This window comes from Lissotriton helveticus, chromosome 5_1 (genome assembly GCF_964261635.1).
Source record: "Lissotriton helveticus chromosome 5_1, aLisHel1.1, whole genome shotgun sequence".
Classification (NCBI taxonomy): Eukaryota; Metazoa; Chordata; class Amphibia; order Caudata; family Salamandridae; genus Lissotriton; species Lissotriton helveticus.
The window spans coordinates 1826522370-1826666548 of NC_136065.1; the positions used below are offsets into that span (position 1 = coordinate 1826522370).

Here is a 144179-nt window from a genome sequence, read left to right on the forward strand (position 1 = left end):
CGGACATTTTCATTAAAGGATTTATTGAACAGCCTTCTTTCTCAAGCAAAAGAAATGAACTGCTACAATCGTAATGCAGGCTGCAAAGTATAATGCGTATAGCGAGAAGAGTATTATAAAATAATACTGTAAAAGCATGGTATGGTTTCTAAGCCATATAAAAATACATACATAACAATGGCTAAAAGTACTCAACTGGTGCTTCTAAAATACGCCTACCCCAATGTACCTAACCTAAGTCTAGTACGAGGGAAGAAGTAAGTTTGGTGTAGCATAGGTTTAGTTTCTTTGCCAAGAATCTATCCAAGATTTCTCTTAGGGTCTAATCCGCTCCATACCTTAGTTTAGAATGAAGGAGGTCTGGTATCTCTTTCTCGGATTCGATTTCCAACACCCTGCAAGGGGAGCTTGGAAACACTGGAGCTGGATTCTCAGCGAGAGAGAGGACAGCTTCTCGATCAGTGCGTCAGCTGGAGGGTCGGCTTCCTTCGGCACTTGCTGTAGCGAGCTGCGTCGGGCAATTAGATAGTCGAACTGCTCTAAACCACCATGTGTTTGCTAGAGCAAGGGAAGGCATATTTATACCTTGAATGTGCCTAGTTTGACGTTAAGTCGGGCATAATAACCTCAGAAAAGAACCCCAAGGGAATGGCAGTTCTTTGAAAACTCCATGAGTTCTTGGACACATCAATATTCAAGCAAGGGGATGTCCCTGACTGCTTAAGCCGATTTTCCAAGAAATCGTTGTGACTTTTTGGTACGGGTGGAAGTAGCCATGCCTGTATTTGGACTGCATGGGCTATGTCTAAATATGGGTATGATTTCTATGCCTATATTAGGGCAATGTGAATTGTACCTATATAAGGGCATGAATCGGGAAAATTTCACTTGGGTCCTAAGACGCCATACAACAAGAGAGAGCTGGACATTGTATTTGTACTCTTTCACAGGCTATTGCAAGAAAGTGAACTTGTGATACGTGGTGAAGTATGAGTAGACTCTCTTGGTATTACTTATCTGTAACTGTCCAGAAAGGAAACTACCATGCCTAGGCTTTAGCACAACATAATATATGAATATATAAACGAAAAGCACACTGTCATAACACATGAAACAAAAGCAATACATTGTCTTGCACATGTAAATAACTGCAATAAAAGCAAGCAGCATATTTAGGCAATAGTAGGTATGGTCCTCACAGACAACAAAGCAACTCCATAATATTGACACAGTCAAGATGGGACAAGATCACTCATCACTAGCTATGCCGCATTGGGCTGCATGTTCCCAGTGTGTTCCTTGAACGGATAATGTTTGCACAGATGCTCTCAGCAGGCAGAAAAGTGCGAATCAAGATTGGGAACTGGATGACACGCAGCTGTGTCTGATATTTCATTGATGAGGAACGCCACAGTGGGACTGGTTTGCTACCAATTAAAACATGACGTGTTGCGGGTTCACCTGCAGATGGAGATGCCCAAGATCCTTATTGGAAGCCTTCTGAACAAGCTGGTTCAGCACGTAACATTAATGCCCGTTGTCCTGCATAAGTTGAAGAAAACAAACACGCACCACGATATTGATAGAACCAATAAAGGCCAGGTAGAGCATGTTCTAGAAAGAGGGAATTGTTACTAGATCCAGTTAAAGATGGACCCTTGTGTACGGTCTCGAGACAAGAACCACAAACCTTACTGTTGTCAGATTGTTCACACAGGGTGTAATGTTGGGCCCTTTAGACTTCTGAAATGACCGCAGTCGAATGCTACAAGCGCAAGGCACTTTCTGCTTTGTTTTTTCTCATTGGTCTGCATTCCTCATCTTTAGAACAGTTTCTACCCTAAGTTCTTCATTTGGACAAATCAGTGCTCATCCATCAAAGAGCACATATCAGCCATTTTCCAACTTCTGAGAAGATCACGGCTGGTAACCCAGTGCTTGATTTGTAAAATAATAAGTTTTAGGGCCTAAGCTATTTCGCAGGAAGCCACCGCAGCTTGCACCACCTCTGTTCACTGCCAGCGTTGCCAAACACCAGTACCAGTTACCTCTATTCACCATTACAGTCCTACAAATGTGACATTTTGGATTATACATGGTGACCCAAAACTAGAACACTTGCATGAGCACCTTAGTTTTATCATTATTTGTTATTGTATATTGAATATTTAAACGCGTTGTACGTGTTTTTTTAATAGACTGATGGTACCACCATGTAGTGGGCTCTCATAAATTGGTGCCAAACACCAGTACATATTAAGTACTGGTTTCCACTGAATGTACTTAGAATGGGGAAAATATGGATTTACTGTGTTGAGAAAACTGATGTTTTTCTTTATTTCGACATGGCATGTCATAAAGGAACAGCAATAAAACAATACATAAAAGGTTAAATGTTGAAAGAGCAAATGCTGAAGCCAATCTATAGTAATAGCTAGTTCTCATACATGTCATTAGGACCCACATGCCCTGCTAGAGTTAGGGGGCCAACCCCAAGACAGTTCTAAAATTATGCCCTCTTTGTCCCTGCTTAAGAATTAAGCACCAGTGGCCTTCGAGTATTCCACATTGCTGCTAAGAATTTGGAAACAGCGAAGACCACGACAGGTGAGAGATCGAACTTTAAAATTCGAAATGCCTGTGAACAGTGGATTATTCCCAAATTTTTGCATATCGGGATTATCCACCTCCGTCTCGAGTTCAAATAAGCTGGGTAGAAGACAATGTGCACCTCATTTTCCACGTCTGCGGTGCACCCAGGACAGTTCTTGGGAGATGTTGGGCACCACTTGGTCGTAAATGATCTGATGGGAAGAGAACCATGCCGCCATTGAAGAAAAAGCTTCCTTGAGACAGTGGGGCTAACATCATCCAGGACACGCTCAAAGTAATACGAGTCCTTTGTCAATAAAAAGTTAGCTGTTAGAGTTCCCAATTGAGAGCTAGACACCAAAAGAGCCCTTTTATTGCCTCGGAACAAGTGAACCAGCTGTTGCCGCGAAATTCCTGCGCAGGAATGCTCCGGATTTGACCACATCGAAGCAAGGCCAAGTTTCTCGAGTTCCTCTATGACATGTTTAAACCAAGGAAGTTGACCCACATTAGGCAGCCCCAAGACTTCAGTTAGTTCTTGCCTATATACCTTCAACTCTGGGGAAACCCAGAGTCTCCTCCAGAAGGTTAACGGTCTATGGGCCAGATCTTCTTCAATTGGTCTAAGGCCAAGATCGAGTCGTAGCGGCACTAATGGAGTGCTCGAGGGCAGGGCTACCAACTGTCTTATGAATCTATTCTCAGCTACAGCAATCGCTGGACCACTCTTGTAGACCCACAACTCAGCCCCGTAGGTCACTGCCCCACGTGCCCGCAGTTTGTAAATTTCAAGTGGTGTGCCAATCGGCGATGATTTGCTCAAGAGTTTCAGAATTCCCCCAGCTATCTGGGTCCTCTTAAGTTGTGTTTTTAGCTGATGCTGAACCCAGGTAAAAGATTCATTAAGGGTAAGCACCAGATATTCAAAGGTATGTACCCTTTCTAGCCGGACTACATCTATGGCAGAATTTGGGCGAGATGTCACGGGGGGTTAAAAATCATGAATTTAGTTTTTAAGGTGTTAATTTCCAAACCCCACTCCCGACAAAAAGAGACGAATCCATCCAAAACTCGCTGGATACCCATTGGTGTCTTAGAGAGTAATAGGGTATCATCCGCGAACATGATCGCGGCGATCCGGGACCCTGCAAGCTTGGGGGTGTCACTATCTGATACCGCCTCCAGGTGTGCAATTACCCCGTTGACATAGAGGCAAAACAGGGTTGGCGCCAAAACGCAAGGCTGCCTTACCCCCCTGCCAACGGGGAACTGAGTTAACAACAAACCATTGCTGCCACACCTGACCTGTGCATAGTTCTCCACATGAAGACGGATTAGCATGTCTAAGAGAGAGGGTGGAACGCCAAGCTCCCTTAATACAGTCCACAGCTTCTGGCGTGGGACCAGATCAAAAGCCGCACGTAGATCTACAAAGACTGTATAGAGTGACCCACCCCCGATCTTGACAGTTTTCCAGTAGAGCATATATAGGCAGAAAATCTGATATATTGTAGAGACGTTCTTCCTAAATCCAGCCTGGTATGGGCTCAGAATGGAGTGCTCCTCCGCCCATTCCAAAAGACGATTAAGGATAAACCTTGCAAAAAGTTTTTGGGGCACGTCAATAAGACTAATTGGCCTGTAATTGGCTGGCAACAGAGGCGAACCCTTCTTAAAGATAGGGACAATCTCTTCCCCCATCCAGGTACTAGGTACCTCCATGCCTCCCCATATAGCATTAAAAATGACTGTTAGATAGGGGGCCCAGACCGCAGGTTCGTGTTTTAGAAGATCACCCGGCACTTTATCTAAGCCCGGAGCTTTTCCTGACGGTAGATTGGGGATAGTGGTCTCAACCTCCCCCACTGAAAACTCAGGCCCTGTTGTTCCGCTCTGAATAGTAGGGGCTGGTGCCTTCCAGCGGAGGTCACCACATTGGGTATCCACCTCGTATAAGGTGCTAAAATGCTCTTCCCACACCTCAGCAGCAATGCTGGGTGCCACAGCCTCAACAGGTTCAGCCGACCCAGTATTTACAATTTGCCAAAAATTCCGGGCATCTTTTGATGCCAGGGTCATTACTAAATTGACCCAGTGGTCCGCTTCCCATTCTGCTTTGGCATGATGAATTAGCTGCCTATAAACTGCCCTTTTTGCTTTGATCAGTACCCTACTGTGATTATGTTTCAGGGCACAGGGGAGCTCTCTTTTCGCCTTTCTGCATTCTGGAATAAACCAGGTAGATATTTTACCTGTTTTTTTCCCTTTGCCAAAAGGATTTAGGATTCCAGCTAGACTAGTGGTCAATCCCTGATACAGAACCCCAAGCTTAGCAAATAATAGAGAGGAAGTATTCTCAGAGGTCAAGGCACCAGCAGCTTCCAGTGCCGTGACTACATGGGCATAAATCTGGACAGTTTACTGCTTTATCCCATCTAATTCTTTGTCTATTGCTTGAGAGAAGTGCCCGGTTATCTGACCCACACCTACCCCTGGAACCATCTCTAGAAAAACCAGGGAAAAGAAAATCTAGGATCAGGGCATTGTGGTCACTTTCACCCCTAACTTCCACCATAAAGTCCATGACCTTATCCCAAGCACAGGTCTCTACAAATATGTAATCCAGACTGGCCTCCTGGCCAGGTTTGTTGCAAGTACACCTAGCGGGTATGTCTGAGGTTACTCGGCCATTACATGCCCTAATTGAGTGGTTCAAGGTTAGCGAGAGGATTTGAACAGCCAGTGGCGCCCAAGACTTCGGCGGAGGGCCCTCCACCGGAGGTATTTTCCAGTGGTCATCCTCTTCCGAAATTACACCATCCATTAGATCGGGCAATGGCTCAAAATGGGAATTAAGGTCACCACCAATCACAAAGGTAACCCCCTGGGGGATCCTTGTTAGAAACAGGGAAAGCTCATCAATAGTTTTGGACTCTGCCGTGATACTCACTGGTCTGGAGTAGACATTAATCAGAGCAAGTCTGGAGGCATTGGGGCACTCCAATAGGATGCATTGTACATCCTCCGAGGTGGTCTCTAAGATCTTAGCACTGCACCCCAGGTGAGTTTTTACCCAAATTGTAAGCCCCCCCGATGGTCTTCCCCTCCCCCCCCACCTTGCAGGCACAGAGAAAGAAGCAAAACCGGTCCGAAATTGCTCCTCTCCAGCCCAGGTTTCCTGGAAAAGGCAAACATTGTTTGTGTCAATGAAGGAACCCCAATCTGGGCAAACCAGTTTGTTACATAGCCCTGCAACATTCCAGGACAGGATTTTGAGGGGTAATTTATCAGTAGTTGGATTTGGAGGTGACATAGTGTGTTCCTTCACCCCATCTTGCACAAATTCTAAAGTTGGAGAGGCACCCCCTCTACCAAGGGAGTCGTTGTTGATGAGCCCAAATACAGGCCCCTGCAGATCCACCAAGTCTTTCTTCGGCACTTTACCCTCTTCCAGAAAGGCTGTCCGTTCATGCTACTCGCAGAGCCATCACTGCCCTCCACTCTGTCTTCAGTATAAAGTCAATCTACTTGGTCCAGATAACAGAACCTATTATCGTGAAGGTAGTTAATTGGCAGAGTGGAAGTATAAGGGTTCGGCCTAAGCCCTCCAATGTGTCTCCTGTGACCCACCCTGGTCCAGCCATCTTCGCATCCTGTGTCAACTGGTTTACTTGAGAGAGGGTAAAAGAAAGCCAGCAGGCGGGTCTGAATTGTAGTGCCAACTGTGTCACCCCCCCAATTGCATATGTGGGAGACTGGCCCCGCATTCCTAAAATTAACCAGGACACAGTCCCCCTTGATGTTTTTAGTAGTTTGACCCACCCATGGGATCCTTCTAACCATAACTATTTCAGTTGCCTGATGTTTTACAATGTTCCTCTCTAAATAAGGCACAGAGTTACTAAGAGAGGAGTGAAATAAAGAAAATGAAGCAAGATGCTAAATGCATATGCACCGAAGCTACTGGAAATACCAAAGGAAGAATTAAATGAAGCTAGGGCAGAATTGTAGACTGAGAAAGAGAGTGGACTAACACGGGCCAAGGCGGACATTGAATTTGACTACAGGCAAAAGAAGCATTTAGGGTGCCCAAAACGATTAACCTATAATCAAAGTTCTGGTATCCACGGGGCCTATTAGCAAGAAATAGCGATATTTATCGCTAACCGTGGTTAGCGACTTTTTCTTTTTTTTAAATCGCTGGATAAATTAGCGGAGAAAACATGCTATTAACAACGTTTTTCTCCATTGTGCTAAAATATCCAGCGATAGCAGCGAAATGCGAGAATATTGCTGGAAATCCCGCGATATTCTCGCATTAACACCAATGGGGGCTTAATCTGATAATCCACCCCCCATTGACTATACAGGTAAGCAGGCGTTAGTTTATAGCGATAATCGTGCTTAGCACGATTTTTTTATCGCTTCGCCTGCCTTGATAATAGGTGATAGCTGTGTTAGCGACTCTTTTCAGTCGCTAACAGTTTGGGTACGCCCACTTTGCATGTCATTAGTGATAAATATTGCTGACATGCAAAGCGGGCCCCAAACCTGTAGCCATCGCCTAAAAGCTGTCGCTAACTGCTGTTAGCGACAGCTTGCTAATAGGGTGATAATAGGCCGCTAAAATGGCGATACTGCCCTTGCTAATATGCCCCCAGGTTCCTCTGGTGTTTAACATAGAGCACAGACTTGGTTTATAAATAGGGAGATCAATTTACTGATCCAATTAACCTCCAAATTCAAGGTTCAAACAGGGTGTTTTGGTCCTGTAAATGCTTAAGCACCAACGGTAAATCTCCTGCAGTAACCAAACCTCAGGGGCCCGATGTTCTAAAAAGGCTGATGATGCATTTTTTTTTTTTTTTTTTTTATGATGGGCAGCTATGGGATCTGTGGCCACATATGTAATCACAGGCTTTTCCCTATTCATTGTGGAACGGAATATTAGTGTTGAAGTCCTGTTGTGCCTTTCAAAGATGATACACCCCTATCCCTAAGGACTCGAGAGCTTGTGCAGAATGTAATTAATTAGAATGAGTGGCTTCGGCCAATTGGACAGTACCTTTCGTCCTGGGTTCTCAGGGGAAATTAACTTGTCTCCCTTTTAAGTAGAGGGTATGAAACTGGGAGTTTAAAGGGGGACTATCTAGGTAAGATGGCAGAGCCATCCTGGAAGCTTCTTTTCTCTTTCACAGGCAAGTGTGGTGGCTTCTTTAAAGAGAAGGAGATGGAAGATGGAAGGTGGGATGAGGAGTGGTGTCGATCATTGAGGGAGTGAGACATACTGTGATAGCCCTTCCTTTCTCTTCCACAGAGAATCACCATTGAAAGTACCTCCTGATTTACTAGATGTACGAGTTACTTACCTTCGGTAACGATGTACCTGGTAGAGCCGATTCTAGCTGCAGATTCCTTAACGTAGAATTATCCCCAGGTGTGAGACTGGATCCGGAAAACTTTTCTGCCACAGCATCCCTGTACGTCGGGGGGGACGGCAACACGTGACTCCGCCTTGACGTCATCCGCGTCCGTGACGTCGGCAAGGAAACATAAGTCCCACCCCGGCGCGTTTTCTTCTGAGAACTTTCCCGTGCCGCAACACGGAGCCATCACAAACAAAACTCTGAGAATACTGGAACAGTGTGTGAAAACCCAGCTAAACAGAAGTGAAAGAAACGCATGGGGAGAAACAGCACCATCCAGAATAGTGCCAGGTACTAAGGCATCAAGTCACGGAATGAAAGAACAGAGCATAGCTACTGAAAGCAAGCCTGCAGACAGATACAACAGCCTCCCCGAGGGCAGGAAGCATATGAAAGAATGCGCAACAGACGAAAAAGTCTGCAACCACCATCCGGAACAAAGAAGGGTTCCAGGGCCAGAACAGAAGAGCATCGTCAATTCACCCCAGACAACACAAGCAAGAAGGATCTCCTATAAAGAACTGAGGGTCAAGACCCAGCTAAGGGACCTCAACTCCAAGGACTGTGAGAGTCAGAAGTGCAAGCCACACAAGGAAGCCGAGCACGAGCGAACCCAACATTGGAGACCAAGGTGCAGGGGCGCAGAAGTACCCAGGAATTCATCCCCTAATCACCAGAGAAGAAGGAATGGAGCAACAACAAGGCGAGCATCCCCCTAGGGAGTGTGTAAGAAAAGGGCACTCGCAGAGGACAGCCGCCCTGAGGCAGGTGAGTGCAGAAGACCAAGAAGGGTCCTCGCAGAAACGGGGAGGAAGGGCGGGTTGTGAAGGAATCTGCTGCTAGAATCGTCTCTACCAGATACATTGTTACCAGAGGTAAGTAACTCGTACATTTGATAGAGACTACTAGCCGCAGATTCCTTAACGTAGAATAGATACCCTACCCATACCCAAAAGGGAGGAGGGTCTGCAAGAGGACCCCCCTCAGCCTGGAAGAATACAGGGCCCCACAGGGGACGAGTCATAGAGACAGGGAGAAACCCAGTCCCCCTCCAGGCAGAAGAGGACCTCACCAGCTCAGAAGAACACAAAGCCCCAAAGGGGATCTGTTAAGGAGAGGAGATGAGCGGGACAGCCCAGTCCCCACCAAGCAAAGAGACGAAGACGAATAAGACGAAGGGAGGACAGTACACCCCAAGCCCTGTCAAGGCACCAGGAACTCCTGCCAGAAGCCAAGAGTAATAGACAATGGCAGAGGAATACGGAAGAAGAAGAATCACTCCAAGGAGAAGAGGCAGAACGGAGGCAAAGTACTCCACTGGAACACACACGCAGTGAAAGGGACAGTTGAACCTGACGCAGCCTGAAGTTAACGAGCAAGGAAGGAATGACGCCTCAGGCAACAAGGCAGATGTGGGAAGAAAGGCGTAGTCTCGAAAAGCCCCAGCGAAAGCAAATATAGGAGCACAAGGACCTACGTCAAGGTCTCCGGTCGAAGACCAGCAGACCAAGCAGTGCAGCTGACCGCAGAGAAGCGCACTAGCCGAGCGCCAGACCACATTGAGCTCCAAACAAGGGCAAGGGCCAGGGAAATCCCAAACACCCCAAGAAGGGGACCGTTCCAGACAGAAACCCACCCACGAAAAAAAAAGGGGGACCAGCCGAAAGATAAGAGGAGGAACAAGTAGGACGGACCCAGCCGTCAACACAGGAAATCCTCCCCCCTAGAACACTAGACAGAGGACCAGGCCGAACCGGCGGACAGGAGGGCGAAACTCTGCAGCACAACGAAGATGGCATACCGATCCAGTCAGTCTATACATCAGATACATAGAAAGACAGAACCGAAGGAGTGCCAGCTACGCCCAGGTAATGATCAAGAAACCGCACCAGCGGAATACGACGACACAACGACGCCAAGCATGGCGACGGAGAGCCACAGAGGTGGCCATAGCATGGCCGAGAGCATCGGCAACATCCAAGGCCGCACAAAGAATAAACACAGCCAACTCACTACCATCCACTACATGGCCCCGCAGATCAGCACGGGCACCCTCATGGGAGACATGAGAAAGAAGGGACTCAACAGAGTCCCACAGGCTGGCAGTAGCCTTGGTCAACACAAACAAAGTGTTAATCGCCCGCCAGGCAGCGCTGGAAGAAGCAAAGACATTACGGCCCCACGAATCCAACCACCGAGCCTCCCGAGACAGAGGAAACAACACCACAGGCAAACACGGAATGGCATTCCGCAGAAGAGAGCCTTGAGTAGAAGGATGGAAGGAAAGACAGACAGGGTCGTGTGGAGCGGGACGGTGGCGATACAAGAGCGTCTGAGGCACCGGATCGCCCGTGGCAGAACGCCCCTAAGCCCCCATAAGAGAATTGTGGAGTGATGCTTCAAAAGGAAGGATCAACTCCCGTCCACCAGAGCCCTGGTGGAAAACTTCCAAAAGGTTGTCCGTGGGAAACGGAGTGACTGGTTCACCCATCCACGGAATACCATTGGCTGTGGAAATTGACTGTACAAAGGCAACACTGGACTCAGTAGGGTGCCGCGGAGGGGAAAGTAATTCCTCCGTGGGCGATGGGTGCAGACTGAGCCGTCCATCCCCAAGTCCAAGGGGGGATCGGCCAGCCCCGGAATAGTGGAGGATCCACAGATGAATGGGGAACCTGAGGGGCCTCAGGGGAAGGTGGAGAGGCCGGTGGAAAAGCCAGCCCGAGCCATGGAAAGAAGGGTTCGAGGATTTAGGCCAGGGGGACGGCGAGGAGCCTTTCCTGGAAAATGCCGGTGAAAAGACAACAATACGGCGCACTGTCTCCGTGGAGAAACACACCAACAGATGACAGACCTCTGGAGAAGAAGGGACCTCAGGAGACTAATCCAGAACCCGATGCCGGGAGGCTCCGTGGAGTCCACCACCGGCACCTGATCAATGTCGATCGGTGCCAGAGTGGGCACTCGTACCGCCGGCTCGACTTCTGCCACCACGTGCTCTCTGGGAGAATGGGGCGGGGTCGATGCCGGAACGCCAAAGAAGCAGTGCCGAAAAGGCGCCGGCTCGGCCTCAAACGGGACAGCTGCCTGCGTCGAGGACCGGGAGGGACTCGGGAAAGTGCCCCAAGTCTCGGCCTCCACCCGTGACTCCGCTGGAGCCTGGGAGGCAGGCTCCAGGTGCCGAAACTGCACCGGCTTGGTCTCTGGTGAGGCAGCCGTCCGGAGTCCCGGCGATCTCCTGCGACACCACAGGGAGCCCCGTAGGTATTTGCAGCGAGGCAGGGACGCAAGGGTCCAAATAGGGGAGCCCCGCAGGACCGCACCTCGACGGCACCACCTTCCTACAACCTGAAGCCAAAACCTTCGGCGCCAGGGTCCCCGCGCGAAGCAAGGGATCCGCGGACGTTTCAGGAGGTGGAGGAAGGGCCAAAGCAGCCTGCAGAGCCGCAGCATAGGCTGTCATTTGGGCCCTAGTCGCCTCTGCACCGGGAAACTGCGGGTAGGAAGGCGACAGGCGGGGGCGCATGTCCCGGGGGGAGCCGGCGCCCACCGGGGAAGGAGGACAGGGCCTCGGAGACAAACTGAAGGACCTACCAGCCGATGAGCCATGCCCCTGGGGCCATGGTACGAGACTATGTTGCAGACGAAACCGGCGGCTCCTCGCCTCCGCGTTAGGGGACGGATGCTGGGATGACCTGCACAAGTGTGCCGAAAGCAACTTCATCCGGCGCTCCTGCCGCGATTTAGGCTTAAGGTGCTGGCAGGCGTTGCAGCTCTCAGAGTCGTGGTGCTCACCTAGGCACCACATGCAAATCGGGTGAGGGCCCGTCGCCGAAATGGGACGTGCACAGGAGGTACACGTCTTGAAGTCCGAAGGCATTTGCACACTGTTCCACTAACGCCAAGCATGAAAAAGAAGAGAAGACCTGAAAACAGGCCAGGACACAAACCGGATCCACGCGGAAAAGAGAAAAAAACTGTCGTAGGCGCGCCGGGGTGGGACTTATGTATCCTCTCTGACGTCACGGACGCGGATGACGTCAGGGCAGGAGTCACGTGGTGCCGTCACCCCTCAGCGTGCAGGGATGCTGTGGCAGCAAAGTTTTCTGGATCCAGTCTCACGCCTGGGGATAATTCTACGTTAAGGAATCTGCGGCAAGTAGTCTCTATCAGATATAAAAATACTCAATCGGATGAATAGCTCAGAGTTTGGTCTGCATCGAATTCAGAAATTCATACTTTGATTGAATGTTCACTTTGGACTATGCCCCTTGTCCTCCTATTCAGGATTCAGCTCCTTTTGATATACTGGACAATGCAGCTTTTTCTTATTGCAGGGCAAATTGCATCAGCCTTGTGCTGGTGCAACAGAGCTTTTCAAGAAGTTCAGTCAAATGTAATTTGTTTGTTTTCTAAAGAGAAGTGCGTTACCTTTCCATTACTTCAGAGCACTAAAGGGACATAAATAACAGACTCAATCATCAAATCAAATCAGGTGTTTTTTAAGTGTGATTACTGACCCGTAAGGGTCTCAAGGCGCAGGGTTGGTGTAGGTGGGAGCGGGGGGGATCGCAGGTTCCAGTCCATCAAGGAGGGGGTCTGTTGAAGAGCCAGGTTTTGAGGTTTCTTACGAAGATGGGGAGCAATGTTATCTGTCTGGGGTGGAGCAGAAGGTCGTTCCAGGCTCTGGCTGCGCGGAAGGAAAAGGAGTGGCCTCCCGATCTGGTCTTTCTGGTGTGGGGAAACACGGCGTGGGAGAGCTGGGCTGATCGTAGGGTCCTTTTGGGTGCATGGAATTTGAATAGAATCATACCTTCATCTGGAAGTGGCTTTGCAAGCTTTTCTTGCTTCAGTTTTAAAAAGATTTGGAAAGACAGCAGCCAGTTGGTGAAAATGTGATTTCCAGTGAGACAATGCATATTCCCAGAGAGGTGTCTGACTTTGAGACTTTTCTTTGCAGATTACAGAAAGAGAGGTCACACGATGTGGACTGGACAAGAGTCTGCTCTTCCCAGGTAGATCTTGATACAAATGTGCCTAATCAGTTAGACTTGTTTTGTTTTATTCAGACTAGAATCTAATTTGAATGCACAGGGTAACCAGAAACTAGATGAGTTATTCCGCCTTGTGGTTTCTGAGGTGCAGCTCCATGCAGGGGCTGTCTACAGGCAAAAGCAATTAGAACATAAGATTCTGTCCCACTATACAGCAGTAGTTAGTTGCTTCTTCTCGCATTGTTCTGGTTCGATTCTCTTGCTACAGGCAAACTGTATTGTGCAATTAATTACACCTTTGCTCCACTCAATAAGGTCATAAGTTTTTGTCAAAGGGACACTTTACAATCTCCTAAAGCCCAGTTCCTCCTCTTCCTGACCCCAGAAGATTGACTCCTCGCTCTGAAAAACAGAGGCCATCAAAAGTGACTAACACTTGTCTTTAGGACCCACCCACCTTACTTCCACCCTTACAAGCTATATCTCTATAAATAAACAACAAGATTGGAATCGGCATGTTTTAGTTCTGCATAAACTATGCTCTGCTTCAGCGATATTACGGTATTTTCATCTGCCTGGCCCATTGTTATATTCATCATTGTATTCCCATGCATTTCACCCCGCATTTCCTTGTGATGGTACTTGTTGAGGATGAACGTTCTCCTGTTGCCAGTCAGCGGCAGTTTCCCTGTTGCCGATATCTATGCTACTGTGTTAATAAATCCTACACTCATATTATGGCTTTGGTCATCTCCTGCTTTAGAACATGGATTTTGTTGTTGAGGACAGTGTATAAACTGTTTCTGGCTACCATAGCATCTGAGGTCAGGCTGCACCACATAAAACGGAGTGGTGAAGCAATTTCTTCTTGGGCGTTTGAGGCTGGTAGCTTGCCTTTCTGACAAAGAAGTGTATCAGTAGAGCTTTTTGAATAAGATAGAAGGTAAGCCCTGCTAAACTGTCTACTATGACGATAAAAACACCCTTTCCTGAAAGCCTTTGTCTCTATATTACTTCCAGTCACAGCGGCGTTGCAAGCCTCGCTTTGACTTTGATAGTGTTATATTGTACGTGTAGAACCAATGCAAATTATGTGGTTCATCAATTGAAGCTGAAATTTGGCAGGTACATTTCTGGTCATAAACGCTTAACTTCTGCCTTATTTTTTCTTCATACCTAAGGTTACTCAATCTTTGCAGAAATTGAAGGCACATTTATTAAAACTAAATTTACAAGGGACAATATACTGAAATTAACATAAAAGTGCTAATAAAAGCAACGATTTTTACAAGAATTATTACTATTAAAAGTTTTAGAGAGACACTGCTCTAAGCTCCTCAACCCTTTACGGCATTCTCAACTAACAGTTCATTGCAAAATAAATATATAAAATGCAATTAGATCCACCGCAGACATTCCTGCAAATCAAAGGTGAACTACTAATGCAGTGGAAAGAATAATAAATCGCACATTTAATTGCAACAGAAGCAGACAATATGCCAGTTAAGTGATGAAAATTTATTCTTCGGCAACCATTGGGCTCGGAGGGACTGGAAATATGCAGATCTCTTCCTAAAATAAAATTCCTAGCGGGCCAAAAGAAATATAACAAATTAATCCCTGTTCATGGCATGGATTTATCAGTCAGGGCAGATTCAGGATTACCATTAACTATTATTTCTGAATCATACTTTGACTCTAAATTAGCCGCATCTGTTTTCCGTTTATCCCAGAGGAACTCTGTAATTTGGCGGCAGTGGCTTTGATTACTTCTCGTTTAGACTACTGCAATGCATTACACTTGAATATCAACAATTCTCTGCTCAACAAGCTTCAGTTTATGCAAAATGCCGATGTGCGTTTACATACTTCTAAACATCTTTCAGTTGCAGAAGGCCTTCAGGCCCTTTGCTTGCTTCCAGTAAGGAAGGAAGGAATTTTTAAAGTGTTATGCAGTTTTTAAAGCACTGCACCAAAAGGGACGGCAGATTATTTAGTCCTCTTTTCAGTGGTATCTGCCCGATAAGCTGCTCAGATCAGTATTTAGGAAGGTGGTGGTCCCTAAAATCCGCAAAGCCAGGTGGGGCAGACGTTGTTTCTCCTACACTACAGAGAAACTGTGGAACACCTTGCCTGCTCACGTTTCTGAAACAGGAATATTGTCGGCTTTACGAAAACACCTAAAAAGCTGGCTCTTCTCCCTCTATTTCTCTAGGTCCAATGGAATCACTCTCCTTTTGGTTTAGGCATGCATAGCTTGACTGGCTTACTGGGTTTGACAACCTCTGGTTTAGTGCGCTTTTATAAATTGTTTTTTAAAATGTTTATTTCATTTTCATCTGTTAAACAAATGATTGCAACAGATGCTCACTCTGCAATATTTGATGGTAGCAGAATCAATTTGTTGGGGTGCTTTGATGCTAACAAAACTTTTGAGTAGAAGATCAGTGAGGCTTAACATCTACATAGCACAGAAAGGAGCCAATGTATTGGGTTGGAAGGACCAAAAACTAATATAAATCACACTTAACTCTTGTGCAGGAGACCCTGTTTTGGTGATCAAAGATATGGACATGAAGGAACAACTTATTAATTCTTTTCCAGAAGTATTCAATGGAAAATGGGTACACCTCAAGGATTTGAATACAAAATTAAGTTGAGAAATTTCAGTGCTTGTAAGACAAATATTAAGAGGGATCACATTCAGGTCCCAGAAAGATCTACAAGACTTACCAGAAATACTAGAAGCAGAAAAGATTATCAAAGAAGCAAAACCTTTAAGACTGGGCATCCCCTATAGTACTGACAAAGAGGAGTAATGGTGAACGTAGGCTGTGTGTGGACATTAAAGTTCTTGATAGGAGGAGCCAAGCTCGCGTCCGAGATGGCCGCGTTTTAGCTCGGCTCCGTTCGCCTGCCTGTTTTTCTCATTTATCCTGCCGTTATCCTGCCCCGGGAAGCCCTCTTTGCTGTGCTGTAGTGCTAAGACGCCTTGCAGGCACTCACCTTTTGCTCCGGTGGTCCTGGGTGCCGTGGATCCTGTGTTGCGCTCCCGCTCGCTTCGGGGCCTCCGGGGCGGGCTGGCCTGGACCTTCTCGGCGGCGCCCGGACGGGACGGAGCGCGATGATCGGCCCTTGATGGCGCAGTGGACATGGTCGTGGAGGCCGTTGTGCGAGTAGGCCGGCTGTGCTTGCTGGCCGGCTCCGGTGGGCCGGAGGCCTTGGGTGGAGGCGCTGCCTTCCATTGACGGGGCTACTTGTATATCCGGCTTGCTCCCCCTTTGTTCTCCGGTCCGGCCATTTTGATTTCCTCCGCCCGGACTCGGAGAACGGGACCGGCGGCACTGGGGAGCCGGCGAGTCCCCATCTTCTGGTGGCCCCCCTTCCTGCCCCGGGGTGCCCTGCCGCCGGTCGGCTGGTCTTCATTTGCCTCGCTGCTGCCCCGACGGAGGTTGACGGCCGCCGCGGCCTCGCCGGGCTTCCAAGATGGCGGCCGACCCTGAGTGTCTCAGCCGGGCCTGGACGAGCGCTGGAGGCCCGCCGCATGGCCCGGGTGCCGGATACTGTAAAGGTTTTCCTACACTTAAGGATATCCTGGACGCCCTGCACTCCTGGCGAGCTTCTGTGGCTGCACCCGTCTTCACCCTGGAGGTGGATCCTCTCTTCGGGCCGTTCGGGCCCTCAAAACCGGGTGTGGCTTCACCGTTGCAGGGTGCGGCTGGAACTATCCTAGGAAAAGTGGCCCCGGCGACAGCTGCGTCTGTGGGTGTGCGGAGTTCCGTTGCCCTTCATTGTCCTGTGCGGTCTCCTTTGCCGCTGGTCCGGGGGCCGGATTCCGTCTGGCCTGGACTCGATGACTCTTCCTGCCTCTTTTCGCCTCGACCGACCGGCCATGGTTCCTGTGCCAACCCAGCTGGGTCGGCCTCTTTTGAACTGTCCCTGAAACTGTGCCTGCATTGTGTGCGATGTTCCATGACTTTCCTGGATCTTCCGTGTTTTCCTCCACGTGTCTTATCTGGACTGCCGTCTGATCTCCCTGTTCTATGCCTTCGGTTCTTCGCGGTCTGGTTCTCAGTGGATCGGACCGCTACAACTTTGGACAGACAAGGACAGGGCTGATACAAATTTGCCTCTGTGTGCGGTAGTCTTGTACTGGTTGGATGATCGGCATGTAACGGTATGCTTATATGTGACTTTCTGGTACTCCTGGAATGTATCCTGATACTTTTTGACTTCCCGAGGGCTCTGCCCTTTGTCTCAGGCGGGTGGGTAGATGCAGATAATACTGTCTCTTGGCCCTCTCCCGTGTGTGTTCTTTTCCCTTTTTCCCTTCCCCTCCCCCGTTTTTGTCTTTTGTTTCCGTCTTTTCTTTGCTCTTCTATATTTCGGGTTCTACTTAGGGCGACAGGCACGCTGCTGGGGGGTAGGCCATAGCCTTCTGCAGGGGTGCAGGGTGGGCTTGAGGGGTGGGTGGGGGGGTCTGTCACTTTGGGGGGTCTTTCCCCCCCCCCCTTTTTTCTTCCCCTTTTTTGTTCTATGGCTCTTGAGTATTCGCTTTTTCGGGACCCTGTCTCGTCATGTGTCCCCCTGGGGTGTTTCTGATGCATTGATCTTCCGGTCGTATTGTGATTATGGTTCGCTATGTGTTCTGTCATCGACCTTTAATGTATGCCGTGTACCGGTTTCTGTTTTCCTGCTTTGTCGCCGGGGGGCGCGTGGGTGGGTAGGAGTCCCTTCTTTTTCCCTTTTTTTTTTTTTTCCTTCCCCTCCCTCTTCATGGGGGACTTCCTTCCTTTTGTTGGGGTGCGTATCGTATTGCTTTTACAATGGGGTCTTTTTTACTTAGGTTTGTTAAGTCGGGTTGTTGCTGTGGTGGGTGGGCGTTGGACGGCGAACGCCATTGCCTCTCCTTGTGGTGCTTCAATTGTGCTTGTATTTATCGATATGTTTACTTCGTGTTGGCCTTCTCCTGTATTTTTATGATCGCCGGATCGCGGCTCACCACGGCCCCTCCCTTGTTGTTTGACTCACTGCCCATTATGATCCTGTACTCCCCGTTCCCGTAAAAGAAAATCAACCTTCCAATATCCTGTCCCTGCTGATTGCTCTGTGGCTTTTGGTTTATCTCCTGTGTTTTTGCTGTCATATCCTGTGGACAAACTTGTATTGCGAATTTTGCTTCTACTATGTGGTGGCCAGCCCGTTGGGTTGTAGGCCCGTATTTGTGAGCACTCTTTGTACAATAAAGGTTTAAAAAAAAAAAAAAAAGTTCTTGATAACATCACTGCCAATGGAAATCCCTTGCCTAAAAAAACAACTTACTCCCCCTGCTAGAAATAGCGACTACTTTTACAACTTTGAACTTATGTGGTGGATACCACCAAAGCGAGCGGTCAAGACAGGTAATTCCTTTTATTACTTTCAATAGAGACCCGTGCAAGTAAGAGACGTGAGGCGGAGTGGGGGCAACTAGGAAGACAATGACATGGGAAAATAAAAATAAATAATTTTCCCTCGTCGTCTCCCGAGACCTCCCCCACCCCGACCCACTACTCTTACCTGCACAGGCCAGTCCTGATTATTTCTTTTAGGGTGTTTCAATAAAAAAAGGATGCTGTTTGGACATCAAAAGCATCTATTTTTCAAAGGAATCATATTTTCAATGACATTGAACACCAAGTAAGGTGCTTACAAAATGACTTTTTGGTCTTCACAAAGGGCAAGAGTGAACCTTTCAAGATCCTAATGAAAGTATGCAAAAGATTAGCAAAAAAGGTCTTGAACTCTGTGCTGAAAAATCCAAACTGATTGAGTCTCAACCAAACTATTTGGGACACAAAATATAAGCAAATGGTGTAGTTCTCAAAGATACCTTAGTTGAAACTATAAAGAATGCCCCTGTCGCAGATAACAATAAACTTTTTCACAGGTCTCTGCTAGTTGTATGAAAAATGTATGCAAATCTTTGCTTCTGAAAGTGAACCATTATGCAAACATCTATGCAGAGAAGCAGTGTCTGGATGGTCACTGGAGCAACAAAAAGTATTTGACTACATAAAGACACAAATAATCAATGCATGTGGCTTGCAGCCTCTCTTATATGGGAATCAATGTATCATATTCGTCGATGCAAGTGCGTGTGACCTGGGTGTTGGAATTCTGAAGGACTAGTGGCATACACTTCAAAAACCTTTAAACCTAGAGACGTTAGTCAGAGAGCACAATATTTTTGCCTGGGCTACAAACCAGTTTATACACTTTGTTTAGGGCAACACATTTACACTGCACACAGACCATAAACCTCTAGTTTAAATCTGATCTCCAGATGGTAGAAAGAATGTCACTGCTCGCTCGCGTTGCAAGACGGAGCTCACACCTTCAAAAGTATAATTTCAAAATAGCCTTTGTTCCGGGTCTCAAGTACCAAACAGCATACTGACTGTCTAGGCTATCTGGCCTAGACAATCAGATGATATAGACATTGATGCTTGTGTGAGAGATTCCTAACAGTTCAAGGAGAGACATGAGGATTTGCGGTTATTGGAGAATTCTAAGGATGATGAACTTGAACTAGTCAAAAATATGTAGAAGTAGGGCCACCACCAAGTAAGGGAGAGGTCTCTTCATTCATTTGCTCAGATGGCCTCAGAATTATGTATAGATGGTAATTTTGTTTTTTTGAAATGACAAATGTGTCCCACCAGAAGAGATTTGTGAATTAATGCCTAAAGCATGTCATTCTGGACACATAGGCATGTCTGCTTTGAAGAATGTTACAATGTCATTTCTGCTGGTCTTGAATGGATGCTGAAGCAGATCCTCTAGTAAAGCATCGCAGCACTTGTGCTGATCCTAGCACTAACTTCAAAACACTACCCACACCTTTGAAATCAATTCAATAGCATGAGTTTACTAGGCAAAAAGGACACAGCCGGTCACTTTTAGAATCTTTGTGCTGGCATACAACATGCCATAGTCCTTGTAGATTATGATTCAAAGTGGCTACAAGTAATGTTTTCAGAAAGAGTAACTACATCAGTAGTGGTGGACTTTCTAATGGAAGTTTTCAGTAGAGAAGAGTTTCCTGAATCCATAGTCACTGACAATGGTCTCCAATTTATCTCTACGGAAAGGGTTGGATTCTTGCAAATGTATAATATAAAGCACTGGACTACATTGCATGACCCACAATGTAATGGTCAGGTAGAACAATCTCGCAAATATTTGAAGGAAGTAATTTACCTAGCCATAGTTAGTAATATTTCCATTGTGCTGCCTACCTGGGAAAGGTGATGGGCTTATAGGATGACTCCCAATTTAGGCACAGGGGTTTCTCAATTTAAGTAGTTGAAAGGAAGGCAGCATACATCTTTGGTTTGTCCCTGGTGTCTTAAAATGAAATTCAATTAGCTTTTCAGACAAAGCTGCTCCTGGCTTTCACCACATCAGAATAAAGGTTTTGTCCGAAGACGTAGTTCAAAAAACATATTATGATTTACTGCATATAGAATCCAACACCAATATAACTGTAGGTGAATATGTCAGAATCCAATTAGTTAAATGTTTCGAAAAAAGTAAAAGCCAGTTTTCAAAACCTAAGAAAGTGGTCAAGACCAATACAGGAAGTATAATCACACATGATGGTAAGTGGAGTCTAAGGAGACCTTCTAAGTGCAAGAAAGTTGATGCTCCATTGTTTATGCGCCAGGCTAATGAGAAATGGTTCGGCAGCAATGATAATGTATTGCATGGTTTGTTTTTAACTCTCTTGCTACTAGTCACAGCAGTGATGTAGATAACCAGCCACTTACTCATGTGGCTACTGTCTCCAACCCACCTGTTGCCGAATCTTCTACCCTCAATCCTTTAAACTGTGGCACTATTGCGATAGAGTTAGAAACCTACCCAGGGCATGAATTCCTCCAAGATAATTATTATTCAATTGATTTGGTTAATTTGACTCTTCCATTTTCTCTCTGTTTTTCAGTAAGACTGGAGATTTGTTTTATTTATCATTGTATATTTCTCTGCTTTGCTCCCTCCTTTTTTAAAATGTTATGCTACTAAAGAAATCAAAATGGATAGATACTGCCCATTCATACAAAGTCTCATACACCCATGTACAACCACAACATGCAAGGAACAGCTTTGTATGTCGTGGCTTTCCCTTGCAAGGTTTTTTTTAATTTTATCCACAAGCTGATTGCCTTAAGAGCTCGTGGTAAATCTGCGGCAGATTCTAAAGTAGGCTCCTATAGCCAGTAGAAAATTTACATTTTATGCGCATACATGTAAAATGTATTTGCACTTGAAATGTTTAACAGGGTTGAGAATATCCCTTTGAAACTCCCCTGCAAACTGGTTTCAAATAAGATATTGTCTGAGCCCACACTTAAACTCTTAGCCTTGCAGAAGTGTGATGTTGACATTAGGCTATTCCATCCTTCAGGCAAACAGAGAAAACAGAACAGTAGGTGTAATGACACTAATTGCCTGAAACTCTCTGAAATGCAGGATTGATGGGGAAATCACTTTCCAATTCTTTCAATGTTTTGAAATGGAAATTAAGATCACTAAGCAGACCAATGTTTCTTTGTCAAACTCTCTCATATACATGCCAACATTTAAGAAGAGGAAAGTGGGGACGTTTTAGGAAATAATTGTGAGAACATATTTCCACCATTGGCTTCTGTTGAAGCTGAGGCAATTTAAGGTGAGACAGCCCCAAAAAAGTCATTTTCATTTTCGTCTTGAAAAACCAGGACTCTCCTGCCTGAAACGGGTACATCGGCATGTATGATAGCATATGCCATCATTCCTTGAAAAAGTTTAACTCTGGTATGACTACCTCTTTATTGATGATTACTGTACTACTGGAAATAGCAACTCAAATGAGCTGAGGAGTCGTCAATTCTTTGTATTGCATTTTCTCTATCTTTGTTGCTCTTTTTCAGTTTGAGAAAATAAACAACAAGTTTAACAAAAAGTTATCTCAAAGAACTGTTTGCACTCCGACCATATTGGGTTTCTCCAGCTCTTATAAAATATTAAATAAGACACAAATACGACATGGAAGTCAGAAGATTATTTTATTCCCAATAAATAACTATAAATATGAATCAACACAAAGTTGTATGCCAAGAGAACACACCGGCTGAATTAACAAAACTGTGGAGAGGCGAATGTTACCTATGGGTCCAGTATATATGTTTTCAGACACTACACATGTAATGTCTCTGTACAAACGTTGTTCCACCACACAAAACATAACATGTTTGATTCACACTACAGACATATGCTAAAAAGACTGAGATAAGCTCTTGACATGGACTACCCACCGTAGAGGTGTTTCAGTCCCAATATGGGACAGCTGTACCCCAGAGCATATATACGCCATATTCTGAATTTTGACCCTGGAAATTGCTGGGATGGTGCCACTAACCAAAGTCCTTATGACCTACCTATTCTTAGAAGGTATACCTCTGACCAACACAATGAGATTCGTTTGGACCCTTCCTGAGGGAATTCCAGCTTACTCTGCTCGATATATTAAACTTAATGTACAATTTCATGCTCAGATGTCCCAGCTGTCTGTATTTTTGCCCAGTACACCTAAAAAAGGAGAGAATAATGGAAGAAGGGTTGCATGTCTTCCTGAACCTGACATGAAAATAAGCAAAAGTGACAGCCCAGAGTGGTGTGCTTATTGTTATATTATTGGTGTTTTTTAGAGTGCGCTAATCACTCGAGGGTATCCTGGCAGTCTGTAGCAGGTGTGTGCGGCCAGCCCTGAGTATTTACTCGAAAACCTAGGTCTTCAACTTCTTGCGAAAGTCAAGAAAAGAGGATGAGGCTCTGATGTTTTGGAACTGGCCCCTAAACGACCTCCTACAAGAAGGTGCGGCCCACAGATCTGTTTTTGTCTGTGCGTGGGGTCTGTGCTAGTGAGAGACCGGCATAGTGTAAGTGCCTGGAAGGTTGGTAGAAGTGAATGCCGCTGTTCAGGTAGGCAGGACCAGTGTTGTGGAAAGCTTTCTATATTTCAAATAGATTTACTAAGGGCTAGCTAATCACATCAGATGATGAACCCTCACCCACCTAATGTGCTATCCATCACTGGAATACCCATTTAGCATTCCTGTCCTGTTGTAAAGGTGTCTCTTGATTAAGATTTCACTAGGAGGAAGTGAGAATATGTTCTATCTGGGAATGGACTCAAGGTACCTCTGTGTTACTTCTGCATCTAATTTAAAAAGGTGAGCTACTGAGGATTTTACTGGTGCTCTACACAAAAAATAAAATAAACAGGACCAAGCAGTGAACCCATTACTTCATCAACATATCTCAGTGTTCATTAAATGCCACGTAGGGTCCGGAGCCCTCTGCAGGACAGGAAGTCCCGGCACATCACACTAAATATATGTAGTGCGTTTGGACATCCCATAAGGATAGGGGGGTTTTCTTACATTTCTTCTGCAGCTGTAGCCTGCTGTGCCCACGGAGGTGGCTAAAAACACTGAACAATGTATACATTAATGACAACAATAATGTACATGTGCAGTGCTTAATTTGTAAAATAAAAATAAAAAAAGGGCAGGTGCCGAAAATTTTGCCAACGAGGCCAAAGCTCACGTCTTCCTCCGGTAAGCCCCACTTTCAACACTCTCACTGCCTCAGTCTCTCTTTAACCTTGATCTGTTGTCTGTCCCCTAAGTCTTTGCTTTAAGAGTTTAACCTCTCTAATTGTTTTCTATTATCTTTGTCACACCTGGTGTGTTACCGTATTCCCTGTATTTCTGATTTGCCCTCTATTCATTCTAGCCCTGCCCTTTTTCCTCTTCACTTTTATCAATGCTCTGCTCTCTCTCCCCACAATCTTGGCTCTTTATTATCACTCTTCTAGCAGTGATTAGCTGTGTCTCCGTTTTATCATTTGTCTGTTTTTTTTTCCCTCTGGCCGGTCCTCTACATCCTTCCATTCTATCTTCTCTCTTCTTAATGCTCTCTTCTTCACATCATGGCTGCTTTCTCTTTGTATCTGATTTGCTCTTCTTTTCTTCTACTTAGCTCGGTCTTATCTCTCTACTCTCCTGTTGTTTCTTTCTCCTGTTTACTCCTGCTCGCTCTCTCTCATCTATAACACTGCTGCTGCCTGTGACCCCTGTCGTCAGCCTGTACATGTCTCGGTTGGCATTCCTAAAGAAGTGGAAGATGGCATGTTTTACGTTCTTACCTACACCAAGTGCAAAAACAAAATGTACACCAAATGAAAATGCTTTTTTGCATAGATTAATCAGTGTGGTAGGACTGGGTTTATTGCGGAACAGATGGCTGCTCGAGCACAGCAGGTGATGTCACTGCTAGTGCTGCCTGTAATTCACGCACACTCAGCAATTACCATGCTGCGGCGCAGCGCACAGATTCTACAGGTGACGCCATGGCACACAAAAGTTGTGTTGGTCCACAGCCGCATCGAGCACGTTGAGGATAGCAGCAATGCATGGCTGCAGGATATGCTACTCTGGCTACGCAACAAGTGGAAAGTCCACACTTACTTTTGTTTATTCTTCCTAAAGAGCCCTCACTCCTAAGTTCCAAATGCACTCTTGCAGCTTCCTTGCCTCAACTCTGTCATGAGCCAGCCCCCAGCTACAATTATCCAATCGGAGGCTTGGACTCAGGCAGTGGCAAGGTGCAGCACACTTCGGGGAATAGAATGCAAGCCATAGTTTGTCGATGACTTCTTGGATTTGTGATCGGCGTGATGACATCACTAATGTGGTGAAACACAATCATGCTTGCCTGGACAGGCATATGCTGGCCTGTCTACGAACATTTAGCAGCGAGTCACCATGCAATGTATGTTATTCTTTGTATTTTGAATTTGAAGAATTGGCATTGAGACCACCACCTGCAGAGTCAGAAATTGCACCTCTGAAAGAAGTGCCGGTGCTGAGCACCTGCTCAAATTAAGCACTAAATATGTGCAGGCTGCTGCACTCATTGTGCTTATAAGTGCGCACAGACAAATTCTGTTCACCTAGTGGTGAACAGTATTTGTTTATTCTGGGATCTTAGACATATGAACTTGCCATGTTATTACAGCAGGAACCATATGAAAACTTTTCTTCACGCCCTCATTTTGGTCTTATATGCACAGGTACAAAAGCATCCGCGTATTAATCCTCAGAAGTTATGGCACTATGCAATTAACCCCATAACTGACCATCGTGCTTTGCTGATATGAATGTGTGCCTGTGGTGTATCTTCAGCAACAGGACAGCATATTCTTTTGGGCTTCTCAAGTTTGCAGATATGATGGGAACCAAAGTAATCCTCGAGCAACTCAGAATTACAAGACAATATGGTGGTGTACACGTGCAATAAATGACTGACACTCTCGCGTCAGGGGAAATAAGTCTTTGGCACCAAGCATAATTTAAGAATGCTACAGCAGCATTAGAGGAGAACCCATACCAACAAACTTCATAGAACCTTCCGTCTTTGCTGCAATGGGTGCCTGGCTATTTTTAAGAGTACCTCGGTCCTTGTCTTACAGTGTACTTGGACTGGCATGCTCAGGACAATTCGTTGCAGATTCCGCATGTTCTTGCAGGAGGATGTTAGCCAGCGATAGCAATACTGAGCTCAGAGCCTGCAGACAGTCTGTAAGCATAAGAACATAGATCTACCCAAAGAGGCTTGTATGGTGGAGGTTGTGCTGGTAAAGGGCCACAGGCCTCTGCTGGGTGGGGGAAGGAGGAAGCTGCCTCAGATATGGCAGCAGAGGATATTGATTTGTACAGGAGGTGAATGTAGGAGGGGGAGGGGGGGATATTGTTCTTTAGCTAAACCATCAGAAGACATTGAAAGGATTCTAAAAAGTTATGTTTTCAAGCTTGTGCAATGGCCTGTGCTACGAATTCTTTTGCCGGCACATTTCCTTTATAGACAAGATGGTGGCAGCTTGTTTTCCATTACTGGATGCCTCTATGTCCGTAGACACTACACATTATTCTGTTTTGGAAGTGATTTCTCTTCGGTTGATAGATGTCACTAAACCAGGGACAACTGTCATTAGGATGAGAGGGCAGATGGCATTTCTTAGGAAGTTTAGACTGTAGAACAGCAGGCTAAAATCTGTGGGCAGAGGGATGGCGTCCAAGGCATGAAGTATGCCTAAAGCAAGCACCACACCACAAAGACGCTCACTGCCTTTAAAGGTCTGCTGGTTTATGTTGCTGTAGAGTGGTGAATGCACAGTGAGTCCCAGCCCTAAGGCATTCCCAGCGCTGCGGGTCACAGAGGCGAAAGGCCGGGTGTCCAAGCGGACCCACTTGGGATCTGAACACCACTTACTTGCAAGCTGTATGGACCTGGAAATGTAAACAGAAGACATACATTAACTAAATATGGTGTCAATCATATGGAAACGTCTTTTTAAGAGCTTCAATATTTAGTAATGGTTCGATGTAGAACACTATAAGAATCTAACCTGGCCTTAATTTTGCCAAAAGTAGCACCAAATAAGTATCTAACCTGGAATTATGGAAAAAGTAAGCATAATACTTTTTTGAAAACATTATTTATTTTGACACACTTGAGCATGTGGTTTTTCCTTACTTACTACTGCACAGCTGCCAAGGTTTCACATTGCTTACGTGTGACCTTTTAATAATTTCTGTGTAATTATGTGTAGGGCTCCAGGTTTTATATCTTTTTAACAATTAAGTCTGTATCTATCTTTTCCCCATCTTATTGGTATTTATCCATATATTTATTTGGTGTTTTGTGACTATATGGAGTCATAAAATGGTAAATTTCCACATTAATTTAACTGATAAACATGCACTCATACTTTGCTGCCTGTGGCCTTTTAGCAAATTAAGCAGCCAAGTATAGCAAAACACTACACCTTCAGGTAAATATGAGCATTGTAACACAAATATATGTTACCATACAACTGCTTTTGGGGAAATCTCAACCTATTTTTTAGTCTGCCTATCTGCTCAGCTGTTATGTTAGAAATCATGAAAAACAGCATAAAGAATCACCCACAAGAAGCACACTTTTCTGCTTTTAAAAATAAATACAGACTGGAAACCCTTTGTTTTCTGTCTGCAATTATCTGTGAAAATCAGTAAAAACGGAAAACTGGGAGCTTTAATTAAGAGTGACATTCAAGGACTATGCGTGACGCTTTCTCGCAAGCAAAATCAAGCAATGAAGACAAGGGACACATCATTTTTTCAGAAATTACACCCACTTGAGCAACAAGAAACTCTAAGAAGATCTTAAAACTGCTGCAAAGCACCTGAAGTGGTAGGGCACCGTGGGACCAGATTGTTCCAAACAGGATGTGAGAGGGCCCCAGCGTGGATCATCTCAGCTGCTTGCTCATAAATGATCATAATTCATAGTTGCCAAGTTTTCAGTTTGTCAAAGTGTTACATTTTCATGTTTTCAAAGTGCTTTTGTGTGAGATTTCCTGCACTATGTATAATGCTATGAGTGACACTTTACCAAAGCACAGTGGAAGAATAGAATGACAAGTAAAGACAGTGCAATAACAGACAGAGAAGAGCTGGCACAGATCGAAGTGGGAAAAGATACATGTAGAGAGCCCATCAAGGCCAAAAAGGATATTGGACAAGAGCAGGGTGCATGAAGGAAAGGGACAGAAAGCATAGGGTGGAGATAGGACAGGGCCAGAGAGGAAAGGATAGTATATAAGATGGAAGCATACAACTCTGAGGCAGATGAGACCGGCAGAGACTGCCAGTGGCTGAAATGATTGAGGAGTGCATGGAGCAGACATATTCTATCCAGTCTTGGGCTGAAGACATCACGTGTCATTACTGTACTTCTTCCCTGTCTCAACTGTCACTACTGCCTAAAGCACGGCCACCAGCAGAGATGTGACTGTTGCCTTGCTGACGGACTCTCTGGGTCGGGCTGGGGGTCTGTTGATAATTGCAGGCTAAGGCAGCTGCAGATGTCTGCTGGTGACTGGCCTTGAAGTAGGGTTGCCATCCGACCAGTTTTCTACCCACAGGATAGGCATTTTACTGTACCAGCCCGTAGAAAATTAGAGAGGAAAATAAAAACCACACAAAGCAGGTATTTTCCCCCCTCATTCGTTCACACTCGCACACAGCAGGTATAATGAAGAAAGCACTTTAAACGTGCTTTAGAACTGCAAGTAATGATCCCTGCCTGATACTTAAATTAAACAAAAACAGAAAAGACATGTTAAAAGTGAATACAGATTGCTTTATGTGGACATGAAGTGCCACCCCTTGAGGTAATCAATATCAGGGACAGTTACGCTTACATTTCACGCCTAACTTAATATTGCATAATTACCTTGCATGTTGACCACAACTTACCATTCCACACATAACCCGGACGGTCTGGCACTTACATCCACAATACACTTTCACAAAAGGAGTCTTCCTGCCCCACAGCTCTAATAAATGACACCAAATTCTGGAAAAGAGTTATATGGCAAACTCGAGCAAGAGTCAATCAGAGGCAGGTGAGGAATGAGTGTGTAAAGATGGGAACGAGGCTAGCGATCCTTAGATTCTACAGTGTTTTGTTAATAGCCGGCATATTTTTTTGAATGCTTGCAATTCTGCCTTCAAGAGTGCTGACCCAACAGGCACCTGTGGCTCCATTCAGAAACCTTACATAGAAAAACACAGAACATACAGTGTTACAGTGGTGACCATCATGTCTGTCGGCGCTCATGATTCTCTGACATTCAAAATCATGCCCGAAGCTGTCAAAAGAAAAAGTTCACGGTCAGTGAAACTGAGGGTGGCGCCAATTGCCGAAATAACAGTAACAGGGAAGGTGCCATCCCCAGATAAATCACGTAGTCTACTGACTCGCATGGAAGGAACTACTACAGGCCAGGTGACAGACGGGAAGGCAGGCAGCGGTGGCCGGGTCTCAGATGCTAATCAATAGTCAGCTGAGCCTAGCCTGCCGTGGCACAAGCCCAAGGACGTCAGCAGCTCTGAGTTGCAGGCTGCTAAAATGATATTAACTTTCTTGAATCAATGAGTGTAAGTTAATATTTATTAACACAAAGACCCGAGTACGCCTGGGCGGAGTTCCCTGATGTGGAACTCCGCGAAATGACAAGAACTCCGCGTGCGGAGTTCCGCGAGCTGCGGAGTGCCTTAACTTTGACCGTTCGTACTGATTTTTACCACCAGGTGTTTGTTTCGCACTGTAAAATCAGCGCAATTCGCATCATGCGCAGCGCAAGGGGGCGCTGCTTCTTTCTGCCACTCGAGAAGAAGTTCTATTTGAGCTGCACCTCCCTCAACGCAAAAGGACGGTTTCTCAAAGCAAGCGGTAGCGACCATCCGCAACCGCCCGCATTGAGAAATCTCTCTGGGATGCATACTAGCCTTGGATTTTCTTTGCGCGCCAACTTATTGTTGGCGAGAACAAGCTAGGAAAAAACTCTGCTCCACTATGTGGAATTATTCGGAACTCCGCAAGCTGCGTGGACTGCGAATAACTCCCCAAACTTCACCAATGGAGCAGAGTTCACCGCCAGGCCTAGACCTTAGCGACCAGTACGAATCTTGAAGCACTGGCTGCACAGCACTCGGACAAAGTGCTGTTGTAAATGCAGCTCCAACGGTCACTCCCTGCTTCTCCCTCACAACGCGCAGGTAGCCTAGGCACTAAGAATGCGTGAGTAATGCATTTTAGTGCAGTGATGCGGACCACCACATTAAAATGAGTTAGTCTAAACCTTGATGCATGGTATTTAGCAGGGCTGCAGCAATCACAGGACCAAGACCGCCGTGATCGTGGCCACCGGCATCCATACCCTCCTCGACCAACGAGGCAGCCTTTGACCGTGTATTCCCACCTCAAGCTGATAGAAAGACTACACCACATCGAAGGGATAGATCACCTCCTTCCTCAAAAGAACACAGAGTGCCCACCTACAAACCGAAGAACAACTTCCCTCTGCCAATGCTACGTAGGATCTTCAACTGGCTACCCCTGCACACAAGACGCACCAACCCCTTCCAGAACCCGAGGCTTTATTACCGGACAGGCCAGCTGTTGTTTATCAGTGACTGGACAATCCCGATGCAAAAAGATATACAGGACAGGCGGGATCACAAGATTGCTGGGTCCTACCTTGTGGTAGTTAAGACTTTGCATTGAGCGACAACAGTAATGGGGTGGAAAGATCAGGTGATGCTTGGGACACCATTATGGGATTCAGCTCTACTGGCCCTCTTACAACAGGTTGAAGGCCATAAAAAGAAAAATTAGGACTTACCGGGTATTTTGGAGCTGGATAATGTTTGGCAACATGTTACAGTTTCCTGAATTATAGGTGCAATATGAACTGACATGGGGTCAGTTTCTCCGCTACTTGCGGATAAAGCATATTCTACGGGGATACAGGGCCCTCCTAAGTGATATAGAAGAAGAGCCACCTTTGGAGTTCCAAATACTGATGGGCCCGCTCCATAAACATGCGGTCTTGCAGATATACTCTACTGTGCTCATGAATAATGCACTCACCACTCTGCGGAGCAAATGGGAACAAGATGGGGGTGGGGTATGGTTTACTACATGATGCGGGGGGAAAGCCTGCTGACAGCCTTGGGAGGTGGCCATCCGAGCTGGATTGAGGCTAGTCCAGCTGAAGACCATTCAGAGAGCTTACCACATGAGAACCAGATTATATAGGAAGATGGAGGAGGATGAATGACGACAAATTTCTCACGCGGTGTAGCCAGAGAGGATCTCTGGTTCACACCAGGTGGGAGTGCCCGGGCATTAAGAGATAGTGGGCAGCGGTACAGAGTTAGATGTCTTACACTTTGTCCCCTAACACTCCCCACCCAATTGCTAATACTGGGCATATGGGGGGGGGGGAATAGACACTGGATAGGTACACTCTCTTACGCTTTGTGGCACTGATGGTGGTATGCCCTATGTGGATTGGGAGGGGGATTCTGATACTGCCTGAATGGGTCTTCAACTTGCCATGTGCATGAGTGCAGAGAAGGTGGCCTATTGAGCTAGGGGCTGTCCCTGCAAATTTGATAAGGTCTGGGGCCAATGAAAATGGGTGGCAGCCGCTATGGATTGAAGAGGCCATCTTTTTTTAAACAAGGGGTTCTGTGATGGAGGTGGGGATGGGCCTGCCGAGTGTAGATCTTTTTGTTACCAGGAGTTGAGTGAGGACAATGCGGTTATGTAAATGGAACTGTTGAAATAAATGCAGTGGGAATAAGGATGCAATTTGGGGAATGGCTTTGTAATTGAGTGCCTTATTAGCATGATGTTATCATTGTAATTTGTTCAAAATGTAATAAACAATTTTTTTTTAATTGACACTTTCCTTTTTAAACCCGAATGACTGCAGCTTTAGAACCAAAGCTCTAGGAAAAAGAGTATGTTAATATCTAATGTGGTTTTTAAAAAGGGCTTTGCATGGTAGAACAATGTTTGAATTTGAATTTATTAATTGGAAAATACACAGTGGCAAAAAAGGGTGTAATTTTTCTCTCATTTATGGACCTCTCTGCAGCGTTGGATTGTGTTTTGCATTCGAAACTGTGGTCAACCATGGAGGAGTTCGGTATAGAGGATGGTATTATTACTTTGATTAGACAGCTTTATAGCGACTCCTATGCCTGTGTCCAATTTGGCAGAGATGGAGAATGCATGGATAGTTTTAAGATGAAAAGAGGGGTTAGGCAGGGGTGTGTTTTAACCCCCTTGTTATTTTGTCTGTACACTACTCGTGTGGAGACAATTTTAAAGATGTGGGTGAGAGACATGCCATTCATTGGTTTGCGCCCTCTTTCCATTGTTTTTTACATTGATGATGCAGTCTTGATCGCTAGAACGGGGAAGAGGGCTGCAAGGACTTACTGACAATTATATATTCATTCATGTCTGATTTGGCTTTGAAAGTCAACGAGACTATGACATACACCATGGGCTTTGGAGCCTGAAAGAGAAAACCTGCTTTTTTTTTTTTAATAAATAGGTCTAAACTAGCAGGATCTTCTTCATTCTCCCATCCGGAGGTCTTATCCGATAACTATACATGGAAGGTCATGCTGTGAAATAGGGAAGCGGGATTTGATGGAGAAATTGATCAATGGCGTACTTCGTTTCATGAAAAAATTGGACGGTAAACCAGTGAGGGACTTGTTAACAAGTTATACTAATGAATGTGTGGCAGTGCCAACCTATGGTGCAGGGAGCAATCTGAGGTATGATTGACACACAAAACGGGTGGAAAACACATTTATGAAGAATTTATTAGAGGTTCCCCCAGGCTTTACCAACTACATCTGTCACACTGAGTTGTGCCCCATACATCACGGATAAGATTAAGCGGGCCCCAATTTTAATATGGGATTCCATCTGGTCACAAGATGAAACAGTTTTAAATAAAAGGATACTAAGGGATTGTTTGATCTGAGACTATGCCAAGAGATTTCTTGGTTGGGCTATGTAAAATCCTGTTCTGAAGTGATCGGCCTCCCGGACCTCTTTAACTTACCAGAAACCTGCCACATGATCAACAAGGACAAACTTAAACATCTTTGCCTGTTGAAGGCTCAGAGAAATAGATGGGAGCAGGACAGAGTTAAGCCATCTGTTGCGGCTTACACAATGGTTACTATCCCAGGGGTCCGCGATTTTATTTAGCCCTAGTTCAGAGCATATAGCACTTGTGTTAACCAGATTTCAGGTTAATTTGTTACCATTAATGGTGGGCTATCCTGACAACTGCTATTCATTGAAGGGTCTATTCCTGTGATGTCATCTCTCCTCAATCGAACTTACACATTGTATCGTCTTTTTATGATATACTCAGAAGACATGTTGTTCTTCCCCTTTTTAAAATGTTCAATTTTAGGCAATGTAGACCGGCCCTACTGTTTCTGCAACAATTGTATAACGCCTTGGTTTTCTGTGCAATGGCTTGCTTTATCTAGCAGATTTTAAAAATACGGAAAGGAGCTAGATTAGGTTAACACTGTGTGTCCAATAGATTTCCAACCAATAGTTTTATTGATTAGTGATTTTTAAATCTGTAAGAGTATTGCTCTAATGTAATGTTTTTGATTTGAGTGATGTTTTAATAGTTATATCTGTTTTATTAAGTGCTTTAATGTTACTCAAGCGTGATCAATTAAGTTTTGATTGATTATTAAAATAAAAATTTTAATTTTCAGAAAAGTTTTATTTTTTTCTCAATTTTGACTGGCTGCAGTGTCAATACGTGGTAACAAAGCAGTTGGGGAGGGGAGGTAAGACATTAGGTGAGGTTTCCATAAAGGTAAGAAAGAGATCAAGACCCTTAATATCCAATACTGGGATGAGACGCAATCCATGGGCAGTCCAATTCCCATATTCAGGGTTGTGCAGAATTTCTGTGCATCCAAGAACTTTCTCTGTGCAGGAATCTGCAGGTTATTCTGGCCTCATTAACTCAGAATGGGATGCTAATTTTGTCCTGGAATAAAAGCACAAGATGCTGTCCAGGATTTGGTGCAGGATGAAAGTAATGGCCAGTACAGCCAGCCAGCCAACTACTGTCCAATTATATCCGGAAGAAATACAGATGAGAGTTCTAGTAGTTCATGGCACAAGCAAAGCTGCAACAAAATATGGTGCTCTGGGTAAAGAAATGTGGCTTTATCTTATGGAAGAACCTGATAATGAAAAGCAGGAAACTGAGAGGCCATCTGCGTCATCTCGTACTAAAACGCACTGAAACAATTAAAAACTTTGCGGATTCAGAGAATACTGTAGGATCTGAAAATTCATGCAGTGGTACGTGCAACCACAAACCACGCGAAATGTTTTGCATATACATTTTCCATTGGAGGGCTGCTGGGTCCGCTGTAGACAACAGAGAAAGGTATAGGAAGACTGCAGCGGCGGGCATGTAGCTGGAACTGCCTTACTTTTATCTAATTGGACAATTGATAATCAGCTAGGGCGTAGGGAAGAAAGATCCCAAATTGAATTGAGCTAGGAGTAGTGTGAATTGTGATTGGGGAGAGAGGTTAAAGATACTAAGTTTTGAGTAGAAATTCTCACCAGGAGGGGTCTATTCCTAAGCCAATCATACTCCAGTACAAAAGGGCGGCTCCAAGAAGCAGGGCAATAGAGGTGATCACATAAAATCGAAACTCCTTTTCATCTGGGACGTTTTTGCTCAACAGATGGCCTAGAACACCACCTAGAATACAAAGTAAAAAACAAATCAGATAACCCTTTTTAGGTACAAAGCAACATTTTAAAAGTTGCTATACCAGACATGGGGAGATGCTTTGATCTACTCACCAGTCACAATCCCAGCCAGGACCTGATGTGGAAAATGAGCCAAGATGTAGATACGAGAGACTCCCACAGCTAACATTAGGCTGCAGTACACCGCATACGGAAGAAATCTCGCCAGGCGGCTGCAGAGAGAAAAGGGTGAGCATCTTCGATACAAAGGAAGATATGCACAGAGGTGTGGTGCTATTTGCTGTCATTGATGATCAAGTCCCAGGAAATAGATGAATAATACATAATTTCTCAAAATATTAATAATTAGGAAACTATATCATTTCAGGAAGGGTACTGCCCTTAGTGCTTTGGGCACGGCACATATATTTATCACTGTAAGCATCCATCAACTTGTGGTATTACAAATGTCTGTCTTTTGTTTTCACCACTAAAGCTACGTCATCTTACTAAATCTATCAATATAATGGCAACATCAGTGCAATAATTTTTAACCATTTACAAAAAAATAAATGAACAGTTTAAAGACATTTCTAAACATCAAAATGCAAGCAGGCTAATCTTGTACTATTCCTTGCTACTTCTTTCTGTAACAAAGCCATATTTTATTGGTGCCTTTAGTAATAAAAAGCGACTCATTCTGTCTCATTTCAATATCTGTAGCATTTTAGTTTGTGGGAATCCTTTTATCAGTGTATATATATTTTAACACATGGATGAGATTAATTCCCTTTTACTGGAGTTTTAGGAGTGAATTTCTAAACCAGGGTTTTCCAACGTCGGTCCTGGAGGGCCGGATCCATGCCAGATTTTTAGCATATCCCTTTTAGATAAAATGTAGCTATCTTACAAATCTGGCATGGATCTGGCCCTCCAGGACCGACTTTGGAAATCCCTGTCCTATATAAGAGGCGCACACACATTACACTCATTTCTTCACTCGATTAACCTGGTCCGCATATCCCACCCCATGCAGCTCAGTACATTATACACACAAGGAAAGGGCAGACATACCCAAAAAGTCATATTGCTTCCCAACCTCAGCCTCTGGCCAGCCACGCCCCTGCAATGGCCACAGCCACACAAAACGCTTCTCACGATACTCATGCTGCACGCTGCGTTCCATAGCATGATATCTGTACATCGGTGGTCATCACCAGTACTTAACTCGTAAAACAAATAAGTGCCAGGGCTTTTCTCGGAAGGCCACTGCAGCCTGCACCATGCTTTGACCCAGCCAGCACTGCCAATGACCGTACCAACCTAACACCTACCCTCCTACAAGTATTACAATTCAGACTATTTCAGGCCACACAAAGCTATGATAATGGTGCGAGAGGCTGGTATGATTCATTTTCAATGCAATTCGACAGAGACACAGTTGTTGTGCTCATCTCCAAATTAGTCAGACAGTGCCACCATATAGTGGAATGTCACTAGAGCCGGTGCTGACAATTAAGTGCTGGTGCCGAGCACCAGAAACCACCGGCTCAAATTAACCATCAAGCAAAACAAGGAAGCACTTCCAACATGTGATCCAAACAAAGACCCCATCCTTCTAAACACACACCCTACACAATGTAGCGTGTTCCTCGTGTAGGCAAGTGCTGCAGTGCCCCACTTAGGGGTAGTAAGCGCTATGTAAATTCTACAACACAACACAACATGAAACAAGCATTTACAATGCAACGGTTTCGCCTTTGCAAAAGTTAGAGCTATGAAAAAGGAAGGATAGAAGAGGGAAAAGTCTAGAAATGGTTATTTGGGAGATCATAGAAGTAAAATGAGGTTTGGGACAAGTCAGAGGGTGGAGGTAGAGCATACTACATGGTCACAATATCACAACTACCCTCTTTTCAGTATTTGGGCCCCATTCTGTCCTGTTCCTGCTGCAAAAAAATGTGGAAAGTACAATAGACATTAATCTCCCAATGGGCTGCTTGTAATTTCTTTCAAACATATTTTCAGCTTTTTAATACGTCAGGTCCAAAGCCAGTTATGTTCTTTAAAATGTGTAGTTACATGTAGAAAGATCCATGTACTGATCTCAGCAACTCACTAGTTAACAACAAATATTTCCTTCCCTTATCCGTTAATGACTGACACATTTCATACGACGAAAGTTCCGGAGAATTTGAGAAGTTATTTATTCCTTTAATTCCGTTTGGAGTTTTGCTTGGGAAGATGATTGGGTCAAGCTTACTAAACAATGCATGCGCGGTCTGTTGCGAGCATATTGTGCATTACCATGAACATAGAAGGGCTTAGAGCCCGCCCATTTCTCACTATTGACTGGCTTTCCCTCGTCACTCTGATTTGCTTGCTTCTTATTCATGTCCCAACTTCATAACCCTATGTTTATCCCTCCCATGGAGCTTTGCCTCTTTACTATGTGAACTTGCCTGGTGTCTGTGCTTGATGCAAGGAAACTACTTTTTTCTTTTTGTTTAAGTACTCACAGAGAGTACATGTGTTTTTGGGCCATCTCCTTAGTACATTTATCCCCCTGTGCTGCTGCCTGTTCCTTGGGCTCCACACCCTCCTTGTTGCGCTTCCCCATGTGCTTCTCTGTGCTGCATCCTTCACGCAATCCCTCATGTTGCTTTCATGTATCCCTGCACTCCCCTGTGTTGTTGCTGCATCTCCTCCAATCACTTTGTGGCTTCCGTGTCCTCCAGCCTTCCATGTGTTACTTCCGTATCCCTCAACCTTTCTGTGTTGCTTCTGCGTCCTACTCTCCCATCACCTGCTTTAATAAATTTAAATAAAAACACTTTTACAGATTTTGTTTTGTTTTTAGTTACTGATACGACTCGAAATTAAAAATAATTAAAAAGTAGCTGCATCATTTTGTTGGTGTACGCATGCATAGTGTGTGTGCCCACAAAATGACTTCAGCCTCATAAAAGTTTGTGTTTTAATTTATCCATGTGGTACAGCATCGGGATACTGTGCATCGTGGTTAAAAACCATTGTACAGGCCAATAGGTCATCAAGATGCGACCTATTTGCTCTGCAAATGCTTGTTTTTATCACTGCTGCATTCAGCACGTGTAACTGTGATGTCACAAGTCAACTCTAAAAATGGGGTAGCTGTGTCGGAAAGAATCACACCTTCCTCAATATTTATATATATAAAATAAATCCCCGTCTCGCTGTCATCGCCCACATTGCCCTCAAGAGTGTCTCTCACTCAAAGGACACAACTTTCCTGACACCCGTCTCTCCATCTTCCACTAACCTATGGTGCTTTCCTGCATGCCACCCATGAATAAAGAACCTAGGGGCAGATCTGCCTCGTTCTGCCTTCGGCATTGGAATCCCCACCAAAACAAACCCACTGAGCCATCACTCACAAGCTCCTTATTCTGTCCACTCAAGTGTCTGTGGTTTAAAATTAGTTCCAAAATGGGCGTTAATCCTAATTTTAGACAAAATCTCCCATTTTTGCCTTCAACAATATATCTGGCGATATATCCATTTGAAAAAAAGTGGGTTGCATGATGTCCATAAAATTGGCTAGAATTCAAAATGGTAAATGAATACAACTTTTCCATGTTATTCCCCATCGTAGACATGAAAATTCACAGCGTCCAGGCAGAGGGGCAGAAACACCGCCTTCTATTTGTAATATTGCATGCACTGTTACCTGCCGTGTTATCAGACCAGTGGTAACTGTGCCCGCTAATGCTCTCCATGGCCTGCTATGAGGGCTGCTTGGGGCAGCAGCCTGCCCTGCTAGTGCCAGAAGAATGCTGGGTAAGGAGCGTATGATCCATACTATCGTGACACAGCGCCTCCTCCCCGATGGGACCTTCTATGAGCAATCAAGCTTTTAGCAAAGGGGGTACGTTTTCGCAGCATGGGGCAGTTGTAAAATCTGATTTTTTTGCTTTTGCTGTGAATGAATATATTGGCATTTGTGAGATGCCTTCCCCAGCCACGGCGCGTGTTTGCGCAGCTGAGCCACCGTGCCCAGCTGTTACAATCTCTCGAGTGACGCTGTCACAGGGCAGCAGCGTGTGTGGTTATTTCAGGCAGACAAGGGGGGGTTATGAAGTTCTAATGTGATTTCAAGCTGTGAAAAGCAATTAATAAACAGATGCAAGGGAAACATAATATTTGCTCTGGGAAAAATTGCTGATTACTGTTTGAGGAGAACGAATTTTATGTTTTGCTGCGCCGGTGGGAATGCCTCGCCATCTAACTGGAGGGCACACAGCGCTCAAAAAAGGATTTCTTCCCCCACACTGAGATTGGGGCATATTTGCAAACAATCATTTTTGAGGATTAAAGGTGGGATGTTGGCATCCTGCAGAGACCGTCACCTCGCCGCTTCCAGATCTGATGCAGAAAGGAAAGCGATGCGCAGGAGCAGACAGGGAAGGGCGCCGAGGACAGGTGTTAAACAGTACTTTTAAAAACACTGTCCGAGTAACTTGCTTGTGTTTTCTTTACATTTACAGAGTGCCTCGCCCTGAACGTTAATAAGTGTCTTGCGCGGAAAATGAATGGCTTACATACGATGCTACAAAGCTCCGAGAAGCCCAGATGCTCTAATTCCAGCGCTACTGCTATAGCAGAGGCACTTTTCCCTGCACGACGCACACTGGCCAGCAGAGGGCAGTGTGGGTGGACCGGATATTATCAAGCAATGTAATGGCAAGTAGCTGCCAAGGATGTTACCCACAGGGAGGGCCAGACGTGTCCTATGTGCACCGCATGCTTTTTTGTACTAATACATGGCAAAACATACTCATTCAAAGGCAGCAGGAATCCCCACATGCAGAGTAGGACTGACTATTCGTCCCAATGGGCATTTCCGGGGGGCTGCAGCTCTTGCTGCTCAGTTGTTGAACGAATCGGGGTGGCTGCGTTCTAAGATGTGAGGCACCGGGCGGGCGGCACACAGGAGGGAGAGAGAGGGGCAGAGAGAAAAAGAGAGAGAGAGAGTGTCTGAGACAGGAAGAGAGACAGAGAGAGAGAGAATTAAAAGAGAAAGCGAGAGAGATACGAAGCGGGGCTGCTTTGAATAGTCTCTTCAGGACCAGGACTGATTTTGGGCCCCCAGTCCGACCCCTGGGCAGCAAGCGCCTCCCTGCACAATTGCTAATGAGTGTAAAAGAGGTAGTGAGTGACAGTGCCCTACGGGTAGGAAAGCGAGGGCCCCTCGCTCGCTGGAGGCCCGCGCCCGCTCCCTCCCCCCTCCCTCTTTTAATCCCTGGAAAGCTTGTTTGCAGACATTACCAGATTCAATAAACAGGTCGAATCCTTAATGAGAAAAGTCAAGGCGCTGTTTGCAGGGCAGCCCGACCCTGCTCGAGATGCGCGAGGCCCAGGGCATGCGCCAGCTTTCACTGTTTGCAGCCAGTGCGCCTTATTAGCCCGTTCCATCAATGACAGCCCCTTCGCACTGTCGTAACACGGAGCCAAAGTCAATAGCAAGCTGAGCGCAGGCCCAGAGCGCCTCGTCATGCAGAGGGCGCTCGTGCTTACAGGAGCTCTTAATGGGAAAGGACGGTACCAGCGCCAACCTGCAATAAGCGGTAGAAGGTCTATCCCAAAATAATAACAAGTCAGGTCCCGGGCCGGCAGCCAATCACGGCGCGGCCGGGGAATGACATCACGGGGGTGTCCCGGGCCGGCAGCCAATCACAGCGCGGCCCGGGAAATGACGTCACGTGGGTGTCCCGGGCCTGCAGCCAATCACAGCGCGGCCCGGGACACACGGCAACAAGGGGCGGGGCTTAAAAAAAGACCCAGAAACGACCCCGAATCGCGTTTTCACGGGAAAACGTGACTGACAGCCGATCTCTTCCAATGGCTAGCCTCCATTTATGGAGCTAGCCAATGGAAGAAGGGGCGGTTTCAAGTCCCCAGTATAGAGATAACATTAGATTTCGCCTGGGCGGAGCAACTGCTATGCAGTTGCAACGCCAGGACGAAACCTAAAAAGCTGAAACTTTGGTAATGGTCTGTTGCGTGACCGTTTAATCTCGCCATACTGCTACTTAAAATCTCCCAGGAACTAGAGGGATATCCACTGACTTAAACAAGCATTTGCAGTTCAATGGGTCTCGCATTCACGCGAGTTTAAGCTATTGGTATTTTAAATGACAATGCCTTTTATTTATGTTTTAAAAACGAAAACACAAATAAAAGGCATTGTTATTTGCAATGTCAATAGCTCAAACTTGCGTAAATGCGAGACCTATTGCATTGCAAATGTTTGTTTTTCTCTTTGTGTGCTATTTCAATGTGTGTGTGCATACTTTTTCTTTCTTTGAAGGAGAGTATATTGAAATTTTTTATAAGGATGTTTATTGGCATTTCTGATACCATGAATCGGAAACACAACAATAAACTATGTGTGCACTTTTGGTTGTGTTTGCCTATGAGTGATGAGATAAGCAACTACGTGGGAGAGCATCCAAGTTTGAGACGATTGAGAGGTCTGGCCTCCCGAGAAAGTCTTGAGGAAAATATGGTAAGTTGTGCATTTAATACACATTTTTCATCTTTTTTTGGCACAGTTCTGCCGATTTAGAGACAAATCTGAAGGGAGGCTCCTGAAATCATCTCAAAACTTCAACATGTGCGTTACTATTTAGCAGCTGAAAATACATCAGACAAGCTTACTGTTATTGACTTGTACGGAGTCAAACAATGCTGTTTAGCAGAACAGCTTTGTAGCAGAGAAGAAATGAAGTGGATAGGAGGATTTCTTTGCCCCGCTACAAATACGTACATTTAGAGCTCCTGGGTCACATGAAGTTGCATCCATGATACATTTACTTACTGGAGATTTACCGTAGATTATATTGTAGAAAAATATGCCCGTCAGAATCAGCATGAAACAGAATAAGGTAGTCAGATTTCTTGTGCCACTCTTTGCTATTTGGCGTTACTCTGTCCTAGGAGCACCAAAATTAGATACGGTGTTGAACCATATGTTACAGTGCCCACTGAGTAATATACCGAGAAAGCATGAACAGTAGTACCTTAGTTGGTACAGGTGCTACAGTGCCCAGACAGCACACACATCAGTTGCTTGGCTGGGCCCTCTCTCACTATGTCCAGAGAGCACACACATCCGTTACTGTGCTGGGCCACAGTTCCTCCGGCTAGAAAGCATGCAAACAGTTATTGTGCTGGACAATTAGTCACGGTTCCCAGACAGCACCCATTTAATTGCTGTGTTGAGTCACCAGGCACTGTGCCCAAAAAAACACATATTAGCCCCTGTGCTGGGCCATCAGTTCTTGTTCTACGCCATTGGTCAGTAGGCCCAGAGAGCACAAATGTCAGTTACTGTGGCAGTCCAGCAGTCACTGTGCCCAATGAGCACAGACACCAGTTGATGTGCTAGGCCACAAGTCACTATGGTTAGAGATCACACACATCAATTGCTGCGCTGGGCCACCAGATACTGTGCCCAGAGAGGACATACTTTAGTTGCTGCGCTGGGCCACCAGACACTGCGCCCACAGAGCACACACTTAAACTGCTATGCTGGGCCACTCTTTTCCAGAGAGCATACACATCCGTTACTGTGCTGGGCCATTGGTCACTGCACCTGGAGAGCACATATATTCATTGCTGTGCCGAGCCACTAGTCACTGTGCTCCGAGAGCACACACATCCTTTGTCGTGTTGGGCAACCAGTCAGTATGCCCAAAGAGCACACATACACCAGTTCCTGTGCTGGGCCACAACAGAGTGTGCCTAGAGAGACCCCACACATCCGTCGCTGTGCCAGCCTTTGTCTTTATGCCCGGAGAGCAGACACACCCATCCATTGCTGTGCCAGCCCATCAGTCATTGTGCCAAGAAAGCACACACATCCATCCCTTACGGTGCTAGACCATCAGTCATTGTGCCCAGAGAGCACACAGATCATTTACTGTGGAAGGTCATCCGTCACTGTTCCCAAACAGCACAGACATCAATTGCTGTGCTGGGTCATCGGTCACTATGCCCAGAAAGCACACACTTAAGTTACTGTGAGTTGCTGGGACAGATGATAGCTTGATACCGCCAATTGCACAGATCCTTCTGTCACTGGCAGTTGACATATGACTTCTGGCTCAGACTTTCAGCCTTCTAAAGTCGATAAAATGTGTGTGTGTGTGTGTGTGTGTGTATATGTGTATATATATATATATATATATTTATTATCTTATCCAATTCTCGCTCCTGCTCCACTTCCCTTTCTGATAACAATTCCAGCAAAAAAAGACAGGTACAAACCACTCCACAGCGCATAGATTGTATTTCGAGGTGGTTTATTGACCCCTTGACGCCAGCATGACGCGTTTCGGCTACGTCACAGTAGCCTTGATCACATGACTCGAGGAACCAATACTGGTGTTTAAACACTTTACATTGGGGGACGTTACCAATTCATAGACCATGAAAAAACACTGAGGAAAATATATATATACATTTAACCCTGGAAAAAATACTAACAGGATGAATCCCTAGGGTAATGTTTTCAGTGTTACTAAAACTATCAAACTTCATTATTTACAGTTACTCTTGACAACATTAATCAACGTATCGATTCTATTTTATCATCATAAGTCATGAATAGTAGGTAATTCATAATTACGAATAAATCTGTTTGAAGCAATATATGCAACTAGAATGGTAACAAAAACGACCAACAGAAAAAAGTGTATTGCCCAAAACTTCATTAAGAAAAGTGCTGAAAGTGCGAAGTGCAAAGTGCGAGGACAACCAGGATTCATGAGAGGAAGAGTAACTAACTCCCTTCTATAGTTAATAATTACCAGTTGCCAATATAATTGGGGAAGCGATATATGAATGCATGTTGATCCTAATTAATAAAGATTACATGTATTACACTAGAATGTAAGCAATAGAACTAACAGCACACATAATTAATTTGGGAATGACAATAACTCATAATAGTGACAGTTTATAATTGGATACTTTTCACAAAAGGAACTTATGGCATAGTGCCCATTACCCTTGATTCCATTAGGATTATTGCTGAAGCTCTACTATGATTTGACCAATACTTTAACATAATGGAAAAGCATACGACACAGTGCGAAATTGCATTAACAACACAAGATTGTGTATAAAATGGATATCGATCTAGATATAACAGAGATCAAGATCACTGTAGGCCTACATTGCTGACCAAAATACCAAACTTATAGTAAACCATGGTTACAACTGGCCTCCAACGGAAAACAAAGCATGAGGGGAACAAAACTAAGTGCTAGAAGTCTGCCACCCTTCTAAACACCCATAATTATAAAAAACAATGCAAGTCCTCCCCTGTGTTCAATCCGTTAGGAATCCTAGTATCTAAAAGCAGAATATATTTGCTTTCAAGTTGCCTTAAAATCTTCTCTCTGTTACCTCCCCTGATGTTTTTGGGCACTGCATCAATAATGAAGTATTTGAGATCATTGAGGTTTTTGTTGTGGACCAAGCCAAAGTGCCGGGCAACTGGATAATTATCATCCGAGTTGCCGATCGCCCTTAGATGTTGAAGGGTACGATAGAAAGCCTGTAGTTTGGTGCTCCCAATGTATTTGAGCCCACATGTACACTGAAGCACATAAACCACAAAGTCAGTGCGGCAAGTGAAATGATCTTTGATCTGAATAGGTAAAAGATCAAATGCAGAGTAGTATTCCTTGGTGTTCATACCAAACTTACACGCTCTGCATGAGATACATTTAAAAAATCCAGATTTGTCAGACAACCAGTTTTTCTTCACTATAACTTCAGGGCTTGATTTAACCAATGCCTCCCTCATTGAGGGTGCTCTTCTGAAGACTATAGATGGTTCGTCCGGTAACAGAGGTGCCACACTGATATCAGTTTTCAATAGGGGCCAATGCTTTTTCAATATCCCCCTCACCTTCCTTTCTTCCCTATTGAAGGTAGTGATTAAACTAACCTTATCAAGGGCTTCCCCTGTCAACTCTTGCACATCTTGCCTCCTGCTGGTGCTAATGGAAGTGAGATATTCATCACGATTCAAATTATTCGCCCTATTCATAGCCTCCTGTAACAAGGGTACCTGATAACCTCTCGCACAAAATCTTAGAAAGGCCTCTCTCTGGCATTTATCCAAATCTGATTTGGAACTGCAAATTCTACGTATCCGCAGAAATTCCCCATAAGGGATACTTCTAACCAGATAACCTGGATGCGAACTGTCGGCATGCAAAATGGAATTGCCTGCCGTAGGCTTTCTGTGGAGTCGGGTTTGTAGTTTACCATCCAGAATAAAGATCTCAACATCCAAAAATTGAATCATGGTAGTGCTGATTTGGGATGTGAATTTTAAATTAAGATGGTTGTCATTAATTCTTTTGACAAACTCAGTAGCCGAAGCAACCAAACCCCTCCAAATCATACAGATGTCATCGATGAAGCGCCAGAAATATGCTATGTTATGTTATTGGGGAACAAATTCGCGAGTGGACCCATGAGGACATGCTCCTCCCACCACCCTACATGTAAACATGCATAGGTAGGGGAGAAGCATGCCCCCATCGCCACCCCTCTCAACTGCTGGTAGATTTCCCTATCAAACAGAAAATAATTATTGTTGAGGCATAAATCCAACATTTTCAATAACATTTTACTGTGTTGATTAAACGCAATATTGCGTTTCCCCAAATAGAACTTAATAGCATTCAGTCCATCCTCATGGGCTATACTTGTGCATAGTGAATCTATGTCAAGGGCTATCAACACAAATTCACTTTCCCAGGCAATGTCATTGATTTTAGAAAGAAAATGGCCAGTATATTTGATGAACGATGGCAGGGCTTCCACATTCATGAAGGAAATGATCCACATAGCGTGAGATGGATTCCAATAAGCTGCCCTGAGCTGAAATTATAGGACAACCAGGGACCGGTGTAGTTTGTTTGTGGATCTTGAGGATCAGATAGAAAAAGGTGTAATTGGAAAATCATTTTTCAGAAAAGCATGTTCTTGTTTGCTGAGTAATCCCTCACGCTTCCATTGATTCAGTTCTTTATGGACTGTGTCCTTCAAACGCAAAATGTCGATAAAATTGCCTTTTCTATAACAAGCTTCATCACTCAAATGTCTTTCTGCTTCATTCATATATAGTGAGCGTGGCCAGATGACAGTGTTGCCTCCTTTGTCGGCCTTATTTATAATTAGATTGGAGTTGCTCCTTAGTTTTTTCATTAGGGTACTGTATGGTTTCTCCACATATCTAATGCGTTTGTCTCTCCGTGAGATAGTATATTGCAATTTCTTCAGATCCTCCACCACTATGTCCCCAAATGCATCTATGTTGTCTTTAGGCATTATGGGATAAAACGTAGACGGGGGTTTGAATTTGGAGGCACATGGTTGATTAGTTGTGATACCCATGTCTGAGAGATTTTGTTGGGTAGTGCCTGTTACAATGTCTTCTTCGAGAGCCAACTCCTGAGCAACTTGCAAAGCTCTGGTGTCCGATACTTGAAACACACTGGATGGTTGAGTATTTGCTACAATCTTTGAAGCCTTCTCGTGAGCATTAGATAGTTTAAAATGTTTTTTGAGTTTCAGCTTGAAAGACTTAAAGAAAGTAATTGAAGTTCTGCTTTATCCAAGATGGTGTCAGACAAATTGATCACAGTGTTTTCATCAAGCTTTGTTGAAACATTAGTTGCACTAAATGCCAACTGGTTCATGCCGGAACTACAAATGGTTGTGGGTTCAATAGGAGATTCCATAGGTTGATCTAACGCGGCTGTTATCATTGCCATTTCTTTCCCCTGCCTCTCTTTGATGAACCTCTGCTTGCTGAGTTTCCGCCTTGCACTGCGTTTTTTTGTTTTTTGCTCCTCGTTTAGTTTCCGCTGCTGTAGTGTTTGCGGTCGCAGTGTTTTGAATCTGTCTTCGACGAGAAAACCCAGTTCCTCCGAGGGGGTATATTACATTATATATACATATATATTTTAATGTGACTTATATAGAGCCTGAATCACCCCGTGCGGGGTATCTCTGCGCTGAGACTGTCGTGGCCATACCAAAGAGTACTAGAACAATTCAGTTTTCAGAAGTTTCCTGAAGGCTAAAAAATGTGTGCACTGGCGTATCTGTATGGGGAGTTGGTTCCAGTAGCGGGGGGCTAGACGGGAGAAAGCTTTGCCTCCCGTGCGTGCCAGTTTGACACAGGGAGTACAGAGAAGTGCTTGATGGCCTCCTGAGGCGGAAGCCGGGAGAGTCGCATCGCAGCATTTTAAAAATTTGATTGTATTTTTGTGATTTTAAAACAAAACCTACCTCACTCTCCCTTGGGCACTACCGCGCAGCGGTTTAGAACGCTGCCGCAGGAATCTTGATCGTGTTGCCGCCATCCCCCGGGACACACAGGCCACGCCCACTACCACCTGGCCACGCCCCCCCCGCTATCTGGGTATTTAAAGCGCGCTGATTCACTAGCGCGACACAGAACACTTTGACCTCCTGAGGCGGAAGCCGGGAGAGTCGCATTGCAGCATTTTAAAAATGTGATTGTATTTTTGTGATTTTAAAACGAAACCTACCTCACTCTCCCTTGGGCACTACCGGGCAGCGGTGTAGAACGCTGCCGCGGGAATCTTGATCATGTTGCCGCCATCCCCCGGGACACACAGGCCACGCCCACTACCATCTGGCCACACACCCCCATCATACTCACTTCCTATTTAACATGTGCATCATCCGGACGCGCAGCGGGCGCGCCTAAGGCGAGCCCGTCTGCGCCCGTCCGCGACCAGACCGCGGCCGGGGCCAGACATGCTGTCGGTGAAGATGCATATAAGGGAAGAATTGTGTGGTCGCGGGAAAATCTGTGGTCTCTTAACATGGCTGATGCCTGCGCTCATAGGATCGACCTTGGAAATACCACCCTCCCTCAGAACTGTGGGGTATGCGGGATACTACTAAGAGCGTTGGACGGCATGAGAATGGAGGGGCTTACTAACCCCAAGCCACCGATTAGCAGGGATTTTAGAGCGGGCCTGCTGAATTGTAGATCTCTTGCTAAACATGCAGGCGACATCTGGCTGCTACTGGAAGAGCATCAGTGGGATGCGCTGTTTCTAATAGAAACTTGGCTCAACGAGGATAATTTGACCTCCATCGCGCTGGCAGTACCCTCTGGGTATAAAATATGCTTTGCCAACCGGATAGGCGCAAAAAGGGGGGGGGGGGCTGTCATATTCAAAGAGCAGCTCACACTAAGCTCCTCCGCCCCTACTCTTATTCAGGGACTAGAGGGACTTCACTTCTGCTTTCAGGTGGGATATCAGCTATCCCTAGCGGGACTAGTCATATACCACCCTCCTGGTGGGGAGGATCCCAACCTGACTACTTTGATGGATACCATCATCCAGAGCTCCCTCCTTCATCCTCAATTTCTCATCGTTGGAGACTTTAATATTCATATGGACAGGGAGGAATGTGTCCCTGCAGAAATACTGAGGTCAACATTAAATACAGCCAATTTGAGACTTATAAACGTGGGCCCCACGCACAGAGCAGGCCACACGCTTGACCTAATATTCTCCAATATTAACAATGCGGCGGCAGATCCACCGTTACCGCTGGTATGGTCAGACCACTCTCTGATTCCATTTCAACTAAAGCTAGCGGCTGATAGACCTGGGACAAGCAAATGCTCTTTTATGAAGAGACAATGGAAGAAACTAATCCCTGTTACTATGGGACCAGTTCTGGCCCAGAATACTCCTACCCTTACCTTTAATGCCGACACTGACGCACGGCTACTCAATGATTGGGTTGGGAATATGGTGTCTTCCATTGCACCGGCAATACATGCAATATGCAAACGAGATTCCCCTTCCGCTCCCTGGTTCTCTCAGGACCTTAGAATACAGAAGACCGACTGTAAAAGGTTGGAGAGGCTTTGGAGGTTAAATTACGGACCCCTAGAAAAAGCCCGATACAAGGACGCATCCAAAAAACTGCATAAAGCTTTTAGAAAGGCAAAAAAACAGTTCTATGCTGATTCCATACAGCAAGCAGAACATTCAAGCAAAGAAACCTTTAAAATAGTACAGTCCTTCTTCAAACCTAGATGTGTCGAGAGGGAGGTTCCCCCGTCGACCACGATGTGCAACAGTATTTCGGACTTCTTTGACTCAAAAATCAAACTAGTCTAGGAGTCCTTTGGGCCAGAAAAGAAAACTTAAAAAATGGATCTGGCTGAAAAAATGTCGGACTGCGCGACTTTGACACAATTCCAACCGATAGCCCTGAACGTGGTCATGCAAGAATTAAATCGTAAATCTGCGTCACCCGACGACCCCTGCCCTCCTAAATTGTGGAACACCATAGCTGATTTTGTAGCCCCCACAATTCAGCAAATATGGAATACGTCCATCTCTTCCGGGGTGTTCCCGAATATTTGGAAACATGCTACTCTCCTCCCACTAAAGAAAAAACCAAATGGGGACCCCATGGACCTTAGTAATCTTCGTCCGATCTCTTTGTTGGCAGCACCAGGCAAAATGCTGGAGAAAGTAATCCAGCGCCAACTGAATAAATTTATTGAAGAGAATAAAATATTACATGAGACGCAATCAGGCTTTAGACCCGGCTTCAGTACGGAGACAGCACTAATCGAGGTGGCAGAGTCGGTGAGGTGGTCGATGGATTCAGGAGACTCAGCGATGCTGGTGCTCCTGGATCTGTCGGCGGCTTTTGATACGGTCGACCACGTTAGATTGCTGTCACGACTGGCTGAGATAGGCATCCAGGACCAGGCACTGGGCTGGTTACAGTCGTATCTGACCCAGAGAACACAGAAGGTGGCGCGAGGGACAGCTTCCTCAACACCTAAGGCCCTTAGCTGTGGCGTCCCTCAGGGATCAGATCTTAGCCCATTATTATTCAATATTTACCTAGCTCCACTTTTTACGCTGATTGCCAATTGGGGGGTCAAAGCAATTTCTTATGCCGACGACACCCAACTGGTGTTCCCGTATTCGGAGGTGTCGGAAGCGTCCTTTTTGAGCTTCAAGGGCTGTCTTCAAGATGTGGCCTGCTGGATGAACACAAATAAATTGAAACTCAACGCTAACAAGACAGAAGTGATCTTTTTTGGCAAAGGCCCCCCCCTCCTTCTGATCTTTGGTGGCCGGCGGAGATGGGACAAGCTCCCTCGCCCAGCCATTCGGAAAAAAATCTGGGAGTGCGGTGGGATGACAGTCTGTCCTTTGCATCACACATCCAGCAAATAGCTGGCTGCTGCCTATGTAAATTGAGGAATCTACATAAGATTCTGCGACTCTTACCAGTAAATTGCCGAAAAACAGTAATCCATGCCACAGTAACATCTAGGCTGGATTACGCTAACGGTCTGTATCTGGGCTTACCAAAATACCTTATACAGCGACTGCAACTGGTCCAAAATGCAGCTGCGAGACTATTACTGCGGCTCCCTTTCAAGCATTCGGTCTCTCCGCATCTTCTCTCACTTCACTGGCTACCAGTAGCAAGCCAAATTAAGTTTAAGGCACTTACACTGGCTTTTAGATCTCTGTATGGCACTTGCCCAAACTATCTGAAAGCCCGACTACCAAGATACACCCAAGCTCGCTCCCTCCGATCCAACAGCCGTGCTCAGATTGTAGTTCCTCGAGCAAAGAGAGCTCGGCTGGGAGGATGGACTTTTTCAGCCAACGTGGCGACACTTTGGAACTCCCTGCCTCCAGCTCTTCAGCAGGCCCCTTCCGAGCTCTGCTTCAAGCGCATGCTGAAAACCTGGCTCTTCGCCCAACCGCGCTAGATGCTAATCCCCCCTAGTCCTCATGGTCAAAACCTGTTCCTGTAGCGCCTGGACACCTCCTTGTTGAGGTAGCTGTTCGCGCTTTAGAAAATTCCGTATTATTATTATTATGGCTAGACCTAAGGGGCCTGGTCGGTGTATATCTGACCAGCTTTTGGGCTAGATAGCTAGGGCCCATGTTGTGTATTGATTTGTACATCATGCAACAGATTTTGAATGCGTTTCTCTTTTTTATTGGGAGCCTGTGGAGTTTGCGGAGAAGTGGAGCAGAGGGTCGTCGGGAAGGCAATTGCTCACTAGGTGGGCAGCAGTGTTCTGAACTATCTGAAGTTTGTTTAGGGATTTTTCTTTAGCAGACATCAGCAGAGCATTGCAATAATCCAGGCGACTGATAATCAATGCCTGGATTAGAGTTTTTCGGGTTGCTGATGGCAGCACGGGAAAAAACCTTCGGAGGATGCCAAGAGTATGGAAGCAAGTCCTGGCTTGGACGTTTACGTGTTCCTCTAATGTTAGTTCCTGATCAACTCGCACTCCCAGGTTTTTCACGGTCTGCTGTGGGGGCGGGGCGGGGCTGGTCCCAATTCCCCTGGCCACCAATTGGGGACCATCTCAATTTTTGCTTCTCCGAACAGCATGATCTCGGATTTTTCAGTGTTTAATTGGAGGAAATTGTCGCTCGTCCACTGTGCAATGCCTTTCATCCTTCTTGTATATGTGGGTTTGATTTGTCAAAAGAGAGTAGGAGTTGCGTATTCATCAGCATATGAGATGGGAATGAAGCCAAGTTTCCTCAGTAGCCCTGCCAAGTGGGTGACATAGATGTTGAACAACGTGGGCCTCAAACAAGAGCCCTGTGGAACCTCCTTGGTGAGTGAGGTGGTCTGGGAACGATAGGAACCGAGGTTAATTGTTTGTGTCCTGTTGCTTAAGAAGTCAGTCAGCCAGCTCAAGGCTGTACCCCAGATACCTAAATCCTCAATGCCCAATAATGGGTGCTGGAGGATGATACAAGATCGTGCGCATCCGATATGAAATTTTAAAAATTACAATTACACCATTAGATCTGACCTATTAATGAATGCATTATATTTCATTTGTTAGGCAAAGGTTAAACGATTTGCCTAGAAGCACACGATAGTCGGGTTTGTGGAAGCGGGTATTAGAACCGTATCCCGTTTCAACGTCGACACCATGGTCGCCTATTACTATCGGTATCACTTCCTGCCTTGCTGCCTTTTACGCTCATAAACAGGAAATGCAATTGCTGCACACCACAGCAGCTGCTGCTGTACTTCCTGTTTAGATAAAATGGAAGCAGTAGTGACGCCGCACAGTGAGTTCATGCCTCGGCTTGTCATCTGATCTCCTGTGACCTTTTGACCCAAGCTGCAATGGCCAGCTTTAAGCACACAGAACAAGGGGCATTGTTGGTTTACAAATGAGGCATTGTCTATGCTGATGAAGGACAGTTGACATCTTGAAGAGCTCGCCGGGGCGGTGCTGCGGGATATTTTGGTTGCGATACCTCACAGCACCAATGTCCTCTGCAAACACATGATGTGTAGATTACCTTTAAGGAACGCAGGGGGTCTTTCAATGGATTCAGCATCAGTTAACCAAATGCCAAGTCATTAGCCAGAAGAAAACAAGCCAGCCTCGTAAAATCGCCATAGAGCGCATGATTGTAAAAACAAGCCCGCGAGCAAAAGAGATGCTGTGCAGTGCGCGCGCACATGAACTGAAAGCTAAGAGGAGACGCCATGTGCGTGCACATCGCCTGTCCGTTCGCGCACATGGTTTGTCTCCCTTCGCTAGCAAAACCCACAACAATAGAGACTCGCCAAGGCGCAGCAGCGCATGTGCTGCGTTCGCTAGGCGAGACCTAAAAAGTTCTTATACAGTGAGTGAGAGTGCCTTGGCCATTCCTGAGAGGCGTTCCAGGGCTCAGCAATGTGGACACCTGATTTTGGCACTGCAGCCAGCACTGGGCTTGGGCCATGCTGAAAGCAGCCACCATGCTGCAAAATAATTTCCACAACCAGAAAGTTCGGGGACAAGCACTTATTGTTTTTCATTAGACTCTGACCCAGAGCAAGAGACTGAAAGGCCGAAGAGGTGGAAAGAAAAAGAAGGCGAAAGACAGGAAAACAGTATGTGTAGGGTGCTGAAACTAAGAAACAATGTGAAGGATCAGCAACCTTGTTATTCCGCAACCCTGAAAGTGGGCTCCTGAGAATATCTTTCAGCCCTTTCACTTATTATTTTATTTATTTAATTTACAAATTAAGCACCGCACTGACTCCAGAGCCGCCGAACCTGCAAGTCCATGAGGCAATTTTAATGAATTCACTATACTGTCTATGAAACATTGGAAGTGCCTTGGAACCATGAGGGGACGACACAGTTTATTTTAACTGGGCCCAGGCAAGTGTTCCTGAATATTTCTGTGACACTGCCTGCAGAACATTTGAAAACACGTCAGCGGGGATAGACCAGGAATTTGGACTAACTAATGCTCTCTAACACGGAGACCCCTCATAATGTAGACACAGACCTTTAATGTCTGGCTACATGATTATTGGAGAACATCAGTGTGATCCTGGGGCATTTTAAACTTCAGTGTAGACAATTTCAAAGCTCCAGAGCAGTTAAAGGGTCCTCGCGTCTTTATAACTTGTACCCTAGATGACAGGTTCTTACCTCATGTATTTTTCCAGAATTGCACAACTACTGAGATAGGACGAGCTACACAGAGTTACCACAAGCCAGAGGCCTCAGAGATACACAATGGACTCGCTGCGGATATGAATACCCGCTGCTCTCAGACTCGGCAGGGCTAACTCAAATTTCGTCCAGGCGAGGTTGATAAAGGTGCCACACTGGTTTGGTAGTTGGTATGTTTTTCGTTGTATAGAGTGCAATATAAACGGTTATTATGTTTATTATTAATTTTAGTTATTCTTTGTAATATTTCCCGGAGTAACAATTGCAGGAAGGAGCAGGAGAGTGATGATGCTAATATTATCACCCTCAGTTGGGCGAGTGTCAGTAGTAATATGTGCACGCTTGTCTAACACGTGCAAGTTTTCTGATTTTGGCCAGTTTATAGATAGGAAATACAGATATTTGCCATTCATGTGTGTTGGTGCCCATTTCACGAGTGATAATCCCCTCTGCTGACAGTGTAGAGTGAAAGGGCGGCGAGACGGTGGTTTGGGGGCATTACTCAATGCGTACACCGCAAAAGAAGTGGTCTCATATCATACCTAGTCTTTCAGCAAAACATTTTTTGCAAAAAAGTCTGTTTGTGGATGGTGTGCCCAAAACAGCTGCACATCAGAAGAGGAATGAGGCGCCTTGTCTAGAACAGTACAGTTTCCGCAGCTAGAGGGCAGTGCTGTTCAGATACTTGAACGTGACACTTGCAGGACACGCAAAGATTATGGGAATTGCATTTTCAGTTTTTGTATAAAAGAAAACAGTTTAATGAGACACCCATATACATGTGTGCTTTCAAAAGCACACTTTTTTATTTACCGATAGAAAAAACAGTTCAAATGCATAGTTTTAAAATGGAGAGCAAAGGCGCTTTAAAAGATATAATGAACTAGTAATCAGGGGCGGCTCCTCCACTAGGGCGGAGGAGCATCGCCCCACTGGTTTTGCCAATGTGAGAAGCAGAAACATAAAATGGTATTAGCTTTCAGTTATTACCATTTTATGTTTGGTTGCGGGCAGGCAGGGCTGATCTGTGAGCAGGCAGGGGAGTGAATGGTGTGGCCACTCCTGAGGGCTCAATGACTGTTTGGTCGGCCCTCGGGGGCCGCCCAAACCAGCCATGCGCATTCTGCACTTTCTCCATGCAGGCTGCAATGTAGCCTGCATGAAGACCATGGCCTCCCTGTAAGACCCTGGCTGGTTGTGATTGGCAATGGGAAGGGAGCCTGGCTGCCTGCTTCCTGTTCCGGTGGTGGGTGAAGGGGGAGAGAAGCAACAAGAGAGAAAGAGGGTGGTGTCGTCCAGAAGCACACTGGCGACAGAGGCACTATGAGGAAGGGTGGGCGGAGGGAAGCACACGAGCGAGACAGCTCCAAAACACATGCAGGCTCATGGAGAGTGCAAACAAGAAGATACAGACTTTTGCAATGCAATAAGTCTCGCATTTGTGAGAGTTAGAGCTATTGGCATTCTAAATGGTAATGTCTTTTACCCAGTGGCGGCCGCTATTTAAAGGGGGTGGTGGGGTGGTGTGGTGGGTGGGGGGTGGTAGTAAATGAAAAAAAACGTAACTTTGGGCCAGCCTCATGGACAGCTGCTGCATCTTGGTCCCCTTTCGCTCCTCGGCAGCAGGAAGCACCCAGGGTCCTGACTCCCCTAGCCAATAACAACGCTGCAATTCACCAAGACGGCTCCAACTGTGCAGGACTATTTGAGAGTCGAGTGAGGGCGTGAGAAATTGAGGGCAAGCATCACAGAATGGGTGGATGGGCGGGGCACAAGAGGGGCACCAAAGGGCCGGGAAGCTAAATAGACAGCAAGGGACTGCGATAAGAGCAGAGGGTCTGTGAATGATCTAACAAACCCGCAGAGGGATGGGGCAGACACCCAGAAAGGACATATAAGGAGGTAGAGGGAGGTGCATGTCAGAGACAGGAGGAGTCCAAACACTGGGCAAAGAAGGGAGAGCATAAGAATACCGGAGGGACCCCAACAAAGAGCCAATACAAATGGCACCACATTGCGTGATCAGTCAGGTATTTACCTGAAAACAGCACAATATCGTACTGAATCGCCACTCCCACAAATGAATATTCCCAGCAGCGATTTCTATAAAATAATCTGCTGCTTTCCTAGGTCACATTTTAAACAAGGAGGAAGCGACAACTGGGGAAATAAGAAATAACCAGCAACAATGAGGAGGAGGAATGGATCATGGGGGAGGGGGAGGGGGTGGAAGAGAAGAATCAAGAAAATCAAGAACAGCATTTAACATGCCACTCCTGAGGAACCTTACTTTTGGTAAATGTTATTCTTGTGATTGTTTAAGTAATGCCATTTACTGCTGTACAACATTTGGCCCATACACATACAATATATATATATATATATATCTCTCTCAACAGATTGTCAACTGCTATAGGACTGGTGCAGAACATGTTCAACCTATTACTGGCAAAATAGATTTTCTGGGCAAGCAGAAGTCAGGCTTTACAAGATGCCACAAAGAGGAAGACTGGGATCTTGTTTACTGCTGTAAGATAGATTTCCTAACAGATAAAGCAGTGCGCTTAGATGTGAGGGCCTTCTGGCTGGATTGGGATGGGGCGTGTGGGAGGGGGAAAGAGGTTACAGAAGGCGGAGCGAGTGAAAAGCCATATCTTTTAAACATTTACCTAAGTTATATATAATTAAATTGCCCTGTAAGTATGAGGAACAAAGAAAATTAATAATGGGAAACATGCTGCAACGTGGCACTTTACAAAGCACCAAGAAAAAAAATAGCGGCTGTGACAGGGGTGTGGAAATTTCTCAAAAGTCTACTTGGCCAATGGACAAAATGTTACAGTAATCTACTTGTCCTGGGAAGATATCTGCTTGCCCCACCTATTATTCCATAAATCACTATGGTGGGTCTGCACGGAGAGAAACTGCACTGCAATCAATGCAACATACTGTGCAATATAGATTTCAAGTGCAAGTCCATAATGCAGTGCATGGTCATGCATTCTTAAATGCAACTGTTGTACTGGCTGGTTGTACAGTATGTGCGTAGATGTGTGAGTGTGCACTGCACACAATTATCAACCAGTATGCATTTGACAAATTTCAATTGTAGAGAAAGAGTACTTAAAGACAGAGTGCAGACTAGTATATGACTACATTTCTTGAAGCATATTTGGCACAGACTGTCGGAATATGAACCTGTAGAACAGAAGGATGTTCTCCATCCTAGGGCCAACTGTCCAGCTTAAAAAAACCTCACATGTGAACATGATCTGATAAACGTGTGGGTGGGATTAACTGCATTTCTTGGCAGAGCTTATGAACGATTCAAGTGGCAGCCAAAATTGCGTAGCAGAGGTGCTGTGGTTCGCGGAGGCAGCATGCTCAAGTACAAACACACAAGAGGCAGTAATGGGCAGTTAAATCAATCTCTCCTTTTACATTCTTGGGCAGGTGAGGTGTGATTATACTATTGTGCACTCACTACGAAATCTCCACATTCTTCTCCCACACAAGTAGCATATGCAGCACTGGCAGTAGCAACAATGTTCTCTTGTGCACAGTACTGGTATAGTAATAGCACCAGCAGAGTAAGCTCCCTAAACATGAAGAGTTACAGCTCCGCAATAGATGTGCAGGTTTGTCTCACTAAGATTTGTGAAGTACTAGTCATTTTTTTCTTTAAAATCCAAGTTCTCTGCCACTTCTCTCTCTCGTTCCAATGTCCCCAGCCCCCCACTGCCACCCAAATGTGCCTGTTATCTTCTGGGAAAATCCTATAATTCTGTTGCCAGATGCTGATATAATAGTATCGGGAAGCCTGGTGAAAGATAAGGTTTTAACATTGCAGCAACTTGTGCAATCAGTTTTTTTTTTTTTTTTAGAAGCTGAGCTTTCTGAAGGTCTAAGGGATAATGCGTGGATATTCCGAAATGGGCACATGTATAAAGAAGGCACACAGGAAAAACACTCGACAAATCATGTAGGAAAAGAAAAACAAGCCTTTATGTCTACATAGGACGAATACCCACACAGGTGGCAGAGTTACTTTTTCTTGGATCTGGTATGGATGCATTTTTACTGCTGACGTAAAAGTGCAACAATACAGCAGTTGCATAACATTCTGAGGTGGGATTTTTTTTATAATTTCCTGCAGTTGTTAATAAAAGGTGATTGTGAGACCTACACATTTAAATTTTGATAATTTCTGCTTTATATTGAAAACGTTGTGTAATTTGGGCCATTTTATATAGTTGCAAATGACAGATGGTCCCCCACTGATGGCAGGTCCTGTGTATGTGCGTGATTGTTTTATAACAGAGCAGAGCCACTCTGATTATGAGATTCTACAGCTGAGGCGGTTTCCTCATAATTTGCCACATAATCATGCTCCCTAAACTCCATATTTTAGCAAAAAATGTTGATTCTAGGTCAAGCAGATCAAAAGTTTCTAAAAAGAAGGTATCCCGGCCTGCCACACAGTGAAAAGCCCATCACAAGTGGTGACTGGTCACTTATACATTGCTATTGCTGTATTTGAGCGTTAATCTGAAAGTAATAAGGCAAAACATTTATACTGACAGTGTTAACCTATACAGATGTAAAAAAATGTAAAAGTAATACAATAAACAAAAATGTGCTGCATTCTGCTACTTAATTTTAATTTTTAACAAATAGAGGTACAGGCTAACAGGAATGAGCACCAAATGCGGAGAACAGTTTTCTTGCCAGATTAAGCCTATAAATTTGACACGGACGTGAGGCTTTTCCTCTGCTGCAGGCGCAAGATTAGAAAATAAAGTGGGGGCACTGATTAAGGGAGAAGCAGTGGAAGGAAGGTGGAGGTAATGGAATAAGGAAAAGGCAAGAAAGACTATGGGGAAAGGTATTAGGAACGGAGACCACAGGCAAAAATGTGGACATTGCGATGTTTCAGACGCCAAGAGTGGCCCGCATTGCAGTCAGCTGTGTGAAATACGCTGCACACATAACATTGCCTGGATCACGAAGATACTTTCTGCCTGCTGCATTATGTGGTGTTTCTTTTATTAAAATGTAGCTGTATTTGTTTAACCCCAGGAAAAAGATGCAGTTTAAACAAGCACTGGCGTTGCCAATAGGTCTCGCAGTAGGAAAGTTGGAGCTATTACAATTGCAAATAACAATGCCTTTTATTTTTGTTTTCATTTTAAAAACATAAAGGGCTTTGTCATTTACAAAACCAATAGCTCCAACTTTCCTACTGCGAGACCTATTGTGCACTGCACAGTGTGGGTGAAAGTGGCACTGCGTGGGTGTGAGTGGCGTTGCGTGGGTGAGTTGCGTGGGTGAGTGGCGTTGCGTGGGTGAGTGGCGTTGCGTGGGTGAGTGGCGTTGCGTGGGTGAGTGGCGTTGCGTGGGTGAGTGGCGTTGCGTGGGTGAGTGGCTTGCGTGAGTTGCGTTGCGTGAGTGGCGTTGCGTGTGTGAGTGGCGTTGCGTGTGTGAGTGGCGTTGCGTGTGTGAGTGGCGTTGCGTGGGTGAGTGAGTTGCGTGTGTGAGTTGCGTGAGTGGCGTTGCGTGTGTGAGTGGTGTTGCTTTGAGTGAGTGGCGTTGCGTGGGTGAGTGGCGTTGCATGTGTGAGTGGCATTGCGTGGGTGAGTGGCATTGCGTGGGTGAGTGGCATTGCGTGGGTGAGTGGCGTTGCGTGGGTGAGTGGCGTGGGTGAGTGGTGTTGCATGGGTGAGTGTGGCGTTGCGTGGGTGAGTGTGGCGTTGCGTGGGTGAGTGTGGCATTGCGTGGGTGAGTGTGGCGTTCCGTGGGTGAGTGTGGCGTTGCGTGGGTGAGTGTGGCGTTGCGTGGGTGAGTGTGGCGTTGCGTGGGTGAGTGTGGCATTGCGTGGGTGAGTGTGGCATTGCGTGGGTGAGTGTGGCATTGCGTGGGTGAGTGTGGCATTGCGTGGGTGAGAGTGGCGTTGCGTGGGTGAGAGTGGCGTTGCGTGGGTGTGAGTGGCGTTGCGTGTCTGAAAGTGGTGCTGTGTGGGTGAAAGTGGCACTGCGTGGGTGTGAGTGTTTTTGCGTGGGTGAGTGGCGTTGCGTGGGTGAGTGGCGTTGCGTGGATGAGTGGCGTTGCGTGGATGAGTGGCGTTGCGTGGATGAGTGGCGTTGCGTGGATGAGTGGCGTTGCGTGGATGAGTGGCGTTGCGTGGATGAGTGGCGTTGCGTGGATGAGTGGCGTTGCGTGGATGAGTGGCGTTGCGTGTGTGTGCATCAGCTAAGCCAACCAAAACGTAAATATTCTGCGTGCAGGGAGCGCGAAGGGCAGCACGAAGAGCAGCACGAGTCTCTAATGTAAAATAAATACGCTGTGAGTAGTGAAGCGTGAAGGAGACCTCGAGCCTTCAAACTGAAAGGGAAAAGGCGCGAGGATCAAAAAGCGACCAATATCTCATGCTGGAAACACATTATATGAAATGCTGCTGCTGCTGCTAATTAAATATAAAAAGTGTTTAGGGAGTCACGGCTGCGACGAATATCTCAGGCTGGAAACACATTATATGAAATGCTGCTGCTGCTAATTAAATATAAATAAAAAGTGTTTAGGGAGTCACGGCTGCCGAGAGTAACAAGGCAGTGCTGGGAGGGGGGCTGCACACCAACTGAAGTGCTCTGGTTGCACGGCCTGCGGCCGTGTGAAGTGATAAGCCTTTGAAGTATGTCACGGCGCCTGAGGGGAGAGCAGAGAGAAGAGAAGGCGACATGCTGTGACGGAGGTGTGAGAGGTCTGGCAGGGAACAGATGGCCTGGCCGTGAAGCAGGGGGCGGGGCAGCGCTGGGGAAGCCTGTGGGAGGGTGATTGATGCATTTGATGTGGGGAGGGAGGAGAGCCTTTTGCGAGCCTTGTGCTGGAGAAATGCTGCCTGGTGCACCTTTTGTTACTACATGTAGAATGTTTCAGGGGCTTATTTCGATCCCGTCCTCATGCTATTACTAGGTGTTTAGTGTACAACTCCACCGGCGAGGGAGTGCTTTCTTTGCAGTGCATTGCTATTAGTAGGAGCATCACATTTTTGGCAAGAAACTCTTCGGCTTCTTATCCTTTTACACCCAACACAGCCTATTTGAAGTAGAGTCTAAAAAAGCATTTTAAATGCACTAAAGATTTATCAAGTCCCACTCTTAAAAAACATCTTTTTGTTGTGTATAAAATAGAAGACAAAAGATCCAGCACTATTTAATTTAAAAATGAGATTTGACTAGCAATACAGTGGGCATAGATTTCTTCATCAAACTCCAAGTAGATATTATGTTTATTTTCCTGTCCTAGCATTTAATTGATAAAAAGAGCTCTATGAGATGAGGTAGTTGTCAGAATTATTATGGCGTCAACAAAATCTTTCGGTATGGTTTTTAATGTGTTTCATGATCTCTAAATATTTCACTAATGCGATATTGTTACATTGTTGTTGGTAGTAAGGTATTGTTACGTTCCTCACTCGTGTTCATGCTAGTATACATTTCTGAGCCACTAAAGAAAATAATTTTCTCAGTGATGCATTCGAAATTTGGACTTCTTTTTTTTAGTTCATTGGTTTGCTGTCCGTTTTTAGTTGCTGTGCTGTTGCATTAAATGCTCACAAAACCTTCAATTATTTTCAGTTAGCGCCATTGTGATATTTCTAGGTCTTTCAGGAGACTGCAGACTTTGGGGAGGCGTGAAGCCTTTGCTGCCGTGAAAGATATTTTATTTTTCAGCCCCTTGTGCTGGAGAAATGCTGCCGATGCGCGTGTCTGGCAGGGAACAGATGGCCTGGCCGTGAAGCAGGGGGCGGGGCAGCGCTGGGGAAGCCTGTGGGAGGGTGATTGACATAGAAAGTCATGTATAGTGACAGAGAGAGCGAGACACGGACAGTAAGACGGGGACAGGCATAGATAGGTATGCAAGCATAGACAGGGATAGACAGAGACAGAGCGAGACAAGGGCAGCGAGACAGGCTATACAGATAAGCGAACAGAGACAGTGAAAGGTGGACATATAGACAGAGACAAAGCAACAGAGACAGTGAAAGACAGACAGACGCTGAGGAGGAACATGGCAAGAGACAGATAAACATACAACGTCATAGAAAGCACGAGACTGAGGTGGAAGCGTTTTAAATAAAATAGGTGAGGTGATGGGAAAAGGCAAAAGGAGGAGTGCTGCTACGGGCTGGGGAGGGGGAGGAGAAATGAAAGGAAAGGCTGTGTTTGCGGGGAGAGAGAGGGGAGGTGCTGGTGTGGGAGGAGTGCTGCTACGGCAAGGCGGTGTTTGCGGGGAGAGAGGGGAGGTGCTGGTGTGGGAGGAGTGCTGCTACGGCAAGGCTGTGTTTGCGGGGAGAGAGAGGGGAGGTGCTGGTGTGGGAGGGGGGAGTTGCTGGTGTGGGAGGAGTGCTGTTAGGGGAGGAGAAGCCCTGGCCGTGAATGCTCGTGCATGTTTGCTCACGTGATTCACGTGAACTGCAAGAAAACCGCGGGGCTGAAAGCCCTTGGTTTGAACAGGATTTTGCCGACATGAATTCTCGCTCCGCTCAATGCGCTTGCGCGCATTGATAGGTCGCGAGACCTAAAAATGTGTCTATTTACGGCGCACACAAAATCTTGCAAGGCTGCCTTTTCTGTAAGACTGCCAGGTGTTAAAAGTATAAAAGTTCGCTCCGTGCCCCCGAATGCGACCTCATCCATAAAAGCAGACTAACAAAGTAAAGGTCAGTTTCTCTAAATAGTGAGCTTCCATTTGTTGTGCTTTCACTCATTATCAACACTGCACTGGTTGCATTGCAATAGGCGCCTCATTGATCAGCCGATAGCAGTGGAGAGTTCCCGCCTTACTGTAAATGAACATGCCACACATTTGACCCTGCCCCCACGCCAACTGATCCCGGACTGCAGCATCACAGTTAACATACTTTTCTTAAGGCTCTGGCCCCTGCAAAACCAATTATCAGACTGACTCGTCTGTTGAAGCATTCACTGTATCAGAGATGGCAACATGTCGCTCCCGATTCCAGAAAGTGCCCCGCAGCTAGGGTGACCAACTGGCATGGGTCCAAATTCAGGACAGCGAGTGTAAAAATTCAGGACAAAGGGTCGAAATTCAAGACAAAAATTCAGGACAGGAGGTCAAAATTCAGGACAAAACTTTGGGACAACAGGTAAGTTTTACAGACACATCAGAGGAGTTCACACAACAGTATATAATTCAACCCATCCATAGCCAAACATATTCAACCATTTGCAAACTCATTTCACTTAATTTCACTCATCCATCCATCATTTCACTCATCCATTCATTATCTATCCATCCACCCTTTCACCCTATCCATCGGTACACTCATCCATCCACTCTTCCACCCATCCATCCATCCATCCATCCATCCATTCACTCATCCATCCAGCCTTTTAGCCTTTCACCCAACTAGCCATCCTTTCACTTACTCATCCATCCACAGTCACTCATACTTCCACCCGTTCACCCTTGTCATTCATCCATACTCCCTTTCTCTCTCCATCGACCCTTGCACTTAGCCATCCTTCCTTCCACCCATCCATCCATCTACTCATCCACTCATGAATCCATCCATTGATCCTATCAGTCATCCATCCACCCTTTCACTCCTTCACTCATCTATCCATCCTTTTGTCAATTTACCCTCCCTTTCACTCACTCATCCATCCTTACATCCAACCTTTCACTCATGGGTCCATCCATTCACCCTTTAACTTATCAATTCATCAATCCATAATTTTACAGATACATCCGACCATTCACTCGCCCATCAACCACCCTTTAACTCTTACCTCCAGCCTTTCACTCATCCACCCACCCTTTTACCCATCCTTCTACCCTTCCACCCAAGCATCTATCTTTTTACATTTTGTCTTATCCATCCTTACACGGACTCACTCGTCCATCCATCCTTTCTCTCATTATCCATCCATTCACCCTCACATTCATCCATTCACCCTTTCACTAATCTATCCAGTCATCCACCCATCTCTTCGCTTACTCACCCACTTTTTCATTTTAATTATGAGCTGAGCCTTTGTCTGCAGAATTGCAGACAGAAGAGGCCCAGCAAGAACATCACCCTTGCTCTAGTTCCTAAAGCAAGGGGTGGGGTGGGGAAGGGTTCACTATGCCCTTGCACATAGGCAATCTGAGCCATGAGTCATGCATGATGCACAGCGTCAGGTCATGAGGTGACTGTGACAGTGTTGTTTCCAGGGCTTTAAGTGGGATGAAAAAACTGGGGGGGTTTCTTCAAAGTGGATGTTTGATGTAATTAAGGGTGCGGCTTTAAACACCCAAGGTAAAAATCTGTGCTTAGTATAGTGTACCGCCTAACTGGTATTTTGCGTCTTCTGTCATTGTATCCAAATAACACAACAAGTAACGTTACACCTGCAACAAGCCAGAACTATTGGCTTTGTTAATGGTTGTTAGTTTCATCAAATAAAAAAGCAGCAATCATGGCTTCCTTTAATATTGAAAATGCATCCGTTCTAAAATGGCAATACTGTCACCCTAATAGCCTTTGACCCCAGTGGAATTAACGTATCCTTTGGCATGTGCAACCATGCACACAGTGCACCAAAAAGCCCCGACTCCCCTTTTAGAGACTGGACAAACAAAGCTTTACTCTGACAGATGCCTATAATGATTACACGTTTATTCAGCAACATGTGCATTTAGATAATTAAGGGGGCATTCTATTGGGCAACACCCAATCCAAACTCCTCCCACTCAAAACTGCTAAATACTTAAATTCAGTCATGTCACTGCAAGCCTCATTTAGTTACATTGTCTTCTGTGTAGAATAACATTGAAGTTGAAAGCTCCTGCCTACAACACAATCCAAACTAACTCTCCGATTTGCCTCTCTAATCGTCCCAAACTAGCTGGCAGCCGATAGGCCTCCTGCGTGAAAACAAAATGCTTCTTCAAACGCCAAGAAACCAAGAAACAAATAAACAACTCCACCCCCACCCCCCTCAGGTAGTCTTCTGTCTGACAGAATGCCTGCCGTGGACAGAGGTTGTAGGAGGCCGGCCACCACATGCTTTGCAGCCCAAACTGGCCCATTGTCATTCTGGATGTGGCAATCAGCCCGCGGACAGAATGACAATGGGCGGGTGGGGCTGCTCTTGCGCTCCGAGGAAGAGGTTGTGGCGGCCCCATTAGGGAGTTGAGGCCTCTAGCAGGGAACAGTGCTGTTCCCTGCAGGGCCCAGAATTAAGGACAAAAGGCGTCCGTAAAAGGGATCCTCACGCACAACGGACGTGAGGTCCAATTTACGGACTGTCCGTGAAATTTACGGACGGTTGGTCACCCTACCCGCAGCGCACCAAAGATGAGTGGACTGCCTTGGACGGATCCCAATGGACAGAGCGATCGAGCCCTGCAGTGACAGACACCACAAGGCCAACCGGCCGCAGCGCAAGGTCCCAGACAGCAGCAAAAGTGTTTTCTGTCTCGACGCCCGCCCTTGCACGTTCAGCAGCTGGGTTCCAAGAGCAGGTAGGCTGCACCAGTGTGGAACTCACGCTAGAACACTAATGTCTGGCATAAGACTCTCCCAGCCAATCACTGGCTAGATAGATCCCAGTCACTGGCTTCCAGACAGTCAAAGGCCTCCAAAGGATTTCTGACCGGATTTCAATTGCCTGTGAGCCCCAAAGTGCCCACAGCTCATTTCTTTTTTGTGATTTAATGTCTACTTGTCCGTCTGACAAAATAGACAATAAATCTTCTTGCCCTTTATAAAATTCAAGTTGGTTCGGGCGATATGATTCCCCCACCCCTGCTGTGAGGAAAGGCAGATGGAATGCAGGCCTGTTTACAAACATGAAGCAGAGAGAGATTGCTCTACAAATGAAAAGGGAAGTTTCACCAAAGAGCCCCCCAAAATAACAGATAAGCATCAGAGTGGAAAGATACCAGTAGTGAGGCACTGCTCTGTGGGAGGAAACAAATGACAACAAGGAGGGACAATGAAGAAAGATTAACCACTATTAAGCAAGCCTTTTTAAAGGACAATCGAAGTAACGAATAAGGCGGCAATGGTGGGGGGGGGGGGGGGGGGGGGTTGGCACTGTAAGTCCACGAAGTGTATACAACATGTCTTGAAGAGACTGTGGGGAAGCGTTGCCTAGAAAAATGTAGCGACTAGAAAAGGGAACAGTGGAAGGACATAGTAATGTGCCCATGCTCCAGGGGCGGTGTTATACGGTTCCTGTGCATCTAGTAGGACTGTATTTGGAACAACAAAACTTCTTAAAATAGAGACAGAGTCTTCTTATATATTCAGTAAATGTTGGTCTTTTGGCTAGCTCACCAGTATCACATCTACACCCCTAACGTTATATAACCTACTTATAGATGTTACTGATATCCTTGAACATGACCACTCTGATCCCCAAGGAAATCGTGGAAACAGATCCAACCCTATCGTTTTGTCACTTTTGCAAACCCAAGGTGTCACAAAGACACAATGATGCATTTTCAAACGTTTATTAAAAAGCTCTAATCTTTGTAAATAAAACATGAACTGTGATTACTAGAAAGACGAGACCTCATTCTTATAAGCATTATTAGAATGGTGAAAACCACAAACAATTTAACCATGTTAATTGTTCACAATGTTACTAAGGTTACTCCTATATATCACTAATTTCCCTATGCTACAGGGAACATGTTGGGAGTACCTATCTGCCAGGCCTATTGGGATAACCTAACCCCATAACTTGGTACTGTATGTCAGGAAACGGGTTTCAGTGCACTAACAGATGCACCGGTCTAGGTGTGCAGGCCTGCACACTAATTCTGCATGGCTATCTTCCTTCTCAGCATGAAGGTCGGGGACAGCGAGACTGCATCTCAGTCGCAGCTCACAGCAGCGTTTCATGATGGCTCCAGCGGGAACTGAACCCCTCACCGACTTCAGCATGGCTGCTGTTTAAATAATAATTCTGCAAGCTTATCACACTGTGCCAAAGCTGCAGTACAACATATGTAATATTCTTAAATAGAAAATTAGTCTCCAACAAACAAAAAATAAAGAAAATAAAGAAAATAAAATGAAGCATCGTGCTCTCAGTTGTGTAACCCTGGAACTAAATGTGCAGTCTATAGGCCGACCATACCTATCAGAAATAAATACATGCATAGCACATTCTCGCAATAAGGAAAACGTGCAAACGACCATTAGAAAAAGATGCTTAGTTAAAACAGTGGGACAAACTCAAGAACTGGAAAGAAAGCCCACACAGCTAACGAAGAAGCAAGCAAATGAGCGGCACAAAAAGCCAAACAATAGGTAGGCACTAAGCCGTCCATTGTAACATAACACTATATCTTTCAACAGACAGTGCATGGGCTGTCTTTGGCGAGACCTAGAAATGTGAAAGTGATTTTCAGAGATAAATAACATCCACGTGTAGCGCCTTGATGTAGTGACTGAAAAGGATATGGAGGGCTAATTACAGTACACTTAAGATGTGGATAGGTACAGCACCATTTGACTGAATGTATTTGCCTCAGAAAGAGCAAGTTTCTCAAAGATGTGTGATAAGGTTGTCACTACACACTCAAGGCTTGTGAAGTACGTACCTCTGCGACAGTTGTGAAACATATTTTGATGAAGCAATGAGAAGGGGCCACAGAGCTGCTCCTGTGATCATGCAATGTCCAGAGGGGCTGCCTGCAAGAGGACACAAACCATTGACAAATCACAGGTGAGAACAGCTGACACCTGACAAAATAACACATCTAAAACTGGATGCATATGCAGTCTAATACTCCCCTCTTGCATATAGGTCTTTTAGGCAGAAAGGCTAAAACAACATGCGAGAATGCGTATTCACTACACTGAGGATGTGCTTATTGTGCACAAGGCATCACGACACCGTGGGACTCTCCCATTTAGATAATACAAGTTCTGGACAAGTGTGTGGCTCCTTCTTCTGCGGATGCCATGGCCCTCTAATATTGTATGGAAGAGGGCAGCTGGAGCCATCATGCCACTGGTCTTCTTTCAAGAAGGATGAAACTGAGAGGACGGTTTTTTCAACAGCACACCAATTTCAGATAGGTTCCTAAAATTATTATTACACCTCTGGAAAATTTAAAAATACATTTTGTGAATCTAGGCTAATAAGGAATGTAACCCATTCCACACCAAGGTAAAACAGCATGCAAGAGGCCAGATTACCCCGGTGGTGTGCACATATAATGTGTGTACATACAAGACATGATTGTGGCTCACCTTATATCCTCGCCCTATTTTGTTGAAATGTGTAAAATAGGCCAGCTAACAGTAGCAATCACACAGTTCGAGTAAATCACCATGGATTTGTGCATGTACAAGGATTGTTTACACTATTTTAAACATGCTTAACATCGGTGCTGAGATTAACATTGATACTTATTTAAATATTACGTGAGTAACTAACCTGGTCCCGACTCACATGTGGAAGGAAACTGGCGGAGAGTGAAGCCATATTTACTCAATGTGTCATTCTCACGCACCCACCAGTAGGGTCGTTCTCCAAACAAAAACCTAAGGAAAGAGAAAATATCACAAGCTTGCAACCAGTCAGTAATTGTCTTTCTGGCAAGAGATAAGTCCTTCTGAGATTAATTTCCATACACCACTGACAAGCATCTCACTTCTCTATACCCACCTAATGTGGCCAAGGGAAAGGGAGGAAACAGTACAGCTTCAAGGGTCAGTCATCCCACCCATAACCAATGTCAACTAGTCCCTCCGAGGAAGACAGACACATCCCCACCAATCAGCTAGCCTATTCGCTAGCACAGAGGTTGAGAACATGGGGGCTCTAAATCCCTGTCCTACTGCTGACCCAGCCCTAAGGAAATAATTCCTAACACAAGTATCAGATAGCGTAACTCGGAATAGACTTAAACAGAAGAAGTGACAAACACAACCCCACCACCAGCAATTCCATCCCTTACCCAAAAGCGAAAGTAGGCTTCATGGAAAGACTCCTCTGTGACACCACTAATCATGCGATCTCCTGCCACATCACTAACATCAGTCCCAGCCTGCTAAGCAGTAAACAAAGCTGCACACCGGCAAAAAAAAGTGGACCACTCTCACTCCAACCTCACCTCAAACTATTCGCTGCAATGCCCTCACCTCAGTTCCAGCAGTTGATACCAAAAAACAGTTCTGCAGCCTGATGGGAGCCATACTCTTGAGCTTAACTATGCTTTTGTTATTGCACCTTTTTCTTAGGCCCTACACTCACATATCAACATTTTTACAAGCGGTGGGTCCTTTGATGAGTGAGATCTAGTGACGTCCACATCTTACCATTTAAACACCAAATTCAACCATTCTGAAATTAACGCTATCCATAACACTGCAACTCCGACCTTCCGGTCCAAAAAGTATGCGATGGGGAAGAACACAATGAAGACGGATTTAGGATCACCTAGATATGTTGCCCACAGCCAGAACTTCTCCAGTCCAAAGAGCCTTTCCTGGAGCACCTGCGCCATGGCAATGCCGTTTTCATGCAAGGCCTCCATCTAAATGCAAACAGACGTGAGGTAGATGTTAGAATCCAGAGAAAGCCAACTCCTCCTCCTTCGGCTCTTGCTGTGCTGTTCTAAGGGGTCACACAAAACATTTCACCAGAGGGAAGAGTTGATGGACCTATCTGGCTTGGTTACAATATCCCTCCCTCTGTGCAATGTTGAATGGCAATAGAAACAGCACTAAATACAGTTTGGACAGCACTCTTTTGTAGTTAGGTTTATTCTTTTTAAATAGTACACATGTTGGAGGCTCAGAGCGCAATACGATGTTGATTTCCATTGTTGACTGTGGAGGCGGCCATGACTTATGAGTGACAAAGCCTTGATTGGGTCATGCCACCTCTTCCCTCCCTCAACAAAGGTAACGTATAGCACATCACGCTATGCACATTAGCATATGAGCTTCATGAGATACTGCTCTACCATGTGCATTAGTTATAAACTCAGGTATTTAAGGGAACCAGTGCTCAATTTCATAACATGAGCCCAGAATGTAATGCAGTGAAGATCACAAATACAATAGGTGACATTGATAAGTCTCCATCTTGCTTCTGTTTTGGGTAGTGGCAGGGACAGTTTCTATCGATACTGTTCTGAGCCGATATTATCTGATGTTCTGTATACATCATCCATTGGTATCCAAACAGTTTTTCATAATATTTGGTACTGCAGCACAAGTGATACGCCTGGACAAATGTAACAATTAAAAATATAAAATAATCTAGTAGCCCTCTTGCCTCCTCTATGGTAACAACGCGATTTGCAGTAGTAGATGTTTGAATCTGTGTTACTGGGCCATGTTTATTTTCACAGACATGACAAAAATACCAACACATACACAACATATCAGATACAAGCAAAGCAAATTATTTCCAAAATACCTGCTCATTAATGGTGGGGAGGTGGGCGCATATGTACTAAAGATATGTTTTCTTACTCCATGGTCACTTGTTTCATATATGGCCAAAACACTCCATTATATGTGCTATCAATGTCTAGTATTCATATTTCTGATCGATGCCTATACTAAAGCAAGCAAGATCTGTAACTTGCAACATGGAAATAAGGAGAGAACAGAAAAGGTAAAACACATAAAGACCAAAATTGCCCAATCTGCCTCAAATGTTTTTTTAAAACGTTGTTATCTTGGTTACTCCTTTGAGCCTGGCTACCATAATCAACTTGTATTCCCTTTTCTTGGAGAAATTGATGGGTGAGTCTACATGTTTGGTGAGCCAGTCAACCACTTACTTCAACAAGATGAACATGTACTATTTCTTTTTCAGATGTCCCTTAAATCGTGCAAAATTTCAGATCAAAAGTACTCCTTCTCGGGCCCAGTCCCACCACTTGCTGGGTTAGGATTCACAAACTACAGAATTGCGGTGTTTGCTGGTGGACTTGAAGATCACAGAACATTTCACTGGCACAGAACGCCACTAACTTGTGGATGACTGCAAACGTGGCGCCCGCTCAGTGCCTGGTCTGCTGCAGTGAACACAGCATCTGGCCTCTTCCCCATCGCGGTCTCTGCTTTGCCTGCCCCAAACGCAGTGCCAATCATACTTCTCAATTGCCACATGAGGTTACCTTCATGGAATACTTCATTACGGTCCAGGACAGTTATCCGCTTCCCCTAATTTCTGACATTATACCAATACAAGGAGCTATGGAATAACTAAATCGATCTAAGAGGGGCTTATCATTTACTCAGATATAGGGCTGAAGATGGTTTCTTCTGGATAATCAAGGTACCTGCTTTTCTTCTTCCCTAACAGGAAAACCCTCTTCTTCTAATCTAATGTTAAATATTGTTCTTATCGAATATAGAGAAATGGCCCACTTTTGGTTGTGGTCCCCTAATTTTAGCATGTCAGGGTTTGGTGGCTTCAAAGCACTCTGCACTTTACTAAACAGCAAAGTCCTTGTGCTTCTTCTCTAAAACATGTGCTCTACACTGGAACCCCATATTTGGCCTATTTAACTCCTCTCTAAGTCCATTACAAGTTGTATCTTAAATGCACCTAAATGCCCTATGTGGGCTACACTGTTGGTTTACACCATCGACACGTATGACAAAAATATGCTTCTATCACGAGCATCACTGTGCTCTGGCTGAGCTACAGTTTAAATGTACTGCAGTGACATGTGACAGGGAAAAATGTTTTTTCTATGTAGAAAAAGCCTATTTTTACATATTCATAAGTCACCCGAATGTTTGTCTTGTAAGCCCGCAGGACAAGATTCTAATCTATAAAATAGAGTACACTACATATTGTTTGTTGTATTAGGTTAGTACAAGCTGGCCTGAGGTATTCCAAGTGGAGTATTTGTACATTTTACACAAACTAATTTAGTTTGAGAGACAAAAAGGGCTGGCTGGGAACAATATTAAAAGAAGGGTATTTCCTTTTTTTAATGCAGGACACAATTATCAATTGTTAGTGAATGATACATGGTTTAACCGAAATTTTTGTCTAGACTAGTCCAAAGGGCAAGGACAATGAAATATCCCACAACTCCATTTCTGATTGTACTAGGCCAGGGGTCTCCAACCTTTTGTGTAGTCAGGGCTACTTCTGGCCAGTGAAAATCGCTGTGAGCTACTGAACCCGAAGCAACTCGCGCATTTTTCAGAGAGACCCCCCACGCCTAGTTTCATTGACTTAAAGCCTAATTTCATCAGAGCCCATACTGTGGTTTGAACAAAATACCCAAGACAGGCCTGACATAAGAGTTCCCTAGAACACCAGTAGAAATTACTTTGGATTTGTGACGCTTCAAGACATTTCAATTAATAGGTCCAAAATTAAGGTCCAAAATTTTAGAGACACTGCTAACGAGTACAAATTACAAAACGATAAAGTAGCACTATCACAAAATTAGCTGCAATATACCATATAATTTGTCTTTTTTGCTGCATGATTTTATCAAACTTGCTGCATAATTTGGTCCCCCAGAGCAACATAATACTAGTGGCCCTGAACCATGACTTAACAGTCATGCCTCCTCAATCCCATGCCCCCCATACCCCTCTACTCCCCCCCCCCCCGCCTCATCATGAGCTTGGCCTTGACTACTGGACACAGATAACTGCAGAGTTGTAAGAGGCAGTGGTACCCAAGGGCTTGTGGAAAGTGAGCAATCAGACAGCAGCACAAAAATCCTACTGCTGATCCTGGCTGTATCTATTTTTACTTGTCTGCCAAGTAAAGGTAATCTATACATGTGCCTTTCAACGTTTTTATTGCTTTTATTGTATTGCCTGTATTATCATTGTTGTGTCTGTGACTGCTGTTGTCTGTCTCCCCCCGCTGCCTGTACGTGGTCTGTGCCCCTTTTTCTTCCCTCTGTTCCCCTCGCTGTCCCAGTGCTCTCTCTGCCCGGTCTTTCCTTCTGTACCCCTCGCTGCCCCGTGTCTCTGCCCAGTTTTCCCTTCTGTTCCCCTCGCTGCCCCCGTGCCTCTCTGCCCGTTCTGCCTTCTGTTCTTAGCTGCCCCTATATTTTTGTATTCTGTATTTTGCCTCCGTGCCTTTTGTTTTTTGTGCCCGTCTGCCCTCTGTGCCACTCGTTTTCCCTGTTTTTTGTACCCTTCTGCCCTGTTTCACTCGTTATTTGTGCTTTTCTGCCCTCTGTTCCACTCGTTTTTTGTGCATTTCTGCCCTCTGTTCCACTCATTTTTCGTTCGTTTTTTGTGCCCTTCTGCCCTCTGTTCCACTCGTTTTTTGTGCCTTTCTGCCCTGTTCCACTCGTTTTTGCTTCGTTTTTTGTGCCCTTCTGCCCTCTGTTCCACTCGTTTCCCCTTGTTTTTTGTGCCTTTCTGCCCTCCGTTCCACTCGTTTTTTGTGCCCTTCTGCCCTCTGTTCCACTCGTTTTTTGTGCCCTTCTGCCCTCTGTTCCACTCATTTTCCCCTTGCTTTTGTGCCCGTCTGCCCTCTGTTCCACTTGTTTTATGTGCCTTTCTGCCCTCTGTTCCACTCGTTTTTTGTGCCCTTCTGCCCTCTGTTCCACTCGTTTTTTGTGCCTTTCTGCCCTCTGTTCCCCTTGTTTTTTGTGTCCTTCTGCCCTCTGTTCCACTCGTTTTTTGTGCCTTTCTGCCCTCTGTTCCACTCGTTTTTCCTTCGTTTTTTGTACCCTTCTGCCCTCTGTTCCACTCGTTTTTGTGCCTTTCTGCCCTCTGTTCCACTCGTTTTTGCTTCGTTTTTTGTGCCCTTCTGCTCTCTGTTCCACTCGTTTTCCCCTTGTTTTTTGTGCCCTTCTGCCCTCTGTTCCACTCGTTTTTGCTTCGTTTTTTGTGCCCTTCTGCCCTCTGTTCCCCTCATTTTCCCCTTGTTTTTTGTGCCCTTCTGTCCTCTGTTCCACTCGTTTTCCCCTTGTTTTTTGTGCCCCTTCTGCCCTCTGTTCCACTCGTTTTTCCATCCTAACCGGCGCTCTGACGCCTTGTCAGCCATCCCTCCCACGGGATCCCTAATTCCACCATTGAGCTTACCTGTGGTGGAAGGCACGTCTCCTACTGCTCCGCGCTGGTACCCGACGATGACGCCACAAGAGTCAGACTCTCACGAGAGGAGTCTGCAGCTCCAGGAGAGGAGCGTCATCCTCTTCGCCCACCCCCATGCCAGCTTAGCTCCAATCCGAGCGGCTGGTTTGGGTGAGGGCGGGCAAATGGAGCCGGAAGGGCTGAAGGGCTACACGAGCTAATCCCGGGGTCTCCACGATCGACCGGTTGGAGACTCCGGTACTAGGCTAACACAAAATGGACTTTTTTTAAATGTAGAACCCACCTAGACTATTCAGAAACATAGATACTCATCTTTCCTTTGTTCACTTTGAGTGCCTTCTCCCCATGTTATCTCCCATGTTATATGTCAGCTAGGCAACGCAAAGATCATGGGGAATTTCATAGAGGCCATCCAGCTATATCCTGTAGATCTACCAGTACACCTTGATGACCCTCCCACCCACAGTGACTGCCTCCTCCCAATAAGCTGTGAAACAGGCTAGCCAAAGAATGGATCTGCCATCGGGCACATCTATTGTCAACAAGCACTTGATTTATCTTCATGATGCAGATTCCATTTAGAAATATACTTTTTCATAAAAAATGAATTAAAACAGCTTTAGAACACAATAGTCTCCATATGATGCACACTACAAATGCAATGGCATCATAACCGACGTTAGCATCACTAAGCATGGACATTTTTCATACCTGAAAGCATAAACAACTATGTTGGACTATGGGTATTTTCAGCCTGTGAAACCGGCTTGGTTCCAGGCAGATATCTGTAGTAAGTACAGCAATACGGACATAGGTTAGTAAAACATGTTTTTAAAGAGAGTGACCGTTGGGATAGGAAAGCTTCTGCAAGGCTCTGCGGAGCTTGATGTCCTGCCCTATGTTGATCTCCAGGTAACTCCCAGGAAATTTGCTGTAGGTTTTCTTTACTCACTGAACAAGACAACCGACTGAGTCCACTGAGGGTCTCCCAGCTTATGTGGATTGAGGCCCGAGAGGTTGGCTGAAGTTGTTGGGCATGCATAGTATACCCCTCTTTTACATAGAGTTGCTACTACCCTCTCTGCCCAGGCCATGGTAGACTCACACGTACCCCGTAGGAGATCTTGCCTTGCAGCTCCCTTACTTGGGTTCTTTTCACCTCTCTCATGTCAGGGATGTGTGTTTTGAGAGCCAGTGAGTTTACTAGGAGAGCCATTGTGTTTAATATAAGGTACACTGGTATATGTTCTGCTGTACGTTGTAGCTCTGCCCTGCCATTCCCTATTTTTTGAAGTAATTTGGTGGGTTTGGGTAGGCACTAGCTCCTATAAGTGTTTAGCTAAGACTCCCACTGCTGGCACAACCACCACCTTTTCTGCTAAGTGATGGTCAGGGCCTCCTGCTCTAGAGAAGATTAAAATTCCTCTCTGGGGCATAGCTCAAACAAGTACTAAGAGATGAGAAAGGATGGTCTGCTTCCCTCCTCACACATTGGTCACACAATAACACTGGTCACACAGTAACCATGCAGGAAACACGCCCCAGCATTGGAGGATCATCTAATATTCAAAAGTAGCAGACCCCCTTTTCATTGGATCGGCCTGTCCATTGGAGAATGATAAAAGTCTAACCTCCTCTTCCAGTTTTTAATGAATAATATTCTCCTTTTCTGGCCAGACTGGCATATGGTGGCAAAGTCAGCCGAAATCCAGGAGTGGAATCCAGAAGTTAGATGGCTTTTCCCCACGAGACTAGGAAACAGGCTGTATACATAAGAAAGTGTCTTTGTGACTGATTAGTCATGAAAGGACTAGGCTAGTTCGACAGAGCGAGTTGGGTTTCAGCTTATCAGGCAAGATCCTAGCAGAGAATGAGCAGTCTGTGATGCTTGTGGAGACGGTTGGCGCTTTGAAGCACAAGGAGACAGCAGACAGCTGTTGACGATAAGGAAACTTGGGGCACATCAACATCAAGGGAGACAGGGGAAGCTCCATACTGACATTGAAGGTGAAATTTCTTTGCCTTAGATGCCTCCTCTGTGCTGTGGGTGCTTCCAGTTAACATCTGTAGTTGGGAAAGATCCTTATTTAGGAGCTTACCATTTGAACTCTTGGTCCCTGCCCCAGGACGTGCAGTCTCCAGCTTTGGCCTTGCTTGCCCTGCACTAGAGGCAAGCAGCATTGCCTCAGTGGGTGCCCTGCAATTAGACACCCCAGATGGCAAGTGCTTTCTTTGGAGCAGGCCACCACCCTTTATTGTGTCATCTGAGTAGATCAAGGTGGACTGGCACCCTGGCCAGCCGCTACCCTCCTACAGCTAACAACTGGCTACTAGGCTAGTGGGACAACAGTAATTGTGCCAAGACACAGGCCACCCTTAACTAGACCCTTGACACCACCTCATTGGTGTCCTCGCCAAGAAAGGGGTGGGCACTTCTGTTGCTTTGGGTGGTAGAACATTGGGCAGCCCAGGAACATTTGACTTCATATCAACTTCCGGAATCACATCACTGCAATACTATTGACTATTCCCTTTTACCCTTGTTTGGAAAAACTATGGAATCAATGATTAATCGCCAGCTCTATCAATACCTGGAACACAACAACCTATTAGACCCATCCAATCAGGCTTCCGAGCGTGCCACAGCACTGAAACCACCCTCCTTGAAATTGTTGACAACATCAGACTATCTCTCGACGCTAGACAGTCCGCTATCCTGATCTTGCTTGATCTCTCCGCGGCCTTCGGCACCATTTTCCACAACACCTTGCTAGAACGTTTGTCGGAGATTGGTGTCGGGCCCGGCAATACGCTGGATTAGGAGCTACCTGACTGCCAGGTCCTCTAAGGTTCAAATAGGCTCTTTTGTGTCCAAAAAACAGAACATCGACATAGATACAGTGTCATACGCCAATGACACGCAACTACTAATCACACTCGGGGCAGATCCTAGCGACACCAAAGTCAGATTTAATCAATTCATGGCATTCATCAGTGACTGGATGGCGAATAACCACCTTCTACTCAATGCCAGCAAAACCGAAATTCTAATCTTTGGTAACGCCCAGAAAATATGGACCGACAACTGGTGGCCATCATCCCTGGGCCCTGTCCTCCTCCCAAAGCAGCAGCAAGCAGCCTGGGCTTCATTATGAACGACAAACTTTCTATGGCTGATCATATTAACACTACCAGCGCCTTGAGACCCTAGCGGGTGGGTAGCGAGCTTTATAAATCTGCCTGATTGATTGATTGATACATTCCGCACCAGTTTCGGCCTACCAAGAACCGTTAAGAAAATATTCAAGTGGATCCCTTTACCTTCCCGGATGCCCCTTGTCCAAGGTCTCATCATTAGTCGTCTAGATTGTGGAAATGCCCTACTAGAAGGCATCAATGAGGAACACCTGTCCAAACTCCAGGTGTTTCAAAACACAGCGGCCAGACTGATCCTTAATCCCCCCCGCGCCCCCACTCCGAGGGCCCTCCACTGGCTCCCCGTAAAAAAGAGGATTATTTTCAAAATATGCTGCGTGGTCCACAAGTCTCTAAACAGCAATGGACCCAAATACTTGGCCAATAAACTGATGAGATACGACCCAGCCAGACTCCTTCACTCGTCCAGCAAACTCCTCCTATCCATACCTAAAGTGCGCACAGTCAGAAACGGAAGCAGAGCTTTTTCTAAATTTGGCCCTGAAACCTGGAATTCCCTTCCCCTACATCTTCGTGCAGAACAAAACCACAAGACATTTCGCAAACTACTGTAAACCTGGCTCTTCCAGCTCTAACGAGTTACCACTCACAGGCTTCTGAGTACTCCGCTGGCGCTGTGAGACCTACGGGTGATACACACGCCTAACAAATAACAAATACAAGAACTGGTACCATTGCTCTAGCTTTGACGAGTTACCAAGGGCACATAGTCTATATAATGCAATGTTATCTGTTTTTTGATAGTGCTCAGCATCTAAGCGCTATAATCCTGTTTGGGGACAGAACTCTGGCCCAGAGGGTCAGAGAGACCTCTGGGTTTCACTGCATATCTTAGTTTCGATGAGTATTATATTTTTGTGCATAGTACAGTACTTTTTTTATAAAGTAAAATACTGATTGGACATTGATCGTATGAGCTGATATTATGGTGTGAAGTGTATGCCGACTGTAATCCGCCTTATCTGTGGTAATTTAACAGTAATTGGGTTAAGCATTAGCAGAAGGCATGTCGTATTTAGAGACTATCTTGCCTGTTTTACGGAATCCTTTTTGTATTTCTATTGGCCATTTTGTATGCCATGTGCTCTGTCCTACCTTCCTGTCAACTGCTCTTGAAATCTGCCTAGAGACAAGATATGTTTAGTCTCCTCTACTTTGCACATGCTCAGAAGAGCATACAGCTGTCCCTAGCATGTAACTGTCAGGATGTGTTTACTCCAACTAGCTAACTGTTAGCTCCTCCCACTTCTCGTCTGTGCATTTTCTGTATGACCTTGTATGTGCCTAAGGACAGCAGCCTGTACTTGTACCGCCTTCTTTTGAGCCCCTGTGTGGGTATAAAAGGACCCAGCTCCTTCCAGTCAGTGTGCTACCTCATACTATACCGAAGGGCTTTGTGTGAATGTAGTGCCACCTCATGAGGCTTAATAAACTCTGTCTTTTCTATTCCAGTTTCTGTGCCAACTTCTTACTATTGGTCTAAGGACTCTGAGCAGAAAAGTGCGAATCCCTTGCACTAGTAGGCCTGGCTGGGGCTTGCTACGACACGAGTAAGCCTTGGACTGATATACCTTGCAACCCTGAGACAGTACTAGACAGGAGTCATTGGTTTTGCAGTTTTGGGTCCAATGGTACTGCGGCCCTCAGGACACTAGCGGTGAGCATCTCAATTTGATGCACTGGAGTCCATTAACCAATGACTGTCCCAATGCCTCCTAGACACTGGTTATCACAGTGACACTATCCCCTGCCGATTGGGTGTCCGCTGGAAAGAGGAAACTGGGATTCAAAATCAAAGACAAAAGGAAGAAAGGGATGAGTAATAGGTAAAACTGACCAGGAGGGCTGTGAGAAAGTACTCTTGGTGTAAGTGAAAGTGAGTCTTTCTGAGCAGGCTCTCCTGTGTATTGATTTAAGTGTGACCTTTCTCGCTGCACTGATCATTCATAACAATTCACAGCAGCCAAAGGGTGTTCTGAATAGGTCACGAGCCAGTGCTCCTAAAATAAAACTAACTCTAGTAATGCATTTTGTCATCACTTGAATGTGTTGTAACTTGCCCTTTGATGTAGGATTCTACGTGGGGAATGTTAGGTGCATCAGCGGAATGTTGGGGGGACCTCTGGGGCAGAGTGTCAGTTGTGGACTGCTGCTGGTGTGGACTTATCTGGTGGGTATGAATAAACCTCTTCTTCAAGACAAACCGATGTGACTGTCGTTTTATTACTGGCGTCGACTGACTACACCCACCAAAGAACTCGGCGTGAAGTAGTGTGGCTCACTGGTTAGAGGCGGCAGACCCGAGAGCAGAGGACGGCCCGGGACCAGGGTTCGATTCCCGGCGCGGCAGGTTTCTGGACCAGGGTCAGCGGACTCGACAATTCTCTCGCCTCGGTGCCCACTCTGATCAGCGATCACACTCGGCAACTCTGGGCATTAGCTTGCCTCATCTTCACTAACGGCCCCACCAGACCGCCGGGGATGCCTGGTCTCACCCTGGAGATACCCATTAAGGGACCATCTCTCAGGGAAGCCAGGAAGGGTTTCGCAGCGGTCGAAGCGCCTTGGGACCCTACGGGTAAGTAGTGCGCTATATAAATGCCTATACATTTACATTAATTACTCAAGAATAACTTTTACCGAAGGTTAGTTTCCGGTTTTATTTGGCTGAAAATCGGATACGTATCTTCTATTTAAATATTTGAAATGGCATCGTTTCACACTCTGCGTGGTTGTGGAGTGCTGGCACCAACATGGATTAACCTAGTTTGGGGGTTTTGCCGACCAGTGTAAATTGCATGGCTGCCGTTGAGCGCACGAGCTGGGTGTTTTTGAAACGAAACTCATTGCGCGGAAGCACGTTCTGCCGTCGTGAAGCACTGTGACGCAGAAGCTCAGGCAGACAGGAGTGCGAGAATACTTGTTGAAGCTTCAAGATGCGCTGCGGAAGTGCGCGCTGCTTCAAAGCTGAAGGAAGTTACTCATGTACCCGTTGACGTACCGGCGTACCCCAGAAATAGACTAGAGCGCTCACTTGACTTTAGTTCAAACACGAGGAGCTGTCATTGGGTGGTTTTCCTTGCGTGATTCAAAACAAGACACATCTACAACACGCAAAGATCTTAAAATCTCCTTCCCTCAACTAAGCTAGTTATTTTAACTTATTTTGTTAATTTACAAAGTTCTGCACAACACCAGCAGAAATTCACAGTTATCTATGTTTTGATGATTATCTATAAAGAGTGAATACAACCAGCAACTAGCTATAAGCATTTTTGGTTAACTTATTGTTTTATCTTCTTATATTACATTGTTATTTTGGATTATTGCATTCGTTTTTTTGTTAGTTTGTTTAGTTGCTTTATTTTTCAGCATGTCGGCATCCAGTAGAATGAGCCAACCACCACAATTTTTATGTGAACGTAGTGAACCAATTCTTCCATGGAAGAAATAGAAGCCTCTTTTCACTCGTATTTGATAGCCATTGGTGGTGAGAAGTTTTCAGATGCAATAAAACGAGGGGTAATGCTTCATAATCTTGGCATTGAAGGAAGACATATTTGTGATAGTTTGGATCCTATACCAATTGGCAAAGGGACTGGAGAACCTAGTGAGGGGCCTCGCTGTTTTACGGTGCTTCTGTCCTGGAGGGCTGGGGAATCATTTTTTAATAGAAAGGGGCCTCTCTGTTTTCAGTGCTCCTGCGCTGGAGGGATACTTTTTTAATAGAAAGGGGCCTCGCTGTTTTCAGGTGCTCCTGGGCTGGAGGGCTGGGGGATCATTTTTTAATAGAAAGGGGCCTCTCTGTTTTCAGTGCTCCTGCGCTGGAGGGATACTTTTTTTATAGAAAGGGGCCTCGCTGTTTTCAGGTGCCCCTGGGCTGGAGGGCTGGGGGATCATTTTTTAAGAGAAAGGGGCCTCGCTGTTTTCAGGTGCTGTGGAAAATTAGTACGGTTTGGTGAATATTATCTGCGCCATCTTGCCTTTTTCCCTGATGCCACACTTTTGTCGTGCGCGCCCGCCATTTTAGGTGCCTCGATCAGGACCATCCCTTTTTGCATGCCACTGGCCCCCGACTTAGCCCTTCGCCCTCACCAAGCCTGCACGCTGACCAACCCCCCCGCTCGCACCTGCCTTGAATCATAAACCCCTCTTCAGCGCGGCTCTGCCTCAGAACCTCATCCTGCACCCAGCACGACACCTCCCTTCTTCCCTTTCCTGGTTCCCGGCCCTTTGATGCAAACCCCTTTTTCCCCGTGTGCCCGTTTGTCTTCCTCGTTCCCAGGCCGACACCCAGCTCTGCCGATACTATTCCTTGCCCCTCCCCGTACAATAGAAAGCTTCCCTCATCAAAGGACACCCCCGAGTTGATCAAAACCCCCACCCCATGAGATCCGACTGAACCCCGCATTCCATGAATTGGCGGAATATCCAGCTGCGCGATAGTCATCACCTGTTGTGACCAGGGTGGGGACTTCTACTGTAAATGTGTGTGGGAATGGGCCCGAAGGGGGGATTCCGGGAATGTCTTTCCGTACATCAAAGCATTGCCATGAGTATGTAAACTGTAATAAAACCGCAAAAGGCTGTATATAAGGGGCCAGGCCTCAGAAATAAGTTAGAGCACCTCTGAACGATACCTGCTGTCTGTTTTGCTGTGTTCTCCTCCGGAGAGAATAAAAACCTTGTTTCCTGCTTTCCAGTCTCCAGCGCCTGCCTCTTCATTGATTAATAATTCGTGGGTCACAGAGGCAATACCGCCGGGCAAATATCGATTGTCCCCGACCCAGGTTTTACAATTGGCGTCCCAAGCGTGGGGCCCATCAGCGGCTCGCGGATCCAGTGGGAGAGGTCCCGACGACAGAGTGAACGACTGCAACGATCGGGAGAGCTCTTGCCCAATAGACCCTCGACTGGCAGCCGATCATCCGAACTTCACTAGTTCCGAACAGACCTCTCTCGAGTGATCTGCGGTCCTGACTGGGAACCATTAGGAGTGCCGTGAGATATACGAGAAAAAGAGGACGAACGGGCGCTGGATTCGGAAGACAAGAAACTGTCCATACGGTCCGGGTAAGGTCGTGTAAACACGACGGATTGCGAAATAATTGCTTGATTGTTTAAAAAAATACTAGTATTACTCTTTGTTAACTTATTTGGAGATTCACTGTCTGCACGCGGAGAAACAGTAGGCTCTTTCCCTTTTGCAAACAGTGAAGGATAGGTAACGTAGCCGTCGTGCCTATTTTTCTCCCCCACTGACTCTATTATTTATTAACGGTTTTTGGGAGATTCCCTCTCCCTCACTGATTAACTGGGTTCTTTGACCCCGAACTACTGTTCGCAGATTGTCTTCTGGAGATTCTCTGTCTGCAAACCGGAAATAACAGATTCCTCTTTGCGGATAGTGAAAGGGTAGAGGACGCAGACTTTTGCGCCCTACTTACTCTCCCCATTGATTCTACTCTATCTTATTTATTATTGATTATTCCTCGTTATTGGTTACTCTTTGTTATTTTGTTCATGAGGTATTCACTGCCTGCAAACAACGTAGAATAGAAATATTCTGTCTAGTCTTTGCGCACAGTGATAAGATAGGCAGTGCTGACTCTTTGTCCCTCGTTGCGAGCCGTCATGTCTGTCTTCTCCCCACTGATTGATAATTGGTTCAGCCCGGACCGTGTATTAGAGGTGGATCATATAGCTCCACTGGAAGGCACCCCTAATAAGGACATGTTCATAAACTATGGATTAGTCACCATAGCCTATAATAAATTGTGGCACAGGTATACCAAAGAAAGTCAAGACAAACAGTGGCCACTGGTAGGGTCCTTTGACCTTGATAAAATAGAAACGTTGGAAATAGCCCTTCGCAATAATAAGACAACGCCTATTATGCACGACAGTCTCGGTATGTGGCGCAGAGAGGCTATGCAACGACAGAGAAAAGACGAGGACAAATCAGGTAGAGAAACATATCGACAGGACAACCCCGGGGCACCACAACCCAAAAATTATCCCCCGACACTACGAAAAAGACGGCCAGACTTAGGGCAAGACCAATGCGCTTTTTGTAGATATGTCGGACACTGGAAAGCCCAATGCCCGACTCTACTGAGCGTGAGTAGGGGCAGAGGGCCGACAGGAACGACAGGCCGGCAGAATGAGAAAAAGCGCGAGGCAAAGAAGAATCAGACTCACATGGACAGACCAGATAGAACCACCACGTTTGATTATGCCCGATGGCACAGATTTCGCCAGAACGATTTCAGCGACATGTTCGAATTTTCCTAGGTCGGACAATGTAAAGACGGGAACTCAGCCTAGCTCTAAATTAACGGACGAAAAAGATAATTATGGCCAATAACTGTTTTTATGTTTGTCTCTGGATCTTGTGTGTCATACTTTTACTGCCCCCCCGTCTGAGTTTGTATGTACGTAATATATGAATCTGCGTCATCCCCCTGCACGTGCTTCCATGTTACATAAATTATGTTAATAGAAATTTTAGCATGAAACAACCTGGAAAGAAAGAAATGGGAAACGAAATCAGTAAGCCACTGATAAACACGAACTTTTATTTTAACATAACAAGCAAAGAAAAACACAATAACGCTAGAAAAACAAGAACGGTAAGCTGTAGAACATGAAAGTCAACAGAACACCCCCCCACATTCTGGAACCTTCCAAAGTAGGGCAGGGTTACGGCTACGCCCAACCGGCGGCAACCCATATAAGGCGGGCCCTGCTGCCAACACTTGGTCAGGAAATCTTAACGTATGGGGGAGCCGGAGGAGAGGCAGGGGCCAGCGGAGTCCAGCCGCAGCGGCCCTAGGTAGTTGCCGGTAGTCCCGCCACATGCCTCCTCTGCCCAGCCGCAACGGGCCTGGATAGTTTCAGGTAGTCCCGCCACATGTCCACCCGGTCCGGCCACCAATGGCCAGGGACCGGGGCCAACTGAGTCCGGCTGCAGCCGATAACCTAAGGAAGCCCGGTCCAGAGAAGAACGAGGCACCTCTTTCTTTTCCCCTCCGTAACAGCCGCAGCAGCTCTGGGCGGCGGGATGTCCTGCACGTACCTCCACAACAATTTGTCCAAGTCGGGCTGGGAGGGAGAGGCGACGCGGACGAGCCTCCCCCACCTCCACGGATAGGAGGTCTCCCAGCCCCCGGCCCAACGCCGAACACCCCCAGCCAGGCGATGGTGCCCCAATACTTGCGCAGCACCGAACGTGCAATGGTGCCCATATTTTCGGAGCACCGAATATGCAATGACTGCACCGATACTTGCGCAGCACCGAATGTGCGCCGCAGGTGGCCATACCTCCGTAGCACTGGGCATGGGCCTTGTGGAGCACAGGGTGTGGAGAGACCATCGTGCATGCCCATGGAAGAGAGCGGCCTGGAGTGCGCCGGGAGAAGGAGACGGCGCGAACGAGTCTCCCTCGCCCCCCAGATGGGGGCATCACAGCCGCACCCCAGCCGAATTTCCCGCTTCCACAACACGGAGTTCCACTCTCTATTTTTGTCCCCAAAAAGGTCTCTTCCACTCTTGCAGACTCGATGAGAGGGGACTGCTGCGGGCCTCAAAATGGCGTCTGGGTCTGCTGGAAGGCGGGCCTCGGCCGCTAGAGTAACTTTGAACAGCAATGTAACTCGGTCGCTCGCCCACCGGAGCACGAGCCCCCACCTCCGACAACATCTCCACAGCCTTGAAGATTCTACAAAGGTCCCCGGAGGAACCCTCGGCCACTGCAGGCCTCCGGTAAGGGACAACTGCCTTGATCGCCAACGAAATAAACATGACATTGCCACTCCTTCTGTTAGCATGAATTCTAGAACTGCCGAAAGGGACTCTGGTCCAACTGCCGGTTGTAAGAAACTTTTTCTGATGCTGCTTCCGGATTGACCCGGCCCCGCCCAAAATGGCGCCGGTATCAATAGGAACTTACGAACACCTCGTGGTGTCCCTTTTTACTATACAAACTTAATGTTCTGCGACATATATGACCCTTTGTACACTTGACAAGAAGAAAGGGGAGCTCACTCAACGAACAATGTAAAAGAATCCCGTTGAAAATGATGATTACAAATGTACAATGTATTATATTTTTTATATATATAGCTGATGTATAACCTCGCTTATGACGCACGCACACGGTATGCATATAGGAAATCTGATTGCAACTAGTCTGACTATGCTTCTAAATTATGAAATAAACGCCCCCGAGCCCCCGGCCAACTGATAGACGTTTTTAGTTTGCTACAAGTGAATTGATAACCCTTTCTAACGTTTTTATTGCTGCAAAACGACACCCCCCACTGTACGCACTTTAGCCATTGCCGTGTCCGGCCAAATACGACTGCACCCTCATAAATCCACGTGCTATGATTTTGCAAAAATAAAGGCCTTCGAAATAATGAACGGGTATTGCATGCTTTATTTGAAATATGGGATGGGCGGGAGAGTTCTTTTCTGTGCACCCTACTCTGCTCTCTCTTTAAGGTTATTAGAAGATGGTTGCCCAGCCCTGGAGGACGGATCGGATCTACGACACGATACTCTGCCTTCAAGGTACGCGACTGACTCATGGAACTCTCGCAGGGAGGAAGACCTCGGCTTCCAAGGATGGGTAAAACGAACGGTATAAATGAGGGAATGTAAAAGAAGGGTAAAATAAAACGATGTAAATGTTATAAAGTACGACGTTCAAAGGTATTAGGGAACAGAGCTGACCCGAGAACCGAAGAACCCTAGAATGTCACAGCGTTGAAGGAGATTTAAGGACCCCGATAGTGAGATACATCTACTAACTAGATACCTCGCACTAGGCACCTCTGGTTCCCTTTTTACGCTTCCCCGCACACGACCTATAAGGACATACTGCCCACCCCCGACTCCAGAAACCATATCCCCGGGGATATCTACCCCGAGGAGGAAAGACGAGTATGAGGTAAGTAAAGGACTCTCGAATCCATGTATTTGATATGCGCGAATGTTGTCCCCCTCCCTTCCCCTCTTTTCCCTCCCTCTGCAGGTTACATCAGAGATTACAGCCGAGGTGTGGCGAAGATCTGAAGCATTGCCATGTCTGATACACGAAGCAGACTAGCGCTGCAAGGTGGCGCCTAAGCACGCCTACAAACTACTCACGTAGCAAACGACCCGTAAAATTAGTATGATCTGATGAAAAGTGATCACCCTTAAACAAGGCTGCACGAATGAACCCATGTCACGTATGATTCGAGACTATGAGAGAATGTGTGTGTGTGACTGAAGCGTTGACTCAACTGGTCGAAGAACCAAGAATGCAAGAAAGTGCGACACAATGGTACCTCCCTTTCTTTTCCTTTTTCTCAAAGCATGTCCCCTCTACCCTGTCTAATGCTCGCCCGCCTCAAACTGCATGCTTTCAAGATTCTAACACAGACCCGTAAATGTCCTTTGCTGTGTAATGCACTAAATAGCCTCTCTTAAACACACCGCCACTCTCCATGTAGCACGTGTAATATTTAGCCTGCTGTTGCGCACTCTCTCTCTCTCTCTCTCTCTCTCTCTCTCTCTCTCTCTCTCTCCCTCTCTCTCCCTCTCTCTCCCTCTCTCTCCCTCTCTCTCCCTCTCTCTCCCTCTCTCTCCCTCTCTCTCCCTCTCTCTCCCTCTCTCTCTCTCTCTCTCCTTCACGCTCCTACTCAGCCGAGCAATCAGCTCCGAAATTGGCAGACTGCCACCCCTAGCGCACCACCCGATTGGCTCCAAATACCGCCAGTATTTGTACAAAACTTGTCTTTAATAAAATCACCCTAACGCTGTGTCATCACCTCTCCTTTCCGAAAAATATTTCGATGAAACCGAGATTTGGCCATAAAGGAAAGGACAGGTAAGACGACTGAGGTTCCCTAATCTGACCCGTCATAAGGGAACTACGTCAGCGGCTCCCCTGATGGAATAGAGTGCCCCAGATAGCGCGACCTTCCCCGTCCCGAATTGTCACGATACCCAAACCATAAAGGTAATCGAAACCTCCCCATCTTCTCAGGACGCACCCAGTATTGCGTTCAGTTGCCCCCCCGATAAGAGTTTTTTAACTATCCTTCATCCCCCGATTGTAAAAGGTGGGTCGACTCGCGACTAACACAGGCCAGCTGTGGTTCCTAGAAATAACTTTTTATATAGGCAAATTTCAGAGTTTGTAATTCGAGAAATGCCACTGAATGCTCACCAACTGAACTATGGCCTTCGGCCGATAGTACCCTTATAACCCAAAGTAAGATGATGCCCCCCCCATCACAGTTTTCTATGTCCCTAGTTGTCTTCCCATGAGACCCCTGTCTTTTCTAATTTAGTAATCAGGCCATGAGAGGCTGCATAGGAACCAGAATGATGTTTTACAAAGTTAAAGTTTAGACCGAAGCGAAGAAAATCATTACAATGGACCTTGTCGAAAGTGAAAATGTTTAGTTAAAGGGCGGGATGTATTGGTAATATGAAAATGTTTAGCCTATGTTCGTCCCACAGCAAGATGCCTATTAGTACCATGCTGATAGCTCACACCACCCTTTTTGTAAATATAGACCCCTAGAGAACGGTTTAGCATTGTCAGGCTTGTATTACAGAGGTGGGTCCCCATCAGATGAACTGTCGTAATTATATTAAACAGTTGTGAAGGAAAGTCGTAGTAAATCCAGCAGGCTCACCATCGATCACTTATATGTCAGTTGTGAACCCTAAATATAACGGACGTCTCTATTCTCATTTACCTGGAGCTGGGAGAGAAATAGACTTATGTGATTACTTTCCTCTACCAATTCTCTAAAGACTGTCTTTTCAAACTCCTTCAAGGGTACGGCTGTCGGAGGAAAGAAGGACCGGATGTGGGAGCACGTGGCCTGACTACAGACTATGGAACGTCTGCGACATGGGCCAAGGCGAGACCGCGACTGAACGGAGCTGCAGGACGAGGCACTATCTCCGACAAAATGAGAGGAAAGGGCTAACCCGATGCCCCTGCTCAATGTTCGAATGTGTGCTGAGAAGTCCCCGCTCTTTAGACCCGGTCATGAGCCCGCCTACCAGAAATCTCTCGTTCCCCTAGTTTGTTCCCGATCTGGCCTTGCTCCATCCCCCTTTTTCTCCGACCTACCCGATGGACTATTTGTACCTTCTTCTTCCACCTGAACTTTTGACGATTGATTCCAAAGGACACAGGGCGAAAAAAAAAAAGGACCCTTTCTTGACCAGAAACGAGAGGAAAGGTCGTGCCCTGCAACACGGAACTTAGAATAGAGCTGGACTCATAGCTCCACCGCCGGTGCTCCACAGTGCCAACAGAAGACGAAAATTGCTGAAACCTTACTAAACTTCGAACATTCCTTCACTATCATTTCTGCTACGTCTCGTTTCTCTCCCAGCCAACATTGTATTAATTATGTAACAATCCATCAGTCCACCTTATGAAATGTACTCACTGCTCGCACTTCGAATCATTTTTGTATTGCATTACTATGACTTTCCTGCTAAACAAGTTTATCAAAGTTTATCAATAGGTCCGCCTCCTAAAACTAGAGATCTTAAATGTTTACGACTCCTTCGCCTAGGGTTCCTACTGCTTTTTCTTATGCCAACCATAATAGAACTGAGTAGAAAATGAACCAGCAAGATGTCTTGAATATGTTAAAGGGAGGACTGTGGAAAATTAGTACGGTTTGGTGAACATTATCTGCGCCATCTTGCCTTTTTCCCTGATGCCACACTTTTGTCGTGCGCGCCCGCCATTTTAGGTGCCTCGATCAGGACCATCCCTTTTTGCATGCCACTGGCCCCCGACTTAGCCCTTCGCCCTCACCAAGCCTGCACGCTGACCAACCCCCCCGCTCGCACCTGCCTTGAATCATAAACCCCTCTTCAGCGCGGCTCTGCCTCAGAACCTCATCCTGCACCCAGCACGACACCTCCCTTCTTCCCTTTCCTGGTTCCCGGCCCTTTGATGCAAACCCCTTTTTCCCCGTGTGCCCGTTTGTCTTCCTCGTTCCCAGGCCGACACCCAGCTCTGCCGATACTATTCCTTGCCCCTCCCCGTACAATAGAAAGCTTCCCTCATCAAAGGACACCCCCGAGTTGATCAAAACCCCCACCCCATGAGATCCGACTGAACCCCGCATTCCATGAATTGGCGGAATATCCAGCTGCGCGATAGTCATCACCTGTTGTGACCAGGGTGGGGACTTCTACTGTAAATGTGTGTGGGAATGGGCCCGAAGGGGGGATTCCGGGAATGTCTTTCCGTACATCAAAGCATTGCCATGAGTATGTAAACTGTAATAAAACCGCAAAAGGCTGTATATAAGGGGCCAGGCCTCAGAAATAAGTTAGAGCACCTCAGAACGATACCTGCTGTCTGTTTTGCTGTGTTCTCCTCCGGAGAGAATAAAAACCTTGTTTCCTGCTTTCCAGTCTCCAGTGCCTGCCTCTTCATTGATTAATAATTCGTGGGTCACAGAGGCAATACCGCCGGGCAAATATCGATTGTCCCCGACCCAGGTTTTACAGTGCTCTTGCGCTGGAGGGCTGGGGGATAATTTATTAAGAGAAAGGGGCCTCGCTGTTTTCAGATGCTCCTGCGCTGGAGGGATGGGAATAATTTGGTAATAGAAAGGGGCCTGGGAGTTTTTCAGGTGCTCAGCTTGTAGGACATTGTCACCTTGGCCCTGTGTCCTTCCCAAGAACAATATCCTCCCACTTACATTGTGTGTTTCATGAAAGGGCACGCACGCGAATGTGGGCCACGCCCACGAATGTGGGCCACGCCCGTGAATGGGGGGCCACTTTTTTCTTCAGTGCCCGGGCCAAATTGTGATCCCAATCCGACCCTGGCCACACAGACACCTGAAGGACACAACCGCGCACAGGAGATGGAGGTCAACTGCCTGCCTTTTCCCATGGACCTTGGCTCAGTAAGCACTCCAAAGTCTGTCACAAGATCGGCTCAGGTTTCGAGTTCTTCCTATCCGCATCACTTCGGCGAACACAAGCCCTGCATCGTCTCAGCTAGAGCTGGACACAAAAGAAATCCAAAGCACGACAATTTCAAGGGCCGCAGTCATGGGAGCACAGCACAGTGTGGACCACCTACCCCCATCATAAAATGCCTTTTGGGGAATTGGGGGGGAGAGGGGGGGACGGCCGGTACAGTGCTCTTGCCGTGGGGCTGGAATCCTGATTAGTCCTTAAAAACATGAAGCGCGATGTTAATAAAACAAAAGTAAGTTTGTTTACATGAAACACATGGTTCTGTTTAGAAAATGTAAATGCCCTCCTAACCATGAAGCGCGGCGCCCAGGAAGCGGGCACCAGGCAGATGCAGGAGCCAAGGCAAACCAAACAAGTAAGAATAGGAGGTAGCTGCAACCCGAGGAGAGGGAGCGAGAGTTTGCATACAGCTGGTCAACATTTTTTTTTAAGTTCCTGAGCCTTAAGTAAAATAGGACAAGTGGAAGAAGACAAGTCCTGGAGGCAATCCATGGGAGTCAAAACTTGTGAAACGAGCATTGGCGTAGCCAATAGGTCTCGCCTTTGGCACCTTATAACCATCACCCCTTCCTAACCCAAAGTTTCCTGATCGAGACATATTTATGAAAGATAACATTTATTCAGATCATTTAACAAAACCAGGCGCCACCTGGGTCCAATTAAACTTCTTACCCCCTTGTTTCCTGTTACCTATAGCCATGTTGGACATTCAGAGGCCAGGAGCCAAAGAATCTAGTGTAATCCCGGCTGCACAATTTAAATAGTCTTACAGAACAACTTTTTACAGATCCGTCTCTAAAGGTCAGGGTGCATGATGTCACTCGTGCTGGCTGGTCCTGATTTTTAAGCCCATCACTTTGCATTCTGCTACTTGTAGTTTCTCCCCTCATATTTCAAGTCTCCAAGTACCGGAATACAAAAAACATAAGTGGCTGAGCAGCCATCCCGACTATTTCAACTGGACATTACACACAACACTCCTATCCTGACTGAAGCATTACAATAGCTGCCGTCCCCCGGATCCGAAGATGGAAAGAGCCAAAGGTGCACATGACCCACGCGGCGCAGGACAAAGGAGTCCAGAAAGGGGGCTCTGCTCCCCGTATTCACCACAGCCTAATGGGGACATGTTGCACTTTAAAAGCTTGAAGCTTTAACACCGAGGGTCCAAGCTGCTTCCTCAGACAACAAGCACCTCCTGCAAACTACCTTCCCCAAAAGTTCCTACCACTTTCTACACCTGCAGCACCTACCTGGATCGGGCTCCTCGGCTCTCGCGGGCTGGTTGGCATCCAGCCCGCCTCCTGCTCTTCAGGATACCTGCTGGACTGTCCACGCCCTGCTCATGCTGGTAGCGACAAGGGGCAACTTGCTCTTTATCCTCCTGGGCACCAGTGCCCGCTGGTCAGTGACAGAGGGCAGTCTGCTGCTCACTTCGGCTCCCTACTAGAGATAGCACAGCCAGCTCTCCCCAGATCCCCGGCAGTATGGAGCTCAGTCCCGATGCCTGTACTCTTGGCACAGAGCACAGCCAGCTTTCAGAGCCCTGTATCCCTCTGCACATCGCTCCTACCTCATTAGAAAAGGGTGCGCCAGGAAGCGGGAGGGCAGATAGGGAGCTGCCTAGCTGCAGGAATGAGCGTGAGGTGACCGCAGAGCTGAGACGCCTATCAGTAGCTGAGCGGTATTGCAGCCACCGCCCTGGAATAACGGTGGCAGAGACACAAGGAGAGAGCGCACTGCCGGCGCTTCCAGTCAAATCCCTGCATTACTTCATTTATTTAAGGAGAAATGTACATAGGATATCAGCGCACTGGTAGCAGCGACCAGCATGCACCATAATGTCTCCGGCTGGAAACCTATTTATGCATTTAATTATTTAAGGGACAGTGCAATGCAGGAAATGGAGCAAACATACTCCAAGGACCAGGGCTAGAATTGGAAAAACAAGCACTGAAAGACAAGCGCGGCCCCGAAAGTTAAAGAGTACTCTTGTATACAGCGCGATTGCCTTACGGGAGCAAGCAGCAGCAGGCGCAATAATTACAAACAGATGGCGCTGCTGCTCGCTCCCGCAAGCCAAACCCTCTCCATGCACGAGTACTCATTGGAAACAGTGCAAAACATGCACGAGTTTCCAAGAAAGTACAGAGCGATTCCAAGAGGTCCCTCCTAAGCAGCACTTGTGCGCTGCGTAGGCAAATCCTAAAAAGGTGGGACAAGCAGGAACCATTATCCAATTGGAAGCAACGTTTTTTAAAGGACACTGACAAAAGCCAATCAGAAACTGGAGGCTGAATACAGCATATAGCGAGAAAGCGCATTTGCTGCCTAGGCTCGACCTAAAAATACTAATTCAATTCCACCAAATTTAGGTTGGGTTCAGCAGGCACTGGAAGGAATTCCATTGCAGAAGTTAAAATAGATATTGCTGTTCTTTGTCTTGGACTTCCTATGAGATATGAGCCCATATTACAGAAAAATAAAAGCAGAAAATGTATAACCAATAGTAACTACTGTTTTTTTTAGGCTTTCCCGTTGCTGGATTACAAATGACGAGTTACATCAGAAGTCAAGCAGAAGCAGGACGTTAAATTAACCTTACCAGAATTCTGAGCAGTGGTGAAGCAAAAAGAAGAGCTCAGACAAGATTGCATGGATGTGCGAGTCAGCAACCGGTCAGAGCTATAAATATGGCGTGCCCAGATGAGCGGATGTCAGCAGCAGATCACAAACATTAAATGGTAACAACACTGAGGGCAAGATTGAAAAAATCTAAAGTTCACTCACAAAGAAATTATCCCCAAGAAAGTAAGGGGCCCATTAGGATGGCGGGTGGTTCGCATCCACCGGGCCGGCGGTACCTACCGCCGTCCCGGCGGGGGCGAACCGCCCGCCATCCACACCAGAAAGACCCTCCGCCATATTAGTATGGCTGGGGCGTCCGCAGCGGACGGAAAGACCGTCCACCGCTTTTCTGCCAGTCAACTTGTCAACCGGGCGGAAAACATGTTTAATATGATGGCGGTGTCTGCAAGATACCGCCATCCATATTAGGATGTTGGCGGAGATCAGCCTTTCCATGGCCATGCGGTCTTTGCTTCTGTGGGCCCGTTGCGGGCCCCCAGGGTGTTGGGGGGTGCACATGGGGGGGGGGGGATCTATGGTACCCGTCACATTGTGCATGCATTTCTGACATTGCGGCAGGGGCTGCTGACAGCACCTATGGCGGGTGGTCCCTTTAGCCGTTGCGGTGGTGGGCGGGTTTTGTCCACCCGCCATCGTAACAGAGCCCTAAAATTGCATGATGTGCGGAAATGCACAAAAGGAGCAGGTTGTGAAAACGTGCGGGGCTAGCACTAAGAACTGTAACAAGGCAGTCTAGAACTGCTCTTGCCTGAGACAACCTAGATGTGGATTCAATGGGCTATTAGGGCTAACTCGTTGCTAAAAACTGCAGTGAAGATGCTGGATTCAATGGTGAAGTAAAGAGTTCCTTAGCCCGTTCGCTGCGGGTGTCGGCCAACGGCCGTTGCGAGCACTACCTCAGTAGTGCTGCGCACGTTCGTTGGCCGACGCGGCCCCGCCCCTTTATTAGAACGTTCCGCACTGGCGCGGAACGTTCAAACCAGTTAAGGCATTAGTTGCCAAAACAGCCCTGATGAACGGCAGCTCCACCTCCATCCTCCACACAGCTTCCAACCATCTCCTGAACTCCCAAACATTTCTAGAATTCCCAGTACACAATACAAATAAATGACACCCCTGAGAAGTTCTGAATAAGGCATAAAAATACGGAGTTATAATTCACAATGGGCATCTTTTGATATGGATTAAGAGTATATTGCAGGATAGATGATGTTTTATAGTTTGAGGAGACATTTTGTAATATGGATAAAGAGTGTTTTGAAAAAGGAATGAACAGTGTTTTGGCATGCATATAGGCTAATTTAAAGCCAGAACTGAAATCATTGTGTGACATGAATTGTTTCCTTCAAACATAAATGAAGAGGTTTTGATGCATTTGAGTGATAACAATTAGGATGTTTCCCAATATACATTTAATTTATGAATAAGGGTCTTCGGGTATACAAGTGCACACACATTACTACATGTGGGGTTGTGGTATGAAACTTTGGCATGCATAATGAAAGCTCATAGACATGAACCTTGATGGCTTTAAACTCTCACGAAATGCCATGCTAGAAGCTGTCTTTCCTAAAGAAAGTTAAACTGTTTCTTCCAAAAAGACTTCAGAACTACTGTTCAAGCACTAATACTCTTGGATGTCAGTAATGCCCTACTCAGTGGACTCCCAAACTCTACAGTGGTATCCCTTATGGGCATCCTATATACCTCAACACAACTCCTTCAAGGACCGAAGAGCTATGATCACCTCACCCCCATCCTAACTGACCTCCATTGACTTCAATTTTCGACCCACACCATCTTCACACCAGCTGCATCATTTACAAAGTGATCATGACCAATACCACACTTCTCTTGAAAACAAGCTCATCTGTTGTGGCTCTCGCCACAACTGCAGCCAGAACATCTAGAGAGGTGTGGCTCAATGGTTAGAGCAGCAGACCCTGATGCAGTAGTCTGGCGGGACCAGGGTTCAATTCCCACCTCAGCGGGTCTCGGGCTCAATTTCCTTGGACCTGATAATTCTCGCCTCGGTGCCTATTCTAATCATGAGTCCCACTCTGCACCTCTGGGCAATAGCTTGCTTAATCTCTACAACGGCCCCAACAAAAGCTGAGGATGCAGGACTTCACCCTGGGGGTGCCCAGGAGTGGGCTCCTCACAGGGAAAGGCCAGGAAGGGTTCCTCGGTGGTATTCGTACAAGCGCCGAGATGCCTACGGGTAGTCGTGTGCTATACAAGTGCGTAATCATTTCATTTAATCTCAGTCTGAAGATTAAGAAATATAAAAAAATGTTTTTTAAAAACACAAGACATATGCACCCGAGATCTGGAACAACATCCCTATATCCATCAGGACCGCACCAACACTGCTCCAATTTAGGAGCGAGCGACCTCTTTAAAGAACAATACATCATAATGCATTAACTATCCACAACCAGGCATATTCCATTGACTGTATCAGTGTCTCTGAACAAGTACAGCACTCAACTGCCTTTTGGCAAGATTTGTGCTATAGAAATACCATATGCATACACACAATGAAACCCGATCTTAAGTATGCAGTTACGTGCATTTGGAGTAATAAACTAATTATAATTACGGATATATAAAGAAGGAAATTTCGAGTTCTGTATAAAAACATCAGGAGTACTCAATGCGTGTCCTGTTAGAAAATAATATAAATGAGTATTGTTTTCGATTTAAGGTTATACATGAACGACTCTTAGGTTATATAACAAAGAACAGTGGGGATAATTGTGGGGTTTTTCTAGTATAAACGAAGGACACCTTGAGCTACAAACCAAGAAATAGAATACACTAGTGTGCATTCCGAATTAGGCGGGTACTTCCCGCACAGGTCTTACCTCCCGCAACAAAAGAAGCTCATACACACGCGATTGCTTCTGCTGTTTTCCTCTATTTAACAACTTAAATAAAGTTGTGTCGGCAGTGTGAGCCAATCACAGACAGTCTGTGTTAATTGATAAAATATTGGACGGCTGGCTGCTCGTGTCGTGGCAGTACTGACACGAACACCCTGTGATTGGATATAAGATAATGACCCGCCCCGGAAATAGCCTCTTCCTTGAGGACACCGCCCTGGAAATGATCGCCCAGCTGCATGTGGACCGGTGCTCGGGGTCGGAAAGCTACTGTTTGGTTGTTGGATGTTTTAGATTAAACAGAAGTCACAGTTTACCAGGAGTGTGTAGGTCTTCAGCCTGGTGCGCTCTTTCGGTCTGCTTATTGTTCCAGTTTTTAGTTTCCTGCTGGGGTCTAACGCTGGCTGTAGCCCCTGGAGGCCAGGCAGGGGCCCCCAACCATTCAAGGGGCTTATTCAGCAGAAGGCCAGTTAAAATGGAACAACTCTTGGGGAGAGATGAATACATAATCTGCAAAGCAGCCCCTTCATTGTGTGTTACGCCAGTGGTGTGCTGTTCGAGACATGAATGTTTAGGGGGAGATGCGAGGCAGGGATCTGCAGGAGCCAGGATGACAGTAAGGAGAGACTACACTATTATGCGTGTGCTATGAGAGACATAGTCGACATTGGATGAGAACCTGCTGAAATTATTATTATTTTTTAAAAGAAAAGCATTGGCAAAACCAATGGATCTCACTAGATATTGCCTATGCGAGAGCTATTGGCTTTGCCGATGAGCTTTATGTTGTACAGCAGCGTGGCTGATGTTCTGCGTTGCTAAATGTTATTGATGTAGAGTGGAGGGCTGGGGTGTAGAGGGTCGTGGAGTAGAGTGCCATAGAGTGGAGTGGCATAGAATAGAGTGTTGTAGAATAGAGTGGCATGCAGTGGAATGGAGTAGCGCAGAAGGAAGTAAAGTAGCACAGAGGGAGTGGTATAGAGTGGAGTCAAATGTTGTGGAGTGACGTAGAATGTTGTATAGTGGCATAGAATGGAGTGGCAATGAGTGTTGCAGAGTGGAAGGGCGTAGAGTGGCGGAGAGTGTTGTAGAGTTAAGTGGCATAGAGTAGAGTGGGGTAGTGAGTAATGTAGAGTTGCATGGTGGAGTAGAGTATTGTAGACTGGAGTAAAGTAGCACAGAGGAAATTGTGTGGAGTGAAGAGGAGTAGGGTGGAGTGGCTGTACCGTAGGTGGAATTCAAGTAAATAGAAGCTGAAGCAGGAAGTTTATTTTCTTTAAAGCTTATTCCATAAAATACAGGAGTGCGTCCTCGTCGAGAGTCTTCCAGTGTGCAAGTGCCTGGCAGTAGCATTTAGAACACACCTGGCGAGCACACAGTTACGAGCCATAAATGAAAGAGAAACATGTTGATTGTATGCTTAACCATGTGTGACAAAACATAACAATTCCAGAAAACCTTAAAGAAACGAAAGTTAAGAAATAACGGAAGGACTGCTAAGATGACGTCCCAACATTACATCTTCTCCCATTTTTTAAATAAATAACAATTTATTAAAGATAGAAATCCCTATACTTCATGGGTACAGAACAATTACATGATCCCTTGTGTTAAGTTTATCGATTTTAACACTTGGATACTGTATCAATCATTACAGTGACATAGAATGGAATCATGGAGTAGAGTGGGATTGTGGAGTGTCCTAGAGTGCAGTGGTGTAGAGTGGAGTAGAGTGTTGCAGTGTAGAGTGGAGTGTCGTAGAGTAGAGCATGGAAGAGTAGAGTAGATTGACAAAATGTCATAGAGAGGAGGGGTGTGGAGTGGAGGATAATAGAGTAGAGAGGCATAAAGTATAGTAAAGTGGCATTGAGTGGACTAAACTCTCATGGAGTGGTATAGATAGAGTGGAGGGGCGTAGAGTGGAGTAAAGTGTCATAGAGGGGAGCGCTGTGGAGTGGAGTACAGTATCGAAGAGTGAATTAAAGCGGCGTGGGGTGTCATAGAGTGAAATGGCATCGAGTAAAGTGTTCTAGAGTGGAGAGGGTGTCACAGAGTGGAGTACAGTGTTGTAGAGTAGAGTGGAGTGTCAAAGAGTAACGTAAAGTGGCGTAGAGGGACATGGAGTAAATTGCTGTGGAGTAGAGGGTCATAGATTGGAGTAAATGTTAATGTTAGTAAGGCTTATATAGCGCACAGCTGCCCCAGCAACGGGGCGTCCCGGCGCTGTAGCTAAGAAGTGAGAAGAGACACACAGACCTACAGATCATAAAAGCTAGCAGAAATGTCTAATTAGGCAGGAGGAAAAAGGAAGGTTTTAACAGCTTTCCTGAATGCAAGTAAACAGTCCATGCCCCGGATCTGTTCTGGCAGAGAGTTCCATAGCCTCGCAGCCAAGAAGCGAAAGGAGCGGCCTCCCGCACGACTGCGCTTAACCCGCGGGACCGTGACCAGCTGCTGCCCTGCTGACCACAGCCTACACGTAGGAACATATACCGTAAGCAAGTTGCACTACAGGTTGGGACTATCAAATTTCAGGATCTTAAAAGATAGGCACAAGGCCTTGAACTGAATCCGTCTTTCAATAGGAAGCCAATGCAGCCTCCGAATGATGTTGGCAGCTGAGCAGAATCGCGGGAGGCCTACCAAGACTCGGGCAGCAGCATTTTGAACACGCTGCAGCCGACAGATCTCAGCCTTGTTTGCCCCCAGTAAAAGAGAACCGGCATAACCAAGGCGAGAAAGGATGGTGGCCTGTATGACTAGCTGACGTGTAGTAGGGTCAAAAAATTTCAAGAGGCCTCCTGCAGGATCAGGTGGGGAAAGATCATGTGGAGACTGTCCTGTCTAATTATATCGACCTGAACTGGTCCGCCGGGGATTTGCCCTACTCAACCAAATGGGAGGCCCTGAAAGCTGTGGTGCGTGGTGCCTGTATGGGCCTCACTTATGGAGTCCGGAAGCATTTGCTCTGTGAGTTGCGGGACGCGGAGGATAGACTCCGGCGCTGTCAGTCTCTCCCGGATCCCGTTGCCTCGGACCGGGAGGCGGAGGGGGAGGCTCAGGAGTCCGTCCATGACATTCTTACCCGTCTGGACAAGTACACTTTGGGTCAATATCGGCAGCGTCTCCACCGTGAGGGGGACAAGTCCGGCCGGCTATTGGCCTGGATATTTCGACATGAATTCGCACTGGAGCGGATAGTTGCCCTGAGGGCTCCCGCTGGTGAAGTGGTACACTCGGAGTCTGCTATCCTTGAGGTCCTTCGATCTCACCTACAAACGGTGTATACGGCAGACCCCACGGTTACGGAGGCCTCCTATCGGCCTTACCTCCAGGGAATGACTCTTCAGGCCCTCTCAGGGGAGGCGGCGGAAGAGTTGGACGGGGCATTAACCCTCCGGGAAATCAGGGTGGCATTGGCTGCCCTTCCACGAGCTAAGGCGCCGGGCGGAGACGGCTTCCCGCCTGAATTCTACCACTCGCTTGGAGATGCCCTGAGCCCCCTCTTATTGCAGGTTTATAATGAGGCCCTGGAGTGTGGCGTACTTCCGCCTACTATGAATCAGGGAGAGGTCTGCATGATCTTGAAACCTGGGGGAGATGGTTGCGACCCCGCGGCGTACCGGCCCATCACTTTGATCAATGCAGACGTCAAGATCCTCACCAGACTGTTGACCACCCGGCTGGCCCCCCACATGGCGCACTTGGTGCATCAGGACCAGTGCGGGTTTCTCCCTGGTCGTAACACTGCCATGAATTTGCGGCGTCTGAATCATGTCCTTCACGAGGTTCGAGGCAGTGAGGAACCCCATGTCCTGGTGTCAATCGATCTGGCTAAGGCCTTTGACACGGTCAGCTGGGGTTATCTGTTGGAGGTGCTACAGATGGCAGGTCTGGGGCCAGTATTTTGCGCTTGGATCCGGATCCTCTATGGGGCACCCCGGGCTAGGGTTCGGCTTGGATCAGCCCGATCTGAGGAGTGGTCTTTGGAGAGGGGCACTCGGCAGGGTTGCCCCCTGTCGCCGCTCCTGTTCGCCTTGGCGTTGGAGTCCTTGGCGGTCTCCATTTAGGTAGAGATGGAGCAGTGGAGCATTAGGGTGGGGGATGCCGTGCATGTGATCTCCCTATATGCGGATGACGCTCTGTTCTACTTGACCTCCCCGAGAGAATCGCTCCCCGTTCTACTGCGGTTGCTAGACCGCTTTGGTGCGGCCTCTGGGTTGCGCATTAACCTTGGGAAATCCCTGATTTTTCCCCTAGCGGGCTGTGACGTGGACCCGCGAATGAGCCCCCCGTGCCTAGGGCTGCGATGGGAGTTGGAGGCCTTCCGATATCTGGGCATTCAGGTGGCCTCGTCTGATGAGCAACTGCTGGCTCGCAACGCGGAGCGGGTGATCCACTCTGCACCAGTCCGTGTCCTTCTGGAATACGCTCCCCCTTTCTCTTATGGGGCGGTTGGCGGTTTCTAAAATGGTGATGTCGCCCAGGATATTATATGTCCTGCAAAATGCGCTGTCCCACTCCCCCCACGGATATTTCGCACGCTCAACTCGCTGCTCACATCCTTACTTTGGGCGGGCGGCCGTAGTAGGGTTGCCCTGCACACTGTGGTCCGGAGCTGGGAGGAGGGGGGCCTTGAGGCCCCGAGGTTTGACCTCTATTACTATGCAGCACAGCTCCTATCAGCCGCGAGGTGGTTCGCGGGCACAGATAACTGGGAGCTGCAGCTCCTGACGGGCAGAGCGGACAAAACGGCTTTACAGGTGGCTCTGATGCAGGCATGCGGGCGGACCAGGCCTTGCCCTATGTGGTGCGCCATGCGGCGGGGATCTGGCAACGATTTGTCGAACGGATCTTGCGGCGGGCTCCCTTTCATAGGGAACTGCCGGTGTGGATCCTGGCCCCGGTGAGGCTGATGGAGGAGAATATGTCCTTCCGGGAGTGGCGGGACGGCGGGTGTGAGACTCTGGTGGACCTCTACCCTGATGACTCTGTGTCCTTTAAGCGCGCCGAGGCCGCCTTTGATCTAAGCTTAGGACAATACTTGCATTATAGGGGACTGCAGGAGGTGGTGAGGGCGACTTGGCCCCAGTTCCTGGAGGCCCCTCCGGTGACCCACACCCTCGACATCTTTCTCTCCTGCGGCAGAGGGAGGCGCCTGATCACCTTACTGTACTCAGCCATGAGACGGGAATCGGCCCCGCCGTTCGCGCCGTCCTGGGCGGCCTGGGAGGCAGATCTAGGGATGGTTCTGGAGCCGGGACAGCGCAAACGTATTGGGCTCCTGACCCGGAAGGTGTCGTGCAATGCACGGTTTAAATTGATCCACTTTAATTTTCTACATCGCACCTACATGACCCCGGTCTCCCTGAGCTGCATTTCTGCGGATCGACGAGACAACTGCCCCAGGTGTGGGGCGGAGAGAGCTGGATTTTTCCACTTGGCCTGGGAATGCCCGCTGGTTGGTAGCTTCTGGAAGGCGGTGGTGGAGCATATTAGCCGAGTTACAGGACTCCGGTTTACCCTGAGTCCGATTCACTGTCTCTTGGCCTTGGTGCCCAAGCCCAAAAGGAGGAACTTGTCCTACAAGTTGTTACAGTTGCTCCTGGTGCTGGCAAGGAGGCGCGTGGCTATTACTTGGCTGGGGCAGCGGTCCCCCGAGTTATCCCTGTGGCTTAGAGATTTTAGGGAATGGTCCCTGGCTGAGGAGACGCACATGCAGCGCACGCGCCGCGACGAGAGGCTTCAGGACGACCTACTAGCTTGGAGGATGATGTGCGCTGAGGGGCTGTCTGGGGACGACTTGGATGCAACCAGTGCCGAATTGTTCACCCCTGAGGAGTCTGAGTCCGAGGAGGTTGAGACGGGAGGCGGAGGGGAGGGGCCAGGTTCGGAGCAGTGTCCTGATGGGCGCGCACTAATGTTCCGTACTATGTCGATATATGATTTGTCTGGATTCCCGAAGAATTGCTCACCATTGTGATGTCTGCATCCTACTGGGCCGCGAGGAGATGACCTGGCTACTGCACGTCCTCTGTTAACGATGCCACATAGGGGGGATTGTTTTATTGTTATGTTGATTGTGTTTACATTGAAAAAATTACCTGTGGAGACAGATGGGTGACGGGATCCACGAAAGGCCTGGGTGGGGGCATAAATGGAAAACAGCGGATACTAGCGATACATGTGCAATCTATGCAGTTGGTTACGTTTCCTTTTGTGGCAAAGTTCGACTTTACGCCGCCCGGCCTCCGGGTTGTGGGCCATGTGGCTGTGTATTATCCTGTATGATACTCCTGGTTATTTTTTATTTTTACAGTGCCTATGAGTAGATTGCCTGATTATGTCTTTTATGCTGCCCGCAATAAACATATTTTTCAAAAAAAAAAAAAATTTCAAGAGGGGTTTAAGTCCCCGCAGCAGGCCAAAACATGTACCCGCAGTTTTCCTGGTGTGATCTCGAAAACTGAGGGATGAGTCCATCCACACCCCAAGATTTTTTTTATTTTTTTTAATTTTTTTTATAAACCTTTATTAGTACAGAAAGGATATACAAAGCAGGGCCTACAACCGATCCGGCCGGCCACGATACGATAAAGCAGTCAAAGAGTCCAAATGAAAAGTTACAGAATCAGACGTAAAGAGGTGCGTTCAATACAATCGTAAAAAGGGGGGGGAGATACAAGGATCTAGACGGCCAGCAATCAGGAGCAAAATAAGGTTAATTTTATATTATAGCAATAAGGCGTATGACAGGCTCAGCGACAACAAAGAAGTATCCGGATTCCCAAAACAGATCATTAGCAACAAAAGGATAAAGGGCAGCAATGCAGAAGTGTCAGCACTGTAGACATCAGTATAAAAACAGATGTGATGAACACAAATCAATATGCAAATAGTAACAACTTTGCATTCCCACCACCCAATAGCACATTGGATACAGAACAGGGGGGCCGGAATAGCGACATCAACAAAACTAGCCCGTCATACTAACCTCGGGAGAGAAGGAAGAGGGGAGGAGGGGAGAGGGGAGAGGAAGAGGAGAGGGAAGGAAAACACAGACTAAAAGAGAAGAATGCCGCGCTGAAACAGGCGCCCCGTAGTGAGGAACATATAAAAGAACAGGAATAGTAGCAGCGAGGAGGGCATGGGAGTCGCAATGGAAAGCGACAGAACTATAAAAGAAGAGCAGCGATGGTACAGACCCCACCCTAATCATACCACGGAAGGCTAGGACAGACGCGGCACTCCCATAAAGATACACAAAAGGGCCATAGAACTGAAAAAAATAAAACATCAAAGAAGACCCAACCCATCCATCCCACCCAGCACCCCTGCAGAAGGCTACGGCCTACCCTCCAAACAGCGCGCCTGTCGCCCTAAACCAGAACCCGAAATGCAGTAGAGACAAGAGAGAAAAGGAAGAAAAAGACAAAAAGAAGATATGAAAACAAGGTAGTAAATAGGAGGGAGGAGCATGATGTCAGAATAAATACGGTCGGCCACAGCCCTCCGCCCAACCATACAATCATAATACGTGTGCACCAGAACGACACGAACTCGAGCGCCACAGAACTTATAGAGAGGTCTCCCATAGCACTATGTATATGAGCCACTTCGTCACAAATCCGTTTACCAATAATCCAACAGGAGCCGTGCATCTCACCCCAATCCCTTCTTCACCGCAATTACCACCCTCCAAATAACAGTGTGAAGTGAGCAATACGATGCGAGGCAAGCACACAAATGAAAAAAATTACAAGAAAGATGCAGGTCGGAGAGGTCAATCAATAAGCAAGTGAACAAAAGGTCAAATAAACAGTTCAAATGTCTCAGCAACAGCAACAGGAGCAATAAAAGACAAGAGTTCAGTCCCGCAGATCGAAAAGGCTGGGTGTGCTAGCAAAATAAAAACAAGACCTCATCAAGGCAGAAACAAGCATCAGTCCGCCATTTTTCTCAGGCACCCGGGGATGATCGGGTCTCCGCACGACATCCAAGTCCCCAATTTCCAGACATCGAAGATCAGGAGGTTCCAAAGCCGTCGGTCCGTAAATCCGTCGATGGACAGTAGCAGCATCCTTCGGAGCTACCGAGGGGGGCGAGACAATGGCATCACCAAGGCAAGAGGGGACCATGAAGAAGCGTCCACCCAAGATGGCGGCGGATCGCAACGAGTCTCCAGGAGCACCGGGGGCCAAGGTCGCGTGCAAAGATCGCAAAGCATCAAGAACGTCGCCAATCGTAGGCTCCCGCCCACATGACCATGCTCCCGTGCAATCCAGCAACCGGAGACCGCCATCAAGAGGAAATTCACATCTCAGGTCATCGGCAGCCATTTTGTAGAATCAGCCCCCTCACTTCTCTCCGCCACTCCCGGAGCAGTCCACAAATGTAGGACTTTACAGATGTCCGGGGGGTCCCAGTAACGGCCGCTTCGGTGCAGAAAGGAGAGCCGCCCGAGGCGGAGGGTCGCCTATACGAGAGCTGGCGCTCCTCAAAGGTAGAGCCCGAGCGCGAGGGTCCAGGGTCGATGGACGGAGCAGCGGCGGGGGGACCCCTTCACACGGTCAGTCCACGGAGCACCGCGCCCCGTACCAGCCTCACCGCCGCCAAGGCAGGCCCGGTTCAGGGTCACCGGGAAGTTCTCACAGTGGCTCTCTCCAGTGGTGCAGTCTCTCGGCCGGGGCCGACGGTTACCACAACGCCGGGCCGGATACAATAGGCGATGCCCCGGTCCCAGCTCCACAAAGGCCCCGATTCCCTCTGGGGGCACAGCTCCGGAACCACTGCAAGCCGGAGCCTCCAGGTCAAACGGTAAGTGAGAGCGAAATGTTGCGTTTCTATTTCTTTGAAAATATGTCGTTTCTGGGCAGGATATGCAGCAGGATATATGAGTCAGGCCGGAGGGCTGACGGAGCCGAGCTATAAGCCACACCCCAAGATTTTTGACCAACGTCTTGGGTGTAGGGGGTAAACCCAGAACAGTGGGCCACCCCTGCGGACTCCATAGGTTGGTATTCTTCCCTACCAACAAAACCTCGGTCTTGTTGGCATTTAGTTGTAGACGATTGGAAGCCATCCATTGAGCCACAGCCGCCATCCCATCTCTAAACCTGGAGGCATTAGGGGAGGTTCCTTCGGCCAGAGTAACAACCAGCTGCGTGTCGTCGGCATATGAGACCATCACCAGGTCCCATTGCCTGGCGACTGCTGCCAAAGGTTGGACATATAGATTGAATAGTGCCGGGCTCAAAGCTGAGCCCTGAGGAACCCCCTGATCAATAGAATGGACCTGAGAGAGAAACGGAGGTGCGGATACTCTGAATGATCTTTCGGACAGAAAGGATCTGAACCATTTTAGGGCAGACCCCGTCACCCCTGCCTTCTCCAACCGTTGTAGCAAGATATCATGCGAAACCGTATCAAAGGCTGCACTAAGGTCTAACAGAATGAGTGCAGCACTTTGACCGGTGTCAAGAATATACCGCAGATGTTCAGTAGTGGCCAGGAGGGCGGTCTCCGTACTATGCCCCGATCGAAACCCATTTTGGGAGCTGTCCAAGATATGATTGGAACTTACAAATTGGGTAAGCACGTTGTTAACGTGTGCCTCTGCCACCTTAGCCACCCAAGGGAGCAGGGAGATAGGCCTGAAGTTTTCCGGTTTGGCCGGGTCCAATGTGGGTTTCTTGAGATTGGGAGAAACCCAAGCCTGTTTCCAGAGTGCAGGTACAGTGCCGGTGGAAAAGGAGGTATTAATGATGTGGCAGAGTGGGTCCTGAAAAATGGAGAAAGATTCTCTGAACTGTGAAGGCCTCAAGGGGTCAGCAGGGGAGCCTGATTTAATTACCCCACTCACACGAGTGAGCTCCTCCGGAGACATAAAGAGTAATAGCTGACAGCACCTGCTGAGGTCTAAGGTCAGGGGGCGTAGAAGTAGGATGAGCATTTTACAAAAAAAAAAAAAAATTTACAAAAAGAAGTAGGATGAGAAGGGACAGGAGGAAAGGATAGATAAATGGCACAGACTTTTTCTACAAAGTAAGATGACAAATCATCGCATTGTTGTGCCGTAGATATGACAGATTCAATGGTCTTATGAGATCTAAGATCTTTGAGAATCTTAAAGATACATTTAGCTGGGTTAGAGCTAAGCTTGATTTCACTAGCATATTATGCAGCACGAGCTTGACAGATGGCTTTATGATACTGCTTGATGGTGGCCAGATAGCCTAGTTTTTCATTGGGGTCATAGTCCCTTCTCCATTTCCGTTCAGCTTTCTTACACGTTTTCTTTAAAGCAATCAAGGAGTCGTCGTACCACGGACTAGAAACAGAGGAGCGACCCTTAAACCATTTTGCAGGAATCAAAGAGTCTAGGCCAAGGGTACTCATAGTACGGCCCGCGGGCCTCCAGCGGCCCGGCAAGCCTTCCTTGGCGGCCCGCGGACCTTGCAGACATGTACCAGTTTAAAAAGAAAAAATGCTTTCAACAGTGTCAGTAAACACCACCAGCTGATGCAGCCTGGACTCTGAGAGGCTCTGCTCTAGGGGCCCTCGGAGATTTCAGCCATATAGTGGAGCTGCAGGGGCCTCAGAAGAGGTGAAACTGAACAAAGCCTCATTAACAATTTAATGGTCTTTTAAAGACCTGTCAAGTGCTCCGGTGTGGCTGTGTGCGCACCAGGCAAGCTGTCTCATCCCGGGCTGCCACACAGGGACGGGGGAGGGCGGGTGACAATTGTTGGACAATTACAGTGACCAGGACTCAAAGATAAACCCCGTGACTGATTGAACCGATGAACTTGGGCTTGTGCTCGCCTGAGTAGCATTTGTTTTATCGACACTGAAGGGGTGAAAGTCTGAATCAGCCCAGCCTTATTAGGAATCTCTGCCCTCCGGATTACACCTGATCTCTGCTGCAGCGGTCCAGCTGGCTCTCGTGCACCATCTACATTAGGGTGTCATTAATAATGTGCTGCAGATTTTGAGAAGGCTAGGGAAGGTGGTTCGATGTGTGCAGCAAAGAGCTCTTGCTTTTCGTGATATTTCTAATAGACTTATTACACCTCACCTAGACAGAGATAGGGAGACGGAGATGGAGAGAGAGGGAGAGAGTCAGGAGAGGGCGAGGGAGGGAGGGTCAGGGGAGGGCGAGGGAGGGAGAGGGCGAGGGAGGGAGGGACAGACAGAGGGAGGGAGAGTCAGGGGAGGGCGAGGGAGTGAGAGAGAGGGAGAGTCAGGGAAGTGAGAGAGAGGGAGAGTCAGGGAAGGGAGAGAGAGGGAGAGCCAGGGCAGGGTGAGGGAGGAAGACAGTCAGGGGAGGGCGAGGGAGGGAGAGACAGAGGGAGGGAGGGAGAGGGGAGGGCGAGGGAGGGAGAAACAGAGGGAGGGAGGGGGAGGGCGAGGGAGGGAGAGAGTCAGGGGAGGGTGAATGAGAGGGAGAGAGTCAAGGGAGGGAGAGAGTCAGGGGAGGGAGAGAGAGTCAGGGGAGGGGAAGGGAGGGAGAGAGAGTCAGGGGAGGGGAAGGGAGGGAGGGAGAGGGAGAGCCAGTGGAGGGCGAGGGATGGAGAAAGTCAGGGGAGAGAGAGAAAGGGAGAGTCAGGGAAGGGAGACAGAGGGACAGTCAGGGGAGGGGGAGGGAGAGAGACAGTCAAGGGAGGGAGACTGAGGGAGGGAGAGAGAGGGAGCCAGAGGGTGAGAAGGAGGGAGAGAGAGATGAAGACAGAGAGAGAGGGAGAAAGAGAGAGAAAGGGGGGGAGACAGAGGGAGAAAGGGAGGGAGACAGAGAGGGAGGTAGAGGGAGAGAGACAGAGAGAGGGAGGAAGGGAGACAGATGGAGAGAGAGGGAGGGAGATGGAGAGAGGGAGGGAGACAGAGAGAGGGAGGGAGAGAGAGAGAGAGGGAGGGAGACAGAGGGAGGAAGAGAGAGGGAGGGAGAGAGGGAGGGAGGGAGCCGGAGGGAGGAAGACAGATGGAGGGAGGGAGAGGGAAGGAGGGAGACAGATGGAGGGAGGGAGAGGGAAGGAGGGAGGGAGAGAAAGAGAGGGAGGGATGGAGACAGAGGGAGGGAGAGAAGGAGGGAGATGGAGAGAGGGAGGGAGGGAGACGGAGAGAGGGAGGGAGACCGAGAGGGAGACAGAGAGCGAGAGGGAGGGAGAGAGAGAGGGAGGAAGAGGGAGGGAGAGAGAGAGAGAGAGAGGGAGAGGGGGAGGGAGGGAGAGGGGGAGAGAGCCAGAGAGAGGGAGGGAGCCAGAGACAGGGAGGGAGCCAGAGAGAGAGAGGGAGGGAGAGAGAGAGAGGGAGGGAGAGAGAGAGAGGGGGAGAGGGAGGGAGGGAGAGGGGGAACGAGACAGACAGAGAGAGTGAGGGAGGGAGACAGAGAGGGAGAGAGCCAGAGAGAGGGAGGGAGCCAGAGAGAGGGAGGGAGCCAGAGAGAGAGAGAGAGCCAGAAAGAGAGAGAGAGTGAAGGAGAGAGAGAGAGAGAGAGGGAGGGAGGGAGAGGGGGAACGAGACAGACAGAGAGAGCGAGAGAGGGAGGGAGACGGAGAGGGAGGGAGCCAGAGAGAGGGAGGGAGACAGAGAGGGAGAGAGCCAGAGAGAGGGAGGGAGCCAGAGAGAGGGAGACAGACAGAGGGAGGGAGGGAGACAGACAGAGGGAGGGAGGGAAATAGAGAGAGGGAGGGAGGGAGACAGACAGACAGAGGGAGAGAGACAGAGAGAGAGGGAGGGAGGGAGACAGAGAGAGGAAGGACGGGAGGGAGGGAGGGAGAGAGTGAGGGAGAGGGAGGGAGGGAGACAGAAAGAGGGAGGGAGAGAGATGAAACAGGGAGGGATACAAGAGAGGGAGGGATGGAGACAGAGAGAGAGAGGGAGGGAGGTAGAAAAAGAGAGAGAGGGAAGGAGGGAGAGAAAGAGAGGGAGGGAGGGAGACAGAGAGAAAGAGATAAAGAGAGAGATATGTGTGTATGCTGGGTCTGGTGGCTCAGTGGACGAAGACGTCCGCTGCAGGTGCCTGTGTTCAACCTCATTCTCACAGGTTTTGTTTTGGCTCAAGCACCGCCCCCCTCTCTCACTGGCCCCGCCCCCACCGGTGCGGCCCTCGGCCACAAACCACACTGTAAATTTGGCCCCTGAGAGAAAGTTTGTGAGTGCCCATGGTCTAGGCCAACGTTTATCCACTCATAGAACGAGCCATAATCAGAATCTGAGTCAGACAGAGGTCCCAGAGGATGACAGGTAAGGAAGTCATGAAACTCCTCAAGCCTCAGCTTACGCCAAGGGCGTTTAAAGACTGATTTTATGGTGTCGATGTTACAGGGCTCAGCTAGAGGAACAGACATGACTACCAGAGCATGGTCGGTCCAGCCCATAGGTACAGTGTAAAGTGTCTTAAAGTGAGGTGGCATGGCATAGAGTGGGGTGAAGTGGAAAAGAGTGGTGTAGCATAGAGTAAAGTGTCAGAGTGGAGCAGTGTAGAGTGGGGTAAAGTAGGGTGTGTCATGGAGTAGGTGGCGTAGAGTGAAGTAAAGTGGCATAGAGTGTCATAGAGTGAAATGGCATAGAGTGGAGTGTTATAGAATTGAGTGGGAAAGAGTGGAGTGGCATAGAGAGGAGTGACGTAAAGTGGAGTATGCATGGTGTGGTAGCACACTACCATTACAGACAACATGTTTTCAATTGAAATGACCATTACATTTGCACATGCAGTTTTACTGATAAAACTATACAGCGCACAAACGATAATGTATGAAAATGACATCACCTAGTTTATTGATTTGTTTTCATCATATTAAAATATTTATTTTCCCCACACTTCAGAATTACAAAAAATGTGCTTAATTTGTGCTGTCCTAATTCTGATATATTCTGAAACATTTGCACAGTTCCTTACAGACATTTAAATTTTCTTGTATGCGGGAAACCACTTGCCTTTCCACCCCAGTATCCAGCAAGATTGTCACATAAATTCTTTCACTTTGAAGTCAGTGAAAGAAAAGTAAACAGCAAGCTCCCTTGGAAGAAGGACATGACATGTGACGGCAATCTTTGGATGAGCAGCAAATGTGACAAGATACGAACAAAATCTAAAGGCCTGTTTACAGAAAGCAAGAACTTGTGGCAGTAAACAAGGAGCAATGGTAAGCAGACTATGCCCCAGGAGAGAGACAAAGACATGCTGGGCAGCCTAAAACAAATAAAACTAGCAAGCAAATGTGAGTTACAAACCACAAAGCCAACTGTAAGCAATGGGCGCAATGCATTCCCAGGAAATCTTTCAGAATGTCCCACTGTCTGGTAGGCTTCGACTACAAAGTACTCTGAGATCCCATACATTTGGAGTCACTATGTGGTAGCAGACAGGCGGAGTCGCGAGGAGCAAGCTCTTCTTCTGAACGTATTAAGGTGTTACGGTTAAGGTGCCTCCTTCAGAGATGTCCTGCAAGTTTCAGGTTATGGTATTGGTAAGGTAATGCACGTGCTGGTGGGATGTGAGTGCAGTCTAGTCTCAGATGTGACCTATCGTAAAATAGCCTGCTGTAAAACACTGCAACATGCACAACACACATTTATATTTTTCGTAGAATTCTTAGTTTGTTGCTGCGTTTGTTGTAGAAAGGCTTGTGTTACTTGTATGTCAAAACATAAAATCCTTATTGCTCTGCTTAGGGCGTTATGAATTGACATCAAGGAGCTGCATGCATGCGTAAGGCATACTTTTAGAGCTTTTCTTTTTCTCTTGTTATTCTTAGGTTACCTAAAAGAAATCCTTTGAGCAGTAAGTAAAATGTGTTAAGTACTATGTAAATGATCTAGTGTAATGACACATATACACAAATGCATCTGCCATTCTCCACACTGTCTGCAGTGAAACCCTTGCCTCCAAATAGTTTTCTATTATTAATGTGTAACATAACAAGCAGTGTCTTCTTTTCCTTCCTTGACAATTGGAGAGTTTCGCAGTTCATAACTTGAGGCTCATTTTATCCCTGTACCTTACACTTGCAAACTGTTTAGCTAGTGAAAAGCGGCCCCTGTAATATTGAGTCTCAGGGTTCAGAATTTTATTTGTATGTACCAGTGTAATTGCGATTACACGTGGTATCAGAACGACCGTTCCTTACGTTCATGGATATGTTGATGTGAACTCCTTGATTAGATTAATTCTGTTTTTACTTTGACTATTGACGTTGCTATAAATAGAATTTATGGTTGCTCTTAAACATCGATCCTTGTCTTGATGATGACCTGCTGACCTAATTTATTTATTTATTTATTTATTTGCGGGTTTGTAAAGCGCTTGATTCGACTCCCGAAGGAGTATCTCCGCGCTTTGGCAGCATAACAGCTGGGTGCATGGGAACTTTAGCTAGAATAGATGTTAAGGTTGAAACAAAAAGGTTTTAAGTTGTTTCCTAAATAATAGATGTTCTGAGCATTGCCTGAGGGCTCTGGGGAGACTGTTCCATAAAGAAGGTCCGGCCACAGAGAGTGTCTTGCCACCGTGTCTAGCCTTCTTAGTCCGGGGGACACATAGTAGACCTTGGTCACTGGACCTGAGAGAGCGTGTGGGGATATAGGGGGTGAATTTGTTTATTAGATATTCAGGACCAGAACCATTAAGACATTTATGGATAATGCAGCAAGTTTTGAATTCAGTTCTCCGTTTTATAGGCAGCCAATGAAGTTTTGTCAGCAGAGGTTTGGAAGGGGTTCGGGGAGGGGCGTTGAGGACTAATCGGGCTGCAGTGTTTTGAACCACTTGGAGTTTTGCCAGAACTCCTTCATTAGCGGACAGAAACAGGCCATTGCAGTAGTCTATGCGGCTTAGGACAAAAGCCTGCACCAGTGTTTTTCTTACTGAGTCAGGGAGCAGTGGGAATACTTTCCTTAGGAGCCCAATTACGTGGAAGCATGAACCCACAACGTAATTGCAATGCTACTTTAATGAGAGTTCCTGATCTAATCTAACTCCTAGATTTTTTACGACCTGCTTTGGTTCTGGGACTGTGCCAAGATCTTGTGGCCACCAGTCCGGGGTCCACAGAAGTTTAGCTTCTCCAAACAACATGACTTCGGTCTTACCAACATTGCATTGAAGGTAATTGGAGGACATCCAATGTGCCTCAGCCTTCATACCCTGGGAAAAGGAGCTCTTAATCTCGGTGGTGAGGTGTTTGAAAGGGAAGAGGAGCTGAGTATCGTCGGCGTAAGACACCGGGATGAAGCCATAAGTTTTCATGATGTTGGCCAGGGGTGCCACATAGATATTGAAGAGGGTAGGGCTCAAACAGGAGCCCTGTGGCACCCCTTTTGAGATCTCCGTCTCCCCTGAGTGATAGTCCCCCATGGTCACACGTTGGGTCCGATGAGATAAGAAACTCCTAAGCCAGGCCAGAGCCTTGTGCTCGACACCAATGTTGGTCAGCCGAGTAGTCAGGATGTTGTGAGACACGGTGTCAAACGCCGCAGACAGATCCAACAGTACCAGGACCACGGAAAATCCCTTGTCCTGATACATATGTAGACCGTCTGCGACTGACATCAGAGTGGTCTCGGTACTGTGTTTAAGCCTAAACCCCGATTGAGAATAGTCCAACCCGCCTGCCAATTCAACGTAATTGGATAAGTGGCGGTTGACATATTTTTCAACAAGTTTGCCCAAGAACGGGAGAAGGGATATTGGCCTTAGATTGGCGAGTTCTGTCCATGGGATAGTGGTGTTTTTCCTAATGGGTCTGACCAAAGCCCTTATCCATTCCTTGGGGACCTCTCCGTTGTTTAGGGAGAGATTAACCAGTTTTTGAATCCCAGGGCGTAGATCATTGGCAAGCATGGGCATTAGTCTCTCCGGAATGATGTCAGTTGGGCATCCACTCTTAATCTGGGAGATTAAGGATATTACCTCCGCTAGTGAGATAGGCGGAAATATATCAAGGGAGTGGGTAGGGGGGATTTCTGCAACTGGCTCTACTGTTGACCTAGGAGGTAGCTTTCCTCCATCAAAGGATTGAGTTGAGCTGATAATTTTATTGTAAATTCCGTCTATTTTTTGGATGAAAAATAGCGAAATGTCATCGCAGAGTTGCTGCGATGCCAACTCAGAACTTTCGCAAGCCATTGGTTTCACGAAGGATTGCAGAATTTGATAAAGCACTCAGTCATAAGCTGAGATGCAATGTGGTTTTTTCGTGCAGCACGGATGGCTTTATGGTATGTGGTGAGAGAGTGGCAGTAACATTTTTTATCCTCGGCCATTTTGGATAATCTCCATTTCTTTTCGAGTGTTCTGGCAGCTTGTTTTAATGATCTTAAGTGCTCTGAATACCAGACTTCTTGTTTTTGAGCCGGACGAGTTTTAAAATGTTTTAATGGAGCAATATCATTTACTGCTTTGGCGATAGCCCCTTCAAATTTAGCCATGGCAATCTCAATGTTTTCAATAGAGGTCAGGGTGGGTTCAACATATCTGCCTTTAAAAGACTCCTGAGTCATTTTGTGCCATTGCCTTCTTTTTGAGGGTAAAGAAATCTGACTGGTTGGCGAGGGGTTAACCATAGGAATATAAAATTTAATAATAAAATGATCAGTCCACTCTACTTGGGAAGGGGGTAGACATTTGATCAATGGGGAATTGGTCAGGACCAAGTCCAGGGTGTGTCCTGCCTTGTGTGTGGGGCCGTTATTGACTTGTTTCAATCCCAGTAAAGACAGATCTGCTAATAAAGATTGTTACAATCTGCTAACTCACTATGAACATTAAAGTCACCTAGGAGCAGGACATCCTCACGTTCCTGTACGTGAGGAGCTAGTGCTTCTAAAAGTGGGATGGAGAAATTGGTGCATGGACCGGGGGGGCGGTATACTAGAGCGCCTTTCTTGCTTCCTTTGGGCATGGTTTTGATTTTAAAAATCAAAAGTTCTAGCTCAGGGGTACATAGTCCTTCAATTACCGAGATGTCTATTTCTTGCTTATGGACAATTGCGATTCCCCCTCCTATTTTGACGGGCCGATCTAATCTGACTATTTTATACCCAGCTGGGATTCATAAAGTTATAGCTGGGACCGAATGGGGCTTTAACCATGTTTCCGTCAGGAAACATATGTCAGGTTTTTCAGAGGAGATAAGGTCCCATACCTCGGTGGAATGTTTGGACAGGGATCTGTTGTTACAGAGCAGAATCTTACTCCCTAAAAAGGTGCCCGTATCTTCCCTGAGGCTGTGATTGGTGTTACAGTGTATCGGCTCCCCCTCGAGTGGCTGAAGTTGACTGTCGCTCTGGGTTATGTCCACAGGTAGTGTATGGAACTGGGTTTTACAATAGTTACAGGAAAACAGACCTTCCATGTTGATATCTGTCAGCTTGCTACAACCCCTCGGGAGGCAATTTCGTACGCCTAACAGTTCCTGGGCTGTATACATTCTTGGAGTACTGGGAGCGGTTGATTGGACATTCGTATAAAATGCCATAGTCCCTGGCCCCTGGCCCCGTCCTGTCGCGGACGGGCGCAGATGGGCTGGTCTTTGGCTGGTCCTAGGCGCTGGCTTAGGCGCCCCTCTGCGCGCAACCGCTGCGCGCTTGAGCCGACGAGTGGCTAAATAGCCCTTTCAGATAAGAGGCTAGAGCGCTAACCGCTTGACTGTCCCGGGGTGCTTGGGCGTGTCTGGCTCGTACCTGTCCCCCCCTCCACTCAACGGTATAGGATACCGAGTCGGACCAGGGCGGGCAGGCTGAAACACTGAGCGCAGATTTCTAAGATGAGCCCTGAAGCCCCTAGCAGTTCCGGGGGGATCGTAGATGCACGGTGACAGCGTGATTAAAATTAGTAATCAATTCCAATTCCCGATGTTAGCACAGCGTGGGTGGTTTAAAATTAGTATAAGTCAATTTTAAACGGCGAAAGTGAAATTACAGTGATTTTAAAATTTGTATTCAATTTCTAAAACAATTACAGAGATTACAGCGTGCTCTACAATACTGGGTAATGTTCCGCTTTGCAAGTATTACCTGGCGCCAAGCGGGGTCGGGAGACACTGCCACTGTCCTTCCCTTACCGCAATCAGCCAAGCCTCCTCGCCGCCTAAATAGCCCTTTCAGATAAGAGGCTAGAGCGCTAACCGCTCGACTGTCCCGGGGTGCCTGGGCGTGTCTGGCTCGTACCTGTCCCGCCCTCCGCTCAACGGTATAGGATACCGAGTCGGACCAGGGCGGGCAGGCTGAAACACTGAGTGCAGATTTCTAAGATGAGCCCTGAAGCCCCTAGCAGTTCCGGGGGGATCGTAGATGCACGGTGACAGCGTGATTAAAATTAGTAATCAATTCCAATTCCCGATGTTAGCACAGCGTGGGTGGTTTAAAATTAGTATAGGTCAATTTTAAACGGCGAAAGTGAAATTACAGTGATTTTAAAATTTGTAATAAATTTCTAAAACAATTACAGAGTTTACAGCGTGCTCTACAATACTGGATAATGTTACGCGTTGCAAGTATTACTTGGCGCCAAGCGGGGTCGGGAGACACTGCCACTGTCCTTCCCTTACCGCAATCAGCCAAGCCTCCTCGCCGCCTAAATAGCCCTTTCAGATAAGAGGCTAGAGCGCTAACCGCTCGACTGTCCTGGGGTGCCTGGGCGTGTCTGGCTCGTACCTGTCCCGCCCTCCGCTCAACGGTATAGGATACCGAGTCGGACCAGGGCGGGCAGGCTGAAACACTGAGCGCAGATTTCTAAGAAGAGCTCTGAAGCCCCTAGCAGTTCCGGGGGGATCGTAGATGCACGGTGAGAGCGAGATTAAAATTAGTAATCAATTCCAATTCCCGATGTTAGCACAGCGTGGGTGGTTTAAAATTAGTATAAGTCAATTTTAAACGGCGAAAGTGAAATTACAGTGATTTTAAAATTTGTATTCAATTTCTAAAACAATTACAGAGATTACAGCGTGCTCTACAATACTGGGTAATGTTCCGCTTTGCAAGTATTACCTGGCGCCAAGCGGGGTCGGGAGACACTGCCACTGTCCTTCCCTTACCGCAATCAGCCAAGCCTCCTCGCCGCCTAAATAGCCCTTTCAGATAAGAGGCTAGAGCGCTAACCGCTCGACTGTCCCGGGGTGCCTGGGCGTGTCTGGCTCGTACCTGTCCCGCCCTCCGCTCAACGGTATAGGATACCGAGTCGGACCAGGGCGGGCAGGCTGAAACACTGAGTGCAGATTTCTAAGATGAGCCCTGAAGCCCCTAGCAGTTCCGGGGGGATCGTAGATGCACGGTGACAGCGTGATTAAAATTAGTAATCAATTCCAATTCCCGATGTTAGCACAGCGTGGGTGGTTTAAAATTAGTATAGGTCAATTTTAAACGGCGAAAGTGAAATTACAGTGATTTTAAAATTTGTAATAAATTTCTAAAACAATTACAGAGTTTACAGCGTGCTCTACAATACTGGATAATGTTACGCGTTGCAAGTATTACTTGGCGCCAAGCGGGGTCGGGAGACACTGCCACTGTCCTTCCCTTACCGCAATCAGCCAAGCCTCCTCGCCGCCTAAATAGCCCTTTCAGATAAGAGGCTAGAGCGCTAACCGCTCGACTGTCCTGGGGTGCCTGGGCGTGTCTGGCTCGTACCTGTCCCGCCCTCCGCTCAACGGTATAGGATACCGAGTCGGACCAGGGCGGGCAGGCTGAAACACTGAGCGCAGATTTCTAAGATGAGCTCTGAAGCCCCTAGCAGTTCCGGGGGGATCGTAGATGCACGGTGAGAGCGAGATTAAAATTAGTAATCAATTCCAATTCCCGATGTTAGCACAGCGTGGGTGGTTTAAAATTAGTATAAGTCAATTTTAAACGGCGAAAGTGAAATTACAGTGATTTTAAAATTTGTATTCAATTTCTAAAACAATTACAGAGATTACAGCGTGCTCTACAATACTGGGTAATGTTCCGCTTTGCAAGTATTACCTGGCGCCAAGCGGGGTCGGGAGACACTGCCACTGTCCTTCCCTTACCGCAATCAGCCAAGCCTCCTCGCCGCCTAAATAGCCCTTTCAGATAAGAGGCTAGAGCGCTAACCGCTCGACTGTCCCGGGGTGCCTGGGCGTGTCTGGCTCGTACCTGTCCCGCCCTCCGCTCAACGGTATAGGATACCGAGTCGGACCAGGGCGGGCAGGCTGAAACACTGAGTGCAGATTTCTAAGATGAGCCCTGAAGCCCCTAGCAGTTCCGGGGGGATCGTAGATGCACGGTGACAGCGTGATTAAAATTAGTAATCAATTCCAATTCCCGATGTTAGCACAGCGTGGGTGGTTTAAAATTAGTATAGGTCAATTTTAAACGGCGAAAGTGAAATTACAGTGATTTTAAAATTTGTAATAAATTTCTAAAACAATTACAGAGTTTACAGCGTGCTCTACAATACTGGATAATGTTACGCGTTGCAAGTATTACTTGGCGCCAAGCGGGGTCGGGAGACACTGCCACTGTCCTTCCCTTACCGCAATCAGCCAAGCCTCCTCGCCGCCTAAATAGCCCTTTCAGATAAGAGGCTAGAGCGCTAACCGCTCGACTGTCCTGGGGTGCCTGGGCGTGTCTGGCTCGTACCTGTCCCGCCCTCCGCTCAACGGTATAGGATACCGAGTCGGACCAGGGCGGGCAGGCTGAAACACTGAGCGCAGATTTCTAAGATGAGCTCTGAAGCCCCTAGCAGTTCCGGGGGGATCGTAGATGCACGGTGAGAGCGAGATTAAAATTAGTAATCAATTCCAATTCCCGATGTTAGCACAGCGTGGGTGGTTTAAAATTAGTATAAGTCAATTTTAAACGGCGAAAGTGAAATTACAGTGATTTTAAAATTTGTATTCAATTTCTAAAACAATTACAGAGTTTACAGCGTGCTCTACAATACTGGGTAATGTTCCGCTTTGCAAGTATTACCTGGCGCCAAGCGGGGTCGGGAGACACTGCCACTGTCCTTCCCTTACCGCAATCAACCAAGCCTCCTCGCCGCCTAAATAGCCCTTTCAGATAAGAGGCTAGAGCGCTAACCGCTCGACTGTCCCGGGGTGCCTGGGCGTGTCTGGCTCGTACCTGTCCCGCCCTCCGCTCAACGGTATAGGATACCGAGTCGGACCAGGGCGGGCAGGCTGAAACACTGAGTGCAGATTTCTAAGATGAGCCCTGAAGCCCCTAGCAGTTCCGGGGGGATGGTAGATGCACGGTGAGAGCGAGATTAAAATTAGTAATCAATTCCAATTCCCGATGTTAGCACAGCGTGGGTGGTTTAAAATTAGTATAGGTCAATTTTAAACGGCGAAAGTGAAATAACAGTGATTTTAAAATTTGTATTCAATTTCTAAAACAATTACAGAGTTTACAGCGTGCTCTACAATACTGGATAATGTTCCGCTTTGCAAGTATTGCCTGGCGCCAAGCGGGGTCGGGAGACACTGCCACTGTCCTTCCCTTACCGATAAGGTCGAAATGCCATCAACGTTCTCCTTTGGCAAACCAAGAGGAAGCATCAGTTTCATTATTAATCTTGTTATAAAACGGACAAACATTTGTATTAGTTTCCTCTGCTATTGTGAATTGTTTGTTAAGACTGTGATTTGCATGCTTATATGTTTGTTATGTGTAGTAACCTTCATTGTGGGTACCTCATTATTTTTATAATTCAGTTTTTTTTATTTGCTGTACCAAGTAACCCTCTTTTGTGTCGGGGGGGGCGTGGCTTGCCTGCCGAGCGGAATGGCTGCCTGAAAGCGCAGCTCCGCCGATCGAGTGAATGAATCCCTCATAAATCCGCTTTCTACCGACTCTGGGGCTCGGGTCTCACATTCCATACACAGGCGGCACGACCCCGCTGCGTCCGTGAGGGAGAGACGAACCTACGCCCGGCGTATCGGTGAGATTCACCTCCCTGATCTCCCTGATCTGCGAGGCCTGATGTGGCGTGTGACGCCGGGGACTTGCGCTAGAGTTGACCGGCCGGAAGTGTCCGTGAGCCCGGCGCCGCGCCTGTTGACTGCACTGCTGGGTCCGACGACTGGGACTTGGACCGCACTCTCTGGTTGGCGTACATCTGGTGGGGGCGGCTGATGACAGCAGCGGCTGCATGCACCTTTACCCCAGACGCTGATGCGAGGACGTCTGTAAAGAAAGGAGTGCCGGTTCGCGCGACGAGTGGTGCAGACCGCGAGGCTGAGGCGTAGACTGCGGCAAGGACGTGTCAGAAGCGGTGAGGAGCTGGTGGGATACCCGGCGAGCGGTCTGACCGTGCCTACAGCCACTGGGGACTAGGACTCTGCAACACGTGGTGCTCATAGCCCCTTCTGCTGTGGGTCGAACGTAGAGGGTGAAAAAGCGCGAACCGCCATTTTGTCCTGGAGTGTGAGCCCTAGCGCTGCGGCGGTGGAAGTCGGCGTCAAATACCTATGGTTCAATTACATGTATGACGCTATTGCACTATATGAACATATATTCTGAGGCGCATTGGAACGGAGCATATAGTTGAGGGACCTTGCATGCAGTGCAGGGAACGAACTTGATCTGCCGTTGGCTGCCACATCTGCTAACCAGTGCCGCTGAGGCCGGGGGCCGGGCCGCGCTGCTGGGAACTGACACTGACACATACTGTGCCGAAATAGCACGCGGACGCCGCAGTACATCCCACTGCCCAGATTGGTTGACTTCTGCGGTAGGTAGGTGCTCCCGGGCAGCACTGCCTGGACGGACGTCGGCATGGGCAAACCAGACACGCGTCAGCCCAAAATCATGTTCGACAAAACGACCAAGAAACCGCCGAACTATGAACCGCCGGATCTGGAACCCTCGGGGGCGGTCCAGCCTGTACTGCCGGCGGACGACATCAAGGCAATGTTTCAAGATCTAAAGTCGAGTCTACAAGGCATAGATGGTAAGATGGACGCATTGGCTGCTCGGATGGACGGAATGACCAGGAGAATGGACAAGCAAGAAGGAGTAGTCGGGGTACTGGAAACGCGTGTGACGGAAACGGAAGAATGCCAATCGGACCTTGACAAGAAGCTGCGAGGAATGGACAAAGTGCTCTCCCTGATCCAAATGAAGAATGAAGATTTGGAAGCGATGTCCAGAAGAAATAACGTGCGCATCACGGGAGTGGCGGAATCGACGGATATTGCGAATATGGAACGCTATGTGGAGCAGATGATGAAGGACCTCTTTGGAGAGCAACTCTCCCCTATGTTTCTGGTTGAAAGGGCGCACCGCACCTTAGGTCCAGTGCCCAAGCCTGGAGCCCCACCTAGGACAATCCTTGCCCGCGTACTGAACTATAGGGACAGAGACTCAATATTGCGCCTGGCGCGCAATGTGGCGGATTTGCAATACAAAGGGAATCATATTGCTATGTACCCGGATTTCACGCTTCAAGTACAAACAGCAAGGCGAGAATTTCTGCCCGCTAAAAAGGTGTTTCAGCAAACAGGCACGAAATACTCCTTGATTTACCCGGCTAAGCTGAGGGTGCAGGGGCCGGGTAAACCCACATTCTTCACGGATGCCAAAGCGGCATTGAAATTTGCCAAACAGCTTGCTAAAGACCAGAAGGGACAGGCGGAGGCCGGACACCAAGGGGACTCTGCCCAGCTAAGTGATATTGAATGATGTCCTATTTTGTTGAGTATGACGCCGCTAGGGCCTCTTTCCTAGGGGAGAGAATGTGCAGCATTGCAACCAACCATGATGGGGCGTTAACTGCTTAAAGGGGAAGATATTATACTTATTGTTACGCAATCCAGGTCGCTCTTACTAGATACTTGATGCTTCAAATGGTTGGGGGATCGGGGGGCCCTGTAGCGCACAGAGTCGGACCGAGCTCGATCGCCCTGTCAAAAGTACAGGGTTAGAGGGCAAATACCTGCGCACCCCAAGGGATGTCTCCCAATTTATGGTTAGACCATCTACTACTGTTGTTATTTGGTTTTGTTGGGATGGTACGAGGGGGGATGATTGCACAACCTAATTGGGGGGTTGGAGCGGGTGGGATGGGTGGATTGGGGCTTGGTTCTGTTTTATTTGTTCTATTAACCTATGGAAAGTCTGTGTTAAATATGTCACAAAAGATCTCCCGTATAGTGGTCACTGGCGCTAGTGTGAGGAAATGGGGATGGGGCCGGGCATGGCTGCACTTCCAGTTGACTGTGTGGTTGGGGCCTCGATGCTGTAGTCATGCTGAATTGAACACTCTGCAGATCCGCTTGCCTATTCATGTTTTGGTGTTATCATGGCCACTAGACAAGACTTGATCAATGGGGTGCCCACTAATTCGGATGGGCATGCTGTGTTACCGTCCATAAACTGCTTATCTTGGAATGTGAGAGGTATGAATGACAGGAGGAAAGCGAGATTGGTACATGCCTATTTGTCGAGGAAACATGTGGATATTTGCATGCTTCAGGAAACGCATCTGAATACTACAGATGCCCCGCAACTTAAACACGCCAGATGGGGTGAAGTGATACATGCCCCATACTCGAACTATGCCAGGGGGGTGGCGGTCCTGGTCCGCAGAGGCCTGCACTGGGTGACACAACAGGTGCTGAAAGACGGGGACGGGAGGCACACGTTGATTCTGGGAGTGCTGTGTGGTATCCAGCTGTTGATGGTGAATGTATATGGCCCGAACGATGATAATCCTGATTTTTATGGGACACTATGGGATAAAATGCGTCCCTTTAGCGATGCAGCGATACTGTGGGCGGGTGATTTCAATGTAGTGCTATCTGACGCGTTGGATCGACAGGGCGCTGCCCGAGAACACCACCCACGGGCGGCTGAGGCACTGGGAGGCATTATCATGGAGTCATCCCTGGTGGACTCTTGGCGACAGATACACCCCCAGGCGCGGGCGGGCACTTGCATAACGGCCCATAGGGCCGCGTGGTCGAGATTGGATTACTGGCTACTGTCCAGGGATTTGCACGCCTCGGTTCTGACAGCAGTGCACTACCCGAGATCGCTATCGGACCATGCGCCAGTAGGTGTGACACTGGCCACCCCAGCACAATACGCACAACCATTCAGCTGGCGATTCCCATCGCAGGCCTTACTAGACCAGGTGTTTAAAGAGGAACTGAGAGAAAAGTTGGTAGAATTCTTTGAGTTTAATGAAGGGACTGTGGACTCGCCTGGTACGCTTTGGGAAGCCTGCAAGGTGGTGACTAGGGGACACTGTATGGCTCTAAAAACGGGAGTGCTCAGGTCCATCAGAAACACATTGGGAACGCTAGAGAGGGAGTTGGCGGCTTTAGAAGTTGAGATTACGGGGTCGCCCACTGCTAGTAACCGGGCGGCTTTCAGGACGAAACTCACGCAGTATCAGGAGGAAGCTGAGAGAGAGGTGAAATTCTTGCATAAATATGCTCAGGCTAGGAGGTATGGGGAGGGGGACCGGCCTGGGAGGACGCTGGCCGCTATGCTTCGTAAGCCCAGAGGCGCGGAATATATTTTGGAAATCGTCACTGACTCTGGTGAGTCTGTTAGGGCTCCGGACGCTATATTGCACACTATGGCCACCTATTACGAGAACTTATACACCTCCAAATTACAACCGGAGGATGAGGTGATCACAGAATACTTAGACACAATTGCATTGGCTTGGTTCAATAACGGGGCTCGCGAATATATGGACTTGCCGATAACGCAGGATGACATACGAACAACAATAGCTGGCATGCCCTCAGGTAAAGCTCCGGGACACGATGGTCTCACGGCATCATTCTATAAAGAATACGCTGACATCCTTGTCCCCAGGTTGCATAGGATGTACATGGAAGCGATTGACACTGGGTGCCTTCCCCCGTCGCTCCGTGAGGCCATGATAATCGCGCTCCTAAAACCAAATAAAGCTCCCACCAGTCCAGATTCGTATAGGCCGCTCTCATTGATAAACCTAGATGCCAAGATTTACGCTAAACTATTGGCGGAACGATTGACACCAATGATACCCCAGATAGCGCTATCAGACCAGTCGGGATTTGTGGCGGGCAGATCAACCTCACACAACTTACGCACATTATTTGGACTACTTCATTACCTAGACCCAAAAGTCCAGGCCGCTGCTGCCCTGTTGGATGCCACCAAGGCATTCGACTCTCTCGAATGGAAATTCCTGCGTGCACTGTTCACAAGAATGGGTTTCAGTAAGCTATTCATTCAGAAAATATGCATCCTTTACAACTGCCCTATGGCACGTGTGAAAGTCAATGGACAGATCTCGCGGCCTATAAATATCACTAGAGGGACCAGGCAAGGCTGCCCCTTATCACCACTGTTGTTCGCTATTGCCACAGAGCCGCTTGCGGCAAGACTAAGACAACACCACACCCAGCGAAGTATAGGCTTCACCTCCAGAGGGTTATTGGTGTCCTTACATGCCGACGGCATGACGATATTTATGCAAAACCCGGCCGAAAATGTTGACCCCCTCATGAGAGAACTAGTGCGATATGGTGGCCTGACTGGCATTAACGTAAACTGGACTAAGTCTACGATGCTCCCGTTGACGGACGAAACGGTGGCATGTCATACTGAATTCCCCATTAATTGGGTAGCGGAGGAGGTCACATATCTGGGTATCCACATCAGCCGCTCGATTCAAGACCTATGGCTACTGAACTATGGCACGGTTGTAGACTGGCTAGAGACCAAGGTGAGAAAATGGGTCACCTTACCGCTGACAGGCCGCATAGCCATAACCAAAATGGTTGTATTGCCAAAATTCTTATACTTATTTGCAAACATACCCCTGCCACTAACAGTATCCTTCTTCAAACGCGTACGTTCTGCACTTTTGGATCTGGTGTGGGCGGGCAAACAACCGAGAATCCAGTGGAAGGTATTGACGCTACCTTTTCGACAGGGTGGTCTGGCGGCGCCGGATATTGAGCTCTATGCGTACTGCGCTCAGGCCCAGTACCTACATTTCTGGCAACACCGATCCCATATCAACCACATGTGGCGATCGAAAGGGACGTATCGGCACCCACTCCCTTGAACACGACGGTATATCAAAAATATAAACGTACACTGGAAGATGTGAACACGGTGGAAACTGTTAGATGGGCATGGCAAAACATAGCAAAACGGGCGAACGTCACTGAACTGTATGCGCCGTCCATGCCGTTGGGCGGTAATCCGTTACTGGGCCCTTTGCAGGACATGGCGATAACTGAAAGGGCGCACAAGTGCGGTCTTCTGGTCGCGAGTGACCTATACCCGGATGACACATTTGTGGAACTGGGTGACATCTGCGTGTCGGAAGTGCCTACGGCATCTGAGTTGCTACTCTATTATCAACTTCGATCGGCATGTAAGGCAAGATACCCGACGTTCCCTGCGGCGCCGCCATCGCTCGCTGCGCTGGAAGAGGTGCTAGTGAACAAATCCCCGAACAAACTGGTTACCAGGATCTATAAAACAACACAGAACACGGCGCCGTGGATACAACCCGGTTCGAAAACGCATTGGGAAACGGAGATGGGAATAAGCATAACAGATAACCAATGGACATTCTGCTGCAGCCAATTGGAAAATCTTTCGCCTAATTACAGGCTGAGACTCATACACTTTAATTTTCTGCACAGAACGTATCGCACGCCAGCGCAGCTCTTCAAAATGGGGTTACTGGCTGAATCCCGGTGTTGGCGCTGTGGTGCTATAGACGCAACCTTCTTTCACCTCACGTGGACGTGTCCTCCCGTGCAGCAATACTGGGTAGAGGTGTTCTCAAAACTGGGACAAATAATAGGAGAACAGCTGCCTCCTGATCCACTGGTGGCTCTGCTGGGATTGGTGGCCACTATACCCAGAGCCTCAAGGAAACTGGTCGCCATGCTGCTCCTCTTGGCAAAGAGACAGATTGCACTGCATTGGAAGCAAGGGGTGGCTCCAAGGGTGGAGGGCTGGATTGACTCTGCACTGTACTGTAGGGATCAACTGACTACATACTGGGAACTCCTACCGCTGAGATCAAGGCCTACTGATATTTGGCAACCCTTGACAACCTGGCTGGCTGGCGAAGGAATGGATGGATAGATGCGGACAGGTGATAGGTGTGAAAGTACGGAGATAGCATGGAGCTGAAACGTGGGAGGCCAACTGATGTGGTACGGTAACTGGCGAACAGGGGACTGGATGATGCTGTGATTGAATGAGTATAAAGCCTAGCCCTGTGACCGCTTATGGACGACTGGATGCGATGCCTGATGTGGATTGCCCACTGAGACACTTCCCATTCACCCTCCCCCCCACCCCCTCCCCCTCCCCCCCTTACCTCGCCATGAACTACTAGACTCACTCCGGTAATGGTGACGTGACACACTATGTACAAAACAGTCAGACGTAACAGAACACAGAACGCTTCTGGTTTAGTTATAAATGTTTGTTTATAGTTTACTTTCCTACTTTATAATACACACAGCCGTGTTGAAAGTTATGTACAAATGTATACGGGACGAGACCACATACTGAGGTCGAATTGGGAATGCTGATGCTGCCTGCCTCCGGGTTGTTGGCTGAATAGCGGTGTACTAACTTGTAACTCTGAATAAAAGTCTTTAACCCAAAAAAAAAAAAAACCTCTTTTGTGTCAGTTTACGGTTGGTATATATGTTTTTGCTTTCAAAAGGTCTTTCCCTGAACCATTGCAACTGCTATTTTGTTTATTGGCCGCAGGTTCTGCAGAATAGGGCTGCCCTTGTTGCATGCAATCATTAGTTTCCTCGTTGGCGCTGGCATCCACGTTTTAGGTTCAAGCAAGTACCAAGCCAGGATGAGACCTGAACGAACCGAGTGTTGAGGACCGAGTTATTTTTGGTGAGACCAGATGGAAAAGACAATAACCCACCGCAGGATGCCAGCTGCTGTGAATTAAAAGCATTCAATGTCCAGGCACTGTTGAATGTGTCCTCGTGCCAACAAATTGCACGGGGGAAAAATAGTTGTATGGTAATTTGCTTGTGCATTTAATAGTAAAATGGGATGGAGCAGATACAGAGGTAATAGGAGTGGAGAATGGGGAGAAAGAAGGTAGGGGGAGAAAGTGAATATAGGAATTAGAACATCAGAGGCAAACTATAGAGAAGGGAAAGTAGTAGGTAAAAGGGAAGAAAGGAAGAACGAGGAGCAAGAATGAGGGAGAAAGAAGGGAAATGTAGATAGGATCAGACAAGATTGAAATAGGAAAGGCTGGCTTCCAAGAAAAAGATGATGGCAAGCGAAGAGTAGGAGGGGGAGAGAAGAAGTTGGAAATGAGAATAAGGGGAAAGCAGAGAGCAGCAGTAAGAAGCAGGGAGCAAAAGCAGGGCTTGGAAAATCCACTTGCAATGGCGATCCAAATTTAATGAGGACGAGCTATCTTTAGTGCCTACCGGCCCATTCTGGCGAGCTGACAACAAATGTTAAGCTTTCTCACAAAGTGAATGAGCAATAAAGATGTCTTTAAGTCTTTTTATCTTGTCACATTTGGTCCGCTATCAGGAAAAGAGGTCAAAAGTCAGTTTGTCTTCCTTTTTTTTTTTTTTTTTTTATTGAGATGGATCAGAATAAGAAAAACACATACAGATTACATATATCAGCTGGTAAAAACATATCAAAAATTTAGACATCAGGATTAAAACAAATTCGCAGATAAAAGGAATAATTCTTTCACAGCAACATTGCAGAACAGAATCCAAACGACTTAAAAAAAAAAAAAAAAAGATTGACATCATAGGAAGACATTGCCTTACAAAGCATAATAGGTAATATAGGGACACTTATAATCAATCATCTTATTTTCCTCCAGTTACTTAACGGAGCCCATATCTTTTTACCATATTCTTTCATCTTCTTACCCTTAAAATTATATAGACATTCTTCAATATTATGGGTCCCTAGCAACCTTGTAAGCCACATCTGGAATGTGGGAGCTATCGGATCTTTCCAGGCCACCGCAATTAAAATTCTAAAAACTGCGACACACAGGAAGATAAAGGCTTCGACTTCCTGTTCAACTTTAAGATTTTCATCCCTGCCAATCAAAACAGTAGTTGGGGATAGAGAAATTTGACACTCTAGCAGCCCCGATAGAAACTTCTCCATTTCTTTCAAAACGGGCTTGAGATTCTGGCATGAGTAGAACATATGCATTAGATCTGCCGGACCTTGGTTACACCTTGGACAACTATCTGTATCCCTTTTACCCCATTGAAACAACTTAGCAGGGGTGTAATAAAGATTAAAAATCATCTTATAATGTTGTGCCTTCAGATTGGTCGCTCTTAATACTTTCCTGTTTAATGCCAGAGCATAATCCACATCAATGTCAGGATCTCCTAATCTTACAGCCCAGGCATTTTCTATTTGTCCGATATCCTCTTCCAATCCCTGTAAAAGATGATTATAACCTATTTTAATCTTTTTACCCCCACTCATTACATAATGTACAAGTGGATTTATCTCCTGAATAAAAACCCTTGGTCTTAATGCCTTCACTGATTGTTCTAGCTGTTTGTATAGCAGCCAGTGATTCGAGGGGATACCGAATTTTTGTTGCAAGGCCTCAAAACCTAAGAGATCATCTCTACACATAACATCCCTTAAGCATCTAATGCCCAAACTCTTCCAGAGACTACTATTCCTGTTTTGTCCAAGATGTAGAAATGGGCTTGAATTCCAAAGATCTATTGTACCATTAATCTTAGGGATTTTAAGAAATTTCAACACCGCCTTCCATACCCCCCATGCAGACAGCAACACTTTACTTTTACTCCTCTTAAAATACAAAACATTAATTTCACGTGTTAGAATCCCCCTAGCCTTTTCACCCATTACTAGTTCATAGATTGTGGGGATTCTGTGGGTACCATGCAGTGCTTCAGGAACATCATAATACAATAAATGGTTCATACGTAACAATAAGCAAACCCAATGGTATAACCGTAAGTTAGGTGCAGATAATCCACCTCCTTCTAACGGTATAGAAAGTCGAGCTAACGATCTTCTAACTTTGCCATATTGCCATAAAAATTGTGAGAACACTGCCTCCATCTTTTTCATCAAGCCTTCATCAATTAAAAGCGGTATGGCACGAAATAAATACAATAACTTTGGGAACATTGACATTTTCAAAACATTTACCCTCCCGATTAGAGACAAATGTAGTACATCGATCCTTCTCAATTCTTTGTCAATTGTAGCTAATAAAGGCCCATAATTATCCTGAGTGATTTTTCCTACATTTGAGTTAATTTTTACTCCTAGATAGACCGCGGAGTCCACATACCTTTGATCTCCTTTCTGAATGTTCTTAGAACAGATTATTATAGTTTTTTCTGTATTGAGTTTGTACCCTGAATATTTCCCAAACTCCTGAGCCAAACTGCTTAATTCCTGCATTGCCACTTGCGGGTTAGTTGTGACAATTGCCAGGTCATCCGCATAGGCCAATAGTTTGGTGGTATGACCATAAGATACCACAGGGGATATTTTATCAGAAGCAAGAATCTTCCTAATTAGCGGATCAATGTACAATGAAAAAAGTATGGGTGAACAAGGACACCCCTGACGGGTGCCTCTTCTAATCACTACCTCATCTGATTGAAAACCCATTGTAGTGATTCTAGCAACTGGATCCATGTACATTGCTTTGATGGCTTTCCTGCATTTTTCTCCGAAACCCCTTCTGACCAATACCTCCCACATAAAGTCCCAGACCACACGGTCAAAAGCCTTCTCGGCATCCAAAAGGATCATAGCCATATCTCCACCCGTAGCAGTGACTGCATCGAATAGTGAAATTGCCCTTGCTATATGTTCCGTGGTACCTCTCCCTGGGACAAATCCATGCTGCCATGGTGAAACGAGTTGGCTAATAATCCGTCCTAACCTTTTTGCCCAAACTTTAGAGTATAGTTTAGCATCTGTGTTTATTAACGATATCGGACGGTAAGATCCTGGGTTCTCCTCTGGTTTACCCTTTTTATAAAATATATCAATATTGGTCTGTTTCCATGTGTCTGGGATAATACCTGACCATATTATTCCATTAAAAAGATCTTCAAGCAAGGGGAGGATTTCATCCTCCAACACCCTGTATACCTCTATTGGTAGACCGTCTGGGCCCGCCGCTTTACCCGCTGCCAGTTCATTCAAAGCGATTTTTATCTCCTCTGAAGTTATATCCAATTCTAAACGAGCCCTGTCATCCTCTTCCAGCATTGGGGTTAACGGAGACTGATCTTGTATAAATGGTACTACCCCTGGCTCTTGATCATATAATTTTTGATAAAAGTCTTGGAACACATCCATTATGGATTTTGGGTCTGTATATTCACTCCCATTATATTTGATCTTCCCAATTCTATTACGGTTTGATTCTTGCCTGATGCGGAGCGCTAAAGCTCTACCGGCTTGTTCTCCAGTCTCATATCTCCTTACTCTTTGTGTTTGATATGCAGATATCTCCTTTTGTGTAATTATTTTTAAGATTTCACCCTTAACCCGAACCATGTTACTAACCGTCTCCCCACTATCCTTGCCTGAGGCTATTTCCTCAATATGACACCTCTCTATTTCTGCTAGATCTGAAATGAGTTTCCCTACCTTGCTTTTATCCTCTTTCCTTAATTTTGCTGCGTAACTGATCGTCTCCCCCCTTAATGCAGCTTTGAAGGATTCCCAAACTCCATTTCTGGAAGCACTATATCTATTGCAGTCGAAGAACTCCTTTGCCCACTTTTTAATGTGTATTACAAACCTTTCGTCATTTAATAATTTCCTTTCGAAGGTCCATCTAGATGTTTTTCTCTGTACCTTAGGGACTTTATACGTCAAGATTAGGGGGTTATGGTCAGATATTATTCTTGGTAATTTGACGATATTAACCTTATCGATTTCCCCCGCTGTGACAAAGAAGTAATCCAGCTTAGAATATTTCTGTGCCGGATGGGAGAAATATGTATAGCCACGGTCACCGGGAACTTTTTCTCCCCATACCTCCCCCAAACCGTGAGACTGGATCAAGGAACTTAAAGCCCTATTGACTTTACGTTTACGACCTGTATAGTCACTCCCCCGCTGCCAATCTGCGGAGATATTCATATCGCCGCATACTATCATCGGGTTAGTCCAGTTCGCCAACTCTTCTTCTAACTTGTCATATACCATAGGATCATCCTCGTTTGGACCGTATATTGTACAAAGCGTGAAACCCAGATTCATTTCAACTAATACCCATCGGCCAGAGCCATCAGTTTTACTACGCTTCACCCCACACAGATTGCTTTTAGCTAAAATACCCACCCCTCTGATCATTGATGATTGCGATGAACATCCAATCAGGGTATACCCAGATATCTCCAACAACTTTCTTTTATTCCAGGGAATATGGGTTTCCTGAATACAAACTATATCTATATTATTAGATCTAACCAAATAACTCAATCTCTGCCTTTTCTTCCAATCATTTAACCCCCTTGCATTAATAGTACATATCCTAATGTCTGACATTGTTATAGTATTTGCATTTCCTAAATTGACATTTCACCATATATCTGATATCCGTCCTAAACCATATCCTTTCCATCTCCTGATTTTTCAAAGTTTTCTCCCCCCCTTCCCCCTCCTCCCCCACCCCTCCCTCCCTCTGCACTCTCTCCCTCCCCATACCCAGCTCCAGCCTGGAGCTAGCCTTCACCCCCCCTAGCCTAGAGGCGCTCAGACCGATGGTCTGTGCACGTGATGGTGTACAGCTCAGATCGAGGAGGAAGACCTGTGACCAATTTTTCCCCTTTCTCTTTTTTTTTTTTTTTAATTATTTTTAGATTTTAGTTTTTGTGACCCCCTACCTTATAAGTTTCACTTCAAAACACCAATTACCACAATACCCAATATAATGAACTCACAGATGGATAAGACTAGTATTTTAAACATACTTTGACCATTTAGCCACTTTGCAGAATTCCTAGACTACCTATGACATGAGAAATTCTTTTGCCTTGATCTCAGAAGAAAAATAGAGTGTTTTTCCATCTTTGATTATTTTCAGCTGAGCGGGGTTAATCAGATACGCCTGCATGCCCTTGTCCTGAAACGGTTTAATCAGCTGCCGCAATCTCCACCGTCTCTCAACCGTAATATGGCAAAAGTCAGGGCGGACAAAAAACGTATAACCATCAACTGCCTTTTGTTTATCCGGTCTCGCCCTCTCAGAGATAGCTTGCCTCAGATTAAAGTTACCCAAAAAAATTAAGATCGCTCTAGGCTTATCATTCTGTTTCAGGTTCTTATGGATATTAGCAGGGATACGATGTGCTCTCTGAACCTCCCTGTCAAAATCCCAGTCTTTTAAGTCCATAAAGGCATGTTCAAAAAGTTTAACAACAAATGATTTCATATCTGTGCCCTCTGACCCTTCAGGGATTCCCAGAATACGTAGGTTGTTTTGCCGCGATCTATTTTCCAATGACTCAAGCTTCCATTGCATATCAATTAGCTGCTTTGCATGCATGTCGACCTTATTAGAAGCGGCCGCTGAATCCGCTTTGGTAGAAACGACTCTATCTTCCAAATTGGTGACCCGTTCTCCCAAGTTCACACATGCCTTGGTCAGTTTCCTGACTGCCCCTTGTATTTTTCTGACTGCTGCCTGAGACTTACGGCTCTCCTGTCTTGCTTCCTCTAGATGCGCTAAAATCTCCTGGTGAATAACCTCCAGAAGGGACATTTGCGCAGATTCCCCAGCTAAACCATCTGTGGCAGTATTAAACAGCGGCTGCTCCTTCTTTTGGCTGTGCTTTCTCGATCTTAATACAGTTTTCACCGCTGTATTCGGAGGGCTACCTTCATCTTGTTCCAGGTCACTGCCAGAGTCTAAATCACTACCTTCTTGTTCCAGGCTATCCTCCTCATCTTCTGACCATTCTCCGCCTTCTGATACAGAGAAGAATGCCTCACTCGGGGCTTCTTTTTTACCACAATGACTCCCCCCGGTATCATCCTCCAGGATCTCTTCTGATACTAGGGGTATTGCTGAGACATTGTCCGCAGGATCATTTTCAGGAGCCTCCCCCTGCTGTTCTTCCCCCTCTATATTTCCAGCAGTGTTAGGTTGTTCAATATGACCCCCTTCTGTGTCATCAGGGGACCCCACATCAAGCCTTTGTACAGTCTGCGTCTGGGTCTGAGTTAAATCACCCTTCATATCCTTGGAGTCTTTATTTTTACTCACTCTCTGAAAAATATCGGAGATTGGGGTAGTACCCTGGGAATCTGGATTTGATTTGCTTGCCCCTTGCTGCTGTACTGGTTTTTTAAGAGATGGAGAGCCTTGTTTCTTCTTCTTGTTGCCCTCTAAGTCTATTAACGATTCTGCTAACTCGGCTGCTGCCTTCCTCCTAGCTGCAGCTTTAGCGCTGGCGTTCACTTTTGGGGCCATAATTTCCCTCCTCCTCTCTTTCAACCCAAACTGCTCCTTACTGCCTGAGATACAACCGCTGTTAGTATCTTCCTCCACTTCCAAGTCCAGGGGATCCTCCAGGGTGTATCGTTTCAACTCTGCCTCTCCTTGTACAGAGCTCGCTTGGCAGCACAATCGCGTATCGGCTTGCCGTAGTTCAGCTGAGCGGGATTTCCTGCTCCGCCGCCAGCTCCATTTTGACCAAATGCTCCGCACCGCTCGTCTGCTGAAGGCAGACTCCACGAGCTCCGCAGCCTCTGCCTCCGTCAGCAGTCCAGCAGCCGGCCCGCCTCTCAACCTCCTCGTTACCTGCAGTGCATCAAGCAACAGCCGCTTCAGCGGCTGACAGCAGGTCAGTTTCATGCAGCGTTTTTTTTTTCTCCACCTTTTCAACGCCCGATCAGCTCCAGCTCACGTCTTTTGCTCCGCATACCACAGGGTCGGATTCTCAAAAATTCTATCGGTACCATGCCAATGCAAAACGTTCGGTAGAGGGATTACGGGGATTACGGGGATTGTCAACCATTCATAGTGCACCTCCTCGATCGAGCTGCTTCCCGGCCGTCTACACGGCCGCCATCTTGCCTCGACCTGAATGAGATAGTCAGTTTGTCTTCCTACATTTACTTTTTATCCGTGACTGAAATGAGAAGATTTTAGTCAACTGTGTGACAGTTGCACAGGCCAAAGCATGTGAAATGAAAGGCTGCAAGATTTCAGGCTAGTTTTCTAACACCGTACTGCAATAGCTAATAAGTGAACTGTTCAAACATTTCAAATAGATTTCACTATTTTTGAAGACACATTTTTGTAATTCTGTGGTGGAAAAAAAATATTTGTATAGGCTCAAAATAAATCATAACACTTCACTTGAAAATGTGCACATTTTATGTATTTTTGCTCATACCCAATTTCAAAACATTGTTTATGCGCTATATCGTTTTATCAGTAAAACTACATGTTAGTGGTAACGTTTTGTGACCATTTCAAAGGAAAATGTGCTATCAGTAAATGACAGTGCACTACCACATCATGCTTTAGTAAACTATTTATGAAAAGTGAGTTTTTAAACATGCACTGTGAAATATTCCTGCTTCTGCCCAGATGACAATACTAAGAGGCAAGCCAGGGATCATGTGTACCCTATATGTGGGCTCGATTCTTTTTATACATGGAGCAAATGTTTGGTCTAGTAAATAAAAAGAGTTTTTACGGTACAACAGAAATAGTAAACTGGCACATTTGAATGGAAAAATAGTCATTACAACAGGCTGTTTCCATACATGTGTTACCGCGAATGCCTTTAAAACAAAATTCACTGTAAAGGTATGTATGGTAAAGACATATGTGTAGTAGTAAGGGCATAAGCGTGGAAACAGCTGCCTTGGTAGGCAATCCATGTCATTAGATGAAACGGAGAGACTCTTCCGAGTCCTCATAGCGACATGCACCACCCCTCAGATGAGCTGCCTCCACCAGGAGAGAGATGTAAGCGGAATTGGGCCTGAGACGGAGGGCTACTATTTTAGCAGTTTTGGTTAAATAGGGGACAGAGTGGTGTAGAGGTAGTGGTTTAGGGAAATGAAAGGGCTTGGGGTGGAGAGGGGAGCACAGGGGTAGTGTTTTAGGGTTTAGGGTAGGGTATGGTCTGGGGGCCAGAGAGGGTCACGCAGCGGTAGTGTTTTAGGGACTAGGGAAGGGGACAGGCTGGGACTGGAGGCCAGGGGTGGGGTACGCCAGTGACTGGGATTAAGGTTTAGGGTAGGGGTCAGGGAAACATATAAGCTTTTACAACGAAAATTGTTGTAAAGGCATGATTAGCAAAGGCATATTTGTTAAAATAACATGCAGGGTGAAGGTTTTTGTTGGAATTGCATTCGTGTTGTAACGCATACGTGGTAAAGCCATGCATTACACTGGAATGTGATGTAATGTCATACAACCATGTGCTCTCTTATGTGATAATAAGGAAAAAGGTGTCTCCATAAGACAAAATATTTGCCTAGGATCACACAATTTGAGACCAGTTCATGGGTCAAGTACATTATAGATAGGGCGAGTAGATTATTCAAATTACTAGAGCTGCAGGACTAGTAAAATTTTAATGATTTTTCGAGCACTGAGAAGAAAGGAGGGATTATGGGAACTCAGAGGATATGTTTAGAGAAAATAGTTGTGGGATCAAACGTTTGATAAAAAAGCGTAACAAAGGAGGAGTTAGGAAAAAGGGGGTAGGAAATGAAAGGCACAGCAATAGAGCATTGGAAATTTATGTAGAAAAGGTTATACTGAAGAAAGGAGAGAACAATGGAAAATGGAAGAATGAGGTTGTTTAGGAGACTTGGAGAGAAAAGGAACAGGAGCTGACCGTGTTGAGGGATACAGTGGAGGAGAGGGAAACAAGATATATAAAGAAAGTGAAGGAAAGAGGTGAGGAGAGAAAGAAGAGACAGATGGGAGAGTGAAAAAGATGATTAGAGACTGAAAAAGATGCAGATTAGGGCAGAGCCACAATGCTGAACTGACAACATTGATACTTAAAACACTGTTTCATTGCGGGAAAAGAAAAAGCAAAATTTCTGGTGCAAACCATATTAAATGAAGCTGGTTTGGCAATGGGTTGGTGAACATCATAACACAACCAGCATATACAGTGCAGATGTCTTTTCTTCCCTTTTAATATATCACTCTTTGCTTTACACAATTAAAATAGTGATAAACATGTATACACAAACTTTTCATGGCAGGACAAGGCACTTCCCCAGCTTTGTGTTGAAAGGGATTGATTTTGCACTCCGGTATGAATGCCTGAATTACTTCGGTCCACATGTATGAAGATTGGAGGCAGGGTGTTGTGGACCTGTTGATGCAAAACACTTAATTTAGCCGTCAATTCATACAGGTAATCAAGCAAAATAGGGTGTTCTAGCTCGCTGAACTTCGTGGGCCTAGGCACTCCCCATATGTTGGCTGGCCGGCCAAAGACAATTTCATAAGGGCTGAGTTTCACTCGCGAATGCACAGTCATTCTGGTGGATAGGAGTGCTAAGGGTAGAGCGTCAGGCCATTTAAGACCTGTGCTCGCTTGGATTTTAGCCAATTTAAGTTTTAAAGCGCCATTGTAACATTCTACTAATCCAGCTGATTGGGGGTGATTTGCAGCGTGGAACTTCTGCCTAATGCCTAGCCCTTCACACACTCTTTTCATCACACGACCCACAAATTCACTTCCGTTGTCAGACCAGACCATTCTAGGCATTCCAAACCTGGGGAAGTACTCTTTCACAAGGGCTTTTGCTGTGGACAAGGCAGTATTGTCTTTTAGGGGATAGGCTTCTACCCATCTTGAGAAAGCACAAACAACAACGAGCACGTATTTTAAGTTGTTGCACCTCTCCATGTGTATGAAATCTAGCTGCAAAACCTCGAACGGATACGTAGGAGGTGCAAAATGACCAGCTGGAGTTGGGGTTCCCCTACCAGGATTGTGCTTCAGACATACCATGCAATTCTTGACAACATTCTCTGCACACTTGGGAATCCCTGAATTCTTCCATACTGGGGCCAACAACTCGCAAATCCCTTTCACGCTGATATGACCCATTCCATGAGCCATTGTAACCACTGCAAGCACATATGCATCGGGTAACAACCATCTCTGATGCTCTGTCAATTCAATCCAACAACCATTTGCATCCATTCTACCTGTACTCTCTCTCCACGTGCTCAACTCTTTCTCTGTGGCCTCAGCTTGGATGGACTTCACACTCTCTATCGTGTCCTCACATATTCCAACATCACCATTCCATCTTTCAGGGCCTGCAACATACATTCGGCTCATCACATTCTTTGCCGTTTCTTTAGCGATCTCATCAGCAAATGCATTCCCACGACCAACATCATCAGTCACCTTCTTGTGAGCACTACATTTCACAATCGCCATTTGCAGAGGCAAGGTCAGTGATTCAAGAAGCTCATTCACCAACTGACCATGCTGAATCTTAGCTCCATGCGAAGTCAGGAACCCACGTTCTCTCCACAATCGTCCAAAACTGTGAGCCACACCAAACGCGTACTGGCTGTCGGTGTAGACATTCACTTTCATTCCTTTGGACAATACACATGCTCTCGTGAGTGCAACTAATTCTGCAGCTTGAGCTGAACCATGCGGTACTCGTGCAGTTTCAACAACTGTGTGCAAAGTTGTGACAGCATATGCTGCAGTTACGTTCCCATTTGGGAGCTTAAAGCATGAACCATCCACCCATAATGTACCATCACATTCAGCAAGAGGAGTGTCAAATAAATCCACTCTCCCTTTTGTCTCTTTCTCTGTTGTGAGGAAACAATCGTGCTGTTCTAAAGCATCTGATTCCTCTGCAATTGGTAACAACGTGGCTAGATTTAAGGTACTGCACCTTTTTATGTGCACATGGCTCGCTAGCAGCGTCAATTCGTAACTGGACAGTCGAGCACTAGTTAAGTGCTGTGTCTTGGTCCTATTTAACAATGTGTCTACTGCATGCGGGACCATCACGATTAGTGTATTATTCATTACTAGACCAGCAGACTGTCAAATAGAAACAGCTGCTGCTGCTGTGGCCCTTAAACAACTTGGCAATGCTTTAGCTACCAGATCCAAAGTTGACGAGAAATAGGCGCATGGCCGCTGTCTACCTCCAAATAACTGAGTCAACACAGACAATGCACAGCCCTCCTTCTCGTGGACATACAATGTGAAAGGCTTACTGTAGTTGGGGGTACCTAACACAGGAGCCGAACATAATGCTGTGCGTAATTCGAGAAAACTTTTCTGACACTCTTCAGACCAAGGAATGGGATTGGGTGTATTTTTACACGTTAATGCCACCAAGTGTTTGGCCAATCACCAAAAATTTGGAATCCACTGTCTACAGTACGATGTAATGCCCAAGAAAGCACGCACTTCTCTCTGTGTTCTTGGCACATTCAATTTCGCTATTGCCTGAATTCTTTCTGGGGTCAGTTTCCTTCCCTCCTTCGACAAGAGGTGACCTAAGTAGGTCACTTCTTGTCGGCAATATTGAAGCTTGGAAAGTGACACCTTGTGATGCAGATCACACAGATGACGCAATAATGTCAACGTGGCCTTTTTACACATTTTCTCAGTGTCTGCAGCAATGAGCAAATCGTCCACATATTGTATAAGAGTAGCACCTTTTGGTAAAACAATCGTGTCAAGCTGTGTTTTCAGAGCTTGACTGTATATTGATGGGCTTTCACAGTAGCCTTGAGGAGCGCGTTTAAAGCGGAAGCTGCGACCTCCTAAACTGAAGGAAAAAATATCCCTGCTCTCCTCAGCAATTGGGATGCTGAAGAAAGCATTCTTTAGGTCAATCACCGAAAACCACGAAGCAGAAGCTGGAATCATAGTCAATAATGTGGTAATGTCGGGGACAACTGGGAATTGTGGCACAACTATCTTATTCACTTCTCGAAGATCAATCACGAATCTGTACACAGGTGGCTGAGAAGGGTCAGTTCGTTTTAAAACAGGCAGAACAGGACTATTGCAAACGTTGCCTCGTGTCTCTTCAATCACATCCTTTTCAATCAATTCGTAAACGATCGCTAGCAAAGCTTTTGCACCCTCATTAGATATTTTGTATTGGGGAATTCGTGGCATTTTGACGTTGGCTTTCAATGTTATAACATATGGTGGAATTTCTAAGAGACCTACATCATTAGGACCAGTGTCCCAAAGAATATCTGGGAGAACCGACAATTCTGCTGGAAGTGCATCTCTCGACAAATACATGGGAGAAACTACTTTCTTACCTAAAGTAAGTTGTACTCCTGAAGGAGAACAGTACAAAGTCGCATACAATCTTTTTAACAAATCCAATCCTAGCAAATTTTCACCACAACCTGTTGTCAGAATGAGGGGTGCTTCTAATTCGCAGGGACCAATAGAAAGAGACAAAGGGTCAGAAATCGGATTTCTAACTGGGGCGCCAGAAAAACCCACAGAAACATTCATTTCGCCGGACAAAGGTGCGCCAGGGAGCTTGGAGTGCATAATCGAACTCTTTGTAGCACCAGTATCCAACAGAAAAGGCTCTGACACACCTGATGTAATCACCTCAACGTAAGGTCCACTCTGATCTACTGGAACTGAAACAACTCCCTCTCTTTGCCTATGGCTGTCCTAGCAATCATTATTCTCCAAATACTCATCTTCGGTATAGTAATCATCAACGTAATATTGAGCTGTCCTGTCAGATACGTTATTTTGCTGATCAAACCTGTTCATAGAGTTTTGTGGCGGAAGGGGACGTGTGTTCTGAGGGGCGTTTCCACGCCCTCTACCTCTAGGTGCTTGCTGACTGCCACGACCCTTCACACCAGAAACTCCATTTGCACGTTGTAATAGAATAGGACAATTATACTTGAAATGACCCTCTTGTTTGCAATATAAACACTGGTTGGGGCCTACAGGTACACGGGGTTGAGTATACTCGACTCTTTGCGAGTTCCTCTGATACTGTTGAGGCTGCTGAAAGGTATTTTGGTAGTGATTCTGACCATTATTATTTTGATTACCACCACCACGTGGCGGATAGGCTTGCTGTAGCAAAACCTTCGTTTTTAGTTCTCTAGTTTTCTTTTCTACTCTATCTTTCTCATCTTTGTCCCTATTCTCGTAATATTGTGCAGTAGCCAATATCTGGGCTGAAGATGAGACTGCCCAAGAACTTTTTGAATCCTTTAATTTTTTACACAATTCTGGAAGCAGATTGTGCACGAATTTATCGACAAACAATCTCTGACCACCTTCTGTGGTCATATCTTGACCGCTGTGGTCAACGAATGTTTCTTCAAATCTGGTGAAGAAGTCTGAGACTGTTTCTTCTTTCTTCTGCTTGCATGCAGACAACTTATCCCAATTTACGCGTATTGCAGGCATTATCGTTTTCATGTAATCTACTATTTTACCAGGGAGTTCTGCTATCAAAGGCTCAGGCTTGGGACCACAAACTTGTCGGGCATCTGCAGCAGTAATATTAGCCCATGTGTCACCTAATTCCTGGTCATGATCTATATGACGAATTTTACCCCATAAAGGCTGTGGAACAACATTTCCAAATAACATATCGATGTCGGCTAAATTTATTATACATGACCCAGCAGTTTGCGACAACTCTTTATAGTACCCTGCAGGATTTTTACGCGGATCGGGTAATGTTTGTTTGAGTGCTAAAACTTCAGCTTGCTTCCATGGGACATGTACCCATACACGCTGAAAGTGTGGCAGAATAGGTGGGACAGCAGTCGTGTCACCCTCTCTCCATTGTGGGGGAACTTCTCTCATAGGGTATTGTCGCGCCTTTTTCCTACTGGATGTATTATGCTCAGATTGTGACTCAGAACTGCTCCCCTTACTCCGATATGATAACAACATTTCAACTGCTTTCTCCACATCTGGACCTACAATCATACCCTCTCCGAACTTAAACCGTACACGACACATCTCTTGTGGGATGCATTCCTGATCATTGTCTTCTAAATCCTCGCAAAGGAAAACACACATCTGTTCGAAAACATATCTCTGTGTCGCTGCTTCCCATTGATGGAAGACTTCCATGACAGACTGTACATCATATTTTACAGTGTCCATGACCCATTTCCGTGCTAAACTATTCAGTGAATCTCTCTCTTGATAATCAGGCAGTCGACTTCGCAACTGTCTTCTTCCTATGTTAGGGGTCGTGGTAGGCGACCCGAAAAGAGGTAAAAGAAGATTAGTAACAGTGCTGGCCATTTTCTGCCGAATGGAAGGTGAAACTGAAGGAAGAACGGATGGAAAAACGGGGTGAGATAAGGCAGGGGCAGAGATAGCAGAAGAGGTATTAGGGGAAATAGAGGGGGCACTAGGCAAAATGGTAGAGGGAGCATTAGGCGACGTGAAAAATACAGTAGGCAAAATCGTAGAAAACACAGGTGAAACAGAAGTGGTCGGTGGGCCTGGAGGAGGCTGCACCAAAGAAGTAGGAGCCAGCTCAAGAACAGCTGGTGGGTGCTGTGGAGGAGCAGGAGGCGTAGTTTGCGCAACTAAAGGTTGCGGGGGTGCTGTGGCATTCTGCGCATAGGGGGGTGGTGAATTTAGTAAATGAGACATTAATGGGTCTTTTTCATGCTCTTTTGCTGCCTCTTGCTGAAGAGACGGCAAAACTGGATAACACTTATCTATTGCCATTTTACGTTGCCTGTGCAACTGCTCATTAATCTGCTCTTCTTCATTATCTTTAAACTGCACAGCAGCTTGCATTACTGAAAGTCCCCCTTCTCTCTTATTTTTCTTAGCTAATTTAATTTCTTTTTGTTTGGCTTCTTTACGCCATAAGCGGAAAGAGTCAAACATCGCCGGCCGGGCTTTCTTTTTAAAGAGTTTTACTTCAAGGTTGTCTAAGATTTCGGAATCAAAGCTACCATATTGGGGCCATTTTAGAACACCATCTTTCCTGGTGTATTTAATCCATACTTCGTTGTAGGTGATGGGGCCTACCCCATGTTTCACATATAGTTCGTAAGTCGGAGTTCCAACTGGAGGAACCGGACATGAGTCCTCCAATCGGGAGTCCCTATTATTACCACCAAGACAAAACAAATTTCCAAGTCTAAGACTAGGCATCTTCGCTCTCTAGTCTAGTTCCAAACTTCAAAGGATTATCGATTACGATATTTCTTGTGAATACACGAGTCCTTCGGTTTTGGTGCTTGCAAGTACCAACACAAAACTTTTTATCCCAAGGATACCAAAACTAAGACCAACTAAGGACTGGGAGACGCTCCACTTATACTTAACTGAAATATCGATGACTTCACCAGAAGACTCGTCTTAGTGTTTCGCTCTACCAAACTTCAAGGGTCCAAATCAGGGCGATAGCCAGGGCAGCAGTCCTTGTAGCCGTCGGGAAGCGGGGAACCTCGCAGCAAAGACCTTCGGACCACGTCGACATGCAGGGGTCGATGAGGTGGTTGGCCGTCCTCCGGAATTTTCACACGAAGCTCCTCACGATCTTCAGGCTGACTGGTACCACTGGAATCGCCCCACGTTTGGCGCCAGCTCAGGTACTGGGTTTTTAAGAACCGGCACAGAACCGGTAACCCAGCGGTGTCAGGGAATACACACCCAGAGACCTCGGGTTCTTCCTGATCCAGACCACAGAAACTCAGAGTCTTCTAGGTGAAGTCAAAGATTAGTTTATTGGCTGCAACCAAGGTAACAAGTGTCCTAGAAGTACAACATATGGAAGTATATTCTCAGGAGACTGCTCGCTTTTACAAAGTCAGGCTTCTCTTCTTATACACAATTTTAGGCTTCAGGCAGAACATTCTTGGTTGTAAAGTAAATCGTTAACATATTTCTAATACAAAGAAAAAGCAGAGTCATGATGACATGTCCATATTTCACTTCGTGCTGCCTACAACAAATCATTTGGCAAGGCCCAACATTTCATCAGATATCACTGGACCCCTAATAAAAACGGGCACCTCCCCACCATAAAGTAAGTGAAGCAAAAGAGTGGAGATAGATGTGAGGGAGATATGGCAGGTGTGCGCGCTGAAATGGTTTTTATGGTTTGTTGAGCCTAGATGCTATCTTGCTCGGCCACTGGGAGGGGAACTGACTTAACGAGTTCGGCCTGGGGCAATGGTTCCAACCTGCACAGGTCATGGAAAAGTCGATTAAGGAGTATATGTCCTTGTGGGATTGAATTCAACTGGGTTAAGGCCTATGTAAAGGGCAACACATAAATGGAAGCCAAGGGTTTAGAACGCAAATGACGATTTCGGGGTGAAATCGTCACTCGAATGTGCTGAAAATATATGTACATGATGTACTCGTCATTCTCGGTCTTTTGATGCCAAATTCGCCATGTTCCGACGAAGTTTTAGTTCTCGAGTCCAGAACGATTACACGGACCCAGATTTCCAGAACCACAGTCCAGTGTTTTTGCAGGTCTGGAGTGGAAGATGCTGAAGGTGCAGCGGCTGCAAGGTAAAACAATGGGGTCAATGCAACGCCAGATGGTGGCCCTTAACAAAAACATGTGGGTGGTGAAGGAGGGCATATACTGCCTTAACTACACCGTGGATGAGGGCATGCGGGACATGGCACAGGCTGTTAGACTGTTGTGCAGCAAGATGGACAACGAACGTGGGGCAAGGCGCAGGGACAGACAGAGAATAGATGGTTACACGAAGGTGGTGAACCGGCTATGCATTGCCACCTCTGTCCTTAGCAGGCGCTCGGTGGCCATGCAGTTAGAGAGGCCAACTGTAGCCGTGACATCGCAAGGGGGTTGGTCACAGTCTCCAGTTCCTTGGAAGTGCTACAGACCACACAAATCACTTCCACAGGATCGGGGGATGGGGGAAAGTGAGGAGGCAACAAGCCGCAGCAGTATCACTCCCCCAATACAAGAGTCCAGGAGGCGCAGTGGAAGGCACGGACCAGCCGCAGGACAGACCTCTAGGGAGGACAGTGTGCCTAGTGAACTCAGAGGTGCTGCGCGTGGGTGCAGAAAATATTACCAGGTATCACCTGACATTGGGAGATGGGTGAAGTAACCCATTTGACCATTCGATGGGATTTGGGAATTTGCATGGAGAATATCTATGCAATGCTGGGATTGTTGAGGCACTGTGAGGCCTTCATGGTGTGGCGGTATGCTGTCCTATTGCCTGACTGAAGGTCAATAAAACACCGTACCACAATTGCATTTACTTGCTTTGTCTCATTACTTACTCAGAAATAGTTGTGTGTGATCTCAGCCCGTCTGTGTCTCCCATCTGGTGTAACACCTGCAGCGCTGTGCCGTGGCTGTGGACAATCTTCACCCTCATCCTCTGTTTCAGTGATTTCCACAGGTGTTTCCTTCTTTGTGGCCAGGTTATGCAGCAGATCAGAGGCCGGTGCTGCCATGCACCTCCACTTTTGTGGAGGCAGCGGAACCTGCTTTTCAGGAGTCCAAATGTATGCTCCAGCACATTCTGCGTAGATTTATGGGAAACAATAAATCTCCTTTCAATTCAATTCAAAAAAATCTTTATTTCGGTAGAAATTTTTACCATAAAAGACGTTAAAACATCCATTAAAACTTTGTTTAAAAATAGAAATTTATACAATATGAAGTCAAGCATTGTCGTTTAAAAACAAAGTTCCATGTTACACTGTCAAGTCCTTAGTGCGTTAGGGTCAGTTGCCAGCCCTAATGCATTTCCTTCTCAAACACCAGATAGCACCCAGATATTTGGCCACTGCAAACACAATATGGTCAGACAGATTGGATTTCAGTACTCTATGAGCAACCAAACACTCCACAAATCCCAGATTTCTGCATAGGGGAACTATCCATTTCTTGCGAACCTCTCGGTAAACCGGACAGAAAAAGAGTATGTGAAGTTCAGATTCATCAGACGTTCTACATGCTGGACAAATACTGGTTGAGTGTTCACTCCATTTGCTAGTTAATGATCGAATGGGGAGAGACCCATGTCTCCACTGCAAATATAATTTCCTGAGCGAAGGAGGGTACAATTTATCTAGAGTTGGTTCGAAGTTGTAAGTGTCCTTAAAGCGTACAAACGAATCAGTCAATGAACCAGTTTTTTGGTGGTTAAAAAGATCCATTAATTTACTGTCGTGATATGCCTTAGCCAATTCCTTTTTGGGGATAAGTGGACAGGTAGCCAGAGGATCAGACCACATCTTCGAAAGTCCCAGACTCTCCAGTTCGGATGTAACAAATTTTATCCACTTAATTTTCCCCGCATTGGGCATAGCGAGCACCTCCTGTAATCCCTGTCTGTAAGTGGCCAATTCTGGGGTTGCCCACAGCCTGCGCCAATAAGCCAGAGGGCGAAAAGCCAGTTCTTCATCTAGCGGTCGTAACCCCAGATCCAGCCTGAGAGGGACAAGGGGCGTACTAGGAGGGAGTCCTACAACCCTTCGGATACATTTGTTCTCCTCTTTCTGTAGCTCTAGTGTACCTACATGGCCCCAGAGTTCACACCCGTACATGGCAGCCCCCCTTGCCTGTATCTTATAGATCTGTATCGGAGGACCTGTGGGCCTGGTCGATGATTTGTTATTCGCCAGAAGATTCATGATGCCCCCCGAATATTGGGTCAATTTAAGGAGAGCTTTCTCCTGATGCGTATTCCAGGACAGTCTGTCATTTAACATGACGTCAAGATACTCAAAAGTTTTCACCCTCTCAAGCCTACTTTGTCCAATTTTGGGGCTGAAGTGGAGTTTCGGTGGGGGATTAAAGACCATGAATTTGGTTTTTAAGGTGTTAATTTCTAGACCATGGTCCTCACAAAAGTCCGCAAAACCATCAAGGACCCGTTGTATACCCGTTGCAGACTTTGAGAGCAGCAGGGTGTCATCGGCGAACATAACAGCCGGCACCCTTACACCAGCCAATTTAGGAGCGTCAGAGTTAACAACCCCGTTTAGGTGAGAGATAACCCCGTTGACATAGAGGCAGAACAGGGTCGGTGCAAGCACACAACCCTGTCTTACCCCCCTGCCAACGGGGAACCTACTAGACAGTGCCCCCATCTTGCCACACCTCACCTGTGCAAAATTGGCACTGTGAAGACAAACAATCATCTTCAACAGGCCCTCAGGGACACCCAATTTGGCCAGCACCTCCCAAAGCTTTTTCCGGGGTACCAGGTCAAAGGCCGCCCTCAGGTCCACGAATACAGTGTAGAGGCTGCCACCCTCCAGCTGCACCGTTTTCCAGACAATGAGGACGAGCCGGAAGACCTGGTCTGTGGTTGAAACCTTCTCCCTAAAGCCAGCTTGGAAAGGGCTCAGGATATTACATTCCCTCGTCCAATCCAGCAGGCGGTTCAGCAACAGCCTGGCAAAAAGTTTTTGTGACACGTCTATCAGGCTTATTGGCCTGTAATTGACTGGGAGCAGAGGTGAT

The 144179-nt window shown here is 46.7% G+C and overlaps 1 protein-coding gene across 2 annotated transcripts; it reads right to left on the minus strand.

Annotated features, from left to right (window-relative positions):
* Positions 1 to 22084: 22084 nt before the first annotated feature.
* On the minus strand, positions 22085 to 94793 carry G6PC3 (glucose-6-phosphatase catalytic subunit 3). 2 transcript variants are annotated; one of them, XM_078645228.1, is made up of 7 exons: positions 94698 to 94793; positions 68212 to 68429; positions 67328 to 67434; positions 66486 to 66576; positions 34379 to 34497; positions 34133 to 34274; positions 22085 to 26388 (listed from the first exon to the last, which is right to left on the minus strand). In XM_078645228.1, exons 2-7 carry the CDS (start codon positions 68427 to 68429, stop codon positions 26025 to 26027), a joined length of 1041 nt encoding a protein of 346 aa, XP_078501354.1. In that variant the 5' UTR covers positions 94698 to 94793; the 3' UTR covers positions 22085 to 26024. The 2 variants fall into 2 exon arrangements, with proteins under 2 accessions (XP_078501354.1, XP_078501355.1); XM_078645229.1 differs by lacking the exon at positions 68212 to 68429 and having other exon boundaries at positions 94698 to 94791.
* Between the last annotated feature and the right edge of the window lie 49386 nt (positions 94794 to 144179).

What these genes read in the sequence shown, in the direction of transcription:
- G6PC3 (XM_078645228.1), bottom strand. Translation starts at nt 68,429, where the DNA reads ATGGAGGCCTTGCATGAAAACGGCATTGCCATGGCGCAGGTGCTCCAG. An exon ending in CCTGGCTGGGATTGTGACTG is followed by an intron (nt 34,275 to 34,378) that starts GTGAGTAGATCA and finishes TTTGTATTCTAG; the next exon opens with GTGGTGTTCTAGGCCATCTG. An exon ending in TTAGGAATAGACCCCTCCTG is followed by an intron (nt 26,389 to 34,132) that starts GTGAGAATTTCT and finishes TTACATTTCCAG; the next exon opens with GTCCATACAGCTTGCAAGTA.